Source organism: Protopterus annectens, chromosome 4.part0 (genome assembly GCF_019279795.1).
Source record: "Protopterus annectens isolate FY-2018-M chromosome 4.part0, PAN1.0, whole genome shotgun sequence".
Classification (NCBI taxonomy): Eukaryota; Metazoa; Chordata; order Ceratodontiformes; family Protopteridae; genus Protopterus; species Protopterus annectens.
In genome coordinates, this window is record NC_056733.1 from 356103790 (window position 1) to 356247968 (window position 144179).

Genomic DNA, 144179 nt, shown 5'->3' on the forward strand with positions numbered 1-144179 from the left:
TCCTAGTGTGATTGATTCTGAACATAAAATCTGATCAAAAGTTAGAGATTATATAGCTTGTAATTACTGTAAACCTGTTTGCAAGGATCATAGTCATTTATTTCATGTTGCAAAATTTATTTTATGTTTATATCTTTTAAAAACAGATGGTAATTTTGAATTAAGGCATCTGTAGTAGGTTTACAAATTACAATGATTTTTGATGTAAACATTTATTTTCCATAGCACAGAATCTAATGTAACTGAACAGGTTTCAGTATCATCTTGGGCACTTTGCCTAGTATCATTTATTTTATGGATTTTTCTTCTTGTATCCTAATAAACACTTTCTCCAGTACAGATACCAAAGTTTAGATATTTTTGTACCTTGAAAGGCATTATAACTAGTCAGTTGCTTGGTCTGTCATTTGAGGATTAAGAGAGGAATAAATGTTATGGCACTTATTTCAGAAAGCCCTAAAATATCTGGGGATTGTTAGAAGGTATATTCTTTTCCTTAATAGAAGTGACATTATTGTACAGAGGCTTTGATTTAAGAATGTTAGCTAATATGTTTTATTTGTTAACATGGTGAGTCCATTGAATAGATGAGCCCTTTTCAGTGTAGACCCAACAGCAATATCTGGTTACATTATTTGAATCTGGGGGAATCAAACTCAGGACTACAGAATGAAGCTCATTAGCTATTTGTAGCCTTAACACTCTAAGCTAAATTACCAGAACAGTAATACCAAATTCTGAATTTTTGGCATTCCTTTTACATTCAGCAATGGAAAGGTTGCTCAGATGTATAATTTTCAACAGTTGCTGTAGATTAGTTGTCATTTTTAATTTAGACTGGTCCATATTTGATTGCAATTCCTTATCTAGAACTTTAATTTGTTGTTCTATATTTTGAGTTCTTCAAAATATTTTGCTTTGTAAGAAAGGCAGGGCTTAGTATGTGCCCTTTAATTGCAGTCTTTAGAGCAGAGTATCCAACATTACAATCTGTGTAATAACACAGATTTAACTCAAGCTCACATATATCCACTACTGACTGGTACTGTAACAGGTTTGAGGTAAACCTCCAATTAAATAGGGTGATGTGTTGCAATTAAGTTTATTACTGAGTGGCCTAAATGAATGATCTGAAAACTGTTGGAGAAATCTTTCTATAAACATAGGGATGAAGTATATCATAGCACTACGTAAATAAAACGGTATGGTTAGTTTTTGCCAGTGAAGTTTACCATTACGCACGTGACTACAGCATTAAGCACAACATCATAATCTACAAGCAACTTTAGTTGGCCTTACTAGCTTTTTGAAGTGACAGATGTCTATTGCAAATGAATGAGAGGAACCTGCTAACTTTTGCACCTAGCAAGTGTGTGTGTGTGTGTGTGTGTGTGTGTGTGTGTGTGTGTGTGTGTGTGTGTGTGTGTGTGTGTGTGTGTGTAGGGGCTGGAATCCTTCTAAAGACTACAACTCTGAAGGCTTAACAAAATTCTGCCTTTTCATTTCTTTTGTTTTGAAGAATATGCAGATGTTCATTACGTATGTACTTACAAATATGAGTCTAGGATATAGCTCTGTGGGACACCCTAACTGTAACCTTGAATTTGACATGTCCAACTGCTGTGTGATACTTGCCATATCATATTTGTAAGCCAGTAAATAACACAAAAGACCAGGAGCAGGCAGTCCTCTTCACTAAAAACGTATTTAATTAACTTGAAGTGCGTTTATTTCAGTACACTTTTCGTCGGAGAATATATCCGACTTCTTCAGAAGTAAAAAACAATCATCAAGTAACAACAGGAATTCCACAATAAGTATGCTAGCTGGTTTAATTAATGGGTTGGTCCTTCCATTAATTCACAGATAGTTACTATAGGGATTGATTGCTTCAATATTTTCCCACCCCCTTGTCTCATTTAACTTTAAAGTAACTCTGTAGGGTTTTCTGGTAGTTGGTGTTACACTAAACCACCAGAAATCCACCCCACCAGCCAGCAACACTCCAAAGCGCCAAAAGAAGCAGTTTGGCAGTAATATTAAAAGTACAATTTACAAGTTAGTATTGTTAATAAACAATCGAAAACACCACACGTAGTTATTGCACAAGTCCATACCCCTACTTTTGACAAGGCAGTTAACCTCAAAATGTAGTTCACTTAAACATAAAGTTAGCATCACTTTATATGTCCGCTTCTCAGAAGTTAAGACTCTAGAATAAGCGTAATATGCATAAAGGTACGTAAAAATACATAAAAAATAAGTAAAAAGTACAAAATATACATAAAGAATATACAAAAAATGTATACATTAAAAAATATGTATAAGTATTTAACTATAGAAACGTTCCACCCATTGACATGTATCCATTTAAACCCCTCTTTCCTCATACGAGTTTAACGTGTACAAACATTTATGTCCAAACATTTTGTGTCTATAAGACACGCATTGTCACTGGGTGGAAATCTAAATGAACCCAAATTTGTTGTTATGTTTGTTGAGTGTAGAAGGTTTTCTTTCGATAGTAACCCGAAACACATGTCATTTCCTAGACTTTTGAGTTCACTTATCATGAACCCTTTTATTTTTATTTTTATTTTTATTTTTGTGTTTAATTCTCTCCACTCGATAGTGCGTGTGTTTTATCTATCATTATATTGTACTAGGTTGGTCCTCAATTTTAACATAACCTTTCCTCATATCATAATTGATAGCCTCAAGTTAGTATTCAATGTCTACAAGTTCACCTCTCTAGGTTTTTTAATTTTAGAATACATGCAATAGAGGACATTTCGTTAATACCAGGTTTTTGGTTAGCATTAGTCTGTAACTGCCAAAGCAGTTCTTTCCTTTCTAATTTTAGAGAGTCGTAGCCTCCTCTTATGTCCCTTATTTGTTGGTCTATTACTCTAAATTTAAAATCATGGCCAATGTTGTCGACATGGTGCCTTGCTAAGGCATTAGTCATCTTGTTGTTCCTAATACTATATAAGTGCTCGTATATCCTCTCATTAAGTCTCCTATCGGTCTTCCCAATATAAAATGCTGGACAAGACGAGCACTTAGCTAAGTATACCACTAGTCTGCTGTTACAGTTAAATTTAGAGTGAGTTCGAAACTTCTGGTCTCCTATCACAAAGTTCTGTCCTTCATCAATGTGTTTACAGTATTTGCACATTTGACACTTGAACATCCCTAAGTGGGTTGTATATGTTCGACCAGCGCCTTCCAGTAATTCCTTCAGGTTTTTTCCTCGTTTGTATATTATTTTAGGCATTGGTGGCAAAATAGCTTGGAGTTCATTGTCATTACACAAGAACTCCCAATTTTTCAAAAATATATTTCTAATCAAGTGTGAATCTAAATTAAATGTGCAGCTGAAACCATGGAAGAAGTGTGAGTTGTTTTCCTCCATTACCCTTAGTACATGTGTCCCATCCCCATTTGTATTAGCGTTATTTAGCAATGGGACATATTCCTTTGACCTTCTTTTGCGCTTAACCTCATCCGTGATTTCAAGGACAAACTCAGCTGGGTACCCACGTTTTAGGAAGAATTGAGTTAGGGTACCACATTCTTCCATAAAGTCATCATCGTCACTAGTCATCCGTACTGCTCTAACAAGCTGCCCCTTCAACACCGATTTCTTCTGGTGCATAGGGTGGCAACTTGAATAGTGCAGCATGGAGTTAGAGTAGGTCTCTTTACGGTATATTTTAGATAGCCATCTCCTGTTAGTATAGTCCTTTCTCAGATCTATGTCTAGATAGTCTATCCTGTCCTTGTTAAATTTATAGGTAAATGAAAGAAAACTAGTAGACGCATTGAGAGTCGACATTAGATCTTTTATCTCTAATTCTGTCCCTTTAAAGATCAGAAAGATGTCGTCAAGGAACCTCGTGTACAATGCTAGTTTCAACAAGGAAGCTTTTGCTGTTAGAATGTTTCTCCTCTCCCAATACGCCATAACTAAGTTGGCTATACTCCTGCCACTTGGGGATCCCATGGCTACCCCAATTTTTTGATGGAATAGGTCGTTGTTAAACATCAAAAAATTATATGAGAGAATAGTATCAATTAACTCCCCCACCAATTGAATTTCATCATTTGGTGCATTTAGAATTCTCAACATTTCACTGACCCATTCCATCGCTATATCGTGAGGGATAGATGAATATAGATCTTTTACATCAATAGTGACCAACAAAGAATCAGGGTAAAAAACGACTGCATTGATAGTTTCCAAAAAACTCCATGAGTCTTTGGTTATTTGACTTTCTTTTTTAACATATTTTTGTAAGATCTTGTCAAGAACTTTACTACAAGTATACGTAATGCTCTTCCTCCCATCCACCAATGGTCTCATGGGGGGGTTGTTGATGTCTTTGTGGATCTTAGGGATACCGAACAACACCGGTGTTCTAGGTGTTTGTTGCTGCATGTATATATAGGTTTCCCTATCTATTCTAGATTCCACATAGAGCTCTTCAATAAAGCCCTTAACCCTTTGGTATGCCCCATTCATTTCGTTTAAGGATACTCTGGTGTAAGTTTCACTATTTAGTATGTGATTCATTCTGCAGTTGTAGTCTTCGTTGGTCATTATTGTGATACCCCCACCTTTGTCAGGTTTCATTAAGCGCACAGGAGCCCTTCTTAAAAACTGGAATTCCTCCTTTTCACTATTTGAAATGTTCTTTTCCCCCCGAACAAACCTATTTGTTTGTCTGTTCAGATTTCTCAAGTCCATTTCAATAACCTTTTCAAATAGTTGCAAGGTGGGGTGTAGTGGCGGGTTATAGACACTTGACACATAAAGCTCAGACTTCTGGCCAAGGTCATTACCCAATAGTAATGACAGACTGATTTTCCTAACAAACATTTTCAGGTCAATTAACGTATGTGCCAAGTCAAAATGGGAGGAAGGAACAAAGGTGTTCCCTTTCGAAAGTAGTTCTATAATGTCACTACTGATATAATAATCAGTGTAGTTAAATACATTAAAGTCACCACTCTTATTAGCCAGAATCTTACAATCTAGACCATTGTTAAGGTTTTGGTCGATGAATTCCCCTGGTGTTATCACCTCTTCCTCCTGGCTCCTTTCCTCCTGTTGTTCGATGCCCTCTGATTGGAGGCACCAAGGTGAAAATTTTGTTGTTGAGGAACCCTCTCATTAACCTCAGCATTATTGCCTCTGTATTTATTGTTGGTGCACCTTTCATTTTGGTTCGCCAACCTCTCACTTCTTCTAACACCATTGTCATTAGAAGGCCCTTGGTATCCCATATCATCCTGTAAATCACCCTCGCTGGTTGTATTGCGTTGGTCAATTACTTGGTTAGACCCTTCTTGTCTCTCTATATTTGAGCCCCTACTTGTTGGCAGGGTAACTTTAGCTTGTGTTGCTGGTTTAGGGTAAGCTAAACCATTTGCATAGTCTCTAACATCTCTGGCAATCTTTTTCTTTTTAGTGGCGTTGAGTTTGGCTAGGTGCTCATCAATGCTGATGAAGCATCTCTCATAGTCAAACTTGTATCTTAAGTAATTAGTGTCATTTTTAATAATTCTGTCCAGTTCCTCGGTTTCAGCTAACAAATTGTTAATAAGTATCTGGTAATGGTCACACAGTAGCCCCATCAGTTCAAGTCCATGCTTGTCAAAAAGCGCAATAAGCGAGTTGTAAAAACCGGACCCCTCTTCCAAGCCTGCAGGGAACTGCCAGTACCTTAATCCTTTAGGCACAACTTTTAATCTGGTACATTCCCTAAAGTATGCAACTTCGAGTTGCAGCTTTCTTACTTTGAACAATTTTTCGTCAAATGTGCTTAACCTTACTGACAGATCAGGGCTTACTTCACTTGTGTTAATTGTATCGCCCACAGTCTGTGAGTCTCCAAAGGTAAATTCGCTGTGCACCCAAGCATTCAAAGAGGGAGTCGTGGCCATGCCCCCGCTTGCCTCCTGGCGTCCGGTTCTCATAGCGTTTACTAAGTTCGCTGGTTCCACTCCAGAATCCATTAGTCGATTAGGAAGCCGGTTCAGTGTGGTACCCTCAATGTTATGGTTTTCACCGTCACCATTGCGGTTAGAAGATCTAGTAGTAGCGTTGTTGTTGTTGTTGTTGCAGCTATTCAGCCCCTGCACGTCTCTTGACGTTTCTCCCGTTGTACCTGCTTCAACGTTCCGCTCTCTCCCTTGAGCAGCAGCTACCGTCTCAACTTGTTGGGATAAGCAGTCGACCTTCTGAGTAAGAAGCTCGATGAGAGCTGTAAGCTTACATCCGCTCTCTTGCGATCCGTCTCCTTGTGAAATTGGACTTCCCGTATCCATGGCCCGCAAAAACAAACCAAGAAATGCAGCAATAATCTCCACCAGTAAATAACACAAAAGACCAGGAGCAGGCAGTCCTCTTCACTAAAAACGTATTTAATTAACTTGAAGTGCGTTTATTTCAATACACTTTTCGTCGGAGAATACATCCGACTTCTTCAGAAGTAAAAAACAATCATCAAGTAACAACGGGAATTCCACAATAAGTATGCTAGCTGGTTTAATTAATGGGTTGGTCCTTCCCTTAATTCACAGATAGTTACTATAGGGATTGATTGCTTCAATATTTTCCCACCCCCTTGTCTCATTTAACTTTAAAGTAACTCTGTAGGGTTTTCTGGTAGTTGGTGTTACACTAAACCACCAGAAATCCACCCCACCAGCCAGCAACACTCCAAAGCGCCAAAAGAAGCAGTTTGGCAGTAATATTGAAAGTACAATTTACAAGTTAGTATTGTTAAAAAACATCGAAAACACCACATGTAGTTATTGCACAAGTCCATACCCCTACTTTTGACAAGGCAGTTAACCTCAAAATGTAGTTCACTTAAACATAAAGTTAGCATCACTTTATATGTCCGCTTCTCAGAAGTTAAGACTCTAGAATAAGCGTAATATGCATAAAGGTACGTAAAAATACATAAAAAATAAGTAAAAAGTACAAAATATACATAAAGAATATACAAAAAACGTATACATTAAAAAATATGTATAAGTATTTAACTATAGAAAAGTTCCACCTATTGACATGTATCCATTTAAACCCCTCTTTCCTCATACGAGTTTAACGTGTACAAACATTTATGTCCAAACATTTTGTGTCTATAAGACACGCATTGTCACTGGGTGGAAATCTAAATGAACCCAAATTTGTTGTTATGTTTGTTGAGTGTAGAAGGTTTTCTTTCGATAGTAACCCGAAACACATGTCATTTCCTAGACTTTTGAGTTCACTTTTCATGAACCCTTTTATTTTTATTTTTATTTTTATGTTTAGTTCTCTCCACTCAGTAATGTATGTGTTTTATCTATCATTATATTGTACTAGGTTGGTCCTCAATTTTAAAATAACCTTTCCTCATATCATAATTGATAGCCTCAAGTTAGTATTCAATGTCTACAAGTTCAACTCTCTAGGTTTTTTAATTTTAGAATACATGCAATAGAGGACATTTCGTTAATACCAGGTTTTTGGTTAGCATTAGTCCGTAACTGCCAAAGCAGTTCTTTCCTTTCTAATTTTAGAGAGTCGTAGCCTCCTCTTATGTCCCTTATTTGTTGGTCTATTACTCTAAATTTAAAATCATGGCCATTATTGTCGACGTGGTGCCTTGCTAAGGCATTAGTCATCTTGTTGTTCCTAATACTGTATAAGTGCTCGTATATCCTCTCGTTAAGTCTCCTATCGGTCTTCCCAATGTAAAATGCTGGACAAGACGAGCACTTAGCTAAGTATACCACTAGTCTGCTGTTACAATTAAATTTAGAGTGAGTTCGAAACTTCTGGTCTCCTATCACAAAGTTCTGTCCTTCATCAATGTGTTTACAATATTTGCACATTTGACACTTGAACATCCCTAAATGGGTTGTGTATGTTCGACCAGCGCCTTCCAGTAATTCCTTCAGGTTTTTTCCTCGTTTGTATATTATTTTAGGCATTGGTGGCAAAATAGCTTGGAGTTCATTGTCATTACACAGGAACTCCCAATTTTTCAAAAATATATTTCTAATCAAGTGTGAATCTAAATTAAATGTGCAACTGAAACCATGGAAGAAGTGTGAGTTGTTTTCCTCCATTACCCTTAGTACATTTGTCCCATCCCCATTTGTATTAGCATTATTTAGCAATGGGACATATTCCTTTGACCTTCTTTTGCGCTTAACCTCGTCCGTGATTTCAAGGACAAACTCAGCTGGGTACCCACGTTTTAGAAAGAATTGAGTTAGGGTACCACATTCTTCCATAAAGTCATCATCGTCACTAGTCATCCGTGCTGCTCTAACAAGCTGCCCCTTCAACACTGATTTCTTCTGGTGCATAGGGTGGCAACTTGAATAGTGCAGCATGGAGTTAGAGTAGGTCTCTTTACGGTATATTTTAGATAGCCATCTCCTGTTAGTATAGTCCTTTCTCAGATCTATGTCTAGATAGTCTATCCTGTCCTTGTTAAATTTATAGGTAAATGAAAGAAAACTATTAGACGCATTGAGAGTCGACATTAGATCTTTTATCTCTAATTCTGTCCCTTTAAAGATCAGAAAGATGTCGTCAAGGAACCTCGTGTACAATGCTAGTTTCAACAAGGTAGCTTTTGCTGTTAGAATGTTTCTCCTCTCCCAATACGCCATAACTAAGTTGGCTATACTCCCGCCACTTGGGGATCCCATGGCTACCCCAATTTTTTGATGGAATAGGTCGTTGTTAAACATCAAAAAATTATATGAGAGAATAGTATCAATTAACTCCCCCACCAATTGAATTTCATCATTTGGTGCATTTAGAATTCTCAACATTTCACCGACCCATTCCATCGCTATATCGTGAGGGATAGATGAATATAGATCTTTTACATCAATAGTGACCAACAAAGAATCAGGGTAAAAATCGACTGCATTGATAGTTTCCAAAAAACTCCATGAGTCTTTGGTTATTTGACTTTCTTTTTTAACATATTTTTGTAAGATCTTGTCAAGAACTTTACTACAAGTATACGTAATGCTCTTCCTCCCATCCACCAATGGTCTCATGGGGGGGTTGTTGATGTCTTTGTGGATCTTAGGGATACCGAACAACACCGGTGTTCTAGGTGTTTGTTGCTGCATGTATATATAGGTTTCCCTATCTATTCTAGATTCCACATAGAGCTCTTCAATAAAGCCCTTAACCCTTTGGTATGCCCCATTCATTTCGTTTAGGGATACTCTGGTGTAAGTTTCACTATTTAGTATGTGATTCATTCTGCAGTTGTAGTCTTCGTTGGTCATTATTGTGATACCCCCACCTTTGTCAGGTTTCATTAAGCGCACAGGAGCCCTTCTTAAAAACTGGAATTCCTCCTTTTCACTATTTGAAATGTTCTTTTCCCCCCGAACAAACCTATTTGTTTGTTTGTTCAGATTTCTCAAGTCCATTTCAGTAACCTTTTCAAATAGTTGCAAGGTGGGGTGTAGTGGCGGGTTATAGACACTTGACACATAAAGCTCAGACTTCTGGCCAAGGTCATTACCCAATAGTAATGACAGATTGATTTTCCTAACAAACATTTTCAGGTCAATTAACAAATGTTTTTACACCAGGGGTTACAATAGACAGGTGGTTAATAAAAAGGTGGATGTTAGCAAAAGGCACAGGAAGGATAGGTATAAACCATGGCTAGGGAACACATTGACCCACACAGATGGTGGATACAAAAGAATGGTTAATACCTATCCTTCCTGTGGATGTTAGCAAAAGGCACAGGAAGGATAGGTATAAACCATGGCTAGGGAACACATTGACCCACACATATGGTGGATACAAAAGAATGGTTAATAAAGATTTTAGGCTAATGTTGACTTATGGCAGCAATGTTGGTGATATATGTAAACTCATTCAAGGGAATTGGAACATCTTGACTAGTGATATGAGTTTGAAAAACATCATTGGTGATAAACCTAGTTTTAGTTATAAAAGGAATAGAAATTTGAAGGAACTGTTGTGCAATGATACCAGATCGACCAATAATGCTGGTTTACCCACAAACAAACAGGGTACTTTCCTTGTGGGTCCTGCAAAGCCTGCAACCATATAGACAAAAGTAGTGTCTTTATACATCCGGTCACAGGAAGGACATTCAATCTGAAAGGAGAGCCACCTGCAGAACCACTAATGTGGTTTATTTGGCAGAGTGTCATTCCTGCACCAGTTTTTATGTAGGCAAGACTAACTGTATGTTTAAGGTCAGGATCCTACAGCACCTCTCTTCTATTAGGAATGGGGATACGCACAATGCACTATTTAGACACCTGGAAGCCCATCCTTTACATGGTTTTAAATTCAGAGTGATAGTGAATGTGAGATTGAGTAAAAGAGGGGGTGACATTAAACAGCTGACTGAACTAGCTGAATCTAAATGGATTGTTGAACTTATGGCACATAGGAGTCCTGGGCTCAATGAAGTCATCCCCATGAAATCCGCCCTTAAAAATAGGCGGGTTTTTCATTGATTTTTAACTGAATTTCATTGGTTAACATGTATTTTAAATTGTTTGGACTATGTGAGAAGCTTTATCTGATGAAGGGCAGAGGCCCGAAAGCGCTCATCTTTTATGTGTTTGGTGTTTTAAATAAACAGAAGGTGTTTGACTCCAGCAGTGTTCAGTCTTTTGTGACTTTTGGATTTTTGATTAGAAATATATTTTTGAAAAATTGGGAGTTCCTGTGTAATGACAATGAACTCCAAGCTATTTTGCCACCAATGCCTAAAATAATATACAAACGAGGAAAAAACCTGAAGGAATTACTGGAAGGCGCTGGTCGAACATACACAACCCATTTAGGGATGTTCAAGTGTCAAATGTGCAAATATTGTAAACACATTGATGAAGGACAGAACTTTGTGATAGGAGACCAGAAGTTTCGAACTCACTCTAAATTTAATTGTAACAGCAGACTAGTGGTATACTTAGCTAAGTGCTCGTCTTGTCCAGCATTTTACATTGGGAAGACCGATAGGAGACTTAACGAGAGGATATCTGAGCACTTATACAGTATTAGGAACAACAAGATGACTAATGCCTTAGCAAGGCACCACGTCGACAATAATGGCCATGATTTTAAATTTAGAGTAATAGACCAACAAATAAGGGACATAAGAGGAGGCTACGACTCTCTAAAATTAGAAAGGAAAGAACTGCTTTGGCAGTTACGGACTAATGCTAACCAAAAACCTGGTATTAACGAAATGTCCTCTATTGCATGTATTCTAAAATTAAAAAACCTAGAGAGGTGAACTTGTAGACATTGAATACTAACTTGAGGCTATCAATTATGATATGAGGAAAGGTTATTTTAAAATTGAGGACCAACCTAGTACAATATAATGATAGATAAAACACACGCACTATCGAGTGGAGAGAATTAAACACAAAAATAAAAATAAAAATAAAAATAAAAGGGTTCATGATAAGTGAACTCAAAAGTCTAGGAAATGACATGTGTTTCGGGTTACTATCGAAAGAAAACCTTCTACACTCAACAAACATAACAACAAATTTGGGTTCATTTAGATTTCCACCCAGCGACAATGCGTGTCTTATAGACACAAAATGTTTGGACATAAATGTTTGTACACGTTAAACTCGTATGAGGAAAGAGGGGTTTAAATGGATACATGTCAATAGGTGGAACTTTTCTATAGTTAAATACTTATACATATTTTTTAATGTATACATTTTTTGTATATTCTTTATGTATATTTTGTACTTTTTACTTATTTTTTATGTATTTTTACGTTCCTTTATGCATATTACGCTTATTCTAGAGTCTTAACTTCTGAGAAGCGGACATATAAAGTGATGCTAACTTTATGTTTAAGTGAACTACATTTTGAGGTTAACTGCCTTGTCAAAAGTAGGGGTATGGACTTGTGCAATAACTACGTGTGGTGTTTTCGATGTTTTTTTAACAATACTAACTTGTAAATTGTACTTTTAATATTACTGCCAAACTGCTTCTTTTGGCGCTTTGGAGTGTTGCTGGCTGGTGGGGTGGATTTCTGGTGGTTTAGTGTAACACCAACTACCAGAAAACCCTACAGAGTTACTTTAAAGTTAAATGAGACAAGGGGGTAGGAAAATATTGAAGCAATCAATCCCTATAGTAACTATCTGTGAATTAAGGGAAGGACCAACCCATTAATTAAACCAGCTAGCATACGTATTGTGGAATTCCCATTGTTACTTGATGATTGTTTTTTACTTCTGAAGAAGTCGGATATATTCTCCGACGAAAAGTGTACTGAAATAAACGCACTTCAAGTTAATTAAATACATTTTTAGTGAAGAGGACTGCCTGCTCCTGGTCTTTTGTGTTATTTACTGGTGGAGATTATTGCTGCATTTCTATATTTGTAAGCCATGCAACTAGCCTTCTTATCAAAAGTACATCAAGACTTAGTTGTTTCTTATATATAAATCAGTGTTTTATGTATGACCCTATCAAATTATATGACTTTTGTTTTTTCCCGGTTAGGTGTCGCCACAGCGGAACTCCAGTCCGCTTATGATTGGCAGTGGATTTTTACGGTGCCGAGTTGCCAGCCCGATGCCCAACCTTCAGCGAAGGCACGTCCATTCACACTTGCACCTACCTTCATCTCTTTAACGTCACTCGACTGCGGGGAGGACATGCAGACTCCACACAGAAGGTGCTTCAGCTGAGAATCGAACAGGAGAACCTCTTGCTGTGAGGTGACAATGCTAACAGCTGCACCACTGCGGCTTCTCATATGTATGACCCTATCAAATGCTGAAGTTAAATCTATATAAATTACATCACAGCACAAATTTACATTAATAGCTGTTATTATATTGTTATAGAACATCATGTTACAGGTGGTAATAGATCTGTTTTCAACATATGCATCCTGAGATATGGTTTCAAGTCCCAACTTTTCCAGTTCTGACAATAATTTTTCCAAATTAACCTTCTCCTGTATTTTCCACAACATGAAAGTAAACTTATGGGTCTGTAAAACACTAGGTTTGTCCTACTTCCCTTTCCCTTAAAGACAGGTTTAACAAGTGCATGACTCCAATCATGAGGGATGTCCCCATATTTATATGACCTAGCAAAAGATATAATGGAACTGTAAGTTTGTGCCAAACTGATCTCAGGTCATTATTACTAATTCTGTCTCCTCCCTGTGCTTTTTTCAAGCTTATAGTAAATGCAGATTTGCTTGCCTAGACCACTTAAAAGTCCAATGACTCATAGTATCATACAACTAAATAGAAAAAAAACAAAACTCTTGCATGACAACTAGGCTGTGTCTTATTATAGGACCCCAACCCAATTCTAGGAGCAGGACAAAAAGAAAAAAAAAGTCATATCAGTATAGCAGTCCCTGTGATGACCATTTTGGGGTATAAGAAGATTAAAAAAAAATATATATATATATGTGTGTGTGTGTGTGTGTGTGTGTGTGTGTGTGTGTGTGTGTGTGTGTATATATATATATATATCTATATATATATATATATATATATATATATATGTATATATATATATCTATATATATCTATATATATATATATATATATATATATATATATATATATCTATATATATATATATATATATATATATATATATATATATATATATATATATATATATATATATATATATATGGGTCTATCTGACTTGGTCGACATTTCATTTAGTCGACAATTCATTTAGTCGACATTTCATATAATCGACAAGCTTTTTAAGTGGGGCTTCGCCCCCCCCCCTAAATATATATTCTAACTCCAGGGTCGCACGATTTTGGGGGAGGGGGCAAAAGCTTGTCGATTATATGAAATGTCGACTAAATGAATTGTCAACTAAATGAAATGTCGACCAAGTCAGATAGACCCATATATATATATATATATATATTGGAGAGGTACAGAATCCTGAAAGACCAAAATCCTGAAGACCAAAATCCTGAGAGTTCAAAATCCTGAAAACTCAAAATCCTGAAAACACACAGGATACCAACACTTACTATATACCAGCACAAGTACATATAAAAACAAATAAAACACAAGCCATATTACTCTTCTCTAAGTATAAGCAGGAGGGCAAGCCCCCATGCACCCCCCATGTAGGGGGCTGCTCCCCTCACACCCCCTGCTACTTAAATATATAAACTCTGATATTGCACTTAGTGTACTGAAGTGCACTCTTGGAGTTGTTATATTTAAGTAGCAGGGGGTGTGGGGATCGCAGTGGGGCTTGCCAGAAGAACGAAACACAGAACATTGAGATGAAAACAACGAAACCCCAGAACACCGAAAAACATGTAAGTTTACAAAACACACATAACACACAAAAACACACACACAACTGCCTCACACACTACTAAACAAAACATCCTACAATAATGATACAGGGGGGCAAGCCCCCCTGCACCCCCCTACTTTAATATTCTAACTCCGAGATCGCACAAACACACAAGGAAAACACACACCCATACAGTACAGTCCCTCACACATACACACCACAGTCACAACACACACTTACACACAGCATTTCCCCTTACAAATACACTCACACACACACACACACACACACACTTACCTACAGCAGAAGACAAAAAGTGCTAATTCAAACTCCTGTAACATCGGGATTTTGAATTTTGTGCTTTTCGGTGTTCTACGGTTTCGTTGTTTTCATCTCAGCATTCTGGATTTCGATCTTCTAGTCTTTCGTCCAACTCAAGTAGACCTATATACATATATATATATATATATATATATATATATATATATATATATATATATATATATATATATATATGGGTCTAGGACGGTCTACCGAAAGACTGTTTCACCGAAGTGAACGGTTGTCACAGTTTCAAAAGCACTTTTAATGAAAAAAGTGCTTTCGCAAAACTTTTGTAAAAGTACAGGGAATTGGGGGGGGGGAGTGGTAGTGTGCAAGATTGGACTACAGTAGGGATAAGGGAATATTCTCTTTTCCCCACTGTAGTGCAATCTCGGAGTGAGAATATAAAAGTAGGGGGGTGCGTAAACATGGTGTGTGTTTTGCTTTTGTGTATGTGTGTGTGTGTTTTACCTTCCGTTTACCGAAACAGTTTTTTCGGTGAAAGCAGTTTCGTTAAACAGTGTTCGGTAGGGTTGGATACGGACAGTCGGTCTTTCGATCAACTGTCCTAGATCCATATATATATATATATATATATATATATATATATATATATATATATACAGATGTACATGGGTCCTGGTAACTTTGTCAAATGGTACGTTGGTCAACATCTGTTTAATTGACAAATTTGGTTGACTAAACAGATGGTTGACAGACATGCAAGATTGACAATCCCCATGGAGGGGACTATACCCCTTTTCCCAGGTATTGTGCAATCTCCAGTTAGAATGTATAATTATCAGGGGGTAGGGGGTGCAGGAGGGCTTGCCCCACTGCAAAAAATGAAGCTCTGTTTATGTGCTTTTTAAAGTTTTGCATGAGCTGATCCACGTTAGCAGAGATTTATGAGATAGGGCTCAAATTTGATATCTTGTCTGTTGTGTTAAATGTATGTCTCCTAGGTTTTTATCTTTCATGAATCTGTGGAGATGTTTAGGAAGAGGAGATCTTCTGCTTGTCCTAACAGCAGAACTACTGTCATTACTATTCAAAAGGCAGCAAAATTCTAATATCATATGACCCAAAATAAAGTCCATAATAGGCTGAATAAAGTTCATAAGTCCATAGGTAAGTACTAGGCTAGTTACCCTTGTGAGCCATTTTGAGTCAGTTTTCCTTTTGGTGCTTGAATTGACATTTCTTATTTGGTGTTAGATTGGCCTTACCCATCCCATCATTGATAATTATATATTGTACCCCTAATGAGAACAACTGGGATCATACCATAGATAATTGGAGTGGACTTATGTGTGGGATAAAGCATTAGTAGTACAGGGGGAAGTCCTGGGGTAATTTTTCTATTGTCCATCAACAGATCCACATTGCATTTGAATATGGACAATAATTTGCTTTATTGTACGTGGATGGGGAGTCTGTTCTAGAGCAGTGGAATCCCCTGTGAGCTATACTTGTCCTTGCAAACCATTTTGTTGATGTTGCAGAAGAGGTTCAGATCCACAAACCAAGAATTTCTGATTTCATTTGACTTGTTGATATGCTGTAGGTCCACTAGTGCTGGGTCAGAGGATGCCTTGTAAGCCAGACACAGGTCACCTCTTGCAGTCTGTAGGATATCGAATATAATAGAAGGGCTTTGTGGCATTCCATGTAGGACATATTCTTTAGGACTCTTATTCTTTTAGTAAGGTATTTCTGTGTGGATTCCAGTTGTTGCATGAGTCTGGACAGATGCACATGAAAGGGGGCATTATTCCCAATGACTGGCCTAATGAGGTCTGCATAAATGGGGACAATGATATCTCTAGAGCTAATTGAAATCTCTTTGCTTATGAGCTAATTCTGCTTTCATGGACCACCTAAAAGGCCAATGACTCATAGTGTTCTTTAACTAAATGGAGATAAAAAATCTTTTATGATGACTAGACTATGTCTGAGAACTGTACATACTTCTTTTTCAGTATATGATTTTAAGGGATTTTTTTTTTCTGGTAAACTCTTGTGTTTAGACTTTACATCCTCTGCAAATCAGTTTTATATTTCAAAATGAAACTCATTTTGTCCACACCTTTGACTAAATAGATGCCAGGGTGAAATGTTTGAGTGATGATGCCTAGAGGAATTCATACATTTATTGCATGACACACAGGAGGGCAGAATAATAGTGGATGGGGACTTAAATTTATCAGAAACAGACTGGAATAATATTGTTTCAACAACATTAGTAAGGAAATTATTTAAAACGTATATTCAGGAACAACAATTTCTTCAGATTGAAAACAAACTACCAGGGAATGCAACATACTAGACTTTGTGTTCCTAAAGAAATTACTGCTACTTCATGTCAAGTTTTGCAATCACTGATGTGCAGTGATCATGGGATTATAAAGGTTAATTTGTTTCTGGATAATTCTGCCAAACTGAAATCTAAACCAATGCACAAAGGAGTAATTACAGATTATATGTAAGCAAAACAGTCACTTTGTAAAACTAATTGGAGTGATGCATTCAGTGGAAAAACTGCAGAAGTAACGCGAAAGTTTCGAAAGAGAATGTGAATGCAAAAAATAAAAAAAATGTTTAACATCAGGATCTAGGTACACAGTGTCAGGAGGATATATTTCCATAAGAACAAGATACTTGATTAAGCTGAGAGACAAACAAATATATAAGAAATGGAAAACAGGTTGAATTGAAACTTTGAAAATTACAACAAACAAGCTGGGCAAACAAATTAAGCATAATGTAAGACAAGATCAAGAAAATTTTGAAGAACATTTATATAAAGATATTGAGCTTTATAGGAAACCATTTTATAAATACATAAGATGTGGAAGGAGTAAAGACATACAAATTGATAAACTGTGTGTAGATTCTAAAATTTATTCTCAGATACAACAGATTATAGCTACATTTAAAAAAATCTTATGCAAAACAGTATGACTCCATGAAGGGGGTGATAAGCTGTCCTAGTGACATCCAGGTAACCTCAGATACTGAAACAAAATTAGATTATATTGAAAAAGAACTGTGCAAACTGGATCCAAACAAAGCATAGAGAGGAGACAAAATTAGTAATACTGATCACAGAACACTTCAACAAGAACTTACAATACCATTATATCTGTTATTTACTAGATCGTATAAATAAGTGGAGATTCCTCAAGATTGGAGACATGCACTTATTAAACCCGTCTTTAAGGGAAAGGGGAATATGACAAACCTAGAATCATGCAGACACTTACGTCTGCTTTAATGTTGTAAAACAATAATGGCAAAGTTATTGATAGAACTGGAAAGGCTGTATTTGAAACCATATATCAGCATTCATATTTTGAAAATAGATCTATTACCACCTATAACAATATAATAACATCTGTGCATGAAAAATTGTACTGTGATGCAATTTATATAGATTTAACTTCAGCATTTGATGGGGTCATACATAAAGCACTGATCAATAAATTAGAGAAACTAGGTATTGCTGTACTCTTGATAAAATAGATAGCTGCATGGCTTACAAATAGGACATGGCAAGTATCATACAGCAGTTGTACAGGTGAAATTTGAGGTTACAGTCAATATAGGTTCATAGGTTCATACTAGGCTATCTGCCCTGGGGCAATTATAACCCTAGCCCGATTCTGTATGGCTTACGCCACCCCTTGATTTGAGTATACTGTGCCCTTTTTAAGGTTTAGTTTACTGTGCCTCTGTCTAATAGTGACATGGGAGTAATCCCTGGGACAAACCTACGATCTCCCATCCACCTATCGAGATTCTTCTTGAAGAGATTCAGTGAGGTGCTCTGCCTCACATGATATGGAATTCTATTCCAGAGTGAAGGGAGCCTCTGGGTTATGAACCTGTCCCTCCAGCAAGTTCTATTTATTTCTGTGCTGAGGTTCAAGTCCCTCGAGCATGTGGCTCTAAGGGATTTAGATTTACTGAGGTGGAGCATGTCCATTAATTCTGGATTTGACATAGCTTTGTATGTCAGGCATAGATTGCCTCGAAGTAGGCGGTATGCAACTGAGTAGAGCTGGAGTTTTTAACCGAGCAGCATATGGCATCTGTTTGAGACCCTTGATCCTCTTGGTGAGATACTTTTGGGGTCTTTCTAATTGCTGCAGGTGTTGGGTAAGGTACATCCCAAAAGGGGCATTGTATTCTATGATGGGCCTGATGAGGGATGAATAAAGGCACGATTACCTCTCTTGATCTAGATGTGAAACCCTTCATGATGAGGTGGGCTATGTAGAAGGTATTTCTAACCACTTTGGCAATGTGGTTTTCAAAGGAGAGATTGCTATCAACTTGGGTCCCCAGGTCCCTAATAACTTTCTCTGTACTTAATGGGTTTCCGCCTATGTGGTAATTTGTGGGCACATTGTTTTTGCCAAAGGGTATGACTATACATTTTTTGGCATTTAGCTTTAAACCATGGCGCTGGCACCAGTTATCTGTCTCTGTGAGACCTTTTAGAAGGATGTTTGTGTCAGCTGGAGAGTTGATTATGGCGCCCAGTTTGCAGTCGTCTGCGAATTTGGTGAGCCATAGTCCTCCCACATTTGCCTGTACCTCGGAAAAAATGTGTCCCACATGGCTCTGTCCTTGGCCCATACTTGTTTAGATTGTATCTTTTAGACCTAACTTTTTCATCTGAGGTTTTCTGCAGTCTGTATGCAGATGACTTGAAACTGGGTAAACTGATTACATGTGTTACAGATAAGGCATGTCTGCAAAACAACTTGACTAAATTTAGAATTTGGGCACAGTAGAATAATATAATAATATGCTGATAAAAGCATCAAAAACTAAGAAACCCTTCCCCTATGAAAAAATGAGATATGGTGGAGTCACAGTTTGAGTTTACAGTGCAGATACCTTTCTTGCAGAGTTCAGAGCAATCAGTAAAATTGTTCTTCATGTTAAGATCCTCAAGTCAGCCAGATTAACTGGTTCAACTGGAGCAAATGTTAGCTTTTCGAACACAAAATTAACATCCCAAGGAGGGGCCAATATTTTTCGTAAAGGTCTCTTATGTAAAACCCATTTCAATAACATTTTGATATAATAATGCATTGAAAGAGGAGGATCAATGGGCAGACATGCTGAAATGGCCACCAAATGAACCTTAATAGAGGAATAAGAAAGCCGATAGGATAGTAACTCACACAAATGTTGTAGAACCTTAGAACAACTAGCCTTGAATGGGTGCTGGTTATGTTGTTGGCACCAACTAGAAAACCTTTACCATTTGCTAATATATGATTTTTTTATTTCCAGGCTTTCTTGTTTCCATTAGTACTTGCTGCACGTCTTCAGTAAACAGGTGCCTAAAAGGAATTAAGACCATATCATTCAGGCAGTTAATTAAAGTTGATTGATAATGGGGTGTAGCAAACAACTCTGTTCTTGTGTAAGTTGATCAAGTCTACGAGGAAGCTTATGGTAATTATCCCTGACACTTCCAAAAGAAAGGAGAACCATTGTTGCCTTGGCCAAAAGGGAGGCATCACAATGATCTTAGGGGATTCCTTCTGAATCTTCAGAAGTACCATGGATATTAGTGGAAAGGGTAGAAAAGCATACAGGAACATTTCTTTCCAAGGTTCATAAGTTCATAGGTTGATAGGAGGTTACTAGGCTAGCAGCCCTAGAGCTTTTATAAGCCTAGCTGTGTTAATCTCAGCTTGTCCCAATTGTCCGTGGTTAGATGGACGTATTTTACAGATCAGCACCGACTACCCCTGTCCATGAGGGACATGGGTGCCACCCCTGGGTTGAATTTGTGGTCATCTATTCATTTGTCCAGGTTGAGCTTGAATAGGGTCATTTAGGAGAAAAGAAAAGGCATTTGTTTTCTGGACCTTTTGGCATGGAGCTCTGGAACAGAATCTTGTCAGTCGACTGTCCAGAAAGGAGGGAAGGAGGTCTACTTGTGGAACTCTCAATGAATGGATCAAATCTTGGAAAACCCTTTGATCTAGTTTCCATTTGTGAGGGTCTGCCCTGGTCCTGGTCAGCTTTTCTGCCTCTCAGTTTTGCTCTGACAGAATGTAGGATGCCTGTAGAGTATGATTTAACTGTGAAACTATATCCCAAGCTAGCATGGCTAGCCAGCAAAGGAGGTATGACCTGTTTTTTCCTTACTTGTTGATGTACCAGATGACTCTAGTATTGTCTGTAACCACTTGAAGAGGTCCTGGGGACAAACAATGGTTCAGAGAGTTGAGTGCCTTTATCAAACCAAGCATCTCCTTGATATTTATGTGCTTGTATCTGTTCTTGGTGTCTCACACCCCTGCACTTTTATCCCTTCAGAAACTGTTTCCCAAGCAAGGTCTGAAGCATCTGTGGTAACTGACTGCTTTGCAGCAGGAGGGAGGGAGAGAGAGAGAGAGAGAGAGAGAGAGAGAGAGAGAGGGAGAGGGAGAGAGAGAGAGAGAGAGAGAGAGAGAGAGAGAGTGATCCAGACACACAAAATCAGTTTAGTGATGAGAGAAACTTGAGAGAGAGAGAAGAGGTAACAGGTTGTAAAGTGACATCATTTTGAATTTGGGTGTGAAGGCTGCCAGCCTAGCTAGATAGAATTTTGTAAATAATTCTATGTCATTGTAAATAGAGAGAGAGAGAGAGAGAGAGAGAGAGAGAGAGAGAGTATGTTCTGAGAGAGAGAGAGAGAGAGAGAGAGAGAGAGAGAGAGAGAGAGAGAGAGAGAGAGAGAGAGAGAGAGAGAGAGAGAGAGAGAGAGAGAGAGAGAGAGAGAGAGAGAGAGAGAGAGAGAGAGAGAGAGAGAGAGAGATGCAAATCAAAAAGGAAATGTTAAAATTTGTACTTCTGTGAGCCTTGAAAACTTCATCAGAAGTGTCAAGAACGATGTAATCTAAAATGACTGAGCAGCAATGTGTATTATCAATTTAAGGGCTATCTCAGAAAGTAAGAAGCACATTTTGTATTTTATTCTGAAGCTGACAACTTTTCTCATCTATATTTGCTTACTCTGCAAGTAGAATTTAGAACAGTAATTTTTCTTACAGATAGAAATATAGCCAGATTAGTCTAGTTGTTTTCTATATTTATGTCAGACTATCCTACAATATTGTTTTAAAGTATTTTCCTGTGATCTCTGAACTCTCTATTAGCACTGTGTTGAATGAATGAGTATTGTCTTGTGTTTATATTATTTATTATTAAATATTTTTAAACATTTCAACTGTGGCTGTTTTATGTAGAGACAATTTAAGCTCTCAGAGTACTTGCATGTATTTGGTGATACTGTATAAGCCACTCCAATAGCCTTAGCCTTGGGTTACACTTACTATTTGGATAACAGTAATAGCACACAGTGGAATTGATCACCCTTTGGGAAAGGCTTTATAGTAGCTGATAAGTAGAGGTTGGTGGCAGTGATTTCTACCTTACAGTCTGGGCAGGAGGGGCATAGCTGGATAACCTGTGTCAGCCTTTCCCAGGAGTGTCTGTGTGTTTGTATATAATTCATATCTCAAAATGTGTGTGTGTCAACTACTTGGGCATGGACACAAAGTGCTGGTTTGACAGAGAGGGTGCTGGAGGTTTTGGCTTGACCACTCTGCTGAGATCAGTACCCTATAGCTGTGCCAGTGGGGAGTCTTATTGGGGATCTGGAGAGAGGGAGAAACCAGCCCCAGACAGACTGTGATTGCTGTGTGATTTTAAGGGAAATTCTAATTTACTGTGTGGGTACTTGTTATTCTCTCAATGTGGACGCCTCTCACTCATGTTAGTCGTGAGGATTGAGACTCCTTGATTACTGGGTCAGTGCATGGGTGTCACATATTAACTGTTTGGCAGTGGTGGGATATCCACATCAAGTATCAATTGTTTGATAGTGGTGAGTTAGCCACATCACATATTAATTGGCTTGTAGTGGTATGGATAGTGAATTCCTGTAGCTTGTGTACAGTGATCACGGAAGGTGTTTTTGTACTCCAAATCAGCCACACCGCGAACATTCAGAGTTCAGATCACAATTGTTTTATTTCTTTTGTTAGCTTAGTTAGGGAGAGCAGACAAGCATGCCAACAGAAGAGTATGGCAAGCTGACAAGGGGCCAGTTGGCTATGTGCCAGGCTAAAGGACTGGTGCATGGAAACTTGACTAGCCGACATGATTGCAGCTTTGGTCCCAGCTGTATCAGAAAACAGCAACCAGGAGGATGATCAGACTGGCCGTGGGGATGTACAACATTCATAGAATGGACAGCTCAACTTTTCTACAGAGGACTTAAAAATCTATCTGCAGTTAAAGAGACTTGAGTTGGAGGCCAAGCAGTTGGAAACAGAAGCAGCAGAGAGATTGAGGCATCTGGAGAGTGAGGAAAATGAGAAACTGCGATGTCTGCCAGCTGAGGAGAATGTGAAACTGCTTCGCCTGGAAGTAGAGGAGAAGGAGAGGCAGAGGCAACATGAAAAGGAGATGCTGACTCTTCACCAGAGTCATGGAGGTAATGGGGAAGGTAGTATCTGGACCCCAGAAATATAAAAGGTCAGTACATTTCTTCCACACTTTACAGAGGGGGATACTTTTGATAATTTCATTCATATGTTTGAGAGGGTATGTAAACAGTATGATGTTAACCAAAGGCTCTGGGTATGGTTCCTGACCCCCCTTACTCCATGGTAAAGCTGTAACTGTCTTGTCCAAACTGTCTGATAATGATTTTTTAAATTATAATGCCATAAAGAATTATTTTTTTAGAATTTTTAAGCTAACACCTGAAGCTTTTAGGAAAAGATTTTGTGGGCATAGAAGCCAGGCAGATGTAAATGTGTGTGAATATGTTGCTGAACTAAGCACTTATTTTCATAGGTGGGTGAGTGGATGTCAGGTCACCACTTTTGAAGGGCTGGCAGACATTTTGGTGAGGGAACAAGCGCTTAGCACTTTGCCTGAAGATATGAGGATCTGGTTAGCTGATAGACAATGCTCTACTGTAGATGAGTTGGGGAAGAAGGGAGACCTATACCTAGCAAGCAGGGCATCACTGCACAGGAACAGGACACCCAGTGCTGCTCATGGGTCTAAGAGAACCCATGCTGAGCAGCCCAGACTGCCCCAACAGTAGCAGGGAAAGCCACTAGTCTAGGCATATTTCCAGGACCTAGGGTTAAATGTTTTTAATGCAACCAGTGGGGCCATTTGGCATATAGATGTCCAGGGGTGGGAGGTTGGGATAATGGTTCAGGTGTGTACCTTACAAGACATAAGGTGCAGGGTTTGATTCTCACATGGGATAATTGGCTAGGCTTAAAATGGCCCACAAGGGCAGTAAGCCTAGTACTAATCTATGAACCTATGAACCTATCGAGGCAAGGTGGGGAACAAAAGATGACAGAGCCAGTAAGTGGCAAAGACAAAATGCCAACAGTAGGTTGTCTTGAGACAGTATGGGTACCAAACTACCACAAGAGGTTATATCCTATCATAGTGAATGGCAAAGAGGCCATTGCTAAGATAGACGCAGCCTCTGACATAACCATTTTGAAGCCTGCGATGGTTACAGAGGAGCACTACTTGCCTAGGCAGTCTACTCCAGTCAGAGCTTTAGGAGGGACCCCATTCCAAATCCCTTTGGTTAGGGTTCACCTTGACTGGGAGGGTAGAAAAGGAAGCCAGCAAGTAGATGTGTATGAGGATATCCCTGCAGATTTCCCCCACCAGGGGCTCCAATATCCTGGACCTGGTCATTACCAACATGGGAAATTGATGCTCCACACCAGTGGTCACCTCCTCGTTGGTTAGGTCTGACCATAAGCTAATCACCTTTGACATCCACATCCCATCCCCACCCTCCAGTAAGGAAACATCTGTAAAAAACTTCTCCAAGGCCAACTTCATGCTACTCAAGTCAGAAGTGACAAACTTCATGACACCCATGAAGATAGGAACTGAAAGTTCGACTGCCAAATCCTACACTAAAGCACTGCACAAGCACATCCACTCGTGCATGAATCTTGCATCCCAAACAGAACCAAGATGCTCTCCTCCAAAAAAAGGAAGCCAATCTGGTGGACCCCTATCATAAACAAACTATACAACAGAAGGAAGAAACTGTTGCAGAAAAGAGGAAAATTCCAGGATGCAAAAAACTCCCTTACCAGCATCAGTAAAAAGCTGAGATCCCTCATAAAATCCTCCAAAGCTAGTTACAAAAATAAAATTGCCAAAGATTCCAAAGACAACCACAAGGCATTCTATAGCTATGTCGAGAATCTAAATGGCAATGCTCAGATCTGCTCTGAGCTACAACAGAATGGCATTAAATATACGGATCCCAAGGACATTGCCAATATCCTAGCAGATCGATTCAGTGCCAACTTCACTCCCCTCTCACCCCCTAAAGGGCCAATCTTAATACCGAAAGATTGTCAAATTCTGGTAATCATGGCCACACAGGTAAAAACTGCCCTCTCCAAAGCTAAGAATACAGCGTCCATGGGACCAGACAACATCTTGGGCTGTGTACTACATGAACTACAAAATAGAGAATGTGATGAAGGAATTTTTTATTGAAAAAAAAAGTGTGTTGTACAATATGAGTAAAAGTGAATGGCAATCATTATTAAGCTTGTGTAATAGACAAGATATTGTCATACAACCTTCAGACAAGGGTTGGAAAATTGTTGTAATGCATTATAAACAATATCTTAAAATGTACATGGACCACTTATCTGATGGTAAAGTTTATAGGAAAGTTAATGACAATGATTTTCAGCAAGCCATTGTGAATTTTAGAGAATTAATTAATAAGGGCTTCAGGCTGGGTTACTTTACTAAGCAGGATGTTAAATATAAATGTAATACTGGCAATTCTATGGCTAAGTTTTATTGCTTGCCTAAAACTCATAAAAATGTAACCCCTCCCCCAGGTCGGCCCATAGTGGCATTTTTTACACAATATTGGAATTTTTTACATTAATTTCTTTTGAAGTATGTAGTTAGATGCTTATATTAAGGACACTTTTCACTTCTTAGATAAATTGAAGGATGTCAAGTGTGAAAAGGGCTATTACTGGATGGTAATAGATGTAAAAGGTTTGTACACAAGTATTACTCATATGTTAGGAATTGAAGCTCTCAAGTTTTTTCTTGGAAGATAGTCCTGTTAGCAATTATGTTATAGATCTAGTTTATTTTTGTTTAACTAGTAATTTTTTTGAATTTAGCAATTGTATTTACCATCAACAACAAGGCACTGCTATGGGTGCATCCTTCGCACCTATGTATGCCAACTTATTCATGGGCCTTTTTGAAATTAAATTTTTTTATAGATCTAGTGTTTTTAATAATTTTGTTGTTTTGTATTGTAGGTACATAGATGACCTGTTTTTTATGCAAGGGTGGTGCTGATATAGCTCCCCTATTTATTAACAGTTTAAATATTAATCGTTTTCAGGTAGAATTTGATGGTTTGCAGATGGGTAAATTAGTTAATTATGTGGATGTAAAGTTAGAAATAAGTGGTGATACTATAGTAACCAGTATACATAGAAAATGCAGTGGTGACTTTAGTATTCTAGATAGTAAGAGTTGTTACCCCTCACATACTATGGAAGCTATACCCTATAATGAGTTGTTAAGGGTGAGCAGATTATGTAATGATGAAAATATTCTAGAGAAGGAAATTTTAAATACTTGTGTCACTTTTAGACAGAGAGGGTATGATGAAAGGTTAATTTTGAATTCTTTACAGAAATTCTTAGATTTTTATTCAGCTTGCACTGATTCTTCTGTTAAGAGAAATAATAATAATAGGGAGGGAGATGTATTGTAAGGTGGCAGAAAGGTTTACTTTGTAACAGTTTATAATATTTTGAGTTATAAAATTATTGAGATTATTAAATATTATTGGCCCTATCTAATTAACTCGGAAGGTATGAAGAATTTATATAAAGTATTTAATTTAAAAGAAGTAGAAATATTAAGGATATGCTACATAATATGTTTATACAACCTGGTGATAAATTAAATGTACATCCTGCTTTATGTGGCACCTTCCCTTGTGGAAGGTGTTCAGTTTGTCCTAATATAATTAAGTCTTTTGAAAAAAATAATGGTATTAGATTTTGTTCTACATCTGTGCATTCGTGTATTACTAAATCAGTAATATATGTACTGTCATGCCCATTCAGCTTATTTTATATAGGGGAAACAAAAAGAGTCTTTAAGCTGCGAATCTAGGAACATGTTAGGGGCATTAAAAATAAAACTTTCATAAGTCCTCTTGCCCTGCATTTTAATCATTGTCACAACAATGATTCTTCTTTATTAAGAGCTTGTATTTTGGAAGAAATTATAGATAAAGATGAGGGGAATGTAAAAAAAGAAATTGTTGTCTAAAGAAACCCTGTATATTTTAAAGTTTAATACATTGTCTCCAGGGTAATGAACATAACTGGAGGGTTTTTCTTTAAAAATGTTTTTAAATAGGTGATTAATTGTGTAACTGCATAATTAAGTGTAATTGTTTGTAATATATATACCTGTGCTATGTGGTGACTATTTTGTTACTCCTTGAAGGCTGGTTTATGCCAAGGCACCAGAGTTTTTATTAAATTTGCTTAATACAGAAATTGTGGTGTGATTTTTCACTGGCTGAGTAGTACGTTTTAATGCCAAGTCTATTTTCATTGAGACAGTGTTGCTTTGTTTAGCAGATGTCTTTTGGTGTTTATGCATTGGTCTGTAAAATGTAAAAATAAAATCCAAATAATCATTGTATTAGTAAAGCAGTATGCACACATTAGTGTTTATGGTAAATAGGGTGAAATAGCCAGGTAATGGGACATTGGAATGGCTGCAGGGGGACTCTGGTGCCATATTTTGGTTGTCTGTTCTTCAGTTTGCATTTGAAAGTTGGTATTCCACAATTCCATTGGAGTGTGCGGGGTTACATCATTGTGTATACAAATTTTATGTTAATCAGCATATAGATTTGTATCTATTTTTCATAGGCCTTGTCCAAATTGTTCATGTTCCAGTTTGAGAGGTATGTCCTGTTGAGAGGTTAAACTCTACACTCATATCCATGCTATGGACATTTGCAGACCAGTTTAAGAGGGAGTGGGACAAATATTTGCCCCATCTGTTGTTTGCTTACAGAGAGGTTTCACAGGAATCCACAGGTTTTTCACCCTTTGAGTTGCTATATGATCACAGGGTGAGAGGAGGGTTTTTTATTTTGTGATGAATGATGTGAGTGTGAGTGTGACAACTCAAAGGGAGTTGTTGTCATATGTCCTGTCTATTAGATATATATTTACTGACTGACAATATCATAATATCAAATTTGAACAATAGTGAGCGCGGAGAAAAGTGAGAGAATATGAAATCGTAAATGTGAAATGCCCGTCTCCGTTTCCAGATTTACAATGTAGTGCAGTTCTTGGTTTAAGGTGGTTTTAGGGGCGGGGTGCAGAGGAAGGCTTAGTTTTTTTTTTTTTTTTTTTTTTTTTTTTTTTTTTTTTTTTTTTTATTTTTATGAACATTCATAATCTTTTGATTTTGATCACCTTTACTTTTGATGTTAGAAACTCTTGACTAACTAATCTTTTAATATCTACCAGGACAAGGCTCAGAGAACTCATGGGCTTGGCCCAGGAGATCCTGGCAGAAGCCCAATAGCAGAAAAAGTATTGGTATGACAGGAATGCTCGAGCTAGAGAGTATGCTGTAGGGAAGCAGGTAATGGTTATCATTCCTGTCAGTCACAACAAGCTGTAGGTAGCCTGTGAGGGACCCTACAAGGTGGTAAAGAAGGTCAGTGATGTTAACTAAATTGTAGAACTGCTAGGCAGGAGGCAGGGACACAAATTGTACCATGTTAACATGATGAAACCTTACCATGATAGGGAGGCCCTTGTGCTGAGTATTTTCAGTGGATTGCAGGAGGAGTCTGAGGGAGATCTGGTGACTGATCTCTTCAGTGAGGCTCAGACTGACACCTGAGTGGAAAGGGTAGCAATGTCCCAGCAGCGATCTACTACCCAGGTTTGAGAAATTCAAGCAGTGTTACAGACGTTTGGGGACATGTTCACTGGGAAACCAGGGTTCACCCACCTGGTGCAGCACCAGTTGGATACAGGACCACAAAGACCTGTTAGGCAGGCCCCCTATAGGGTGCCTGAGAGAGTCAAACACACTCTGAGGGAGGAGATACAGGAAATGTTGGAACTAGGGGTAATTCAGAAGTCCAACAGTCCCTCGGCCTCCCCAGTGGTGCTGGTGCCAAAGAAGGATGGCAACACCAGGTTCTGTGTGGACTACAGGAGATTAAATAGTCACACAGAGTCCGATGCATACCTTATGGCTATGACAGATGAAGCCCTAGAGCAGGTGGGTAGAGCTAAGTACCTTACCACCATTGATCTTATCAAGGGTGGTAAGATACTTAGCAGTGCAGGTGCCCTTGACTCCCAGTGCTAGAGAGAGTTCAACTTTTGTAACTCCTTTTGGCTTGTATGAGTTCACAAAGATGCCCTTTGGGATAAAAAGTGCCCCAGCAACTTTCCAGAGGCTGGTAGATCATATGCTAGCAGGAGCAGAAGGGTTTGCCCTTGCTTACCTAGATGATATTGCCATCTACAGCCATTCCTGGCAAGAGCACCTTCAGCATGTCAGGGAGGTGCTGGGCAGACTACAGTGGGTATGGTTGACCATTAATACCAGCAAATGTCAGGTGGGTATGGCAGAGGTCTCCTACCTAGGACATAGAATGGGAAGTGGTAAGATCAGGCCAGAACCTGCCAAAGTGGAAGCCATTCAGGCATAGCCTGCACCTGTTACCAAAAAGCAGATGAGGGCATTTTAGGATACCAGGGTACTACAGAAAGTTTGTCCCCAGTTATAGTACCATAGCTGCTCCCCTCCCAGACCAGACAAGGAAAAATAGGCCAGATAAGGTAGTGTGGACCACAGCATGTGAGCAGGCATTCCAGAAGCTTAAAAAAGCTTTGGAAGGACTCCCCTGTGTTAGCTAGTCCAGATTACAGCAAATAATTTGTTGTGAAGGTGGATGCTTCAAACCATGGGGTAGGGTCCGTACTTAGCCAGACGTCTTCAGAGAGGAGAGCACCCAGAGGTTTATCTCAGTTGTAGGCTCCAACCCATAGAGGAATGCTATGCAGCTGTAGAAAAGGAATGTCTAGTCATAGTGTGGGCACTGCAGAAACATCAGCCTTATCTGTATCGAAGGAAATTCACTGTAGTTACAGATCACAATCCCCTAACATGGTTACATTGAGCCAGCCAGGAAAATGCCAAGTTGCTATGGTGTAGCCTAGGGTTGCAAGCATATGATATGTCAATGCAGCACTACAGTGGAATTAGCAATGCCAATGCAGATGGGCTGTCAAGACAGGAAATGGGGTAAGATTTACCCAGATAGACTCAACCCTCTCAAGCAATGTTTCTCAAAGGTCACTTGAAAAACTAGCTTGAGTTCTCTCGGGGTGTGAAGGCTGCCAGCCTAGCTAGATAGAATTTTGTAAATAATTCTATGTCCTTGTAAATATTAATATGATCCACAGGCTGGTTTGACAAATGTAAGAAAACTGTGTATGTTCTGAGCTTCAAACCACAGTGCACCCTGCTGGAAGAAAGTTAATAAGTGAAGAATTTTACAACTGTGTATAATCTCAAGCTTGGAGACATGATATATGGGCTAGGAAATTCTTTCTATTGTCCTGAGACATCTATAATTACCAGGTTTCACATGTAAATGTATTTATTTTATTTTACATTTGTTTACCGAGGAGGTCCGACTGGACAGAGCTGTCTGTTTTCAGTGGAGGCCCAGGGAGAAAAGCTTCATAACAAATCCAAACATACTATACATAAGACATTTACATGAGGATTGTGGTTTACACATTCACTTATAAAAAATTAGCAGATAATAACATATGCTTGCATAAGATATTTACATAAGGATAGAGATTTAGACATACAATTTAAAGTATAGTAGGTAGTAACATATGATGGTTGTTCATACAGTATGTTTAGTAGAGATAATCTTGAAGATGTACTGAAGATAAGACAAGAAAGGAAAACTAAAAAAGGAAGAGAATATAGACAAGTTCATATGAGTTGCATTGACATTTTAAAGGAAAGCTTTTCAACTTAGTCTGTGGGAGAGTTAATGGGTATAGATGGGACAGTGGGGAGTAGGCGGCAGTGAGGTGATAAGTAATGTATGATAATACATAGACATCTCTGGGAGTTTTAAAGAGGAGGTTGGATGGTGGGTAGGGGAAAGGAGTTATAATATGTCAGCCAGGTGCTAGGCAGTTGCATGTCCAGGAATTGTTTAGGTGGGAAATAAGCTGTTTTTTGAAGATGATTTTGTTAGGTTGTAACCTGATTTGTAGTGGTAGGGAGTTCCAAGTCTTGGCAATGTTGCTAAAATACAGGGAGTCACCAGAGCTGTAATGGCTTTTGGAGATTGCAATTAGTGCCTTGTTAATGGATCTAAGTTTGCGGTTATTGGAGTAGAGGGTGATCAGGTCTTGTAAGGTTGGAGTTTTGTCAGATTGGTACAGTATTTGATGAGCTAGAAGAAGTTGATTTAGAGCTAAGGTGTTAGGGAGTTCCATCCAGGAATGCTGTTTTAAGGCCTGACAGTGGTGGGTGCAGTAGGAGGAGTTTGTGTATTTTATTGCTGTGGCTTCCTGGCAGGTGCAGATCAAAAAGGAGATGTTAAAATGTTGAGTTCTGTGAGCCTGGGAAACTTCAACAGAAGTGTCAAGAATGATGTAATCTGAAATGACTCAGCAGTAATGCGTATTATCAATTTAAGTGCTATCTCAGAAAGTAAGAACAGCATTTTGTATTTTGTTCTGAAGCTGACTACAACTCACCAGCACTTCTCATCTATATTTGCTTGCTCTGTAAGTAGAATCTAGAACAGTAATTTCTCTTAGAAAAAGATAGAAATATAGCCAGATTAGTCTAGCTGTTTTCTATATTTATGTCAGACTATCCTACAATATTGTTTTAAAGTATTTTCCCGTGATCTCTGAACTCTTTATTAGCACTGTGTTGAATTGATGAATATTGTCTTGTGTTTTTATTTATTATTAAATATGTATAAACCTTTCAACTGTGGCTGTTTTGTGTAGAGATAATTTAAGCTCTGAGAGTACTTGCATGTATTTGATGATACTGTCTAAACCACTCCAATAGCCTTAGCCCTGGGTTACACTTACTGTTTGGATAACAGTAATAGCACAAAGTGGAATTGGTCACCCTTTGGGAAGGACCTTATAGTAGCTGATAAGTAGTGGTTGGTGGCAGTGATTTATATCTTATAGTCTGGGCAGGAGGGGCCATAACTGGAGAACCTGTGTCAGCCTTCCCCAGGAGTGTCTCTGTGTTTTTATATGATTCATATCTCAAAGTGTGTGTGTGTGTGTGTGTGTGTGTGTGTGTGTGTGTGTGTGTGTGTGTGTGTGTGTGTGTGTGTGTCAGCTACATGGGCAGGGACATGAAGCACTGGTTGGACAGAGAGGGTGCTGGAGGTTTTGGCTTGACCACTCGGCTGAGATCTGTACACTATAGCTGTGCCAGTGGGGAGTCTTACTGGGGATCTGGAGAGAAAGGGAGAAACCAGCCCCAGACTGACTGTGATCTCTGTGTACACTTAAGGGAAATTGTACTTTACTGTGTGTGTACTTGTTATCCTCCCAATGTGGACTCCTCTCACTGGTGTTAGTGGTGAGGATTGAGGCTCCTTGATTACTGGGGTAGTGCACAGGTGTCACATTGGGAACTGAGGTAACAGGTTGTAAAGTGACATCATTTTGAATTTGTGCACTGTCACAAACAGGTTTTCTTAAGAAAGATCCAGAAATGGTCTCCAAACATTCTTTCTTTGGCACTAAGAACATCCGCGAATAAAAACCCTTCCGCATGTGGGAAAGAGGAAATGGTTCTTTTACTCCTTGGGACAGCATGCAATAATGAAATGGTGGAAACAAAATAGTCTGATATGGAGGATGAAGAAGGATGCCCCTGGAAAGGAAGAATTTTCTCCCACTGCCATCTGTAACCTTGATGAATGATTTTCAGAACCCATTTGTGTGAAACAATATGTTACCAAAGAGAAAAATGGAGATTCAGCCTTTTTGGATGAAAAAAGGGCCAGGGTGGGAGGGGTTTACAAGGGAATGCAAGGTTTCTTGAATAGTTTTTCAGAGTTGGACTGTTTTTGTTTTTTGGAGGTTTGAGACTTCTTTTTGGAACTCTCTTGTCATTTATTCTTAAACTTCTGTTTACCTCAATTTTGTTGAGACTGTTTTTATTCTGTTTTGGTTTTTTTTTGGAAAAGGAGGGATGAAAAATGTTAGAGATACCTGGATCAGGTTGTCCTTTTCATCACACTTTTTGATCACCTCTGCAGCATAGTTTCCAAGCACTAACTCTCTTTCCAAGGGAGAATTTAAAATTTTATTTTTAACATCATCCGAGACATTCTGGGAATGGAGGTATGTACTTGGTGCATTCTTAGTTGAGTGTCCTATCTTGGAATGAAAAGTTCTTATAATTTTGTTAAACATACAGGCCTGCTTACTAAATAAAGTCCCTCATTCACCAAAATTATCTGGACACAAACACATGCAATACACAACACAAGGATGTAGTTAGAAATGCACATTTTTTATTCAGACATCATACTGATGCTCACCTAGACTCCTTTATTTTACAAAGATGTACTCAGCCATCAAAATGCTGCTTCTCATGTAGTTTGGAAATAGACTTATTATTGAATGCTTTTTATTGAAACTGGCTTTGTGGCTCTTTCTCTGTGTTTCTGTCTTGCTAAGCCAATTTCAATAAAAAGCATTGTAATAATGACAGAGGGACAGTATTTTAGTCTCTAAGTAAAATATTGTCCCTCTTTCATTAGTGAGACAACACACACACACACACACACACACACACACACACACACACACACACACACACACACACACACCAGATCCATTCAGAATAACATAGAGATATACAGACGTGCACACACAGTACACAGTAGCAGCAGCAGTAGTAGTTGCAAAAGAAGCAGATATGAACTACCACCCCACGACAGTACTTGTGATGCTTGTGATCTGGACGAGGAATTCCCTAGGGCTACCCAGGAATGTGACACCTGTGGCTTCACTTTTTGTGAGAAGCATGCAGAAGAGCACTGGCAGAAACCCACTACTTGTCGCCACAAGCTCCGAGACTTGAATGCATCCATTCCACTGAAAGAGACAGAGGAGCAGCAACATGAGCAGAAAGTAAAAACTATGAACCCTAGGACTGCTGATGAGGGTGGCAGCAACTGTAGGACTACTGCTGAAAGAAACAAGAGACAATACACACACACACACACACACACACACACACACACACACACACACACACACACACACACACACACACACACACACATACTCTCTTGCATCTCCCTACATCATTTACTACACACACGTGCATGCACATACCAGGACACAAACATACTTAGAAAAAAAATAAAAACGAAAAAATAAAAATATAAATAAAGTTTTTTTTAAAAAAGAATGCTTTTTATTAAGTTGGTCCAGAAAGTAAAAAATAAGGAATAAGAGTGAACACTTTGCAAAAGAAGCAGAGACAAGCTGATTTTAGAAAAGCATTCGATGTTGATTTTGCTGATTCCTGCTACTTCTTCTGCTACCTATTTACAACAATCAGCAAAACCAACCACGAATGCTTTCTGAAATCAGCTAGTCTCTGTTTCTTTTGCAAAGTGTTCACTCTTCTTCCTTATTTTTTACTTTGTAAACCGACTCAATAAAAGACTTCTTTTTTTTTTTTTTTAATCTTATATATATATATATATATATATATATATATATATATATATATATATATATATATATATATATATATATATATTAGAGTTTTCATTTTAATTATTCTGTGTAATTATTTTTTTCTTTGTGCAAATGCACTCATATCTGCATATTTAATTTGTATCACTGTTTCACATCTCTATTTTCTAAGTAAAGTTTTTATTTTGGGTCTATATTACATTGTCGAAAGGGTTGTTCATCGAACGCCCTTTATAGGCATGTAAACACCAAACTACCAAAATCTCGAATAGCCACATAAGTGAATGTTTTTCCCAGGGGGGAAAAATCTCTTTGCCATCAACAAAGAAAACAAACTGTCACACCCTACAAAGTGACCCCACACCCCCCCTAACTAAATATACCAACTCCAAGATCGCACTACAGTGGAGGAAAGGGCAAATTACCGATGATGGCCAAGTGATTTTTTTCCCTGGGAAAAAATGAGTTTATGTGGCCATTCGCAGTTTTGGTTGTTCGGTGTTTATGTGTCAATGAAAGGGCATTTGAAGAACAGCCCTTTTGACAACGTTAATGGAACCCTTTATTTCTACATTGCAGCTTGTATTTATTTATTTATTTATTTATTTATTTATTTATTATATATTATTTGAGGTCAAGCCATCATTTAACACTCTAGGTTGTCAAGCTGCTGCATCCAGCTCCAATGCTAGGTTGCTTAGCATATTACCTATGGTGTATTTTTATATTTGTATTTGGCTATCGATTAATAGCAGCATGGTATTGCTGTGTTGCATCCCTAGCCCAATATTAAGGTTGGTGGCAGGTCTACCTTGCCAGGTCAAAAGCTGTGGGAAACTGAAGAATTTGACCCACCTTCCCTAGAAACTGTGTGTGTGTGTGTGTGTGTGTGTGTGTGTGTGTGTGTGTGTATGCACATATAAAAACAATAATTTGTTTTGAAAAGGAAGGTAAGGAACACTGAAGGCACTGAAGTTCACAAACAAAGTAGTGAGTAATGTACTTGAGTGCTAGGCCAAAGGTTTAGTTCAGTAAATGGTCAATGTGGAGTCCTAGTCTGGATTTGGACTTTGGAGGCAGATACCCAAGGCAGAAGTGCATACCACTGGCAGCAGTGCATATTCCCTGTATACTTTTGAGAACAGATTGTATTTTTTTTGAATTGTTTAGTCAGTCTGATTTGTGTGCATCTTTTCTTCTTTAACATATTGGGTACCAGTGGTATGAATTGATAGACCATCTTTCTGATTGCCATCATACCTGTTTGTAGGTAGTGGAGTGGCTCCGAGGACTATAGTGTCTGTCCCTCATATATCTAGCTTTACTTTGGTTGACAGTGGTGGGAATCAAACCTCTTTTGTCTGGCATCCAAAATCTCTCACCATGACATTTGGTGACAGTGGTGAGATTAAATTCCCACCAGGGCTAGGGTGAGCTGTGACACTCAAATGGCACTTCTTCCTGATGGAGTCATACTCCATAATGTGTTGGTCTGTAGGAACTCACTAAGATTTCTGGACATGTAAAGATTCCACTGTTGTATTATACACTGTGGGATCACACATGGATGATCTAATTTCCTTATTTTTTAAGAGAATGAATAGCTGGTTAGAGGAGCTTACTTTGTTCTAGTACAAATGGGAAAAGTCTTGGTCCACTGATGAGATTTATTGTTATTGCGAGGAGCATAATGCTTAGGATCTTTTAAGCAGCATTTACATCTTTCCCCCTAAATTAAAAAAAAAACTGACGAGCAACTGAGCAAGAAGGTTTATTTGGAGTGGGTTTACTTTATAATTCTCTATGAACCCTTGAAATAAACATATGGTAATTTTCAAACTGAAAAGGTTTGGTGCCCATGTCTATAGAAACTAATGCATACTGTCACCATTGACTCATTATATTAGCCTATGCAAGTTAATGTCTCCCCAACCCTATTTTCTTGATCATTTTTTTTTCTAGTAATAAAGTATGAGAGGAATTACAAAGTTTGTCTGGATCTTGGACTTTTTAGCCTTCCATCTGAGTTACTGAAGTTTCAAGTGCATTTCTTCCTACTTCTGCAGTAGCTATTGTTCTGGTCTGCTGCAGACCTTTCTGAGGTCCACCCATTATCAAAGTATAATAATCATGTAGAAAGAAAATGTCAATGAATAAAATTGATTAAAGGGTTATATAAGGCAATCTCTTTGCACAGACAGTAGAATGAGTGGTTAGACAGCATAATTCACTGGCACACAAAGAGTTATGCTGCAATGACTTTATTCAGTATAACAGAGAAAAGCATGATAAAATGCAAATGAACATTCTGCTATGCTATACTTCCCCAGAATTGTAATTCTTAAAAAAACAGGAGTTCATTTAGTGCTAGACCAGCTGTATACTGTATTTTTATGGTAATGAATGATGTGGCCTCATTGCATCTTCAGACTCTGTCCTATTATGCTCATTATGCATATTTTCACTAGCAGCTTGTGTGGGGATTGTTATGCTCATTATGCACATTTTCACTAGCAGCTTGTTTGGGGATAGAACCTGGGGCCAGCTGCACTTGTAAGTACTTCATTATTATTTGTTGTCATGCTTAAAGCTGCCTTGTGTAGCTTTTTAAATGTACCATTGAGTTATATCAGTTTACACAATCTGTGTACCATGGTTACTTGTGTGATACATATTTTTTTGTAATGATTTGGTCTGGCATGCCATATATATACCCATGGTATACCTGAGCTATTTAATATGGTATCAATTGCACTGTGCAGAAGGTGGGAGCAAGAGGGGCATCCTCGAATAACAAGCAAGTAAATAAGGTACAAAAGAGGGTGGGGTATGCCTTTAAACAGTGATTAAGCAATTGAAGTAAATGAGAAAGTATTCAGTTTATCAGGCAAGCGTCAATTCTTGAAAGAACATTTAGTTAGGATCAGGTGAGAAGATGATCAAACCATATTGCAGCTTATCCTGAAGTTTAATGATTTCAGACTTAGTTATAACAGAAACAAGAGTGCCGGAGCTTGTATCCTGCAGAAGTGGCTAAAGGTGGCATACAGAGAAAAATATGACTGAAATTTGGTTGTATGGGCCCAACTGAATGATCCTTGATGAATTGATCGTCAGTAAACTTCAGCTACAATTTTATTGTGACACTTATTAATTAAACACTGCACACTCAGACAAGATAATTATTAAAGCTTATTGAAAACAATAAATAACAAAGTTATGAAAACATAAGAAAAAATGGGGGGCTTATAAAAAATTATAAAAAATGAACAAAAATTATACAAACCAGAAACTAAGAATGCCCACTGATAATTTAAAATAAGGAGCATACCAAAAGCACAGCAACCAAATATATTAAAATGAGCAGCAGTTAAACATGAAATAATGAATGAATTTCAAACATCTGGCCACTAGTTACTAAAACTGATCACGTGTGTGTGGCAACAAAATGTGAACCAAGTACACGTGACAGTAATCAACCCATCAGCAAACTCAGTAGAGTCTCTACTTCCTGTAACAAGAACCTTGCTTATAATGTGAACAGACAAGCCAAAGTACTGAACATCTTCACCCAAGATGAATCAGGTAAAATATGGTAAGTGGTCCAATTCCACACTCAAGGAACTTTGATGTCAATGTCCCCCCAAAAAATGAAGAAAATGAGAGAACAGAATATACAGAGACTAAGCCAATGTGTTAAATTGAAATCACGGCCATCTTTCCCTTCTGAATCCTAAATGAAGAAAACTTTATTTATTCAGAAGGAAGTACCTGTGGGTGATGAATATTTATTCAACTAATGGGAAATGGATGGGTGACCCTAGAACATATATTTTCTGGTTGCTGACCATGGATAGTGCCATATGGTTTAACATTGGGGGAGATGGACTCCATATAATGACAGGCTATTTATGAATATAGGATGGGTGAGCATACCTTAAAGAGCAAGTATTATTGTATTTTACATGTGGAAATGTACTGTTACACATACTGGGCAGTAACAATTTCTCTATGTATTTCTGTCAACAATGGCAGTTGTAAAGTATAGTTGAAAGTGCTACAGTGCCTCTAGTAAGATGAAATAATTTATCCCTTGCATCAACAGGTAGTACAACACAATGAAAGTACATCTCAGGTCGAGATCACATAGCATAGCGTGTGAAATACAATGAATAGATTCTTTGAGATTGCCATCTGGCATGTCTGGGATCTTCAATAATATATTATATATATAACAAAGTTGCTCACTGCAGAAACACTGTAAAGATATTAACTCATATATATTAGAAGCAGTTTATATCTTAAAATAAAACCATCATTATTTTTTATAAAAAATAGTTTTAAATAACAGAAAATCTGTACTCATGAAATTTCAGCTGTGATTTTGTATTGTAATCTGTCTTTTTACTTGTCATGCACTTTTTGTGAAGGCTGATTCATGTTTCAAATACTGAGATAAACTATGAAATAAAAAGTTTTTTAATGAACACCATTTTGTTCTACATTCTCTGATGATTAATAGGCTGCCGTACCATTTTAAACCAATTACTTTTTGAAATATTAATAAAATATGGACATTTTACATTATGTTAAAATAGCCATGTAGCTGTGAATGTCCTCATAATTTTATTTAGTACACATAATACATGATTACTACATTTTTGGCTATGAAGTGCTTTTGGAGATATGTCATCTGTATGGGCTGCTTTTCAGTGAAGCATGGTTAGATGAACCTGGTGGGTAGGTGGGTGAATGATTTAAAAAGGCTTTCCGTGGTGCAGAAGCCTTATCTTGGAGGGTTCTACACCATGGTAAGCCATACTGGTCCACAGAGACTGTGTGTGTGTGTGTGTGTGTGTGTGTGTGTGTGTGTGTGTGTGTGTGTGTGTGTGTGTGTGTGTTTCCTTGAGTGAGAGTAAGTATGAGAGGGCTTGTTTGTGGATGATTAGATGTGTGTGTGAGTTTGTGTGTGTGTGTATGTATGCATTGTTTTTTGAAGTTGCATGTATGTGCTTGTAGAAAGGTGCCATTGCTAACTTTAAGGGGGTGCTAAGGAGCTGTCTAGTGCAGTCAGGTCTAACAGCACAGTGTTTGATTCACAGACATGAGAATGAGGTGTTTCTCACTGAATTTGTGTGGGTGAAGAGGAATTCTCTGAATCCTAAGGCCCAAATATTTAAAATAGAAATCTTTGAAAATGTATTTATTTTTTCTGGTGGGAAGCATCAAAGTCTGTCACTCTACATTAGCACCAGATTTTCACTTTCTGTAGCTCCTTAACTAATGTAATTTCAGGGTTACAAAATCTCAGGGTATGTCATCAAACCTTTCAGTAAATGCCATTTTGAATATTTGTGTTTGAATGGCAAGCCTTAACTAGAAAATGACTTGATCAGACAACCAGATGTCATACTCTTTGATATACTGCCAAACAAACTTTTTTGTAAGCTGTCTAGTTTTTGAAATATTAACCACAGAAATGAAAATATTGCATGCAAGAGATAATATTTTCATAAATTATGCATAGTAAAATATTGGATTGGTAAAATATTTGTTCCACTTGATGTGACATTTCACATGATGCAGTTAAACTGCCTATATTTTTCACTGACTGTGTAGCAAATGAGTTGTAAAAATAAAGTAATACACTAAATGTCTTTTGGATGGGTAGGAAGTGAAATGGTGATGCAGACAGTGAGCTCTAGAGGGATTTTACTATAATGGAGGAATTTGTACAGCTCTATGATGCTTGCAGCTATGTCCCCTCATGGTGGAGTAGTCGGCATGTCTTTCTGGTCCTTTTGGTAGTGGCACCTCTTGGGCTTGTGACGTTATTGTGCTGGTGTGGTCTGGTTATTATTGTATTGCTCTGTAATCCATCGTCCTCTCTGCAGCAGCATAAATATAATTTCAGTATTTAGCTTGCAGTTTCAGTTGTTGTTTGTTCTCTCAGAAGTCATTTCTTTTGAAATCAATACAGTATAAATGAGTCCACCATTCCCTTTATTCCAAGATAAAAATTGCCTATATTCATTTGTTTAAATGCTGTGTACTATGCACAAAATGGGAGAGAAAGAGAAAATTTAAAAACAAGCCTGCAGTATGACTGTCGTATAATAAGAACTGTAAAGATATATACAGGGAGAATGCAGCAACAAGAACACAATAACACCAGTAACATGTTGTGTGCTTTTCCAGTGGTGTCATCTGAGGGAAAGTGTTATAAAATGGAGCTGTCATTTACTGAGAAACACTATGATCAGTCATCCAGTCATAACAGAAATGCTTTCACTGTCAAGGTGCTATAAATAAAGGATGCCCCCTCAAGCCTCTTTTTATTTATGTCACATCCCAAGGTGAAAACATCCCTGTCATAGCCATATAATTGTTCATAATCTTCATGTAGCCATTACTGCAGCTGTAAATAATTTATTCTGATCAAAGTTGAAAGCAGTCAAGTGATATCCATGCTGTAACTATGGAGGGTCTAAAGAAACAGATTGTCCTGAAGTTTGTCAGTTATGTTTACTTTTATTCTATTACTTTTGAATGTTTAGTTAAGCCCAAACAATAAAAAGGTTAGCATTATGATTTAAAGCGCTAACAGACATTCTGCTAATTCAGATGTGTGTGAGTTCCTATTTGCAAAATAAGCAGAATGTAAAATGTTCCAATTCTCCAATGTTGTTTTTAATTGAAATTAATATGTCCTTCTGTTATCACTGTTGCAGTATTTTAAACAAAAGGGATATCCAGCCCACCACTTGCCCAGTATACAAAAGCCTAGTGATCTTGTATGTGCTTTACATCACACTTATGCTCCCCCCACAGAAAGTAGGGTATGAAAAGGATTATGGACATAACTATCTAGAACTTCTGTGCCGCCAGTTCAAATGCCATTGTTGCTAATTGGGTTTGAATGCCTTGTTGCTGTACTGAATACTTAGCCAATGGATAAGTGCCCTGTTGGGGCTGCTTTTTTCCTTTTGTTGGTCTTGTATTTTATTTTTCTGCCTAGAGTTCATGTCATCCAAGAAGGAGAATTGTTAGTGCGGGAGGCAAATTCCCCATAAGGATCATCACAAACAGTGTCTCTTTTGTTTGGGTGCTTCCCATGACCCTACCTCATAGTATCTATAAAGCATTTGTGCCTAAGACACTCAGAAGCTCTTTATCTTCCCTGGCCATTTATCTTGAAATCCAGTGACTTAAACAGTTAGCCCAGGGTACTATGGCAGAATCCTTTAACCCTGAGATACTCTCACTTTGTAAGAAGAAGGCCAAGAAGTCTCAGCCAGATTCTTTAGCAGTCCAGTCTCCACTGGGCATCCCTCTAGAAGCAAGTGATAGGTCTGTAGGTTGTTCGTCATCTACACCAGATTCCTTTGCTGTGACCCTGTCAGAGGCTAGCATGGAACTGTCATTTTGCATGTCCTCTGAAGCTTCACAGGCATCTGCTGCATATGTCAAGGGGGAACTGTGGTTGGTTATCCCTGAGGATCTTAGAGTGATTCTGGAGAAACTGGTCAGGGAGGAGGTTCTGGGTTCTCTAATTGCATCTCGCTAAGGTTTGGAACCTCCAATATTTGTTAGGGCTGATGTCCCTTCCAAGAAAAGACAAAAAATGAAGCGTGTTTTGGTCCATCCTGAGGATCCTCAAAGGGAATGGCAAGAGTTTACACAGTGCTTGTGTACTGCCTTGAAGGCCCTAAAGCCTCATCAAGGGGTTTCTGTACCTGCTCCTCCTTGGATCTCTAGCCCTTCTACATTGCTTGGGGAACAAGATTCATCGGATGAGGATTCAGTGTCTGATGAAGCATGTCTTTGTCCTATTCTTCAAAGATGCCTTCAGCTTTGGCTTATGGTTCTGATGAAGAGGAGTCATTTAACCCTGAGTCTCCTTTTGAGGAATTTTCCTTTGGGGCTGTGATATCCCCACTCTTGGCCAGTAATCAAGGAGCTGAATTCTCACCACTGGAATTGGAGAAGGAAGTTCACTAGGAACAAAAATGGATACACCCAGTATTTCCAGATGCAGTTTTCTTCATCAAGCACAATTTCCATTAAGAGCACAAAGGGAACACACTTAGTCAGGGGTCTGGGTTTCTCTATCTGTCTCCCTCCAGGTCCCCAGTTAGACTCCCCACTGGCACAGTTGTAGGGTTGAGTCCTCAGCCTAGTGTCAAAGCCAAGTCCTCCAGAACCCTCTCTGTGAAACCAGTGCTTTGTGTCCCTCCTCCAGGTAGCTGACACACACAATTTGAGATTTTATTTTCACACACACACACAGACACACACACACACACACACACACACACACACACACACACACACACACACACACACACACACACACACACACACACACACACACACACACACATGGGAAAGGCTAGCATAAATTTATTAGCTATGGCCCCTTCTGCCCAGATTATAAAGTAGTTATACTGCCAACAGACACCCCAAAGTCAGTTACTCTAAGGCTCTTGTAAGGGTACCCAATTATACTGAGTGAAATTATTATTAATACAAATGGTAATGTTGACCAAACAGCCAGGATTTCAGTAGTGGCCACTGTGTCACCAATAGATATAAGTTCTCTCAGAGGCTAAAATATAGTCTAAAGGACCAGCTACAGTGAAAAGTTTAAATATATTTAATAATAAATAATAAAAGAACATGAAAATACTATATATCTATTTACAATAAACACCAGAGTTTCAATCACAGGAAATATTAAAATAATACAGATACAGAAAAACAGTACTTAACTAGTCTCACTTTATTTTCCTGACTGATCTAAAGAATCACTTTTCTCTGGTTCCCTTACTAGAGCAAGGCAAGATGAAGTAGGTGAAAAATCTTTCTTTGTCAGGTTACAAAAACAGAGAGCTTTGAGAGTTCAGTCTTATTTAGTATTAAACATTATTTTTAGTGCTGGATTACAGAATGATCTCACATACATCTGGTCATCTGATTCCTGGTTCCCATGCTTCCCCCTTGGCTAAAAACTGCCAGGATTTAGCACTTATGTGTCAGTCACACACATAAAGAGAGCCTTGCTAAGATCTGCTGCAACTCCTGGAAGTCATAAAACAATTTCAAACCTTCACCCTTACAGAGTAGCAATTAGTTCGCCCTAATGACAATGCAGGAAGCTTTCTAGTACATACTTTTTGTCTCTGTCTGCATTGAGAACTGCAAGATACAATCTTTTTGGCCTAAGCCAGGTAATTTAATTGCAAACCACTTTCAAAGTTTGAGGTTAACCTCTTGTCTTCCAGTATCCTCTGTTAAAACATATACATTTAAACAGTTACAATAATGCATGTATATTTCTTTTTCTGTCCAGCAAGGCACACTGTCTGTACATTTTTAACACAAGCAGCTTTACAAATACATTTTCAATGCAAGCATCTGTACAAATCAGTATGATATACAAATGACATATAATCTTTACAAAATTCCAGCTAGCTGTGCTGGCATATGTTACACATCCACTGCCCTACTTCTCCTGGAATAGCTGGCAATACCTCATATCATCACAGGGGCCACAATTGCTAGGATGAGGGAATACTTTAAATGGGATTCTTCTCAGGTGTCTGATATTCAGAGAAGATATTATGAGTTGCTTCAGGTGGAAACTCCTAAACCATCGGCAGTTCCCCCTGTGTTGGATGCCTTGTTAGATACTTTCATTGCTTCTTCCAAGTTTCCTGATTCTCATCCTCCTGCTCCTGAGATACATGATTGGTTCTATAATGTTTCTGAGATTGTCAATTTTTATTTAAATGTCCTTCTGCTGATCCTGCTGTGGTGTCAGTCTCTTCTGACAAACCATCTAAGCTTTTGCCCTCTTCCAAACTTTTGCCTTCTGATAAGGATAGTAGGGCAGTAGAGAGGATTGGAAAGAAGGTTTATACTGCTTCTACTCTGGCCTTTAGGGCTGTTAATTACTAGACCCACATGACCATGTATGTCCTGGCCTTGATTGCTCATGCTTGTCAGGTTATATCTGACCTCCTTGATTCTGAAGGCAAATCCTCTGCCTCAACTATTTTAGGTTCTGCTTCTCAAGTGGCTCGCCACTCTATTACATGTAGCTATGATGCTGCTGATGCCTCTTCTAGGGCTGTGGCTTTTGGGTCTGCCATGAGGTGTTATCCTTGGCTTCATCTCCCCTCTCTGCCTGAGGACATTAAGGCCAAGTTGTTGGATGGTCCTTTGGATAATAAACATCTTTTGGGATTGCTGCTGCTGACAAGTTTAAGTCTGTTCAAGAGAAAAGCAAAGTCTTGCAGGACATTAAACATGTTTGTCTCTTCTATCTCTAAGTTCCAGAGGAGTTATCCTGATAGATCTACTTTTGTTTGTAGTCAACTCCACTAGGCCTCCAAGGGAAGGAAGGGTGGTAGACGGTCCCCCTCTGATAAGGGTTCTTAGATTTCTGTAGCCCAGAAGCCTCCTTTATCTGATAAGGTTGTTTCTTTTTGACAATCCTCTCCACTTCTTTTAGACAAGGTTCCTTTGTCCCTTTGGCTTCCAAATTGGTGTCACCTCACTTCAGACTCTTGGGTTCTTTCTATCATCTGTCAAGTTTACTTGATGGTATGAAAGTGTCTCCTTCCTTTTTCAGGGATTCCTCAACCTTCTCTAGAGCAACTTCCTTATTTCCTGGAGGTTCTAGGATACCTGGTGAATCAACGAACAATTCAACCTGCCCCCCCCTTCCCAGGATATTCCTCGTTCCTTGAAAGGAGGGCACTCGGAGACCTATTCTGGATCTCTCCCAACTCAACACCTTTGTCAACATCCCTTCCTTTTTTGGATGCTTAGTCTTCAAATCATGTTTCCTCTTTTACTATTCCAGGCTTTTCTGGTGTCTTTGGATCTGAAAGATGCTTACCTTCATATCCCTATTCACCCTCTTTTCAGGAAGTTTTTTTTATGTTTCTCTGTATCTTCCTTTCATTTTCAGTTCTAGGCTTTGCCCTTTGGACTCTCTACTGCCCCAGACATATTCACAAAATGCCTATCTCATGTGATTGCTTTCTGCAGGCTCCAAGGCATTCAGATTTTTCCTTATTTAGACTACCTGTTGCTTCAGGCCCCTTCTCCCAGTCTCCTGTTATAGGGTCTGGAGTTCACCATCTCTCTTCTTCAAAGTCTGGGATTTACTATCAGCATCCAAAAATTCATCCTAACTTCCTTTCAGGATCACGTGTATCTGGGATGCAGGATTCAGACAGTGCCAATGCTGGCCTTTCTTCCACCTCCAAATGTTTTATCACTGACAGCCTTCTTCAGTCTCTTCTTCCTCTGACTGCCATGCCAGCCAGGGAGTTTCTTAAGGCCCTGGACTTCATGGCCTCTTCTATTCCAATGATCCCTCTTGCCAGACTGCATATGAGGAAGCTTCAATAGTACCTCAAGCCAGTTTGGTTGCAGCATTGTCATCCTCTGGATTTCAGTGTACCTCTTCTTCCCTGTTTAAAGAAGGAATTCAAATGGTGTATTCAACAATTTGCTCTCAACCTAGGCCTGCCCTTTCAGCCTCCAGTCCCTTCTCAAGAACTGTTCACCAATTCTTCAGACATGCGGTAGGGGATATTTTTGGTCACCTGAAAGTTCAGGGTCTCTGGCCTCCCCATCAGACATCATTCCATATAAACTTCAAAGAGATAAGAACTCTGATTCTGGCCCTTTGAGCTTTTCACCCCATGTTCTGTCCAGGACCCTTGAAGGTGTTCACAGACAACACTACAGTGATGTGATATGTCAACAAGCAGGGAGGCACAGAATGTTACTTCTTCTGCAGGATGGCTCTTCAGGCTTGGAAGGCGGCTGTCAGTTATCAGTTAGCTCTTCAGACATTATACATTCCTTAACAACACAATCTAGTGGCAGACTCTCTGAATAGATCCAAAACACAGGCTCATGAATGGATTCTATACAGAGATGTGTTTCTGGACATTGTTCATCAGTGGTGTATTCCTCAGGTAGAATTTTTGCCTCCACTCTGAACAGGCAGTTTCCTCTCTTCTGCTCCAGAGTGCCATGCAATCTGGTGTAGAAGATGGATGCCCTTTCTTTTTCTTGAAAGGGTATGTTTCTTTATGTTTTTCCTTCCTCTTCCTCTACTTCCAAGACTCTTGCAGAAGATCCAGAGCAACCACAGTGAAGGAAAACAAACAGCTTTATTCACAAATATCCATGTTGAACACTTTCTTCCCCTAAAGTTACAAGGGACTTCTTCAGAACAAAATTCAAAACCCCAACCCAGCCTTTTATAATACTAAATTGTCACTGATTGAATAATTAGTATTAATTAAAAAAATTCACTTCACAAAGAATCATCAAAAAGACTTTACATCAAAAGAATACACTTTAAAATCACTTTAAAATCAGATTTGACCTACACACCAGTTAATGCCACATTAAATTTCATAAATAAAAAATGTAACTTCATAGAAAATGTTGCTTCTTAAACATGCATGTATAAATTCAACCTAAAATGTTTTTTAACTTTAAAATACTGGTTATACTAATGGCGTTGTTGATTCCTGGATACTTGGTGGCATCAAGTCTCAACTGCCATCTTAGTTCGCTGACATCTAAATGTACATCCAGACTTTTACCTTGTGGATCTTTTTGTAGGTGTTGAATTACCAAAACTTTATGAAATTTAATGTGGCATTAACTGGTGTGTAGGTCAAATCTGATTTTAAAATGTATTATTTTGATGTAAGGTTTTTTTTTGATTGTTTTTGAAGTGAATTTTTTAATTAATACTAATTATTCAATCAGTGACAATTGAGTATTATAAAAGACTGGGTTGGGGTTTTGAATTTTGTTCTGAGGAAGTCCCTTGTAACTTTAGAAGAAAGCGCTCATCGTGGATATTTGTCAATAAAGCTGTTTGTTTTCCTTCACTGTGGTTGCTCTGGTTCTACAGTTTTTGGTTTCTTGACTACGATAGTCTTGCAGAAGATTCAGCTGGACTCCCCAAAGATCTTGCTACTGACTTCCTTTTGTCCAAGACAGCACTAATTCCCTGTCTTGATGCATCTGGGCAGGGGCAATCACCACAAGTTACCGCACCAGTTGGATCTCCTCACACAGGACAACGGGGTCTCTCATCCATCCTCACTTGTCCACTCTTCAACTGACACTGTGGGTGATAGGGCTTTCATCTCTTTCAGGCACCTCTTTTCTGGGGATATGCTCAGGGTTTTACAGGAGGCTAGGAAACCCTCATCGAGAAAATTGTATATGTCCAAATGTTAAAGATTTTGTGCCTGATGCCATGCTTGTAACCAGAACCCTTTTTTGGTGGGGGTCCCTCTGGTCCTCTCTTATTTGTGTGAGTTGCTCCAGTCTGACCAGGCCTTTTCTTCTGTGAAGGCCCATTTGCCAGCTATTTCTGCTCGTTTCCCTTGAATCCTCCTTCAGTGTCTTATTTTGCATTCATTTTCTTAAAGGTGTCTTGCATATTAGACCTCCAAGGAAACTTATTTCTTCTCCTTGGACCTTAATTTTGTTGTAGAAAATTTGACTCAGGCTCCTTTTGAGTCTGTAGATTCTGCTTCTTTGCGATATTGTACCTGGAATATTGTTTTGTTGCTGGCTGTTACTTCTCCGGGGAGGGTTTCTGAGTTTCATAGGGACAAGCTGTCTCTTCATTCTAATCCTTCTTTTATGCCCAAGGCAGTAACTGAGTTGTCCTTGAATCAATCAGTACAACTCCATTCCTTTTCCCTTCTCCTCAGTCTGCTAGTGAGAGGGTCCTACATAGCTTGGATTTGCATAGGCAGCTCAGGTACTATTTGTATGAAACTAAGGCCATTCATAAGTCTGATCAGCTTTTTGCCTCCTTTTATCCGAGGACATTGGGTTTGGTTGTTTCTATGCAAACCATCTCCTGCTGGATATCTACAGCCATTTCCTTTTGTTGTACTATTCATGGCAAATATCTGTCTACTTCTTTTAGAGCTCATTCCACTATGGCTGTAGTCTATTCTGGTGCCTTCGTCAAGGGATTGGATACCAGTTCTATCCTTGAAGCTGCTACTTGTTTTTCAGTGCATACCTTTACTAAGTATTATAAGTTGGATATAGTTTCTAGGGCCAAAGCAAGTTTTGCTGAAACCATGTTATATGGGTTTGTTGAGGGATCTTCTCAGCCTTCCACCTCCCATTCTGTTTCTTGAGCTTTTTTTATTCTTCTGTTTGTTTAGAATACTGCAACAGTAATACAGAAGGACATAGTACAGTTGTGTAAAATCTTACCATAACAGTAGATTTCTTCTCTTCACTGTTGCAGTATTCATTCCCTCCCTCCAACCCATTCTTATTTGTTCTGTTTTTTGTTTCAGATTCCCTTCTGGTTGAATTCTCATTTTCTTGTGCATTTTTTTTCCTTCTGGATGTTCATGGACTCCTTTGTCCTATGGAGACTGTTCTCTTCTGGGGCAATTCAGCTCTGAGTAGTTGCATCTGTATGACCATTTTTTGCCCTACATTCTGTGCAGGGAGTATAAGTGTGATGTACGGTGCATGGAAGATTATTAGGTTTTTGTATACTGGCCAAGTGTCAGGCTGCCCGTGGTGGGAGATCCCTTCTGTTTAGAATACTGCAACAGTGAAAAGAAGGACAGCTGCTGTTATGGTAAGCATTTACACAACTGTACTTTCTGATTCATTTTATATACTTAGTTTTTCAAAGTATCAGCAGAGACAGGAATATTTAAGAACATTTAGGTCCTCTGACCTTTTCTGAATAGTTTATCATTCCCTTGGTAAATTTTATTATCATTGTACACAGTAAAACTTCTCATATGATCTTTCTCTAATAAGTCATTTTTTGTCATTTAAGTACCCGCTGCTTACTTTTTTATATGTCATTTCTCTCACAGTTTCTGCCAGTCATCAGCCTTTTTGTTTCCTTATTCATTTGCTGTGGGTGACAGATAATGTCAGTATTTATTTTGACACTTACCCCACCATAACTGGCTGGCAAACACACTCACAGATGGAAAGGCTTGCATTTCTTTTTACTTTGAGTAAGTGTTCTCCTGTACATGTATAATGAATGGTACTGCATGAAATTGGCTTTACAGGGTCAAGAGTCTAGCACACATCCCTAGTTCATATGCTGTATGTCACATTTTTCCCAGTAGATGCTCGCACTGCATTAGGATGGGCTACTTTCCCCTCCCAGGATGGGAGATTAGGCATTGGCCACCACCCACTCCCACCCACCTAGCAGTTCCTCCAGTGCTAGGGTCACTTACTGATTCTGGGGAATCTGAGTCATAATCAGGGATTTATTCCTCTGCATGACAGAGATGACACCTCCTCCTTATTTTAGTATGAATATTTATTTACACTTTAGCTATATAGTTTTCAAAAATTCTTATAATTGTTAATATCATGTTCTTCCCACTTTTTGTTCCTAAATCTCTGTGGCTGCTTTTAGATACTAAATTTTATGACAGTGCCATACCATTATAAATGGTCTCTTAAACGTTTTATTAAATAATCATTTGTAATATATCATATGACTACGGCTCATTTAGATTTTATTGGATTTAGCATCTATCATTTCAGTTTGTTTCAGGTTACAAGTGTTTTTTTTTATTTCATATTTACCTTTATTCTTATATTTGTCAATACTGTGTGCTTCTACACAGAAATTAGCAAGGCAGTTTGCATATTTATACTCAAAAGATTAAAATAAAACAAGACAGCTTTGAAGGAACATCCAGCATAGTCACCAGGAAGAAAATGATTGTTAGGAGAACATGACAGAAATAATTGGTAGATTCAAGAGTGATGACAGGGAAATTATGTATTTATTTATTTATTTATGTATTTGTCTTTGTTACTGGGAAAGCCCGACTGGGTAATACCCATTTTCAGTGGATTCCCTTTACATGGCAATTTACTCATGAGTCGTATAATGTGGATTAGGATCATAGGCTACTAGGCTAATGGCCATAGAGCCTTTTTAAGCCTAGACATTCATGCCCCAATTTTTCCCAATTATCAATGCCTATGGGCTAGAACAGTGTTGGTGCTTAGATCAATCTTCTTTAATGTCATGGCAAGTGATATAGCAGAAGGACTGAAAAAAATAATGTCATTAAGATGTTTGATCCATCAGAGGTCTGGACACAGTTGCATAAACTTCATTGCCTAAGGTAGCTGTCTGTCATCATTTCTGTTTACTAACTTTCTGTAGGAGTTATTCTGTTTTCTTGCCCTGTACTACATTTTCACTTGTCTGGAGATCAGAACCTCCAGGAGAAAATGAGAGACGGTTTTATATTATTTTATTAGCTGATTTATATTTCTTTAAGGAACACTGACCACAGGTGGAAAAATAAGTAAAGGTGATAGTGGGACACAACACTATATACAAAGGCATATCCTCTTGCAAAAAATGATTTTATGAAATTTCATTTTGGAATACTTACATCTGCTGACCATTTCAGAATGGCTTTAAAATTCCCTTGGTTGTGAGTTTGCTTATAAACTGACAGACTCAAGTACATGTGTTGGAAGCATACGCTTCCGTGAGCTGTCTGTATTAGGAGTCTTAGGCAATTCTGAGACAAGGAATCTAATTCTGAAACTCATAATGAATTCTGGGAAAGACAAATATGCCTCATTACTGCTGATACAGGCATCTATAACAGGATTAATATGCATGAAGTAGTGTAACAAATGAAAAGGGACTTGATAAGTTTGACAAAATGAAAAAAAGTGTTGTAGCATAGATTTACTACAAAGTTTAAAAAAGTGCTGACTGTACACCCAGCTGACAAAAACTGTGTGGAAGAGTACATAAAAGGTTGTGGGATACTGACAGTGATGCAAACTGGAATATATTTAGGGTAATTTTATTGAATGGCCTAAAGGTGAGGAAATGACTGTTGTTGAGCCATTCCAGTTCTTCAGTATGCCATCATCACATCTTTTCTTGATTATACCTCTAGAATATGCTTATTAAGGGATTGTGTGAGCATTATTATTATAATGTGGTACTGTTTTTATTCCTCTCTCTGCCAGAAGACCCATACATGCAGTGCTATCACTGGGTTTGGGCACATAATATTTGTGCAGACCACAAGTGCCGGGCTTAAAAAATAATTGCTAAAATTTTTATAATACAGCACCCCCAGCACTGCCTCTTTTTGATGAACAAGAGACAGTCATGTATTGAATCTAAAAAGTAGTATAATAATTATAACCAGCAGCTCAAGAGGTAAATCTTCCGTTGCTAGAAAATAACTGGTAAAAATAAAATATGTACAAAAACAACTGAACGAACCAGGCAGAATCCAGGCAAGAGGCAAAAGCACAAAAGTCAGTGTCGCTGTATAAGGACAAAAGTCAGTAATGCTGTATAAAAACACAACAGTCAATAATGCTGTTTGAAATCATTCATCATTCATCATGGCAAGGAATCCAAGAACCACACAAGAAGTCTTCAAATAATAAAAACAATCCACAGGTTTAATAAAAACTGGTAAGCGCTTTCGCTGTAGAGCTTCTTCAGACCAAGTACAAACTAAAGGAATCACACTATATATATACACATATTATCAAAACTTCATCCAATCAAAGGCTGTTCAAAGTAATTAAAAAATTAGCAAGTAGCAGACACTTAATTGAATCATTCATCTGAAACGAATGAATGCTCATTCATTCAACTTGCAAAACAAGCAAAATAAGCAATACTAAAACACATGCTAAAATGGATGCACTAAAATCTGTCTAATAAAGAAACAAAACAAAAAAAATAAAATAAAATATATATATATATATAGATATAGTAAATGAATGGTTACATAATGCTATGCTCTTAAATGAACTATACTAAACAAGAATGTATAAATATATGAATATATATACAAAAATAAATATATGTAAATATACATACAAATATCATACAGTCCCAAAAATCATTTATGTAACCTTCTTTTCTTTAATAAAGGTTTAATAGAGGCCCTTTCATTAAGGCCTTTTCCTCTGTCAGCACAAAGTATAACAATCCAACAGATTTCTCTATGCTCAGTATGTGTCAGAATATCACCTTCTCTAATACTAGGATGAATCATTTCAATGACTCTGAAATTAAAGGTGTGAGTGTTACCCTGTTCTAACACATGCTTTGAGAGTGCATTATGTAAAGAGTTTTTTCTAATATGATATATATGCTCCCTCATTCTGTCATGGAGCACCCTGTTGATTTTGCCAACATAAAAAGAACTACAGGCTGTGCACTCTGCTAAGTAAACAACATGGGGGGGGGTCATGCAGTTCGCTTCTACTTTAAAAAAGAACTCTTTTCGAAGATCTGGATGATAGAAAACATTAGATGTGTTAATAAACATACAAAAATTACAGATACCACATGACATAGTGTGCCCCATAACAGGGGTCGTGTTGACAGAATTCCTGTCATAACACAAGAGCCTCCTCAAGTTTTTATGATTCTTGAATCTAAACTTGGGAATATCGCCCACTATCCTAGCTATGTCATCATCAACTTGTAAAATGGGCCAATGCTGTGTGAAAAGATCAGTAACTTGTCTTTAATCGCTTGTAAAAAACAGGGGAATTTTAACTTTATTCATGGTGTTATTTTGACCATTAACGAAACCTGCCTTCAAGGCAGGTCCAAAGTATGGTCTCGCTGTGGTTAGCCTCAAATCTTCGTGGTCTGACCATTGTTTGCTGATTTCACTAGCAGTGTATCCCCTGTCCAATAACTTTCTAAGCAAGCCAGCAAACTCGTGGTGGAAACCATCCAAAGATGGATTTAACCTAGAGGCCCTCATTCCCTGTCCTCAGATTAAATTTCTAAAAATATAACCAGGATGCATGCTGGACCTAAAAAGAAAGGCATTTCTATGGCATGTCTTACGATGTATACCTGTATTAATTGTGTGCTCATCCACCTTTTCAATATAAATGTCCAGAAACTCAATACGAGTATAAGACCAATTGTAAGTAAACTTGAGACAGTGAGTTCAATTATTAATAACATTAAAAAATTGTACCAAGTCATCAGGCGACCCTCACCATAACAAAAACAGGTCATTGACAAAATGTCGATAAAAATAACACGTTCCTTAAAACGTGTAAGAGGGAATAACATATTAAGCACCCAATGGCCAAGAAACATATTGGCATAGTTATTGGCACACGAAGTGCTCATAGCTACACCATGTTTCTGTAAATACATCTCATCGCAGAAAGTGAAAACGTTCTCAAGAACAATTTCTAAGAGAAAACAAATCAAGTCAATTTGCTTCTCAGAATAATCGCTATGTGCTGATAAATACTCATGCACATACTGCATGCCCAGATCATTGGGAATCATGGTAAATAATGATTGAACGTCAAAGGTAACAAAAATGACATCACTGACATCAAAGACATCCTTGGTATTTTCATATAAATCCACCAAAAACTGTTTGGAATCTCTTAAAACTGTATGATTCTGACTGATGACAGGTCTCAGGAACTTCTCAACATACAGTGAGAGTGGTTCAGTAACCCACCCTCCTCCAGCCACAATAGGTCTCATGGGAGGATTGGTGGGATGCTTATGGATTTGTTTCAGGTTACAAGTATTTTTTTTATTTCATATTTATCTTTATTCTTATATTTGTCAAAACTGTGTGCTTCTACACAGAAATTAGCAAGGCAGTTTGCATATTCATACTCAAAAGATTAAAATAAAACAAGACAGCTTTGAAGGAACTCCCAGTATAGTCACCAGGAAGAAAATGATTGCTAGGAGAACAGGACAGAAATAATTGGTAGCTTCAAGAGTGATGACAGGGAAATTATGTATTTATTTATTTATTTGTCTTTGTTACTGGGAAAGCCCGACTGGGTAATACCCATTTTCAGTGGATGCCCTTTACATGACATTTTACTCATGAGTAGTATAATGAGGATTAAGATCATAGGCTACTAGGCTAATGGCCATAGAGCCTTTTTAAGCCTAGACATTCATGCCCCAGTTTTTCCCAATTATCAATGCCTATGGGCTAGAACAGCCTTGGTGCTTAGATCAATCTTCTTTAATATCATGGCAAGTGATATAGCAGAAGGACTGAAAAAAACAATGTCATTAAGATGTTTGATCCATCATAGGTCTGGACACAGTTGCATAAACTTCATTGCCTAAGGTAGTTCTCTGTCATCATTTCTGTTTACTAACTTTCTGTAGGAGTTATTCTGTTTTCTTGCCCTGTAGTACATTTTCACTTGTCTGTAGATCAGAACCTCCAGGAGAAAATGAGAGACAGTTTTATATTATTTTATTAGCTGATTTATGTTTCTGTAAGGAACACTGATCACAGGTGGAAAAATAAGTAAAGGTGATAGTGGGACACAACACTATATACAAAGATAAAGGCATAACCTCTTGCAAAAAAATGATTTTATGAAATTTCATTTCAGAATACTTACATCTGCTGACCATTTCAGAATGGCTTTAAAATTCCCTTGGTGGTGAGTTTGCTTATAAACTGACAGATTCAAGTACATGCGTTGGAAGCATACGCTTCCGTGAACTGTCAGTATTAGGAGTCTTAGGCAATTCTGAGACAAGGAATCTAATTCTGAGACTCATAATGAATTCTGGGAAAGACAAATATGCTTCATTACTGTTGATACAGATGTTTATAACAGGATTAATATGCATGAAGTAGTGTAACAAATGAAAAGGGACTTGATAAGTTTGACAAAATGAAAAAAAGTGTTGTAGCATAGATTTAGTACGAAGTTTAAAAAAGTGCTGACTGTACACCCAGCTGACAAAAACTGTGTGGAAGAGTGCATAAAAGGTTGTGGGATACTGACAGTGATGCAAACTGGAATATATTTAAGGTAATTTTATTGAATGGCCTAAAGGTGAGGAAATGACTGTTGTTGAGCCATTCCGGTTCTTCAGTATGTCATCATCACATCTTTTCTTGATTATACCTCTAGAATATGCTTATTAAGGGATTATGTGAGCATTATTATTATAATGTGGTACTGTTTTTATTCCTCTCTCTGCCAGAAGACCCACACATGCAGTGCTATCACTGGGTTTGGGCACATAATATTTGTGCAGACCACAAGTGCCGGGCTTAAAAAATAATTGCTATAATTTTTATAATACAGCACCCCCAGCACTGCCTCTTTTTGATGGACAAGAGACAGTCATGTATTGAGTCTGCTGCATCTTGTGTTATTCTCCCACACCTCGATGATGACAGTGGCCTCTTAGACAAAACTCTTCATGAGCACAGATGCTTCTTCTGCTTCAAGGCTTTGCCCATGAACCTAAGCTGTTGGCATTATCTGCCACCTGGTCTGCCTCTACACCAGCCAGTTAGATCTGCCACCTCCTTGTCATTCCATTTTTAAATACATGGCAGTTAACCTTTTTTGCCTCTTATTAACATGTGCAATTAATTAATATCAAACTACATGCATGTTTATCTCCCTGTACACATTGCATGAGAGGCTGTACTACTTATGGGAAACATAAATCAACCTGCCTGACATTCCTCTGGAATTCAGTAGGAGGTAACGTGGCATAGTTCTCCATACCCATCTCCCTGAGGGAGGCACACTGGTGTTCACCACAACTCTTCTTCCTACCCTGGGTCATTCCCCACTTAGCCAGGCTGTTGTTTGAAACCAGGACAACTATGTCACAGTCAGATGCCCTATCTTCACACTGTCTGAATGGTATAACAGCAGGATTCAACAACACTAAAGATTACTCAAGACTACTGGTGAAGGAGACCCTCACTTGGTGATGGGTATGGTAGCTTTGTCTTCCATAAAGAAAGGTCAGTTTATTTGTTTATTTTTTTTCACAATTACCTGTTATTTCACTATGTCTGTGAAATTACCCAGGAGCAACATGCTAAAAGCCTGTATGCTGAGTACAAACAGTGTATCAAGAATTTAGATGCTTCAGCAGAAAAAAAAAATGGTACAGTTGGTTGAAAATCAGTTGATCAGACAGCACCAGCTTATTTTCTGTGTGAAACTGAAGAACAGCAGGGACTGGGGAATTTGCCCTTTCTCTACTGTAGTGCAAGTTCAGAGTTATTATATATAATTAACTGGGGTGTAGTGGATGGGGGGGTGGTTTTTTTTTTATTTTATTTTCGATAGTTATTGTTCGAGAGGTTACACTCGATCTTTAGTAGTTTGATCGTATATTTTTGATTATCTTTATGACACTTATTTAGGAGATCATTTGTGAGGAATGGATGAGAGAACAAATTTAAGGGGTTAAATACAGGATGTAGCTGGTAAAGAGGATTAGCTGAGATATAATACCCTCTTCAAAAATATGAAAACTGTATGCAAACTTGAATTTTATTTAGAACATGTGCTGATAGAGTAACGGAATGTTTTCACTTTGTATTGAATGTGAATTCCCTTACATGTTTTGTCCCTGTCAGGAATATTTTGGTGGAAAAACTATAGTACACGATGTATATAAATTTAGAATCTATCATGCTGCAACAGAATATTCCTTACCTTTTTCCATTAGATGGCAGCAGTTTGCTTGCTATTGCAGAAGTATTAAGCAACACACAACAAAAAGGTGCTATAACAAAATTTTGGATTGTAGATTTGACTGAAATAAGACTTCAGGTTATATGTCAAAGAGGGATATTATTCTTGTGCTGTGGTATAAAATGTAATTTACTGTCAGCTACATGGAGCTCTTAAGTATTCATCTACAAAAGTCTACCCGCCTGATACTATTTTCAAGACGTATTGTTTTGAAGGATAAAAATATAGAACTGAAAGTCTCTGTTACATTGCAAGCTGACTGTGTCTTATTTATTTATACAAGACATACAAACATGTTTTGGCTGGTAAAAAATGTGAATGTTCAAAGACAGACATGCTAGAGATACACTTAGTCTTAACTTCATACATAGATTACTTACAGCACAGGCAGAAAGTTCTGATTATGTACTACTAGCAAATTAAAACGAAGATTTTACAATACTCCAATGTCAGATGATAAAGCAGCAGTACAGCATAAGGAGGGGGCTGCACTCCTGAGGGTGCTCTCCTTCAGGTGAAAAGTAAAATCAAGGCCTACATCTGCCTGTGTTGGTGGTAGCTCAGGTGGATGTAAAAGATCCCACAGCACTTACTGAAGAAAGAGTAGGGGTTGCTTTATTATATTAACACTTTTCCATCTTTCTTTCTTTCTTTCATTATTTACACATTCATTACATTTACACTTTATTTCGCACTTTATACATCTTGATAAAACATAATTCTCCCTTGTCAATATGAATACTACCTCGGGTCTCCCCTGTAAAAAGGCCACTGGCCTAATGGCACTAACCTGGTAAACAAAATGTAAATTAAATAATAAATAAATAAATAGATAAATAAATAAATAAATAATCTATTGTCAAGTTCAAGGAGCTATGTTTGAGGTCTTCTCTCCTACTATATAAAATATATCAGAAAGGTGGTGGTATTAAATCAAGGTACATACCCTGTCATGTTCTACTATAAAATTTCAGAACAAGATGGAAATTACAAACAAGATGAATTCTTTTAGATGATTTAAAATTATTTCCCAATTCCACTATTCCTTTCTGGAGGCAGGTATTTCTCTCATAAGAAGAGAACTGCTTGAGACCATTCATTTACAGTCAGAAACCACTAAATAACTGAAAAAATAAGACGATTGGGACAAAATGTGTGCATTTTGCACCAGCCATTACGGCTATATGTAAAATTTTCATTAAGAAATATCCTGCTCAGATTTCCTTGCAAAATAATAAAAAGAACAATTAAAAAACAATATCTTTCTTGAGTAACATATAACCAAGTTGCTACACTAGTCTTAGTACAGTTGCTGAATGAATGTAGAGATATGAGGTGGGGAGTAACGTGTCTTTTGCAACATGAAGGAATTCAAGCAACTTATTTATTAATAAAATGTAATTCCAACAAAGTCTATTGCTTTGGGAATGTTTATTTTTCTAACAACAACAACAACAACAAAGATGGAAGGATGTCATGATGCTTTCTAGAGCATTGGCATCTATTGCTTTCAGTGTGTTTTGCTCATACATCAAAAGCAAGCGAAGGCAAGGAGATTAGCCAACATGGCATGCTTTGTCCCTGTCAGAGACTATAGGCTAGGCATGTTAAAGCTTCTTGCACAGGACAGATACATGGATACAAATTATTTATCACATTGTAAGAGCAGCCAGGAATCCAGCTTGAACATCTTGATGTACTTTTTCTGTGGGAGGCATCATCAGTGGCTGACTCACGGAGGTAAGCTTATAACTCTGTCATCTGAGTAGCATTACACCGAGCTGCCATTGGTGTAATAACAATTAAAGTACTGAGTGAAAATGGTATAGGAAGAAAAAAAAAGTATTGAGGAGCACATGATTACATTAGAATTCACAACCTAAGTTGTAAAGAAGGAGAAGGAGAAGAAAAACAAACAAACACAAGAACACCCCTCAAAAAATATATATCAGTGTCATATGGTAAACTGAGTTGCAATTCCATTATTTAAACAGATTTGGTAGCAAAGTGAGGGAGTATGAGATAAAATAGTCCGAATGACTGTACGCAAATGTTCTTTCTGCAAAATGTCTGTATCGTTATTTCTTGAGATGAAAAAATATTCATGTCAGCATATTTTTTTTAGTTTAATATGCTTTACTGCAAATTTCCTCATGCAAAATTCCCTCCCCAGCTACATATCACATCATCTTGATGCAGTAAGAAATGTTATAAGAACATTGGAAAAAAGGGAACAGTTATCAGCACTATAGATAAAAGCACAACCATGCTCCATCTAAAAAAAATCACCTTAGCATATTAGAAATCGCTTTTGCTATATGCATTAGACCATGTTTTAAAAAGGCACAGAGGTTTTAAAAACCTATTCACTGCCAGAAAATTCAATCTCAGTTCTGCTTTCTAATCCCCCTGACCTGACACAGATGCAATTTTCCATGAAATCACTGGAAGCAGAAGTCCTGAGAATGTCATAATGTCACCATTTTGGCAGGTCTGCATGTTGAGCAAGCCCATTAGCTCTAACAAATGATCTAACATTTATCAATCAAGTCTTAGAAAGCTTTAATTGTTTGAAATGACCTTGGCATATGCAAAGTGCAGGTCTTAATTACCAGACTTTGGGCAGGAGCAATGATCAGATATCATAGCAATAACCCATGCCTGGGTGTGGGTAATTCTGGATTTATTCAAAAAACAGACTTAAACTGGAGAAATCTCTTTATAAATGACAATACAGCTTTCGGGCATAAAATATTACTATAACTTGGTTTGCTGTAAATGTTTTAAAACTGGTTTTAATGTAACTACATCATTAAGTCCTGGAAAGTGATCTGTTTCAACAGTACAGATAACTCTAAAGGAAAAACTGTGTTGATTACCCTGTTCTATTATATGTTTATACATTTTATTTCTGATCTGTGTTCAATGATTCTATCTTTAAGTCTTCTCACAGTTTTTCCTATATAAAGTGTAGAGTCTGTTTGTTATCGGATGTTTAGACTGGTAGTTGGTACAGTCAGAGATATCAGGACAACATGAACAATTAAAACATTTATAGGTACCTGGTTTCTCAAATTTAGTAATAGGGTTAAAGACCATATCCACATTACTGTTAGACCCTTATTTATTCAAAATGTTTTCCATTGATGGTTTGTAATGCACTGAGGAAGGGTTTATTTTTTATAAAGAGATTTCTCCAGTTTAAGTCTGTTTTTTGAATAGTATCTCTTTCTGGACACGTTTTTATCTTAATCTGTTCCTGGGGATATCTACATTGCCTGAGGTCATCTGCAGCCTACTATTGTTTACTATATGGAAGTAACAACTATGAACTATTCCATAAAATTTCTCATCAGTAATGAGACTAATCCATTATTGCAATTATCTGCTATGGAAAATTCCAGCAATGAAGGTAATACTTCTAAGGACATTGAATGTACTAATGAACTAATGAAGAAGTTACAGCGGGACTAAGAATACTAAAAATGCCCTCTGACTATATGTCACTAATGAACGACTTCTTCCTTGAAATTGAATCTGACTTGAAACAAGAAATTAGTAACTTTTCAGAGTAACCAGTTGTTTAATAGTGACTACCAATGCCGTTAAATCAAATAACAGTAGAAGAACACATCTAGATAAAAAGGATAATGGAGCAACACAACATTGAACTTGCCCTTTGGGACTAAGCAAACAATTAAATAGAACGAGGTATATTAAATCTATCTAGCTTTAAATTGCTATTCTTTATTAAAAAAAGGGCTGAACTTTATCCCAACAGCTAATGAAGATGTAGTACATGTACTGACTGATTTAAAGTTGTTCGTGAGAACAGTAACTTTAAAAATGTTATTTGGTAATACCTGTAACACTGGGGCTTTATCTAACTGCTTTTAATGATATTTGTGAATTAGAAATTAGGAAGTTATACACAGATAATAAGATCTCTACAAAATTAAATTTAACATACTTGGAATATAAGGCACTTAGGTCATTAATTAATAATCAAGATATTATAATCAAGTCTGCAGACAAAGGAAATGCTACTGTAATTATGGATAGAGCTAAATATATAAATTCAGTACAGCTTTTGCTTAATGATGATACAACCTTCAAAAGTATTAACATGGCTGATGTTAAGAAATGTATAAGTATTATAAATATGGCAATTTATGATTTACAACTACAGAATGACATTGACACAGACTTATTTAATTTTTTCACTGTTCCATCTCCAGTTATACCATGTTTATATGGTGTACCTAAAATACATAAATCTATTGGTGACCCCCATGAGACCCATTGTCTCTGAACCTATTTCTACAACAACAACTTTACCCCTATTTAGAACATTGTGACACAGTCATAAAAGATACAACTAACTTCTTAATAAAGTTAAGAGAGTGGTATCTCACACCATTGGCAAAAGATATGGTTGAAAAAGAAATATTACTTGTGACATTAGATATAACATCTCTATTCACAGTAATACCAAATAGCTATGGGATTGAAAGTATCAGGGAGTTCCTAATGACTAAGTCACCTTTCACAGCAAGTAAGATAGAAAGTATCTGTGGTTTACTTGATCTTGTTTTAACTAACAACATATTTTTGTTTAACAAACAATTATACATACAAAAATCAGGTGTAGCCATGGGCACTTCAGTGGCGAATACTTACGCCAATCTAGTATTATATATATGGGAACAGAAATACCTATTAAACAGTGGCAACCCATTTATTGAGAAAGTTGTTTTCTATCAACGCTTTGTAGATGACTGTTTTATGTTGTGGAAAGGAACACAGAATGAATTACAGGACTTTCTACATTATTTAAACAGTACCACGACATTTTTAAAGTTTAAAATGGAAAGCTCTCGTGAAAAAATAGTTTTTCTGGACTTATTATTGTATAAGAAGGAAGATTCTTTACATACTAGTATACATCAGAAAGAAGTGCACTCAGGGAGGTACTTACACTTCCAGAGTATGCATGCACCACATGTGTTTAGAAGTATAGTATCATCACAACTCAGCAGAGTTAGTAAACTAAACACAGAAGATACTAATTTCATTAAACAGCTTGATGCCATGTCTCAAGAATTAATAACAAGTGGTTATAGTAGTAGTCTTTTATCAGAAGTTAAAAATAGAATTATAGCAGATAGAAAAACTACATTGAGACCAATTTATACTAATGGATACTCAACAACAACTAGGCATAATGACACAAAAATCAGATTTGTCACTTCCTATAATGCAAAAACACATTCAATTAAGAATATCATACAAAAAAACTGGCTAATATTAATGGCCTGTACAAATGTTAAGAAAGTGGTAGGAGACAGACCCTATTTTTCTTTTAGGAACATGAACACTCTTAGACAAAAATTATGTTATAAAGATATGGTCTTTAACCCTATTACTAAATTTGAGAAACCAGGTACTTATAAATGTTTTAATTGTTCATGTTGTCCTGATATCTCTGACTGTACCAACTACCAGTTTAAACATCCGATAACAAACAGACTCTACACTTTTAATACAAAAGCTACTTGTAACACTACATTAGTAGTATACATGGCTACTTGCTCACAATGCACGTCATTTTATATAGGAAAAACTGTGAGAAGACTTAAAGATAGAATCATTGAACACAGATCAGAAATAAAAAGAGCAGTAACTACAAACGCACTGTATAAACATATAATAGAACAGGGTAATCAACACAGTTTTTCCTTTAGAGTTATCTGTACTGTTGAAAAAACACCACGAGGTGGGGACATTAATAACATACTTGAACTAAAGGAGTACCAATGGATAGTCAGACTAGAAGCAGATCACTTCCCAGGACTTAATGATGTAGTTACATTAAAACCAGTTTTAAAACATTTACAGCAAACCAAGTTATAGTAATATTTTTACTAGAAAATATATTTATGTTGTTTTAAATGTATAAAAATAGGTATTTTAATGGTATATATATGTATGTCACGTGACTAATGGGCTGCTGGTCACATGACTGTTAGACCCTTATTTATTCAACATGTCTTCCATTGATGGTTTGTAATGCACTGAGGAAGGGTTTTATGCCTGAAAGCTTTGCTGTATTGTCATTGTGTTTTTTATAAAGAGATTTCTCCAGTTTAAGTCTGTTTTTTGAATAGTATCTCTTTCTGGACACGTTTTTATCTTAATTCTGGATTTACCCACGGTTGGTGTAGTTTGGTCACGAGGGTGAAGCCCGAGTGGCCAAACAAAGACAACCGTGGGTAAATCCAACATTACCGACACCCAGAAGTGGGTTATTGCTATTATACAATGACATTATTTAGGAAAAAAAAATTACTTTTCTTAAATAATGGCATTGTATAATGCCTCCTTGCTGCCCTTCCGCAGCTGTCTGGTATTCTGCGGCAGTTCTGATGTACTGCGCATGCGTATGCTTATGCAGTACATCAGAGCTATGGGCGGAAGCAACGGAGAAAGCAAGATTTCTGTTGCTTTTTACAAACTGTCTCGCTATGTTAAAGGAGTTTAACATAGCGAGACAGCTTTAAAAAAAGCAACGGAGAATCTCCGTTGCTTTTTACAAACTGTCTCGCTATGTTAAACCCATTTAATATAGCAAGACAATTTTGAAAAAAGCAACGGAGAAAGCAAGAACTCCGTTGCTTTTTACAAAGTGTCTCGCTATGTTAAAGGAGTTTAACATAGCGAGACAGCTTTAAAAAAAAACAACAGAGAATCTCTGTTGCTTTTTTTAAAGCTATCTCACTATGTTAAACCCATTTAACATAGCGAGACACCTTTAAAAAAAGCAACGGAGATAAGAAGATCTCCATTACTTTTTTTAAAGTTGTCTCGCTATGTTAAACTTGTTTAACATAGCGAGACAGGGTGTAAAAAGCAATGGAGATCTTGCGTTCTCCGTTGCTGTAAAAAAAGAATTATACTAATGTAAAAAGACCGGGCGACCTATACTATAACTCTGATTTACAACATGCATGCTGACCAATCAGCGTGCACGTTTTGGAATATTAATGGGGGGGGGGTCATTGTATAATAATACTTTTACTTGCAGAACAGATTGCAAAACATCCACACTTGCATCTTTACTGACTTTAGCCTTGAATAGATGCATCTCTACGCTTATGTCTATTTTCTCATATGCTCACATTTAGGTTTTTAGACCAGTACCTAATTCTGCTCAAATGATAGAAGTTGATTCCTGTGTGCACGATACCACAAACTCTACAATTACCTAAACTGGGACATCAACTCTTACTGTGTGTCCTATTGGTCTGATATGTCTCATCAAAATTTTAAGAAATGACCTTTATAGGTTCAAATGTTCATAGGTGTTTTCTAGGCTAACGACCACAAGGGCCTTTTTAAGCCATGCATCCCAAATCTCTGACAAGTTCTGATACCCTTAATAAGTGTAAGCATGGGCCTGGGAGATAAATCATTTACAGGCTACCTGTTTGCATTAGAGATATAGGTGCCAAACCAGGGATGAGGGAACTTTGGTATGTGCCAGCTTAGTATCAATTTTTATTAATCTTTAGCAAAACCTGCACTACATTAAAACTTCTACTTTCATCTCTGTCAAACATGAGAACTTTTTTTTCAAGCTGTAACTTACATGCTGTAGACATTTTTGTTCTAGCTATAAAGTTACAACACCTCGAAATACATTACTGCAGGGGATCTGTATCTGCATATCTCATCTGTTTGAACTCAAATAGGGAAGACCATATAGTGATATCCTGGGTACCACCAGTAAGGTATGCAATGCTTTACTGGAAGGTCTGCTTACGTTCTTTGAAATACCATTACTGCATAAGTAAAATAGTGGGACCTTGACACCACTCTTACTTTTTCTTTGCTCCACCTTATTCAGTATTTAAGATTAGCACACAACTGTTTATGGGTGGAAAGCAGGTGAAGGTTATTTGTACTTGTTTATGGGTACAGGGGTTCTGGGTGGGATCTGGACATTGTGATGTATGGCCAGATGGCCTAGTCAGAACTGTGCTGTTTCTTTTATTCTACGTGTCTGAGCATACCTTGCTTTTGATATATGTAATAGCACACTCTCATGTTTGGAAAGGTACCACACCCTCATCTAGATTTATGTTACGCAGGAGTAAGTTCCTCTGTAAAAATTTTGTTCAGTTAGTTATGGACTAGATGGGCACCAGTTTGGTTGGGGAGGGATGAGAGTTTGTAGAGTACCTCCACTTTGCAGGATGGGCCTTCAGTTGTACAGTTAACAACTGTTACTTTAATTAGGATAGCCATATTTGGAATCAAAAAGACACCATAGCTCCAAAAGAGTTGCTCTCTGTCAGCAAATCAAGGTAGTCCAGTTAATACAGACTTTGTTGCAAAATGTTGTGGTAGCAATTCATGTCCTACAGTATTCCTATTATGCAATGTAAGAGTACGTCATCTCCTCACAAAATGAAGGTCATTCTGAATTATGTGAATAGTATACAGACTAAGGTGGTTTGCCTACATGAGTCCAAATTAAAACGTAAACAGCAGAACTTAATTTTTAAGCAATGAAATAGGTGGGTCATAGAAAGTTCCTGTAATACAGCCAAAAGAAGTATTTTGGCCCTGATCCACAATTCTCTTGGATGGACCATGATAGCAGAGGCCAATGATACACAAGGGAGATGGGGCATTTTAGTGATTAAAATGCACATGGCAAAGATAATTGTTAGGAACTACTGTGGCCCAAACAATGGTGATATCAACCCTCTACCACAGCTCTGATGAGGATTAAGAAAGATAACTCAGTGTTGGTGGTGTTGAAAGGTAGCTTTAACATAGTATTGGACCCTTCCTAGGATAAAATCTCAACAAGACTGTATAGACATCCTAAGGCCTCATCTACCCTGAAGGTAATGTTACAGGAGTTAAACTCAGTAGATGATTGGAGAGCACTACACCCCATGAATGAAGCTGCCCCTTTTACAGCTCCTGAAATAGGAGTGGCCAGTAGTACAGATTTTTGCATTGTACCACACTGCCTGCTAAAATCTTCCATGGAAATTGAAATTCTTCCCACTATTTAGTCATACCATGTGCCCCTTAAATTAAAAACTGGACTTGGGAATCACATATCCCAGATGTCATACTTGGAAACTAAGACCCCCTTTTACTAAAATCTTCTGAAACCTTACCTATTAAAGATAAAGCAATGGATATGATCATTATGACAGAAGTTTAGCTCTTTAGGAATTAACAGTTGGGCACAATGGGGTTATTTCAAAATGGAATTTAGAAACTTTTCTAAAGTAATAATTAAGCAGAAGTTCGATATTAGGAAATGAGAATCAGAAAAACAAGAATGAGATATACCCTGTCTGGTAACAGAGTTAAAAATAAAGGGATGCGCATATAAGACAAAGGCATGTACATTACAAATGGGGAAATAGTTCTTAAGACATCTTCATTACCAAGTTTTATAAGACAAATGTGAGAGACAGAAGTCCTTCTACTAGGCACAGGGCTCTCCACTCCAAAGCTAATAGCAAGAATAATGACAGAAAGAAACAAAGAATAATATGTAATTGTCTTGAGGTCCATTGATTCAGGCATAACCCTGGACCCTTTAGAAATGAATAATATTGTAATGCAGGGGTATATTAACCCCTAACGACTTGGTGGCAATTAGAATAATCTAGTAGTAGATAAATTATTCTCCTCTCTAAGGCTAAATCCCCTCATATCGGATGAAATACAGGTTTTAGGCAAGGCCTGTTTCACTTCAGGATATTAAATTTGTCATTGGGAGTTTACAAGCAGGGAAGGCAAAGGGATTGGATGGATTGACACTGGACTTTTTAAGATCATTTGAAGAGGAACTTGTTATACTTAATAAAGAATTCTTTGATGAGAGTGAAGCAAGTGGACAATTCTCGCCAGACACGTTAGTAGCCAAAGTCTGTAAGTTCCCTAAACCTCATAAAGATAAAACTGTCCCCTGCAGTTACCACCTTATATCCTGAGTTCAACATGAATTAAATATCTACACAAAGGTCTTGACCAATTGGTTAATAGAGATTCTACTATGAATAATCTCTCAAAATCAACAAGGGTTCATTAAAGACAGAACTGACAGTCCAGACCTAGTGAGGCTGTGGCTAACCATAGGATCACACTGCTGGGCATGTAATGTAGATGCCACAGCTATTCTGATTGATTTTAAGAAAACATTTGATTCTATCATGTGGGACTTCCTATGTCAGGTACTTCACTCCCTGACTTTCCCAACAACCTTCATAACAAAATGTAAAGTAGTCTATACTAACCCTTCTGCATGGGTAACCATAAGAAGGATACTCATTTAATAAGAGGTATGACGCAGGGATGTCTACTCTCTCCACTTCTTTTTATTTTGGTCACACAAGTACAGTACGCATAAAATTTATAATGAGTAAGTTGGCCCCCTATGTGCTACAGTTAAATGGCATGCAAGTCCTAGCATTCATATGGTTATCAGATGATTATGTTGTTTGGGCTCCCTGATCCCCCCACCTGCATCAGAGAAGTGATTTTCTGTTTTGGCAGAATGGAACCACATTCCGGTCTGCAGATAAATCCCCTAAAAGCACTTATTTTTTCCATGACAAATTTTGTTAAACTTAATCTGTTTGAGAGGGAGGACTCCGTCTACTGGAATATAGTTTTTGAATGTGTATACTTAGGAATCACTATGACAGCTAATCCGTCAAAAATTCTATGTGTAAATAGCAAGCCCTTATATCAGTTACTGTGGGACAAACTCAGATGCTGGGAAAAAACAGTTTTGCCATTTATGGCAAGAATTCAGTTAATTAAGATATACATTTTGTCAAAAGTTCTATTTATGATGATACATCTTCCACATCTGTACAAAACTGCATATCCTAAGAAATTTCAAACCCTGGCATCAGATTCACTCAGGGATGGGAAACACTCACACATAAACAGGAATAAGCTATCTCTACCCAAATAGTGGGGTGGAGTGAGTCTCCACTTGTTTAGGAAGTACCTAGCTGTGAGTGCTAATTGTCAACTTTTCTGGTCCATACTTCAGCCTCAAACAGTGTGGTTATGGCTAGAGTTAGACTGGATGGATAATTCCGGATAATTCTGAAGGTCTTTCATTGGGAGGTAGGGGCTTCAAGATGGCATTCTGTGGAAAAGACTATGGAACCTAAGGACTTTGATATGAGATTTGCAGCCACAGTACTGGAAGAATTGGTCTGGCTCAGGTTTCTTCATCCTAATTGATATTTGTGACATTGATTCAGGGATATTGAAGGCATTCAACACCCTTAGCTCAGACTTTAAACATACTAAAGTTTTATGATGGCAGTACTTGCAATTGCAGCACATCTTTGGAGACTTAGTGCTTAGTCTCATCTATAAATGTCCAGATGACATGCAAACACAAACACTAATGCTTTAACAGTGAGGTGGACCCAACTATGTGGTGAACTCCCTCGCTATAAAGCCAGATTCCCTTGGTTTAATAATAATTGCTCCCCAAATGTCCCTAATTGTCTCTATTTTATGATGTTTAAGCTTCTCCAGCAGTGGCATCATTACCCACTAAAGCTACATACTTGGGATGCAGTCTCACCTAGTACATATTGTCATTGTAATTCTCCCTTGGCAGATTACACACACATGATATGGTCCTGCCCTACGATCAGAGCAATGTGGAGTGCCGTTATAGAAGAATGTCATTGTGCTACTAGGATCAAATGCCTTATGTTGAGGCACCTAATGTTTGGTAATGGGTTGCCACAGTATTCCCTTAGCCAGCCAGCACTCAGAATTTACATGGCTTAGAATGATTAGTGCATCGATGGCTGGGCTCATTTTTAAGCATTGGAAGGACATACCAGATAATTGGCAGGATCATTTACATAGCTATGTCAGTAAATTTGCTGGATGGTACCCACGCACAATAAATCAAGCTCAGTGGAATTCACGGTGGTCCATTTTCATTCAGATGCTTTCTAGGCATAATAGATAATAGTGTGATGGCTATCTCAAACTTTATTGTCTATATAGTATCATAATTCTGGTAAAGGGCAAACTTGCAATACATTTGAGCTTATTAGGCAATTTTACATTGTAGTTTTAATATATGGCTATTTTTCTGCAACACAAGTACAATCTATTCAGGTATGAGGATTATTATAAGTTCCTTTTTCCTTTAGCTAGACCTAGCTCATCATACATCTTAGGCAACTCAAAATCTTCTCCCACTCCTCTTGCCAGTTGCTGCTCTTTTCATGTCCCATTCTCAGATCCATTTCCTTTATTTTTGTATTTTTTGTAGATACAGCCTTTTTTCCATTTTATTTATTTATTACCCCATCTAGGCCTTTCAAGTTTTATCATTAGCTAAGGCATTTCTAAAGAAAAGCCAGACAATTGAAAATTCAAAGATGATTAAGATTTGAGGACAGACAGTTATCATTTAATCTACCTTAAACTTCCTTAACAGAGGCAAAGGATCAGCTATAACAATAGCTCTTTCTTTTTTTTTTCCAAAATGTTTTTATTCATTTTATAACACAGTAACTTAACAGTATAGTAACAAGAAAAAACAAAAAAACAAACTATATACAATGTCCATAACAATTAAAAAAGCAATATACATAGGAGAACACTTAATATTGCTCTAACAGATTAGACAATTTTGTCCAAGCAATTAAATGATGAATTATGTTGTTAGTCCTTGCTTTTATAGTAACAATCTCATTCTTACAAATGTATTTCACAAGATGAATAAACTCAACTTTAAAGACAGGAGTAGATGGGATTTCCAATTTTTAGTAACAATTTCCTTGCTAAAGAGAGGATGGACCATAGTAAAAATGTTTGATTTTTAGGAATGATTTCAGGAACAGGAACATTGAAAAGGATAAGGGAGTCAGAAATTATACAGGTGTCATTCCATAGAGCTTTACAAAGATAAAGTCTAGCCAAAATGGGGAAATTATTTTGCAGTTAACAACCATATGTATCCAGTTGGGTCTATATTGTGTTATCGAACTCTTAAATGTTTGAACCTCATATGGTCAACACCATATGATTGAACTTTTAAAAGTTCAAATGTTTTAACGGAGATCTCCATACAGTGTGGAATGAGAAGATTTCCCTTTTCTATACTGTTGTGCGATCTCGGAGTTGCTATATTTAAAGAGTGGGGGTGTGGGGCTGCATGGGGGCTTGCCACCCTGCTTAAACCATTCAGGTAGGTTTTTTCTTTGGTTTCTTTTTTTTATTACATTTTCGAACTTTTGAAAGTTTGATCATATGGTTTTGACCATATAACGTTCGAACTTTTAAAAGTTCAATTATGTAATATAGACGTTATCCAGTCAGCATTAGGGTGTCCACATCTCCAGCATTTCATTTCATCATTCTTGTATATTATTGCTAGTCTATGTGGGGTAAAAAAAAATCGATGTAAAAATTTCCATGTGTATACACACCAAAACAGGGAAGATGTGGATTCCTTCACCGACTGTAAACAACATTTTTTATCTTTTTCTGAGAATACGTATTTATTAACTTCACTTGAATAATTCCAAAAGGAAACATCTGTTTTGCTAAAATCATTTCTGAGAATTCTATAAATAACAGATATGTATGAAGTGTTCTTGGGTGAGCTATTAATAATTGTTGAGATAAAATCCAAGATTTTTAAGTTACTCTTATTGTATGCCTCTAATGAGGGTACAAGCTTAGTATGTATAAAATCCTTACAAGTTTGGATGTCCAACCAATTACAATTTTGCAAACTATATCTGCTGATCAAATAGTCTGCAGAACTTATTTTATTAGCTGAGAGAAATTGATCCCAATATCATAGGTCACTCTTCTTAAATTCAAACGTTTTCTGAGTATCAAAAGATATCAAACATTCATTTGTATAGGCAATAGGAAACATATTTATTAACACATTCTTAATTAATTGATAGGAAAACATAAGCTTTTTAAACAACAGCAATATTAGGTTTGTAAGAGGTGTAAGAACATGTTTTGACCTTTCACTTTGAATGTATATTTTTAAAATCCATATAAGGATGTTTGAATGTATTTGAGTATATGGTTCAAGCAATGTCCTACTACTATTAAGAAGTAAGGTTTCATGTATTGATTTCCAATATGATGTATAAGAAGTATTATTCCAAAGCAATACCATGTTAATAAATGTAGAACTTAAATAAAAATCAATATTTGGAAACCCTATACCTCCTTCAGCACAGTTTGTTTTGTGCCAGAGATGAGAATTTCTTGTTTTTACCAAAGTCTTATAATCCTTAAATGTTAATTTGTTTAGATCATCTGTTACTAAGTGAGATTCCTGAATGAATGCAAAATCTGCTTTATGTAGCATTAAATATTTGTTGACATTACTCCTTTTCATGGGGTTGTTCAACCCATTGACATTAATAAATATAATGTTAAATAGTATCATTTGATGGAGTCTACTATTTAAAGTAAAACTGAAAAGTGCTTTCCTTGATTCATTATGACAAATACATTTTTTAAACTATTATGGACAATTTAAAAACTCTAAATCTGAAAACAATAAAACTGTATATTTTAACAAGCAATAGCTCTTTCTAATGCAGTAATTTTACAGGTCTTTTGCAAATCAATTCACATTTAATACAAATTATATAAATGAGAACCTCACAAAGACACATGCCTTTCAGAAGGAGACAATCAAGTCATCTCTAGTTCTTTCAAATATCAAAGAAATAAATATAGATTATGTTCCTATCAATTGGCACAGTTTGAAAAATGCAAGAGACTAAAAGGTTTGAACAATATGTCTTATTTTACTATCCTGTACTAACTCAGCTTACATTAATAAAATATTAGCTATAAATCAGTTTAAATGAAATACAACTGCAAAATCTATAAGCCTGAATCACATCACAGTGAACTAGTCTGCAAAGCACCACCATATGGATTGGGTGGGCAGGAAGTAACAACACACTAACTACACTAAAATAAGCAAACAAACAAGGACAAATGCTTAATACATATTTGAATCTGCAGGTGAGTAACATATAAACTATTCCTAGGATAGTATACTTTAAATTTATTTCAGCAGTTGAAATCAACTAACCTGTTAGATATTAGGCTATGAATTGTAAGCCTCCACTTTCAAGTAGCTGCATGGCAAGCCAACAATCTAAACAACAGACCTGCTAATAAACTCTCAACAAGCACCCAAATCAAAAACTAGCAACTGTAGCTTAACAAAAACAAAGAAATTATATAATTAACAAATAAACTTATTTCAGCTTAAGGTTATATTATGGGGTAACCCAAAGTATCATCCTTTCCTCCATTTTTTTAATTTACTACTTAAGCGTTTACTTCCTTGCTTTACAACACACAACTGAAGGCTGTGTAAAGCAATGAAAAGTTAATAAAGTCACAGCATTTTATTCTGTTGCTTTTTTGGTTATTTTTATTATTTTTTTATTTGATAGTTTTTGAATGATAATATCTAAAGGACCCACCTGTAAAGCACTGCTATTAACTTGCAATGAAAAAAAAATGTTTTTCCGTTTCTTCAGGAGACTGCAAAATCAGAGGAAGCAAAATATACTATTGTCTGAGTTGTAAGACATCACCCCTATGTCAAGTGAGAAACAATACATGAATGACTATCACCTTGATCTTTTATGTTATGTTATGCTCAAACTATTGTGATTCAAGTAACTAAGCAACTGACTTTACTGTATCTTTTTCTAAGATAGGTAAGGCATGTTGTCTGTTAGGGGGCTTGGAAATACTGTTTTGATATTTTAAAATGCACATAAGAACACTATATTTGGGTAAGATTTTAATGATAGTATACATCAACAACCTATTATGGTAGTAATATGTTGTCTGTATACAACATATTATGGTAGTATTACCTGTAACAGTAGAGAATGAAGTGAATTAATTGAGAAGCAATGGTTTAAAGAAGGATTGAAACCTGACAGTTTAAGAGAAGTGTGTGCCTCATAGACAGGAATTTTGTAAAAGTGGAGACTCTTAGAGAATCCTGAACAGTAAGAGCTGTGGAGTGCGAGGATTCTACCTTTGGATTTGCTCAAGATATATTAGATGTAGATTTACGCAAGGAAGTATCAGGAGCCAAATGGTGGTTTATATTAGAGGCAGCTTGACCAGGGCTGCTATACAAAGCTTGTGAATTATATGGAAACTGATATTTCACAGAGGGACTTTAATGGACATGGACTGTAGGTGACTAGAGACATGCAAAGCAAATGTGTGCTTGTATTTCATTTCAGGCTAAAAAATGAAGTTTGCTTTGGATTTTCCACAGTAAATAAACTACAGTTAATGTAAAGATTCTTCCTGGAATTCAGCGAAACCTTTGAACTTGTGTAAACTGACCTCCTGCAGATGCATACATTTACAGGATCTGTCAAAAATGTGATTCAATGACAACTTTTGCTGTAATGAAGATCTCATTATCACATTATTTGCATGTCTCTGAATCACATTTTCAGAACTGTTTTGCTGATAGCTCTTTGTGGGGTATAGTACTGTGGTATTCTGTACTTTACATTGGCACAGATAATCTTCCACACTTGCACACACATTCAGATATTCAGGCACACAAACACATACACACACACGTATACATATACACATACACAACTACTCAAGTGGACTCACAGGCACACTCACTCATTCATACACACACACACACACACACACACACACACACACACACACACACACACACACACACACACACACACACACACACACACACACACACACACACACACACACACACACACATACACACATGCACAAACACCTAAGATTCCACTGAACTTTGCTGAACTAGCCTGTACTGTCAATTATTCCACTGAAGTCAGTGGGGAACTGTTGTCATTTGGCAGTGTTAAATTTTTGGCCAATCATGGTAATTTGTGCAACTGAGTGATTGTCTGAATTTCCCAGTCGTGTAAATCAGAAACCACAGGCATTTTTGGAGGACAGCACATGGCTACTCAGCATTATCCACCCCCTAGGATTTCATCATTGCCATGCACCCAGGTCAGCAAGGTGTCCTCTGCTGATTCTCCCCCTTGTGGAAAATCAGTGCAGTAAGTAGTATCTGAATCAGAAGGGGTTGCTAGAAGGAAAAATTTCTTCCTGGTGAGGTTTATCACTTGCAGTAACTCTTTCTGAAGTCTAGCCACTGTTTCTAGCGAGTGCCACTTTGTACACTTGTGGTTTCAGTGAGCATAGTTTGACCAAAGTATAATAAACTACATAGTTTGTTTCCATTCATGCACAGCTGCCTGTAAGTGCAAAATATTTGTGAGTTAATTAACTCCTCTGGAAAGAGAGAAAACTGTTACTATTTAATATGTCTATCCCAACCCAAAATAGAAAGGAAAAAAACTACATTTTCTGTTCTGTGACTGAACTGCTGTATTTTGCAAAACACAGAAAAAATAGAGAATCTGGAACAGACCAACACAACTATGGGACAACATGTGGCTGATCAGGAGAGGAGTCTGGAGCTATTCAGGAGAGAAGTGAGGCTACAGATTAACATCTATTTACTCTCTAGGAGCATATGAATATGAAAAACATTGTAATGACAACATCAGAGATCACACTTTGAAAGATAAGTCACCCATGAGCATTGGCCTCAGTCTGACTGGGCTAAAATGTTGCCCTTCCAACTATTTGTAGACATAGAAGGTATTGAATATATGGACTATCAAAAAAAAAAAAAAAACACTAGGCCTTTTGTGCCTTCTGAAACAGAAGCAAAGACATTTCTTAACTGGACGTTTAATTCAAATAAGGTGGTAAGAGCACAAACATCTGATTTAAAGTATGCTCTAAAATTATGTTTAGAACCAGACGTAAACAGTAAAAGCAGAATGATAGGTATAGTAGTAGTTTATAGCATCAAGAGGACACTCCCAAGTAATTTACACTTTTCAGGGATTCTAAAAATTCTAATAAATTGCTTATGTTAACTGAAAGCACTGTTCAAAACCGAGCAGCTTAAGCTTGCAACTAAATGTCTCTAAACATACAAAAACTGTCAAAAATTGAAGTAGTGTGTTTCAGATGTGGACAGAAGGTGCAGATTTTTAAAGAATATTTGATTAGTAATATGAATGTTGTATCTTTCCAACATGATTTCTCCATGTTAGTAATAAATATGCAAACGTTGTGTCTATAAAAATAATAATTATTTGTAACCAACATACTGCTGATGAAAATGTAATAATGGGATGTGATAAAAGAACTTTATGAATAGTAGAATCAACATATTTTCTCTGTGCCACTACTAAGTTAACCAAGTATTTATTAGTGGATGGGAAAGAATTGAAGATATTATATTATTCTTGGACCATGGTCACATTTATTAAGCAGCCATAGGTTTGCAGACATAAAACAAATGACAAGAGAAAAGTGGAAAAAATATCTATTAATTGAGATAGGAAGGAGTATTCTAGAACATATGTAGAAATTCGTACTCTGTTGGATAGTACACTGCTTGCTGTAACTTTGGTACCTAGTTTAACACATAATCTTATAGCAGATCAATACATTTCTCAGTTCAAGGCACTATAGCATTTGTGTGCAGAGGAACATATTTAATCTGTGCTTAGAATATACACCTATTAAAAATCGGGGCAACAGCAGCCTGACGGACATTGAAAACACACAGTCCTGAATACATCCCTGATAGTGATGGGTGGGCAACAGAAGCCTGATACACTGCCAAAAGCACAGCCTTTGGCTAGAAGGGATAGAATGAGCTGCATGTTGTTAGATACATGTGACCGAGCCTTACCAGAAAATTTCAGTTTTCAAATTAGTGAAACACATCAGTGCAGAAAATAAAAGGGAGGACACCATAGTGCATGACATGAAAACTTGTTAGAAGATTCTGGTCTTTAAAATAATGAAGGATGTCTACATGGAAGCAGAAAAAGAGAGACCCATTGTGCTAAACTCACTAGGAAAAGAAAGAGAACCTGAAAAAAGTCCTAGGTTTTCCCTTGATAATATCAAAACAGGTGACCAGTCAGAAACAGAACTCTCAACAGCAATTACTTACTGAGGTAAAATGCAGGAAATGCCAAAACTAAGACCAGAAAAAAACTGACTGACATGAGTTACTTGAGCTACCTTTTATAAGTATAACTAAAGGGGAAACGAAATTATAACTATGTTTGTAGATGAAGAGGTTTATACCGTTTACTTCATGTCAGTGTACTGACAAAATTGTTCCTCACTTTACAAATTTTTAGATAAGTTAAGTAAATTCTTAAAATTGGAGTTGGAAGAGCATGCATGAATCAGGGCAAAGACAATATAGCCAGATTGGCCCCAGCCTATATCCATGTTTTGTTGTGAAGAATGATTTGCTTTATGGTGTAAACAAAGACAAAGAATACATACAGCATCAGCTGTTAGTGCCAAGAAATTTTTAGAACACTTGTGATGAAACTGACAAATCAACATGTTTTAGGAGGACACTTGGGTATGATCAAAACCAAAGATAGCATTTTAGCTATAGTTTACTATTGGTCTGGTATAATGAAAGATTCTAAAAGTTATTGTAGAGCTTGATCAGAAAGTCAAAAAATGGCACCACATCCTAGGTTCAAAATGTCAGTATATACGGTACTTGCATATTATTGCAAGCACATTCCAAATTTGTCATAACCTATCGTGGCACTCAGTTTGATTTCTTTGAAGTTACAACCACTGTGGCAGAAATGTTTTTTTTTTTTTATTTGGTTGCCTTATAAAAAGATTTGGACAGCAATTTCCAGTTTTGCTGCTATATCTGAAATGTTTGTTCCCCTATGGAATGCATTTTGAATACACAGCAGAAATATTAAAAATGTCATGCAAAAAGTCATCATTTTGATGGGTAGCATATACATTGGCAGGTTCCCATGTGCTCATTTTACTTTATTTTTCATGTTTGAATAATCTCCAGTTCACTGTTTTTGTGTCACTGTGTTTGAGTAATGGGACACCTGAGTTTTACAAATTGTTGCCTCCCCCACCCCCATCAAGTGACTCCAGTCTCAGTTAAATAAATATTGTGGCAGTGAGAAGAAGTCTCAGATAATCCTATCTAGTACCATTAAATCAAGCACAAAAAACAATGACTACTTTGTCAAAAATACAAATACCTTGCTGGCGAGAATGCGTGGTTGTGAAAACAGAAATAATAGGCTGGCAAGAAAGCGTGATTGCGATAATACGTAAGAACCGGTTATGCTTTTGCTTACTGAAGTTCCATTGGTGTGGATAGCCATTGAGCAGTATTGCTTCTTCCCTTTGCTCCACTCACACTGTTACAGGACACTGAGTGCTCACTTCTATACAGTGGCGGCTGGTGACTTCAAATCAAAGGGGGGCTGCAGGAGACTGTTGAACGGCTGGGGCCGATGGAAAGGGGTGTGGTCAACTAGAAAGGGGGAGAACTATGCTCAAAACCACAAAAACTGGGACTTTACATATGCTGCCCTAGGTGTCATACCATCATTTTGAGAGTCCAATCAAGACAAAATGAAGTGTAGAAGAAAAAAATATTTTAATGCATTGGCTACATGACAGCTTACTTAGTATCTAGATGGAAACAAAAATGTTGTGAGGCATGAAAAAATAAATTCCTTTTTAAATACATTACTGGAATGCCAGTCAAAATCAAGTATAAAAAAACAGGCAGCACTCAACTCAAACCACTTCTCCTTGCACTGCAGTTCTAATTATAATTTATATTCAGCTTTATAAAAGTACCAAGTAACATACGGAAAGTAGCAATCTCTGTGATACCCCCACTTGTAAAAATGTTTTTTATCCAAAGAAGACCTACTGCCTGATAACTATCTACTTGTTTCATGGGGAAAACATGATCAAAGTAAAAAATGAACAGCAATCAAGAAACAAGATCAAGATAAATTGCTATAAAGGGTTACTGCACAGGTTATGGACCACACATGACAGATTAGCATTCTGTGTAGTTTACTGGTAAAGCCTGCAAAGATGACTGCAAGTCTCCCACAAATGTAGTAGGCTTCTGGAAATACTGTAATTCTGTCCTTTATTATAAATACTTTCATATGCATTTCAATACCTAAGGCTTGGGTCTATATTAGGAAAGTGAAAAGACGTTTACGCGAATACGTAAACGTCAAACCATATAGCACAAAGTGGACTTAGAGCGAAAGTTGCAAATCGCGAAAATGGAAATATCGAATTTCCATGGTTGGCCTATCTGTGGATTAGCTGCATAAGGTAAGTGTTGGATAGTTACGGAGTTTAGGATAGGGTGTGGGTTAAGGTAAGTGCTTATATAAGTAATGTATGTTAGATTTAGTGTAGGGTTAGAGGTAGGGTTTTGTTAAATGTATGTATGTAGGTTATTTATTGTGTGTATATTTTCATAGGGGAAGTGTGCGGTAGTTATGGACTTTAGGGTTAGGGAGGGGTTAAGGATAGTGCATAGATAGTTTTGTATGTGGGGTTTAATAGTGTTGGAGGTAGGGTTTTGTTAAATGTATGTATGTGGATTATTTGTTTTATTTGGGTGTATGTCTGTAGGGGACATGTGCGGTAGTTATGGACCTTAGGGTTAGGGAGGGGTAAGGATAGTGCATAGTTAGTTGTGTATGTGGGGTTTAATGTAAGGTTAGAAGTAGGGTTTTGTGCTTTACTTTAGGTTAGAAGTAGGGTTTGGTTAGTGTATGTATGTGGTTTATTTATTTTATTTGGGTAGGTAGTATATAGCTAGTGGTGGGGTTGGCCGACTATGACAGTTCGATTTTTTTATTTTGCTGTTTAGTGCATTCAGGATTTTTGTGGTTTGCGGTATAGGGGTCGATGTTTTGGTATTCACACATAGGGTTTTTCGCTTTCGTAATATAAACCCCTTAAGGCTTATACGTTACCTAGTCATGTAAATATTCTCTGCATGGCAACAACAAGATTTAGAAAACAACATGTGAGAGTGCTGTTGATATCCCTGTTAGTGGTAATGTAACTACTGCATTTGACTGTAGCTGTATATTTTATACCAATGCCATTGTAGTCTATATTTACAAATAAGGGAACATTTCTATTCAAAGAGCTACTGCATTGATATTTGTTAATCTTCTTGAGTTTTTACAGGTCATCTGCATGACAACACAAGGCTTCTGTGTACATATGTTAAATACCTATTCCAGTCCTCGTGAAATCAACAGGTGCCTGAAGACTGCTACTAAGATGACATTCTCCACAAAGTTCCTAAACAAACTTCTAGTCTCCCATTCCCAAAAGAAAGTATGCTCTACTAGTCAACTGCCTAGGCCTTTACTGCTTCTGAAGGCAAACAATAGAATTCATCACTCTGTGCACTCACTGCAACCCACAGTGATTACATGAAGCCAGTGGTGTGTACTTAACAATAACATGAAAGTGACTCAGTGAATGGCTGATGGGTCTCACATTAAATCCCGCTAGTCTTGGACTACAGATCAAATCACTTTAATAGGAAACACAGTTGCTGGCTAGGGAACTGTAGATCTCCTTTTCTTGTAAACATTTTTATTGGGGTTTGTTTTAACAGCCTAAACACACACTTTGTGTGTGTAAAATAAAATTCATATGATTTTCCTCAATATTTACACACTGCTATATTTCATTTACATTTTAATCTCACCAGACCATGCTTTTCTAAATAAACAGTCATTTAAAATGTGCTCTCATTCAGAAAATATGATGATTAGTATCACACATGTCAAACAAAAGTCCTATAATTGCTATTTGATCTTGTCCAGGATGTTATCATTCAGTTACTATGGAAACTATATTTTCAGGATGATTTCATGCATGTGAACTTACACTGCTTTTTTTCTGTGTAGAAAGAGCAACACACCCTATATATCTAAAATGGCAAACTCAGTCATAAACAATAAACTTTTATCTTTAACTTACATGGCACACATGTGAAACAATTAAATGTTTTACATAAAACTCATAAATTCATAAAATAGCAAGGTTGCAAGAACACCAAACTGCAGTTAACATCAACCGTAAATTTAAAAAAAGAAGAAGGATACAGAAAGCTTTTTTGTGGTCAGTTTATGGCCAGGTTTCTCCGAATATCTTTTTAGAGCCAACTATTTAAATCATTGAGATAATCTTGTGTTTCTGTGGCTCAGTGTATCTAGTGAATCATTCCTCATTTATGATCACTGAGTCTTTGGTTTCAGAAAGCATTTTCCCCAACAAGAACCATGTTTCCCTAACATTGTTTATTGAATCTTAAACATTACTCCCTGCAGCCCTGCAGAACATTTTAATTTGTGCAAAGGGCCGGAGAAACCGAATACTGCCTGTCTGTGCTTATTTAGGCCCTGGAGTGAAAAAATATCCCCATCCATGTAACATTAATGTCTTTCCTGATGCTCGGCTGAGGTCATTGCCACAATGCAAGCAGTATTAAAATGAGTCAAGATTAATCACGTACATTAAACCCTACAAGAAGAGAGTGTGAAAGGGATTCGAAATGAGACATTTGTTAAAAGATGAGAGCACTGAAAGACGATATATGCTGTCAGGCAAGAGCTCAATGCATTTTGTTTGCTTTGTAAAGAGTTTGGCAATATTGGTATTGCAGATGGAGACCTATTTCTAAAATCACATTTCAAAAATCTAGATTGCTACAAGAGCTGTTGTGAAACCCACGCATGGAGATAAACACAATTAAGCATTTAGTGATATACAACAATGCATTCTTTTAGTTCTAGTACCTGAGTGCAAAGTCCTGTTATGGCAATGCTCGCAACCTCAAGCAACAAGCTTAAAGTCCGGTTTCCTCATGCAGACGACTCCATTTAATGCAAAGTACCATTACGGCAATATCTGCAAATGCAAACAACTCCATTCAGTGTTTCCCAATGCAAACAGCAGCTCAGAGTCCTTTCCCCATTCAAAACCAAGCAGCAGCTGAAAGTCCCACATTCAAAGCTGCTCCTGTTTCCCATGGAATGCCAAGCATGCATGCGTGCGCTACCTCTAGTTCCGTTTGAGCACGCACAGACTGCAGACCTTGCAGTCCGATCCCCTTCCAATCTATGCAGTTGTAACCTGCATAGACTTCTGGGGCATCTGTAGACTGATGTCTGTTTCCGAATCTGGACTGGGTAAACAGCAGTCCGGATTTGAGTTCCAGGACTCGTTAAAAGTTTTTTATTTATTTATTTATTTTTTTTGTTTTTTGTACAGCTGGGGGGGGGGCTGCAGTTCTGCAGTCCAATAGCACCAGCCACCACTGCTTCTATAACTAAGTTAAAATTCAAGACTGTTTCTCTGAAACACCATCCTTTCTGCTAACAAAAACAAAACAAAACAAAACAAAAAAAAAAAGCAAAAGAAGCTTGACCACTGCTCACATATCTTGAGTTCTTAGCTTGGTCACACAGCTAAAATTCAAGACCCTTTTTGAAACACCATCCTTTCTGCTAACAAAAAGCAAAAACAAAAGAAGATTTACTGGTGCTCACGCATCCTGAGCTCTTAGCTCAGTTGCACTGGTACATTTCAGCAGGGAACCTGGACTGTACCATTGTAATATTGTTTAGGGCCACTGTATTATTCACTTAAGGCTTAGAGTTGATTGCACTTCTACTTGCTGTTATCTGTTGTTTTATAGTAGTAGTGAGATGCAGGGTCCTACCACAGATCCCATGCTTACAGCTTTAAACAATATTTATTATATTACTCGTTGGCCTTTTTCTCCTTCATGTAATTGGTTATACTCTTGTTGCTGTTATTTCTGCCAAATTAAGTTTGCTCCACTCCTCTCTGCAAACATTCCTGCACTCAAGTTTGTTTGCTATGAAACTGTAACTGTCTGAGGAAAACTCACTTGTAGATTCATAGTGTTTTGCAATACTTTACTCCTTCTAAACAGCTCTACTGTAACTGCAGTCAGAGTTAGCATATCCCTTGTGCTTCCAAAGCATGTGGTAGACTAATGTTCCATTTACATAAAATTGTTCCACTGACAGCATAATGGATAAAGATTCCTCCTGCTGGTGTTGGAGCTGTTTCATTCTATGGTCCCTTCCATCTCTCCGCAATTCCCCAGCCACCCCTCACTGTATTATATTTATAGGACCCTTTCTCCAACTTGAACTCCCATTATTTCCCACCCTTCTTGAAGGCAAGCACATAAATATAGACATACCCTGAGCATTAGAATACACACACACATAATTCCTAAACCATCAGTCTGCATTTAAGCACTTTAACATTCTTTCCTCTCTTATATTTACTAACTAAACACAGTGATCACAATTTACTCCATCCACCTCACTTGGCTATCTACTCCTACCCCTCCTATTTACATACTCCAGTGTTCTAACTTCTCTTTCTCTGACACATGTCTCTACTAAGCTATATACCATACTTCTCTTAAATATTACTGCATCCTGTTTTATCACCTTACAACTTACCATACTTCACTCAATCTTGTACCCATTTCCCCTGCTATGTGCCTCCATCCCTAACCATTGAAATCACCCCACTTCACCACTAATTGCTTCTAGTATATGCAAAGGCTCACTCAATTTTTACTTTCCATTCAAATTACTAAACCCCATACCTACCACACCAAAATAAAACTAACGGCTGTAGTTTAAAGCAAAACAAGCTTACCAAGTATATCAATTTTCTCTCTGTTACTACTCTGTGGGGATATTCATTCCAAATCCTCCTCCTGTCCTGACTCTCTATTAGCCTCCAAAATTCATCCCAGTCAACCCCCTTTCTACTCATGCCACCCATCTTCATCCAAAATAGGGACCACCATCACCAAAACATTCAAAATCCAACCCACCTATCTCCTCAAACTGACCCAAAAAGCTTAAATTCATTTCCTTAAACATTTGTAGCATCAATAATAAATAAATAATAAAAATAAATAATAAAAATAAAATTTCAGAAGCCCATGCATTTCCTTAAATATTTATAGCATCAATAATAACATTTCAGAACCCCATGCTTGGGTCTCCAATAATACACCAGATATTCTTGCCATAACTGAAAAATAGCTAAAACTCCAAATACTTGACTCTGAAATATGATTCCCTGGTTATAATATCATCAGGGCTGATCCCTCCCTCCCTCCATCCGCCCATCCATAACTCATTTTTCCCATTTTTTGCAAAGGCAGCAGAGTAACTTTGCTATACCCTGACTATCTTGAAATCCTACCATACAATACACCTATTCACAAAATCCATAATACTGCACTCCTCATCTCCCATCTTAAACTGAATAACCATAAGCAAGTACATATTATAGTAATCTATGTCCCCCCAGGTAATAATGCTGCAACCCTAGAAAACGTCCTAAACTAGATTTCACATACAGTTTCTAATGAAAAGATAATCTTAGGTGACATTAATTTTGAATGGAAGACTATTTCCATAAAATATCCATCAACTAGACTAAACCTATATGTATTTACTCATCTCATTTCCTCCCCCACACATTATAACTATCTCAAAAACAGTGGCTCGTTTCTCGACTAGATATTGGTACCTTATTGCACTAAGTATGTCTCCGGTGCCATCCTTTCTTATTCCCACAGTGAAACCTCCCTGTATATGCAAACAGACTCGATACTTATCATGTCATATAACCTCACTAATTTAACCATGATGCATTTAACAGAATTCTAAGTTCCTTTAAATAGTCTTTCATGTAAAATATTCCACTTAAAGCTGTACATAAATTGAACTCACTTTTCCTGAAAACCCTCAATAGTCTGGCTCCAACTAAAACAAAAAGAATAAAGGGTAGTTACATATTATCACAACCACAGTTTGTCTGAATGGACTGCATTCTTGGCAATGTTCCATTCTCAATGAAATATCATGCTGCCAAGAATGCCATGAATAAATGCGTGGTTATAATACGGAGCAGAGCAAGTAATCAGTCACTTATAGCTTGTACCGTTTATTTATTTATTTTTTTGTGAAATTAAAATGAAAACCAGTGTATCTAAAGTTATTAATAAAGATGGATGCCTGAAAGTGTGCGTGTATGGGTATATGTGGAAGTCAGAGGAGTACAACGAGAAGTCAAATTTAGAAAACATATACAGTAAAACACACTATCAACATAAAAAATAACATATATAGTACAATACCTTCTCCCAATAATATATACAAATTTAATAATTAATAATAATATTAGAGAAACATCTCATATTCATCAAAACACGTACTCTGCAGAGTCTTTCATGTTCAGTTTCCTACATTAAACTATATGTTAAAAGGGTCATAAAAGAATAAATCCTTTTACTGTAAAATAAAAAATAAAATCTATATTTTTAGTAAAAATGAGGCAATATAGTATAGTATAGTGAAATGTACTAAAGTGTTTGCATAATAGCCAATCAATAAAGTAGTTGCAATATTACTTTAAAAAAGTCTGCTTATGCTCTCAACATGGTTATGATGATATCTTGTAAAACAAACAAAAACCCAGACTTGTTGAAAACATAAGCAGAAGAGTTGAATAACAGCATGGGTTTTAACACTCGCCAGCAGATTAATTCATCTAGATATTGAAATCATAAGCAGCAGGTTATTTCATTTAGAACAGAATGTTGCTGAGGAGAGAATGCAATCCATGCAGACAAACTGTGGTTGCGATAATACCTAAGTACTGAATAAAGAATAAACATACTTTGCGGTTATCTGCTCAAAGCAGGCACCTAATATATGAAGAAGATAGGGCTGGGAAAGAATGGCTAAAATATAAAATTCACCAACACCTACAACACTTTAAATAACCATGCGACTATTCTAAAGACAGATTATTGCACACAAGAAAATCTACTTCATTAACCCTTTACTAAATCAGTCTTCCAACCTTAAAAAAAGTCTGGTCTTCTATTAATAATATATTCTACCCTGGAACATCCACAACTCCTAATCCTGCCCAAATTACATTCCGTCTAAAATAGCTGCACAGTTTAATACATATCTAACAGAAAACATTAAAGCCCTTACTAAAGATTTTCCTCCCAACAATCCTGGCATGTCTTCTCCTCAGAAAGCAAACAACCCATATTTCACCCTAAAACCCCTTAACCGAGTACAGTGAGATCATATTCTGATTCTAGTGTTCACTCTACTTAATACAGAGAGAAGATTTGAGAAGGCCAACCAACTTAGGTTCTTCCTTCCTCTCTCCTTGCACTTAAAAAAATTGCACTTTATTCATCTGCTTTTACTGTATTTGTGTTTCCTCCTACTTTGTTTTGCTTTTCTTAAAAGTTCTCAATTTTATTTATTCTGCTGCATTTATTACTGCTTGGTAGTAGCCTGATTAAATTGTAACTGTTATTCTAAGTCTTTTGGTTGAAGCACTTGGGCTTCATACAGGCTGTTTTACATTAAGAATGTTTGTGGGCTGCACTGTTGTGGCAGGACAGGTAGCTTACATCCTTCTGAGCTGAGAACTGCTGATTGAAGGCCCATTGTCTGCTATTCTAAAAGTGTATTAGTTCTGGCTTAAGCACTTGGGCTTCAGGCCAGTTATTCTACATTAAGAGGGTTTGTGGTCTGCACTCTTGTGGGAGGAGAGGCTGGATTCTGCCCTTCTGAGCTGGGAATTTCTTGTCACAGGCTTATTGTGCCTGCTTATTTGAACTGTTTCTTTTTGAAAATGGTGTGCCTTGTTGCTGTAGCATAGATCAGATTCAGGCCTGCTGAATCTAGCTTTGTTTGTATAACTTGAGCACTGATCTAGGCCATCTTTTTTTGGAGAAGGTTCCCCTGCACCCTAGTAGCAGGAGTGTGCAGTTATAACTTGTCTGATTGAAGACTGCTGGAACAGGGCTCAGTTTTGAGCTTTTTTTTCTGGTTAATTGGGTAACTTGTTTAAATCAGTTTGTTCATTTTCTATTGTTTTATATATATATATATATATATATATATATATATATAATTGCACTTTATTCATCTGCTTTTACTGTATTTGTGTTTTTTCCTACTTTATTACCAGGGGCATTTACTACAACTCTGATCTGCGATATATAACAATAAGTATCCTTTTCTGTGCATTTAAAGTGTTTTTTTGATTCTATCTGCTTTATTTTCTGAAAGAAAAATATACTTGTTTCCCACCTTTCTAAGCTAGTATAGTCCAGTTTTCAGGTTAGTGCTGAATTCAGGGCTGTGTTACAAATCTGTGTTTGCCCATACCTTACTTGGATAGAAGGAAGTTTCTCTGTTCACCTGTGAGAGAGGGGAGCTTTGAGCAGCCTATCTGTCCCTGGAGGAGTGGTTTCAGCCCAGAAATTAGTAGTTTATTGGCCATTTGTGGCTAATTTCTATCTCTTTCATTATCCCTGCTATAAATACCGCATTTGCCTGGTTTTGCACACCGGGCAGCGCTTTTTAGCTAGGGTAAAAGTATTCCCGGCTCCACAAAGTCTACTCTTCAATTTTTCCCTTGGAACTAGTCAAACTTTCAGTTTAAGCACTCAAGCCATTCATTTCTCAGCCCGGCACTTGCTCAAAACTTAAAGCAAGCACTTATAAACCCTAGCACTAGACCATCCTATACTGTACAGAAGGACAAGGATCTCTATTCGACCTTACCATCCATCCAGTAAAACAGTTCACTGTACCTATTCAGGCATGTCCAAAGGGCAGTTTCAGGTGTACTCTCCAGTCCATCTGGTGAATTTGGGCATTTTGAGGCAATGTTACAACTGCCTCATGTACACAGACAACCCTCTCCTCCTACCACCAAACACTAATACATGCGAGAGATACAATTATATAGCCAAACTGGAGGCTAAGCTCTCTCAACCCAAGACTGGATCAGACAGTCAAGAGGAGAAGGGAAATACTTGCACCACACCACCAGTCTCACATAGATGCATTAAACCAGCACCAGCAAAAAACACACATAAATACATGAAAACATACTCGGAGTCTCTAAATAAAAATCTGCAAAACCAACAGAGACCTCCAAAGCAAACATCCAAGCAACTTCCACCCTCCCCAACACAAACCATGAAACACATACTTCACAAAACCAGTGTGCCATGCAATCACAGCCCTTAAGGAAAAATAACATACCCAACATCCTAGTAATAGGTGACTCTATAGTCAGGCACATTGACATCCCACTCACTAGGCTGAATTAGAAGGTTACTGTTAGCTGCCTGTTGGGTGCCAGGATCTGCCACATAACACAAGCACTCAGGTCACTCCAGAACAAGTACAAATATAACTCTGTCATTGTCCATGTTGGTGTGAATGACCAGAGCCGTACCTCACTGGACTACATGAAAAGAGACATGGAAGAGCTCTCTGATCACGTAGCCCAAGACAGTATGACCCTGACCCTGAGTAGCATCCTGCCCTCAGCAAGAATTATACCATTGTATAAAGAAAAAATTCTTGATTTCAACAATTGGCTAAGTTTCTGGTGTCATTCAAAGGAGATCCAGTGGCTGTCGACCTGGGATGTCTTGCTTGCCAAGCCACGATTCTTCACTAGAGATGGCTTGCACCTGTCACCCTTAGGCTTTCAAATACTGGCCAAGGCTCTTGCCACCCCCATAATGCCTTTTTCAGGCAAGGCTCAAAAGACAAACCCATCGCCGTAAGTAGCACAAGTAACAAATAACTGAGGATAATGCTACTCAATCCCAGAAGTTTAAACCTCAAAATGCATTCACTCGAGGCACTCCTCAGTATGGAGAAAATCAATATATGTGCAGTAACAGATACCTGGTTTAAGGCTCCAGAGAGCACCCCAGCACTACCAGGCTACAACTCATACCATACATTTTGGCCACAGAGCCCAACCCGAAATACAAAAGGCGGGGCGTATCCATATTCATCAGGTTAGTGGCACAGCACGATGCTTCAGAGATCATCCACATGCAACTAACAATGGGCAAAACTGCAATTCAAATTGTAGCTTGTTACAGATCACCCACCATGTCCCAGGACCCCCATTCTGCATTTCAGGAAACACTGGGAAACATAAAGGTCCTACCAAGCACCCTAATATTGGGTGATTCCAATTACCCAAACATTACCTGGGAGAACTACTCAAGTACTAACTCCCTTGCCCAATATTTCCTAGAATTTATAAACGCAAATGCCCTGGTTCAAATGGTCAACAATCCCACCAGAGATGACATCATATTGGACTTGGTCATCACCAACATGGGTGACGGGTGTTTCACACTGGAAGTCAACCCCTCGCTGGTTAGATCTGACCATAAACAAATCACTTTGGATATCCACATTCCATCCCCACCCCCAGACAAGGAAACCACTGTGAAAAAAATTTTCAAAAGCAAACTACACGCTACTTAAGACCGAGATGGAAAGTTTCAAAGCCCCCATGCTGAAGGATAATGCTGTCCAAGCTGCAAACTCCTTTGCTAATGCATTCTACAGGCACCTGCAAGAATGCATGGATCGTGCCATCCCAAGCAAAACCAAGACTCACTCCTCCAAGAAAAGGAAACCAGTCTGGTGGATTCCTGCCATAAACAAGCTATACAATAGAAGGAGGAAACTAGTACAGAAAAGAGTAAAATCCCAAGAAGGGAAGACATTCCTGATCAGTATCAGCAAGAAACTACGATCCCTCATAAAATCATCCAAGGCAAGCTTTGAAAGAAAAATTGCCAAGGACTCCAAAGATAATCACAAGGCATTCTTTAGCTATGTCAATAATCTAAGTGGCAATGCTCAGATCTGCTCGGAGTTAGTGCAGAATGGCACAAAATACACTGAACTGACCAATATCACCAACATCCTGGCAGACAGGTTCAGCACAAACTTCACCCCCCTCTCACACCTAAAAGGGCCCATAACCATACCAGAAAAATGGAGAGTCCCTGAAATCACAGACACTCAGGTTAAAACAGCCCTCTCCAAAACCAAAAACACAGCATCAATGGGACCGGATGGTGTCCCAGACTGTGTCCTACATGAACTCAAAGATGGACTAACCCCTCACCTAAACACACTGTTCAAACTCAGCCTCTCCACAGGCTACATACCCAAAGAGTGGTGCACAGCAACGGTTATTCCACTCCACAAAGGTGGAGCCGCAACAGACCCTGGGAACTATCGCCCTATAAGCCTGACTAGCTTGGTCTGCAAGGCTATGGAGCGCATCATCATGTAATTCATTAACAAAGACATTAGGAACCTCCAAACACTGGACCATACCCAGTTTGGCTTTGTTAAGGGCAGATCATGCCTCCTAAACCTGGTGGACTTCTTTGAGACAGTTACCAAGGCTATAGACGAGGGAATGGTGGTACACACAGCCTACCTAGACCTCGCTAAGGCCTTCAACACCATTCCCCATTCTGGTATTATAGACAAGCTCACCAGCCTATGTCACAAGATGGGTTGCCAACTGGCTCATGGACAGAATCCACATGGTGAGAGTTGCGGAAGCTAGATCTGACTCTAAACCGGTTACAAGTGGCATTCCCCAGGGCTCAGTCCTAGGACTGCTCCTGTTCAGCATATACTTCTCAGTGGTACAGGCAAGCACAGGAGGACTATGGCTGACCAAGTTCACAGATGACTGTAAACTAGGGGCTATAATTGACTCTCCGGCTGACACAGACATCCTCCAAAAGGGTCTCACTGAGACGGATACCTGGTGTCAAAATCATTGCCTCAAGCTAAATGCCAGGAAGTGCATAGTCATCCCCTTTGGAAAAAAAGTACCCACAAACTACCACATAGGTGGTAGTCCCCTAAATACAGAAGATGTAATAAGGGATCTGGGGACCCAGGTAGATAATAATCTCACCTTTGATAATCACATTGCCAAAGTGGTTAGAAAATCCTTTTATATTGCCCACCTAATCACAAAAGGGTTTGCATCCAGATCAAAAGAGGTCATTGTGCCCCTCTACTAATCACTCATCAGACCCATCATAGAGTACAACGCCCCATTTGGGATGTACCTTACAACACACCTGCAACAGCTGGAAAGACCACAGAAGTACCTCACCAAGAGGATCACTGGCCTCAAACAGATGTCCTATGCAGCTCGACTGAAGAAACTCCAGCTGTACTCGGTTGCATACCGCCTACTCAGAGGTGATCTCTACCTGACATGCAAGGCCATGTCCAACCCAGAATTGATGGACATGCTCCACCTACAGAAAACCTTGTCCCCTCGACCCACATGCTGTAGGGATCTAAACCTCACCGCAACAATAAATAGGACATTCTGGAAGGATAGATTCCTCTCCCAGCGACTTCCCATGCTTTGGAACAAGATTCCAATCTACATTTGGCAGAGCTCCTCACTAACACTCTTCAAAAGAAACCTTGACGAGTGGATGGGAAACAGAAAGTTTACCCCAGGGATCACTTCAGTGGCTCTGATGGACAGAGGCACAGGGAACTAATCTAAGGGGGCGGCGAAAGCCAACACATTCTGGGTAGGCTTATAAATGCCTTTGGGTAGATAGCCTAGTACCTACCTATGAACCTATAAAACCCATCCCAACTTCCTACATAAAATTGATACTTAAACAGAAACCCTGTTCTTCTTCAATAGATAATCTCCCAGCAGAATACCTCAAGTTGGCTGCCATTTCCATAGACCATAGCCTATCCCGTGTCTCTTATAATTAAAAGATCTATCAAGGAATCATGCGTTCCTTCTCTTTGGAAAAAAATCTTCATCATTCCCCTTCATAAAAGAGGGACCTCATCTGATATAACCAGTTTCAGACCAATTCCAATATTATTCCCTTTGTCAAAAATTATGGAGAACTACATTCACAAGCAACCTTTTCAACATATTCTTCAGGAAAAGCTCCTGATCCCCACACACCATGGCTTTAGACTTGCCAATAGGACTAACACGGCCTTATTAACTTTTACAGATACTATTAACAAAGCCGCAGAAGAATGCAAAATTGTTTCCTCTGTAGTCCTTTATCTTTGTAAAGCTTTTGATCTAGTCTCTCACCAAAAACTTCTCTACCAACTATCTTCCTTCAGGCTGTCACAACTGACACTACTTTGGCTTAACAACTACTTAATCAAAAGGTATCAGTCTGTTAAATGGCTCTCCACTTTTTCGGCCTTCCTTCCTGCCAGTACTGATGTGCCACAGGGGCCTCTACTCTTTAATATATTCATTAACAATATGCATAAATCCTTTTAGCAAGCTTTCCTCATACAGTGCATGGATGATAATACCCTAATATGCATTTCCAATAACCTAATACATCTTCAAAGAATCACTCACGAAAGCTTTAATGCTGTTAAAAGTTGGCTACATGATAATCATGTGCTACTAAATCCCAATAAAAAATAAATTACTTCTCTTTTTCCAAAATCCCATTTCCATAAAAAAACTTTACAATTTCTTCCTTAAATAACACCATTATTAAAGTTACCCACATACGAAACTACTTGGGATGATAATCCACGCCAATCTTAAATTCATCTTAGATACCCACAATGGCATCAAGAAAACCCATGATAAACTAGGCACCCTACATACAGTAAAGAAATTCCTTACAGACTCTGCCAAAGTAAACTAGCTATCACTTACCTTTTATCCTCTCTCTTGTATTGAGCCCCTATCATGGCCACCCTACAAGCTTCACTTTGTTCTAAACTTGAACAGTGCTCTAACAAAGTTGCCAGATTCACTTGCAACAAACCTTACTAAACCCACTACTACTTAGTACTAAAAACACTTAACTGGCTCGAGCTTCCTCAATGCCTATCTTATACTCAGCTCACCTTAACCCATAAAATTATCCATACCCCACCTGCTTGTCCAGCAATTAGACCCCCTACTCCAGTACTATCTTCCAGATTGTCCCCATTGGTCAAATAATAACTAACTACATACCATCTACAAACCATAAAAGGCTGCTGGGGTCAGTCTGTATTCCAATAGTGTAGCTGTAATTTGGAATAAAATTCCTATATCATTCAGGTCTATCACACATCTTCATCTTCTCAAACCATTACTAAAAGACTTCTTCTCTGCCTCCTAACTGTGTCCCTGCTTCTCATCTGGGACATAGCTCTCTAACACCCCTCATCACCTTTCTTATACATCCATTTAAAGCACAGAATCACTTAACCTGCTTATCAACTTCTAATACCTCTCTTTATTGCACTTCTTAAACTACTATACCTACTTCTAATTAGCACAACCAAATTAACATTCCAACTCTACTTCTCTGTTAACACTCAAACCTGCTTATCTCCTCTAATAATTCACTCTATTGTATTTCTTAAAGTACTCCTACCTATCTTATACACCACTCTTCTATCTGTAAAGTCCCAGCACAAGGCTTGTAAATTTAATGTTTGTGAATATCAATACATTTTTTATTATACTGACTATTATGCTATGTATTCACTGAAACTGCATTATACAAATTCTTACTGTAAATACTAATTGCATTAAATATGATACCTTGGAGCTTTTGTCCCTAGGCCTCTGCTGAAAAAACAATAAACAAATGTCAATAAATAACTCTTTTATCTCTATTACAATTAGTTCTTGAAGCAGTACCCACGTGAAAAGCCAGTGCTTTGGAAATAGCTACAGAACTAGTGTTACTTTTCTCCAGGACAGGGATTTCCAAAGAAATACTCATGGTCCATGTGTCCAGGATAATGCAACAACTTTGCCAGTGTCTTGAAGTAAAATAGTTCAGTGTAGCGCCCTCAAAATGAAAGGTCAGAGGAGTGTTTTAATAAAACTCTGATGTTTGCGCTAAAGAATGCCATAGGGCAAAATGCTAAGAACTGGGAAGAGTTAATTCTTCAACTTATTTTTTGCTGAAGCAGAGCTGCCTCTAGCTTCAGCAGGATATGCTTTGTTTGAGTCACTCATCCTGAAAGCTTGTTGGATATAATAAAGGAGACTTAGGAGGAAGGGAAAAGCTGTTAAAAAATGTAATAACACACCACAATTTTAAGATATATTACAACCTGTTATGCCAATGGATAAGGAGCATATAGAAAGGGCAAGGGAAATGCAGAAAAAAGTCTACAACAAAATAACAGGCTAAATAGTTTAAAACTGAGGACAAAGTATTAGTATTAGCATTAGAATTAGTATACGTACTAGTACTAACATTAGTATTAGAATTAGTATTAGCATCAGTAATAGTATTAGTAATAGTGTTTGCATTAGTTCTCTCTACTGAAAATAAATTATTTGCAAGATGGCAAGCATTCTTTGAGGTGGTAGAGAAAATAAATGAAGTGAACCACAATATAAGACAGACTGGAAAGAAAAAAAAAAACAGAGCAGATATATCATATTAATGTGTGAAAGTCATGGAGGTAAGTTTAAGTTTCTGTAGTTGGCTTGGTAACTGAAATAGGTACCCAATTGTATGGTATCAGAAAATTCTATACCTTCTGTACAAATGCACACATTTTTATCTAAGGCCTAGAAACAAAGATTAAAAGAGCTCTTACTTAGAAATGAAGAGTTTTCCTTCACATCTCCCTGACATGACCTTAAGGATCAATATTATGTTGCCCTTGCCTCTTGTGGTGTCATGTGAGATGAAGCTTCTTTAGCCTCTGGTTGTATTCCTTTCCCTGCTGCTCATGGACCTTTCTGGTAGCTTTCGAATGGAGAGATGAAAAGTCAAAAAGCAAAGGGGAGTAGTAGTGCTGAAATTGAATTCATCCTCAAGTCTTGGTGAGTACTTTCATGAGGTGGACCCTATTTTCACAAAATCTCACCAAGGCGACACTGATATATATATATATTGTATTTATATAGCAATGATATATATATATATTGTATTTATATAGCATATATCATGGACAGAAGTAGGTCAAAAACTAAAAAATATAGCTGAGTGCACAAGACCCAGGAAAAACAGTGCCCAATCCTGGTAGGCACACTGGTGCCAGGAATGGAAAAGATGACAGTGTAGAATCCTCAAAATACGGAAACATTCCTACAATGGGGCCAGGGCAGACCCAGGGGGAGGATGCCCCCCCTGTTGTAGAAGGAAGTAGCAGTCCACAAAAATCACAAAAACTGATAGGCCAAAGAAGAGCCATAAAGACGATAAAGTGGACTATTGAGGATAAGAAAAAAATTATGTATTGTTACTATTATGCAAAAAGCCCAGAATTGCCAGACGCAAGATATACAAAATGATTAAGAGAGAAATTAGAGGAAAGAAAAATACTTCCGAAGAAAAACTGTCAGAAACTTCAAATGAAAATTTGTGTTCATTAATACAACAGATTTGTGAAAAATAGTATATAGATTAAGAAACTTTGATCTGTTTGGAAATAGAAGCATCTGAGGAAGTGTGAAAATATAAACAACAAAACTAAGATATATTTGAAAAGTATAAAAAAGAAATATGGACATGAGAAAGAAAGAGAGATTTGATATGGTGCAATATTTATGCAAAGGAGAAAGCCAAATTAATCAATGTAAAGAAGGCACCCCCAAAGATATTTGAAGAGAAATACAGTCAAAGGCATCCGGATATAGAAATTTTCACAATAAAAAAATAATATCACAAAGATGGAATGTAGAAAAGAAGATCAGTAAAGCAGAGGTAAATAGAAGATGAAGTTATGGAGCATTTGCAAAGTGAAGGATTTGATGTAGAAGGTCTAACACAGGTTACATCACAGCAGGATGGAGTGAGTCCCCAAAGCAGAGAGAAACAGGAAGATCAAGAAACATCTGAAGAAGAAATGTGGACATGGGAAAGAAAAAGAGATTTAATATGGTGTAATATTTATGCAAAGGAGAAAGCAAAACTAACTAATGCAAAAAGAGCAGCACCAAAGATATTTAAAGAGAAATACAGGCAAAGGAATCCAGACATGGAAAACTTTACAATACAAAAAATAAGAAGACAAAGAGGAAAAGTAAAAAAGGAGAACAGTAATGGAGGAGTTAAAGAAATAGAAACTGAGGTTATGGAGTACCTGCTAAGTGAAGGATCCAGTGTAGAAAATCTAATTCAGAACGCACCACAACAGGATAGAGTAATGGATATCCAAATTAAGGGGAAACCAGTGGAACAGGAAGCAGTTGGTCAGGTGCCATATGAAGATAATTTGGAGCCTTCCACAGGAAACCAGTATAAGCATTCACTTGAAGCTAGACAGCAAGGGAAGGAACAGGAAACTGTGGAAACTCTGATGCAGTCAATGTTGAGGAATGATAGGCCAGTGAGTTCCCATATGATAGAGCAACATATGGCACAGGATGAAATTGATGAGACTGTGTCACAGGAAGATGCTATAGAACCTTCTATAGAATGCCTGCAGGACTTAGAAAACAACGGATGTGCCCTCAGTTTAGAAGAAATTGAGCTAAGAGAAGAATTGCTTGATTTAATAGACATGGACAGATATATCAAGATCAATGAAAGAAATGGACTGCAGAAGGTTAATAAAACCCAAAAAGTCAGAAGTCTGATAAAACAAATGAACACAGTAATTAGGACCGTTCATAGAGATCCATGCGATATAACAGAAGTAAACAGGATATATTACTGTGCAGCTAAATTAATAACTGATAAAGTTCTACCAGAAGAACACAGGGTAGTGAGGGAAAGGAAGGGGAGAAATCGAATAACATCATGGAAATATCGAATAGAGAAAATTATAAAACAATTAAGACAAGAAGTGTCATTGTTAGAAGACTATAGAAGTGGGAATAGATCAACAAAAATACTAAGAAAGACAGATGTGACAAAAGCAATGTGCAATATTAGAACAGACCAGGCTCTATCATGTACTATTGCAAATAACAAACTAAAAATTTCAGCACAGGCAGAAAAACTTAGAAGATACAAAGATAAATATAAAGGAAAAGTGCAAAATAAGCAATTTATTGATGACCCAAAAAGGTTTTATAGAGAACTGGGAAATAAGGTAAAAGGAATTGAAAGACGGCCAAAAAAAGAAGAAATAGATACATTTTGGAGAAATATTTATGAAGATCCTGTAGAATATAAAGATGCTAAATGGATAGTAGATGTAAAAGAAAGAATAAGAAGTTTAAAGGTACAGGATATGAAATGGAATGAAGTAACAGCTAGAGAGATTGAAACAAAGTTAAGAAAAGCCTCTATAATTGGAACCCCCCAGGCCCAGATGCAGTACCTAACTTCTGATTAAAAGTATTAACATCTTTGCACGAAGATTTAGCCATGAGTAAGAACTATCTATATGTGTATCCAGAACAGACACCAACCTGGCTAACAACAGGAAAAACAATGCGCCTACTTAAGAGTGAACCTGCAAGCTACCCTAAAAATTTTAGACCAATAGCTTGCCTTCCGACGACATATAAACTATACATGGGAACTAATGCCAACAGAGTTTATAGTCATTTAGAAGAAAACTCACTTTTGGCAGTAGAAGAAAAGGGCAATAAAAGAAAGTCATATGGAACAAAGGATCATTTGTTGTTAAATAAAGTCATAGTGGAGAACTGTAAAAAGAAGAAGAATCTAAGTGTGGCATGGATTGACTACAAAAAAGCATTTGATAGTATCCCTCATTCATGTATAAAGGAGTGCTTAAAAATGTATAAGACACACCCCACACTGATTGGCTACATTACAGTGACCATGAAACAGTGGCAGACTACTTTGCTGTTAAGCCATGATAAAGGACAAACTGTTATCCCAGGGATAAAAATTCAAAGGGGGGTATTCCACGGTGACTCTCTGTCACTGTTACTATTCTGCCTTACCCTTAATCCATTAAACTGTTTACTTAACAGCTTAGGCCATGGCTATAATCTGGCTCCTAGAAAACAACAAAGTGTAAAGACTTCTCACCTTCTCTTTGTTGATGATTTAAAACTGTATAGCTCATCAGATGAGGAACTGAAAGCACAACTGCAAGTTGTCAAAACTTTTTCAGATGATATAAGAATGTAATTTGGTCCTGATAAATGTGCAAAAGCAACCTTTAAAGCAGGAAAACTGCAATGCCAGGAAAACATCAGTTTGGGACCAGAATGTGATATAAAAGAACTTGAGCAAGAAGGAGTGTATAAATATTTGAGAATTAATGAAGAATCAACAATAAAACATGAACAAATGTGAAAAAACTTAGAAAGGTAAACTTTAGAAGACTTAAATTAATCCTGAAAACAGTACTGACATCTAGGAACAAAATTCAGGCTATAAACCAATTTGTTCTTCCTGTCCTAACTTACAGTTTTGGAGTAATTGACTGGCCCCAAAATGTTTTGGATAGATTAGCTAGGAAAACAAGAAGGATTCTTCATGCTCACCAATGATTTATAAAAATCAGTGCATACCAAGATTATATATTCCCTGTTCCGAAGGAGGGATAGGCCTCCTTGAAATTGATTATATGTCTAGATCTGCAATCATGGGACTCCACATATATCTGCTGACCTCACAAGACCCAAATGTAGTAAAACTTTTGAGACATGGGGAGAATAAATATAAGATGATTTCTCTGCTTAATCTATCAGAAGTTTATCGGCGTCAAGCAGGAATGGAAATCAAACCAGAAGTAGATAAAAATCAGGCAGCAACTGAATGTGCCAAAAAACAAAAGAAAGAATATAAGGTGAAGGATCAGATGAGAAGGCAAGAAATGTGGAAAAAGCATAAACATAGTTGCAAGTATAGAAAACTTCTGGAAGAGTCTCATGTTGATCAGGAATGAACACAGGAGTGGTTAAGGAGAGGCAAATTTAAACCAAGAGATGAAAGGTTAATATTGGCGGCCCAAGATAGTGGGCTGCCTACATGTTGGTTTAGAAAGTCCATTGAACATGTGGGAGAAATAGACAAATGTAGGTTTTGTAAAACTGAATTGGAAACAGTTGTACACCTCATTGCTGGTTGTGACATACTAATGGCAGAAGGACTGTATACTGAAAGGCATAATAAAGTGGTGAGACTGTTGCACTGGAGATTGTGCAAACATTATGGTATTGAAGTGGCTGAAAAACACTGCAAACATGAGCCACAAAGCATCATAGAAAATGAAGAAGTCTACATCACTTGGGATCATCCATTACCAACAGTTCAAAAGATAGATGCTAGAAAACCAGATATAATGGTCCAAGAAAAGAAGACAAGAGAAGCATTGATCATTGAAATTGCCACACCCAGTGACTACAGTGTCTTGCTTACAGAGAGAGACACAAAGTCATAAAATATCAGGATCTGCAGGCAGAAATGAGAGCAATGTGGATAAAAGATACCCAGACAGTTCCAATAGTAGTAGGAGCAACGGGTTTTATAAAAAAGAATTTACAATCGTATGTAGATATGCTACCAATACATGTAACTCCATACGAGCTGCAGAAGCAGTCATTACTGGGCACATTGTGGGTGCTGTGAAGAGCACTACTGGGTGACATCAAAGATTGAAACAATATAATTTCATGAACTTTAATCGTACTTTGACTTAGGAATGGGATCCATTCCCATAATGGTATTAGGAAACCCAAAAGACTTAGAGAAATTAAAAAGGAAGTAGCTTTCTTCTGTTCCCTTCCAGCAGTCTGATGTCATTTTTCTTATATGCCTCCAAAACTGCATGCAGTACTCAAGGAAAAGCATGACAAAGGTCCTGTAGAGATGAAGTATTACAACTTTGTTTGTATAGTTTGTCTTCCTGAGAATACACCACATCATTCTGTTTGCTGTCTTCTTGTTCTGCTCTAACTGGCCTTTTCCAGATGTGATCAACACCCTATAATCCATTTTCTGTATCTGTTGCTCTCAGTTTCATTGCTCCAAGATGGCTGAAGTACAGTCATTTGCATTTCCATTTGTTTGAAATGGTTCTCAGTTGCTCCTTTTCTGCTCAGTCTTTCTAAATCCTCCAGTAAACTCTTCCTTTCTTCCTCCACTACTCCACCTGGGTTTGTATCATCATCAAAAAGGTTGATTCCCTTCTCTGTTCCCTCAGATATAGCTAAGATAAACTGAAGAGTACAGGAATGAAGACATACCCTGGTAGTACAACACTAGTCACTTTCTAATACCTGATAATCTCCCTCTCACAGCAACCTCCTGTGGCCTACAGAGCTGGATCCAGTACTAGGAGACCAAGGCAGTCGTCTAGGACACACTAGCTAGGAGAGGGCCCCCACTCGCTGGGAGGGGGCTCGCTGGCCAAGAGGTTAATCTTTTTAATTTAAAAAAAGAAAAAAATTACATATTTTTAAAGGGAGTTCTTGTTTAAGAATGCCCTTTGCATCCATTTGCACACACCTGTTGCATGTGTGCAATCTGTTTATGTCTTTGACTTCTGCATGCATGAAATTTGAATACAGGAAGACATTTGAAGTGTGGAACATGGATGAACAAGTCAGGGGTGTGTTTGTGTGCATGAGTGTGCGAATGCATGAGCATGTGTGAAATTTGAAAACAAGAAGATGACTGGACTGCGGACCACAGATGGAAAAGTAAGAGGTAGGTGTGTGTTTAAAGGAGATAGGTAGATAGGGGGTATGTGTGTGTTTGTGTGTGTGTGTGTAAGAGTTAGGTAGGTGGGGTGTGTGTGTGTGTGTAAGAGGTAGGTAAGGGTGCGTGTATGTAAGAGGTAGATACATAAGTGTGTGTGTGTGTGTGTGTGTGTGTGTGTGTGTGTGTGTGTGTGTGTGTGTGTGTAAGAGAACTGTCCAGATTTCTGCAGAATATCCAGATTTTTGCCTCATATTTTTGGTCTGTTCCTCATAAAATTTGTGATTTTCTAGAAAATCATTGAAGATTGAAGTTATTAAATAATGACAGATATTTGAGTTTCAGACTTCATATCCTTTAGAAAATGCATACTAACTCAAATCCTGTTAGTCTAGCAACTTTCTAAGTTCATGAGAGCAATATTTAAAATCTGTCCTTATTGTTTGGCCTTTGTCCCCCATAATTTTAGGTTTTGTCCAGATTTCTTGCACTAAGACGTTGAGAGGTATGGTATGTAGGTGCATGAGTGTGTGTAATGCCCTAGCTAGGGATAGCAGGTGGTTAGTTATTTGTTTAGACTCAAACCCTGTACTGTATTTACAGGAGACAATAGCCTGAACCTTCTACCCCAACTACCAAGCTGCTTTTTTAAGTAATTGATTTTCATGTACATTTTCAAGGAAATGAGCTTCAAGTGTTATTTTTCATGGAATTGAGTTACAAGTACATTTTCAAGGAATTGTGAACTTCAAGGGAAGGGAAGGGAAGTTTACTGCTGCTCATGCTAAGTCTATTTACAATGTGCAACTGTTTTGTTTAGACTATGGTATCACTATTGTGCTATAAAATAAAAAGCATTGTTAGGAGCACAACAGGTAACATACTTACTTTTGATGCAAAATGTTGTGGGTTCTACTCCAAAGCATGTAGCTGGATTGCTAATACTGTGTTGTACTTTAAGGGGGGTGGAGTGCTGCAGTCCTGAGTATGTCCTCCTTTGGATGAGATGCTTAGTAACTGTGAACCTGTTATCAGTTTGCCATCCATTCCCTATTGCGATATTACCAGTTTACCATTTTTTATGTAATGTAGGCAATTTATTCTTCAAGGGCAGCAGGCACTAAATTTGTAGATGAAATAATGAAATATAAAGTGGTGTGCTAGCAGCAACCTCTTCATTAGTTACAAATCTCTTTGATATGGAATTATTCAGATGATGTTTACTTCTGCAGAGATTATGCATATTCACTGCTATTGGTCACTTGTAATGACAGAAGTTTGACTGGCCTTTTATGGTTGAAATGTTTTGAAATGGGTAGTTTTGTCATTATTTCTTCATATGTTTTGTTTCATTGCTTACTGGAACAATGTTCAAAATTATAAATTTAAAACACTCTCTAACAAGTGGTGCTGTATTATACAAGGAATAAAATTTAAAATAATCACCTTGCTGAGTCAAAGAACTCTTGCATGTTTGCATGGTCCTAAAAATGTGTGCAAGGGTCCTATTATTTCAAAATAGCCCAAATGTAAACTTTATCCGCCACTGGCCAGATGCATTTTCTCTGAATGTGGGTTTCAATGCCATTTCAATAAATGTGAGTTTCAAGGGCAGATAAGTTTTAATGCTAAATCTGTTTTCATTGTGAGACTGTATTGCTTTGTTTAGCAAATATCTATCAGTATTTGCTCTATAAAATTTGAAATAAAAGTTTTAAATTAAAATCCAAATATCTGTAATCATGTTTATGGTAACTGGGGAGATATAGCCAAGTAATGGGACACTGTAATGGCTGCAGGGAGTGGGGGTTGTGTATGTGGGAGGGCCCCAATCCATTACCCTGCCTAGGGCCCCATTTGACCATTATCTGGCTCTGATGGCCTACCATTCAACCATGCAGCTATCCAGTTCTTCAGTCTTTGTCCAACACCTAGACCTCTGTTTTGTGAGTGCTATGAAGCCTGTAAATCCTACCATGGATTTGTCTGATCTTCTCTTTATCATTGATGATGTTTCCTTATGCTTTTTAGCTAGATACAATTTTGTCAGTAAGTTGACATCATTATTATTACTGCTTTCTAATGTGCCCACCACCTACTGTATGATGTAATGTTTCATCATGCTGTTTCTTAGCACTCTCCTTTTTAAACATACAACTTAACCGCCTAAGCATATTCTTATCTGAAAGATGTAGGAGCTTTGTGAACTGTATTACTATGTATATGGCAGTTTTGTGCAGATGATACATTAAAGTAATGAGCTGTTAATAACATTCCCCCCACAGTCCAGGGTTTGATTCCCTCAGCCTCCATTTTCCTACTGTGTAACTCTGAGCATGTTACTTAACCAGATAGTGCTCCAATGAAGCCCCTGAAAATAGCTTTGTACCTAGTAAGTTTAAATTGCTAACAATTAAATAAATAAATATCTAAAGTTTTGTATCATATTTCAGTTTTCTGTACTTTGTTATATGAGTATGCAGTGTTAAATACAAGAACATTTTCCTAAAAAAATTAAATATAAACATGAGAAAGATGGTATGAAGCAGAAAGAAAGGTTCATCCTGTTTACATAGCTACCTTCTATTAATAGCAACTCAGTAAAGACAAATATCCAGTAGCACACTTATAGCTTCTTGAATGCAACATGACACACATACATATAATTCTACTAAAATAGAGTTCTAAAATGCGGACAGTGCCATTAGCATGTCATTCAGACTATAAATGCCTGAAAACAAATAAAAAAAAAATAATAATAATAAAACTGCCTACTCCCTACAGTCACATCAAATAAACATAATGTAAGCAGAAGCACAGGATCCCTATCAGCATAAAATTGGACTGTAAAAAAACATACATCATCATGCCAGTAAACCAACACTAACTGCCACAAAGTAATAATAAGCAATAAATGAATATCAATCCGAAACCTCATTGAGTTCACAGACAGCTTAACTTGTCCATAGACATATGTACAGACATGCTGCTGTAAAGTTCCAGAAACTGTAAATCATAAAAGTAATGTAATCAAAAAAAAAAATCAGCATGTTATATTTGCTATACCAAGGATTACAAAATCCATCATAAAAAAGACTTTCTAACACAGAAATGTTGACAACTGTTAGCAGCAGCATACACTTAATGAATATTCATTACTGCATTCTGGCAAGATTGGATTCAAAGCAGAAACTTTATGAAATAACACTGAAATAGCATCAAATTCAGCATTGTAATCTGCTAAAGAGATAACACAAGAAACACAGACATAATGAATAATAAAAATAATATTCAGAACACCAGTCCTTTTGATTATATAATGCAGTAGCATGCTTATCATTGTTGAAAGGTACTGCTTATAGCTATATATGACACAGAACATGCTGTTTAAGTGAAACTACAGGAAACAGTACATTTGTAATCAATGCATGTGGCTTTGCCACTCATGCGGCTTTCCATTCACTTTTATGGCTTTTGGTATCTTGAATATATTATTCCTACATTAAATATTCCCTATTTGTATTGATTACATCTTTTTTATCAGCCAAGTCAGATCTTTATTTTTGGCACTTCTAAAAGTCTGCAAAACTTTTTTTTAATGCGTGTATTGGATTGTCACTTAAGACGTAGGCAAACATATGTTTATATAAAAGAAAACAAGCCACATTAAGATGTTCCAGTTACAAACATTATACATCATATCTATTCTTTTGTATAATTATCATCAGTCCAACATTACATCAATTGATCAATTCCTGCCTTCCCTTAAACCTCCCTCCTCCTCCTTCAAAAAATTATTTTGCACGTATTGTTTCCATATTTTCCACTGTTTCTGTATAATTTGCTCATACGCTTTATATAAGATCCCACTTCCAGTTCTTTTTTCACTGTCACTATATTCAATATTTCAAATATAGTCGGTTAATCTTTGATTTCCATTTTCTAGTAATGGCTTTTTGGCAGCTCCCAGAATTAAACTTAACAAGGCCTTACTATGTCTAAATGATTAAGACCCTGTATCTGGAGCTCAATAAAATAATTTCCTTAGTTACACTGATTTGCTCACCCAATGTTTCTGACAGAGTACTCTATACGGAATTTTTAGTCTGCCAACTCATTACACTCCCAAAATGGATGTTCCCAGTTTTCTTTTTATTCCTATAACATTTGCAGCATTTGTTGTCTACCTGAGGAAAATTTTTTAGAGTCTACTTGGGATATAAAAATGCCCATGCAAACACTTCCAAGCAGAAATCGTAAATCTTCTAGACTTTGTTACATATTTGGGAGCCATACATATGTCCTCCCATTGTTTCCTTGTGAATTGCATATCCAATCTCTCTTCCTAATATTTTCTAATTACCTCTGATTGATTCCTATAGTTATTGTGCAATATTTTATATGCTCTACTAATTATCCCTTTTTAATAGCAGCTTCTATACTAGATTCAACTAAAAACTCTACCAGAACAGACATTTCACTTAGGATTCCCCTTTCTCTTTGCCTAGATGCTGAAGACAGCCTCTAGCCTGCAGTCAAAATGTCTTCTTAGCATCTTCCCATTCTGTTACTTTTACCTGTCTAGTTATTTTTTCCCAATACCTTGGTTCTTTCACTATTTTTTTCCAGTAAATTCTAGCCCCTATTGCCTATTCTCTGTACCCCTAATTTTAGTCATCCCTATTGACAAAATCTCCTTTCTCCATTCTTGTGTTGGCTTAGTTCTTAGAAGACTCTCTGCTACCTTATGAATATAATATTCTGTATGATTGTTATTCTCCTTAAGGATATGCATTCAAAATCCCACTCTCTCTTTATTTCTTGAATCTCTGTCCTGCTTCATCACCCCTTTCCACTTTGAATTATGTATGTGAGCCATATCTTTGTAGCTCTAGGATATCCCTTAAAATCAAGTATTCCTAACCCACCGATTTCTTCTGGAAGGAACGACTTATCCCACTTGACCTTTTCCCTCTTCCCCTCCTAGATAAAATCCTTCAAGTCTTTATCAATTGCTTGATAAACAAATGAGGTGTTTCATGTGGGGAATAAAGCCTTCACAGGCTATCAGCTTCCAGAGGCTGTGCCCTCTCCTCCCCTATATAAAGTAACTAACTGAAGGAACTACATGTTGGGGTAAAATTGAAAACCTCCAGCTCTGCAGTAGTTGCACAGTCATCACTCCACTGTCTCATAAAAAGAGTTTTTGACAAAAGGCAGAGCAGACGAAAGTGTCTCTAATAAAGTAGCTTACTTCCATACTTCCATCAATGGGTAACAGGTGAATAATGTGCACAAGGAAGATGTTCTATTTCTGGATTTCAGGAAAACATTGTATCTGTACCACTTGGAGGAGGTAGCTGTATGGTTAGGGAAGTTGTGGAAGTTGAGAAAACTTAACCAAACTAATAAGCAGAATGGTCAGCAATACAATACCATGGCAGAAGGCATCTTACTACAGAGAACAATGCTAAATACATTGTTATTGTGATACTTACAGGGTAATACTCATTTCACATTTGATGTCAGTTCACAGCAGATTTTTTTGCATGAAAGTGAAGGTAGTTGAAGATCACAAAATAGATTAAAAAAAGGCCTGTAAACAAACATACAAAAACTGTAAGAATAGTCAGAAAAATGCAAATAGGATTTGATACCAGAACTTACAAGGTAAAGGATAGCGAAGTTAAGTATCAGGAAAATGTTCTCAGTTTGAATGCATCCAGTTTAATCTTATTTTCACTGTCTTGTCAACAAACTTTCTCCTTCACATGGCACGCAGTAAGAAATTGGAAGACTGAAACCCAGAACTAAAGGATAAAGTTCTTCAGCAGCTAACAGCTTTAATCCTCTGTGTTATACTCTGAGATGGTTGATATGAAGAAATACTCAAAGCAGAAAGCATGCACAGGTCTAGTGTAATAGCAATGACTGGAGATGTGTTTGGGTAGAGACTCCAATGCATTTTATATATGATTATTCATCTGTAAGGCTACCGTAAAGAGGCATATGTAGTTTTGATGCCTGTAGCTGAAGAAAGGTGTCATTTATTTCATCTGTAGATTGCAGACCATGCCATATCATTAATATTTAAGTTACTTAGGGGTATATTTTCTTGGAGTTGAAACAGCACCTGATGATCTCATACTGGAAAAGGAGTCTTTCTATAAGGAGGAAACAAAACAGCTATGAATAAGTGGAACATTTTATTATAAGAGCTGCTGGATTATAACATGATGTAGAATAAAGGAACATGATCCAGCAAGATTTCCAGTGAAATCCAGTAACAGATGAAAGAACTCAGAACATATAAAAATGATATAGAAATGATATAGAAAGTATAAAAACATGTTTAATAGCAACAGAAAAGCTTTCAAGATAAAAGTCTTCCTCAGTGCTTAATACAATTATATTCATATTTGCTTCACACATCTTAAAATACATTCTAACCAATCAAAACACAGCCACAATAAATTAATCAATCAATTATACAATAACAAAAAAAGAGTCCCAAACAGGGAGAATACAACACACAAGATAAAAGTCCACAATAAACCCTGGTAGATGGCAAATGCTTGTCCCCATCCCATGGGGTGGTACTACCCATCACCACAGGTAGTGCAGGGGTAGCAGAAGAGGCACCACTAGTCTGGGTCCCAGACGTGCTGGAACCCGGTGTCACAACCGGTTGAGACAAGGTAGGCGGATCAGCTGGAACTGGCCTACCTTGACGTGCTTTGGTAAATGAGGTGTAGCAATAAGTTAAGGTTAGTAATAACCAAACCATTGTTAGCATTAACAGAATGGAGCATTATTTTAATTAATCCAAATACATATTAATGTATATTATATGTAACACAACAGTAGATAACATAACAGTCAGTATGTTAACAGCATGCCAGTAAGAAGTAAACCATAAGGGCAACAAAATAATTAGTTTAACAAAATATGTTAATACTGATTGATAATAAAATATAACAATAATAAAACACATTTTCCAATATATAGTTAGTTTTACAAAATATGTTAATATTAAATAATAATCAATAACAAAAATAAATGAAGATAAGGGGTGGGAGGAGAGAGATAAACATTACACTACTTACATTGCAGATTATATCCCTGAAAACACTGATAATAAATACTCTACAGGTGTGTAGTGTCAGTTTTGAGTACAGTGACTACAATTCTCCTATATCTGATGTAGCATGTACATACTTCTCAAGCTGTTAGCATGGGTCAGTATGGGCCAAGGAATAACAAATGCAGGTAAACAACTACACAGAACAGTTTCACATAATGTGGACTATTATAACTACCAAGGTGTTCTGTAAGCGGATTTGTTAATACATTGCATTCAAGGTTATCATTTTTCTGGTAATCCTGTGATAGATTAGGCAGTTTTAATTACATTATGAGAAATCATGACTCTTGAGAGGCATGTTTGTGTATAGTACATAAACTAGACAGCTGTCATGCCTTAGTTGGCAGACATGAGAATCGAACCCAATAGTACTGACTGCAGGAGACATCTGCAAATACTGTAATAACTGAATGCAGCAACTTAGTACAGGCATGCAAGGAATACAACCGTACTGAAAATTGTTACACAGATGTATTTAGGAATCAGCAGTGCTGATTAACACTTTATTGGTATTGCTGATAACTGCCTGTGAAATCTAAACACAATATCTGCTCTTAACATGGGCTACCTCACCCATATACTTTTCCTGGGGTGGGAGAAAATGAGAGCGTTATGTGACTGATAATGGCCTGGAGACAACCTTGTACCATAGTATGAGTTGAACAATACATGTTACAGGACATTCGTTTTGCATTCTAAAACTATTGCAGTGTTATAATTGACTGTAGTGACAGCAGTACATACATGCATGGAATACAAGCATACTGCATATATTACATCAGATTTATTTAGGAATCAACAATGCTGGTTAACACGTTATTGGTATTGCTGATAGTCCACACAGTATCTGCCCATAGAGGGGGCTACCTCACCCATATACTTTTATTGGGCCTGTATTATAAAGTTGAAGCTTTAGGTAATCGAATACCTAAATCTCGACACCTAAACATCGAAAGCTGTAAACATCGAATGGCCACTTCCGCAAATTCTTTCATAGGGAAAGAATTTGCTTGGCTGGAGGGAAAAAATATGTAAAACCTAATCGAATGGTGGGCTTCACCCCCTCCCAACTAAATATGCCAACTTCGAGATTGCTCTACAGTGGCAAAAGCGGCAGATTCCCGATAACGGCCAAGCAAATTCTTTCCCTACGAAAGAATTCACGGAAGTGGCTGTTTGATATTTACAGCTTTCACTGTTTAGGTGTCAGTCTTTAGGCATTCGATTACCTAAAGTATTTATCACCTAGTATAGACCCACCTTTATTACCATAAGTAGGAGAAACAGAGAGCATCATGTGGTCAATATTGGCCTGGAGACAGCCTTTGACTGTACTGTGAGTTAAACAATACAGTTTGCAGGACATTAGTTTTGCATTCTACAGCTATTACAGTGTTACACTTGATTGCAGCAACCTTACCATACCAAATCAAAAAAATGTCATCTACAAAATGCTCATAGCATTTGACATGTTGACCATATTTACTTTTATTATCAAAAATGCATTGTTCCTCCCATATAAATAATACTACGTTGGCATATGTATTAGCAACGTCAGTGCCCATCACATCTCATTTTACTTGATGGGTAATACTGTTAATTAAACAAAAATACATTGTTGCACAAAACTAAATCCAATAGTGAACATATGGTTTCAACCTCACAACTGGTTTTATCAGTAAATTTGTGTAAATGTTGCCTAACTGCTTCTATTCCGCATTCTTCAGGAATAACGGTAAACAAAGAGTTTACATCTAATGCCACAAAAATAAATTCTTCAAAATTGGCCTGACCTGATATTTGTAGCAGAATGGATTGCCATAAATATCGCTGATTAATAAAATCTCTAGTGTCCTTGATGAAACTCTTGACATAAATCAATGTTGGTTTTAAAACATGTTCCAACAATGCTGATATAAATTGTGTTACCCAGCCAGAACCGGAAATAATAGGTCTCATGGGAGGTGATATAAGATTTTTATGAATCTTAAGGAGATCATATATGACAGGAATAACTGGAGAAGAAACATCCATAAACATATAATCATCTACTAATATGGAATTAGTGAGCTGTAGATCATAAATATATGTTTTACATTTATATATCATTTGTTGTATATATGCATTACTTACAACATGAAAAGTTTCAGTATCACCCAAGAGCTCCATCATACTATTATTATGATTATTATTATTATTATTATTATTATTATTTTTTTTTTTTGTCTTTTGTTAACAGGGTTAGTCCACTGGGCTTTTCAGTGGAGACACGAGGAGAAAAGCTCCAAAAACACATGATAAAAACGATGACAAATAACAATAACCAAATAACACAACAACAAGTTACATTACAAGTCTAAAAGAATAAGAAAAATACATATGGATAACATTAATGCCTTAGTAGAAATTACTAAAAGTATAACATTCTGTGCAAGTACAGCAATGAAATGATAGAGGTAGAGTTGGGGAACAAAATAGAGGATTTACATGTGATGTGTAAAGAAAAATGAAAATTAATAGAAAATTGAGAAGACCTAAGAATAGCATTTATGTCTAGTTTGAGCAGGTAGGGTGGAAGGAGAAGTGGTAAAGTTAAATTAGAGAGGTGAGAAGGAGTGAGGAGGAGAGTAATAGTGGCCAGGGAAATCGTTATGAAATGTGGGGGGGGGATAAAAGAAATAAAGTAAATAGGGAGAAAGGTGAATGAAAAGTTAAGTTATGAGTGCTCAGTGGTGTTGCTACAGTTCCACAGGGCTAGTGATTATAAGTTTACATAAAAAGTAAGGAGGGAATAGTTGTAGTTTGACTGTGTGGGGAGCAAGAAATTAGGTAGGGTGGTGGCAGGTGCAGGAGAGAGTTGGCAAGGTAGTTTTTCAATTCTTTTTTGCAGAAGAGAGAAGATTGGATAGATCATATGTTAGTTGGGAGTTTGTTCCAGGTTTGAGATATGGAGCATTTATAAAGTAATCTGCTTATAGTTTTATTAGGTTTGTAGGTATTAAGTAGTGATTGGTCAGTGCTATGGAGAGATGGTGCAGGTTTGTAAAGGGATAGGAGGGTGGAGAGGGAGGAGCAGTTTGCAGGTTTTGTAGAGAAGAGAATGTGCTATCTGTAGCTGTGAAAGTTGGAGTAGCTGAGGGAACTCGAGCCATTGTAGTTTTTAAGGATGAGGCAGTGATGGGATTTGTAAGTGAAATTACAGGCAAATCTGGCTATCTGATTATAAGTTTGTTCGAGTTTGGTTAAGAGTTTTGCTTGGTAGTACATTAGTTGTATTTGGGCTGCTATGACAAGACATGCCTAAGACAAAGCCATGTGGATTCATGTTGTGAGGTGTAATGTTTTTGAACAAGGTTACCTGGCTCTGTTTAATGGCTGTGTCCATGATATTCCCATACTAGATGTGGGATTCATTGTTTTTTTTTTTTTAGTTTTTGCCCTTGTTGTCTGTTGATCACAGACCCACTCAATAGCCAGTTATTAATTTTCCATCACCAGGGGACAGTCGACCTGGAGTGGCAGCCATTCAGACTATAATAAGGGGTGGTCAAGGTTTATGTATGTGTTTATTCAGTTTGGTAACTGGGGAAAAGCACTGATCCAAATGGACCTGTTTCAGTCTCAGCCTGGACAAATATAAATGCCAGTAGTTGAGCAAGTTAACAAGAAGTATTATGAATGCAAACAAAATGTTCTCTGAAGATACAATGAATCAATAACAGTCATAACAGGAAACAACAGGAAGGGATGGTTAGAGTACAGAGGGAAGAAGATAAAGATGAGGGAGAAGAAGAGAGTGAAATAGTGAAGTGATAGAGCCAAAGTGTAAAATACAGAAAAAGTAAGGTAAGGGTACACAGAAATTAACTATACCCAATATGTACAATGAGGAAGACATGTTACATATTAGTGTAGGGAGATAATGTGAGGAAGACAAAGGTGCCTGACTGATGAAGGTTAGAGTTGGGAATTAGGTAATGTGTTCATACAGAAAGCATTTGCTAACTGACTTGGATTTGAGATGATCTTTAAGCTGAACATAAAATGGAGGGTATGAGGTAAGGTCTTTAAGATTAGTAGGGAGAGATTTCAAGAGTTTTGAGATGGAGAAGGCATGGTTAGTGCAATGAAGTCTGGTTCTGGGACATTGAAGAAGTGACCCAGAGTGGTTAAGACTTCTTAGATTGTAACTGAGAGGTCATCTGAATAGGTTGGAGGCAAGGGAAGTACAGGAGTTTTATTTGAGGAGCTTGTAAAGCTGGGATCCAAGAAGCAGGTTGGCATGTTGTTGGACAGGTAACCAATTGGCTTTATAAAGTGTGATACAATGATGCACATTTCTAAGGAACAGGGTAATGGAACAATATATAGACTTGCTTATTGTTTGGAGGAGTTTTCCTTGGATAGTGATGCACCCAGTGGAAGTCCATATTCATGCTGTGTTAGTAGAAAGCATTTGCATATTTTTATTTATTTATTTTCATTTATTTAACATTAATTTTCCCTAAATGTCTGACTTGGAATGAGCCAGTTTTCAGTGGAGGCCTGAGGAGAAACACTTCAGATGCATGTCTTCGTAATATGGGAGAAAACCGGAGCACACAGAGGAAACCCACATGAATTCAGGGAGGACATGCAGACTCTGTACTAAGGACACCCCAGCCAAGAATCAAACCAGAGAGCCTCTTGCTGTGAGGTGACAATGAAAACCGCTGCACCACTGGGTCATCCATATGGCATTCTTGGTTGATCTGGAGAGAAAGGGGGAAATTTTATAGGACCAAAATACGAAGGAATTCATTTTCTCATGTATTTTTTCTAGATAAATGGGAAGTTCACTACAGAATCACTCCATGTACCAGGGTATTTGTCAGAGATGACTTGATCAATGGGATTCTCAAGATGGTCGTGGATAAGAAGTGCTTAAGAGTTATTATACCATATGGAGAAAGTGCCAAACAGCATGCATTTGGTTTTGGAAGTGCTCAGAATTAGCTTCTGGTTATTAATCCATTTGATAAAAAAATTGTTGTATGGCTAAGGAACTCAGGTTTGAGTGACATAAGATCTTGTCATCAGTATAAAGTAAGAGCAAGAGGTGAGGAAGGTCAAGTGGTAGTTTATTAATGAAGATGGAGAATAGAAGGGGAGAGAGAATGGAGCCCCGAGGTACTCCTTTAATGAAATGGATGGAAGCACAGCGAATGTTCTGAAACTGAACAGAGAAGTACTGATTGGAAAGATAATTTTTAAACCAGTGATTTGTATCTGGGTTAATTCCAGTTTCAGTTAAATGACCTAACAGAATTTTATGATCAATCAGATCAAAGGCTCTGGTGAGGTCAATAAAGATGGCTCCAGTGTGGAGGCTTTTGTCCATAGCCAAGAGGATGTTATCAGTAAGTGCCCAGAGTGCTGTAAAAGAGCTTCTACCAGCCAAAAATCCATGCTGTTCTGAGGATAGTAGATGATATTGGAGATGTAATAGATGAGCTGACTGTAAACTCATTTTTCAAGGATTTTACCAGGTATGGGAAGAACGGGAAAGGGATGGAAGTCAATGGTGTGGGATGAGTTAGTTTTTTGGGAAGGGGTATATCAGTAGCTGTTTTCCAAATATCAGGCATGATGTTTTGAGTTAAGCAGAGGTTAGAAATGTGAAGGGGTGAGGTGGGGACTATGAAGCCCTTACATTGAAATGAGAACCACAGGAGAAGACTGTCAGAATCAGTAGGTAAATCAGTTTTTAGTTTGTCAAGTAGTGGTACTACATGTTTAGCTTTGACTGCTTTGAAATGAAAAGTGGGAATTTAGGGGGGAGGAGAGAGGTTAGAGGGAGAGGGGGGATTGTTAATGGAATCTTGGATGGGAATTGTTTTTCTACTTTGTTTCCTTGGTCTTCATGTATGCACCAAACACAGCATTTGAAAAGGCTGTGCAATGATCTGACAGTGGAGACAGAGCAGTTACAGTTTAGAAGCACGTTCCATTTTTCCTGGATTTGCATGTTCACAGACCATGTGATCATGATTTGGTATTGTTATTTTCTGTTAGTTGATATACCATATTAATTAGGATATAAACTATTGTTTTACTAGCAATTTCTTAGTTAAAGTCTGCAGATCATTGGCTAGGTATTTAACTACTGTGTTTTTTAAAATGTTTGTAAATAAGCGGGTGGTCCCTGGTACTAATGGCATCTCTGTATTCTCCTGTGTTAATCATAGAAACACTGCATAATAAAATCTGTTTGCTTAAGTATCCCCTGGCTATGTAAGTGCTTGGTACACAGATGAAAGATTGTCCCTGGGATTCGATAACGCCTGTACTAAGCATACACTAAGTGTACACTGTTCTGCAACACAGACATAGCTCACACCTTCTTCCTCCTAATTTTAGTTTTCCTACTGATATTCTTGCAGCTTTAAATATTGACAGGGATTCATAAATGTTACCACAAAGTGTAGACTGCATGTCCACTTAGTGTAATCTTTCTGAGATAAAGAATGTTCTTGAATACATATCGTGTACACTTACCACCGGATTCACTATCTTTCCGTGCAGGACTATCTTAGTCCTGCACAGAAGCGGCCATTTAGGAGCAGGACGGCAGAGCGTGATGCATATTAATGAAGGCGCGCTGCCTGAGCTCCTAAACAGACATGAGTGTATGAGTGCAGGGGGCACATCTGAGATCAGATGTCTTAGCATATACATGCCCCTGCAATCAAGAACAGCAGTTTAGGAGTAAGAATGAGTGAGGCCACTCATAGGTGTTCACATACCCCCAGCAACATGCCCCCAAGTGTACAAGAGCAATAGTTAAAACATTTAAATATAAAGAATTCTTTTATGAAATAGATTAAATTTAACCATAGGTTTGCAGGTTTGCCCATCGTTTAGCTATGGTTAATGCAGCTTAAATGGCACAAGAGGATAAAAAGAAAGATATAGGCAAATGAAGCAGTACAGCAACAGTGTAGTGGGCAGAGCATTTGCCTTACAAGCAGTCATTCCCAGTTTGAGTCCCACTCCAGTACAATCCATTTTCCATGTCAAATCACTTTATGAAAAAATTTATTTTGTTGCATAACCCATGACATAACATATATTTGTGAACTGGAGTACTGCATTAAAAGCAGATGTGAGGTGTCATTGTCATAATGTCACAAAGTCCACAGATAATCACAAGTGCCCCATACAGTATATGTACACAGGAATCAGGGATACAAATGGAAGGTAAAATGTGTAATGAATGATAACTCCATACAGTTGCCAAATCCACCACCTGCCCAAGAACCATTAGACATTACTGTCTAAATTAGTGTGGTGGTAAGCAGGTGTAAGCACTAGTAAGCAAGAGTAAGCATAGTTATGCAGTAGTAAGTGGGAGTAAGCATATTTAAGCAGTAGTAAGCGGGTTTAAGCCTGTTTGCATGGGGGTAAGCAATGCGCACACAGGTTAAGCAATATTGAAGCTAACTCACTGTAAGCATACTTAACCGGAGGTTAGCATTGCTTACCTTCTCGCAAACCTGTGCAAATCCACTTACAATTGCTTAAAAATGCTTTAATCAATCTGTATGCATCAGCTGCTGTTCTGGCCAGAAACAAAATAAACAGCCTTTGTAGGTCTTGAACCGAGGTCCCTGTACACTATAGTCACAGTAATTAACCACTAAGCCATCACAACAGTACATAAGATTGAGGTATCACCAAATAGATCCTCACCATAGGAAATACAAATTGAATATGTGAAAGGAATCTATATGCAGTTTTATATTGTATAACCTACTACAGGACACAAATATGTGAACTGGAGTACTGCATTAAGCCCAGATGTGAGGTGTCATTGTAATAAAATGTTGAAATCCCCTAATAAACACAAGGACCCCATACAGTGTACATACACATGAATCATGGATACCAAACACATATATAACATGTTGTTGTTGTTGTTTGTCTTTCGGCTTTTCCCGGTAAGGGGTCGCCACAGCAGAACTCCGGTCCGCTAATGATTGGCAGTAGATTTTTACGTTGAAGGTTGGGTGTCGAGCTGCCACCTCGGCATTTCATAAAAACACATATATAACATGTAATGAATAATAAATCAATGCCACAATGCAAATATAATGCAACTTAAATATTAAGCAACGCTAAGCATTGCACAGCCCAGCTAAGTAGGTGTAAGCAATGTGTAGGCCAGCTAACTCAGTCTGCCCATTGGTGTACCCCTTTAAGCAATGCCAACCTTAGGTAAGCAGGTTTGCCCATAGCTTAGCCTTTTCAAAACCATCCAATCACTGCAAAGTGTGGGAAACCGACCCTATTTAAACCCAAGTGGTGGGCATACATCTCATAACTGGTTGCAGCTTTCCCTTGTAGGTGCTATGTCTGGAATGGGAGAGGGTGTGCGCTTTCGGGTGCAGTACTGGAACATCCAGGAGTCCAGAGTCATGGCAGGACTCCTGGTGAAAGACCATGACATGAGACTGCTGTAGGGCCAGTACCAGGGTTCCCAATACAAAGTGGAAGCCTGGGACCGTCTCTCCCATGATCTCACCAGTGCCACTAGCATACCTCGAACTGGTGAGCAGGTCAGGCATCACTATGCTGACCTGAAACGGAGAAAGGGGGATCTCTAGGATCAGTGGATCCAAGAGGCTAGGAGGACAGGGGAAGTCCCAGCGATGTGTAAGTATCAGTCCACTACCTGTTTAATAATTGCCAACTCATGTATATTATGGATAGGTATGGATAAATATTCCTCTTATGTCTTTCACAGTGGCAGGTCAGTGGGCTATGAACCAGGGGGCCCATGGCTGTAGATTGGAGTGGCTATGATGTGAGGCAGGTTAGTAATACTCTTGCATGTACTGTCATAGGAAATAAATCTAAAAGTAGTAGTAAGTTAATTGCCTGTATAAAACCTGTATTGTTTAAGGCATGCACTGCATACACCAGTGAATAGGGCAGGAAGAGTCTCATATAGGTTGTATGTAAATAAAAGCATAGTAGCCTGACAATTAAGGTCTAACTGCTGGACTGCATGTGTTCACTCTGGTATCATATGGTAATGTAGAGTTGCAATCACTTAATAGTACTTTTGTAGTAAGCACTGCTACCCACACTGTGCTACATAAATAAATTGTGTAGGAATGTCTGTATATGACTGTTGTAATCCCAAGAGGTCAAATAGTACAACTGAGAGAGACTTAGCCAGAAAACACTGAAAAGACAGACAACAAAATCCAAATAGCACATTCAAGTGTGATGTGAACTGTTGTATTTTTTGCACACACAGCCATGGTTAGAATCCTGGGAGTGGTAGTAGACTGTATGCAGAATCATACCCCACAAGTGTACAGAAATTTCCAGAATGTCCAGTAAATCAGTCCATAGCTACTGCCTGTCACCCTGTCCTCCTGGCAAACCAGTGGGATGATCCCAGATGTTTAGGCAGCAAACAAGACATAAAACTGATTATCAGACATCTATAACAACAAACCTGTCACTCTAGCAACCCCCCCCCAAAATGTTATGAGAATAAGTAGCCAAGTATGTCCCATCTCCACCCCCATATTGTCAAACTGTGACCAGAGTGTGTACAGTAACAGAGTGAGATGTATGTGCATAATACTAATGTGGAAACTGGTAATTTGTGTGGCAACATGCAGGTAGTGCTAACAAACATTGCTCCCACAGGTCTGTCAGATACGAACACTGTGGCTATAAATAAAAGATTGATATCCTGTACTAGTACTGTTTACTCTGGTATTGTATGGCATTGTTAGTGTTGCAGTTGCTCAGAACAATAAGGTATTACTCATCACTGTCACCAACACTGTACTACATAATACAACTGTCAAGGAAATCCTGTATAAGAGTGTTGTAATTACACGGTCAGAATGTAAAACCACAGGAGAATTATAGACAGAAATCAGACAAGAGATACACAGCAATACCTATATAACACATTCAACTGTGATGGACAGTGTCGTATTTTTAGCAGACACAGCCATGGTTCATATCCTGGGAGTAGTAGTAAGCTGTATGCAGAATCATACCCCGCAAGTGTACAGAAATGTCCAGAATGTCCAGTTATTTGGCCCATATCTGCTGGCTGTTACCCTGCCCCCATCAGTGTGCCAATTTCTGACATGTAGGCAGCATGTCATGTCATATAACTGACTGTCAGACCTGTACATATTTGGAAAATGTCAGCTAAAACAAACTTGTCATTGTACAAGTCACTAAAGGTTTAAGAGGGCAATAGTGGAAATATGTCCCGGTTCACCTGCATGTGGTGAAGACATGCCCAGAGTGCATGCAAAAAGAGATGGACAGGTATGTGCATAACATCAACCTGGAATCTGGGAGTATGTGTAGAAACAGTTAGGTAGTGTTAACAAACAATAGCTCCACAGGTATACCAGGTAAGAGGTGTATACTGCAGGTAAAATCAGTTCATGTATATAGCTGTCAACAGCCATACCACTGTCCAAACTAAGGTAATAGGGTAGTGTACTAATACTTGTAAAGTATAGATCACAGCACTGACTAGGAAAGTAATGTGAACTACAGGAATATACTAGTTGTTAATTGACATCTCCCCCCCACCATATCTGCAACAATAAACTAAATAAACAACTCAATTGGTATGTGCTGACTTTATTGTTGGGACATATGTCCTATTGTTTGATAATTATTTAAATATATTTCTGTGCATGTGCTATGTTGAAATACTCCCACATTGGTGGCATGCTTCCATCAATGTAGCTGCATGCTATTGTAATGACCACTGTGGTCCCATATATGCATGTGTTCTGTTTGCTATGCAACTGTTCCATATCTGGTGTTTGGGTTAATGGGAATATCTATGCATGCTGTTATGCCTAATCCTGGGATGTGTTGACTATTACTAACCCACATATGTTGATAAAACATAAACACCATAGCATGTTTGGGAAGGTTGGTCCCAGCGGACCCACCTGTCCCACCTCAGCTGGCCATGGCACCGGGCACCAGCACGTCTGGGGCCCATCCCGGGACCTACTCGTCTGTTAGTCCTGCACCACCTTCGGGTGGAACTGCCTCAGGGGATGGGGCTCGCTCCCCCCGGGAGTGGGCGTGGACAGGAACCTGTCACCCATCGCAAGGTCTGGGTCATGGTGCATAGCAAGCTCCGCAGGGAGGTTGGAGACCTACTCTGCCAGCCTGAGGGCCATGTGTCATGACTTGAGGGTCAGCCTGGCTCTCCTACTCAGCCCCCAGCACAGCCACCTTTGGGGCTGTGAAGGTGCAGTGGTGACTGCCAATGGGTGGGGACCTCAGTCCCACTGTTTCCACTAGGGGGCTCATGGACTTCTGATTTCTCAACACCCCTCCCCATCAAGGTGTTTTTCCCCACATGTGTCATATACCACCCCTGTATGCATCTTGTTTGTCTTGTCTGTTAACCTACCTCCCCAAATATGCCTATTATCCCTCCCCAACATCCCACTCTCACCTGAAAAAAACAAAACGGCAATCTGTTCCCCAAAAAAAAAAAATCTTGCCCCATACATAGCTGTCCATTTCGCACGCATGTCGACTGAACACATGTAATCTGGTCTAATTGGCTTAACAACATATTATTGTTGCCCTCACACTTCTGGGTATGAGTGTCCAAATCTATCTCGAAATTCAGTATATATGCACAGCTGTTGCTGTAAAAGAAATGGGCAGCTATTGACCTTCCCTACACCCTTCCTGCACATCCCTAGCTATTTTCCCTGCTGTCTTTCCCTCTTTGTGTCCCTTTTATAGCACTTTCCTATCAACCCTTTTTCATTTCTTTTAAAGAAATTAGCAAGGGAGTAAGCAGGAGTAAGCACTTTTAAGCAGTAGTAAGCGGGTTTAAGCCTGTTTGTGCGAGGATAAGCAATGCCTACACAGGTTAAGCAATTTAGAAGCTGAGTATAAGAAACTGTAACTGGAAGTTAGCAGTGCTTACCTCTGTGCAAACCCGCTTACAACTGCTTAAAAGTGCCTTAATCACTCTGTATCCAATGGCCCTTGTTCTGCCCAGCAACAAAATAAACAGCCTCAAACCCAGGACTCTGCACACCATAGCCAAAGTTATTTACTACTAAGCCATGTCAGATATACACAACCCTGATGTTTTCGCAAAATATCATCCAGCACAGGCATTCAACAGTACAGGAAATGTATTTAAACATGTAGATGTATGTGTGTGTGTGTGTGTGTGTGTGTGTGTGTGTGTGTGTGTATATATTTATATCTAAATAGATATACATATCTATATATATAGATATACATATAAATATATATATATATATATATATATATATGTATATATATATATATATATATATATATATATATATATATATATACAGTAAGCATATATATATATATATATATATATATATATATATATATATATATATATATATATATATATATATATATACACATATATATATCTTTAGATATAAAAGAACACATAATAAAATATGACCACAGGCATCAATAATGGGGGTGAGGAGGCCCAAGCTACATACGACTTGTACGTATTGATATTAGCCCCCTCCCCCCACAGCCAAACAGGTCTGCCCTGCAATACAATACCAACTGTTGCAAGTCCCATAACTAGGACCCGACACAACATGGGCACAGGATGTTAACAGTAATCCATCCCACCTGTATGATGTCAGGCTGGTATCAACAACATATCATGCAGTACAGTCTGGCTACCATAGGGAATGTACAATGTGCTAAGATGCATATACACACACACATATATGCAGATACATAGATATATATATATATATATATATATATATATATATATATATATATATATATATATATATATGTATACATAGATAGATATATATATGTAACTACACATACACACACACAGATACGTATAGGAAGATACATATTTAGAGGGTGCACACCATACAGAGCAGCCAGTATTCCTACTGTTGCCACCTTACCAACTGGACACTGTATGAGTCACCCATACAAAAGACAATTGTTGCCTGAAACATATACCCACAGAGAGGTCAAAGGATATAACACTACACACAGGTTTGCATACATGAGAAAGCTTTATTTGTGTACTATTACAGTTGAATATGCCATGTCATATAGCTGTTTAGACTTTGAAATACATATAAACAGACCAGTGCAACTCTCAAACAGATTAATTAATACAGTATTCCGGAAAGCATAACATATGTTGCTGTCCAGGCCAAGGCCTTCAAGTACTACAACAGTACTACATGATAACAATCAATCAACAGTAAGTAATGCAGATGTATAGTCCAGCAGCCTCTATCTACACTCTGTACACAATCCCTAGGGGGTAAAAACTTCAGTTGACACAATGGGATGTATCTATTACTTAACAAGGCATAACTGAAACCATCACAATCACACTGACAAACAGAACATTCTGTATGGCAGGAAGCAGTAGACCTGCATTTACCCAAGGTGAATTGTATAGTAATGTACATCTATATACCTTAAGGCAGCTTACCCCTGATATCCCTCACATGTTGTAACAGCCTTGGCTAGTTATGGTGCATCTTCCCCCATAGACTGACATACAGGGGGATATACCACTAGTACATATACTGACATCTGGACTGCATAAGGGTACACGTGTATTGTGCAGATGAAGCCCACACGCATATGGACCCAACCCCACGATATGTGTGTGGGGGCCACAACAGCAGTGGAATGATGGTAGGAATTGCAGCATGACATACTCACAGGCCACTACATAACAACCCCTGACAGCATGTCATATGGACAAAGCCTGGTATGTAGGTGGAGGACAGAGGCCGGAACACAGGCCCATATGTGAAATAGTGTTGTCATACACTAAGCAAGTTGCTGGTGTTACAGTATAGTCTGCAACATACCCTTAGTCAGGAATATGAAGTCAGAAACACAAATGGATGTAGCCATGTACTGATATCACTCAACATACACACTACCAGTGATATATTTGACACAAGACCTGTGTGGTGGACAGGCAAAACATAACAGGCACACCTCTGGCCATCAAGTGGATAGGCACACAGCTGAGAGCTATGCAGACAGACTGCAGTCCATGTTAGACTAGTATGTACACACAACCCTGTAAAACTGGTACTATACAATGCATACAACAACACTACTCTCACTTTGACTTTTTCTAATGATTATTTGGATTTCACAAGTTGTCACCCAACTTTTGTGAAAAGAAATATAGTGAAGGGACAAATGGTTCTGGTGGTCAGGATGTGCTCCAATTTTGACTTGGTGAAATCAGAAACTGAGATACTGGCTAATATGTTCAGAGTTAGGGGTTACCCACTTGAATTTGTGAATAATATTAGGGACCAGGTGGTCAGAGAATGGGGTTTGAGATTTAAGCCATTACTGGGTGCCACAGAGGCTAATTTCAACCAGGTCAAGAGTCCTACTATTGATTTCACCCATTCTATGGTGTTAACCCATGGTGAAACTTTTTTTGGAGTTAAAAGCATCATTAAGAACAACTGGACCATGTTTAAAGGTAACCATGAACTTTTGTCCACTATAGGGAATCAACCTACTTTCACTTATAAGGTTAACCGAAATTTAAAAAGTTTGTTGGAAAATCATGAGCAAGTTAAAAAGTTAACAACAAAGGGACCACTAAATGTGGGGCTTGTGAATACTGTAAATACATTATTGGAACACCTTCCATCATACTGGGACCCTTTAATACAGTTGTTAAATTTAGGGCAGGTACTTGTACCACTATGGGTGTGGTTTATCTTGCTGTATGTCAAACCTGCAACTACTATTATGTTGGTAAGACTGAAAGAAAATTGAATAGGAGGATTTACGAGCATTTATACAGTATTTCTAGAAAAGATGAGAATAATGCTTTGTTCAAACAGGTAAATACAAATCCTGACCATTCCTTTTTGTTTGGTATACTTGAGGTGGTTGGCAAGGACATAAGGGGAGGTGACTGGACTAATAAACTGTTACGAGCTGAGGTAAGATGGCAACTTGAGTTAAATGCCACTGTTACACCAGGGATTAATGATAGTATTAGTATAAGACCTGAACTTAGGTATAGGGCAAACAAACTGTAATCTCTCCAGCTTCCTTTTGGATCCATTTTTACAATAATTAAGTTAAATGTTTTTACATTGGGCTTCACTTGCCAGTTTTAAATATTTTTTTTATTTTTTGGCATGAGTGTAAAAAAACAGTTTTTTGAATTTTTTAGGAAGTTTTTCCTTTAGTAGTTTGCTTAATTCTGTATAGGATTTGCTTATTTTAATTAAGTGATTATGGGAGTATATAAAGGGCAGTTGTATTTATTTCAAATTGTTCTGATGAAGTCTATTGATGAAAGCGCTTGACCACTTTTTTACTGGTTTGTCACCGAGGTTGTAAGACATTGGCTACAGAGTGGTTTGTTGTTTTATGTATAGAATGTTACACCAGACAGGGCCTGAGGCTGCAGAGGGCTGCTCTCACATCTGCAAGTGACAATGCCCGTGAACTGGCAGGTGCCATCCATGCATTAACTGAGTTCATGGATAGATGGTCAGTTGCGATGATGGCCCTCATTGACTGTGGTGGGAGTGCGGTGATGGCTGCATGGACATAGGCCAGCAACACCAACAGCTGGCAGTCAATGTGGACATGCTAGGACACCACGGGGCTCCTGTAGTGGCAGTACCAGCCTTGGCACTGTGGGGCGGTGCTGTCCACACCACACCACACCACAGCAGGCCATGTGCACGTGGTCCTGGCCAGTCCCAGGAGGGGCCTGGTGCCAGCGGACATTTGTCATCAGCAGGTGAGAGTAGCTCATTGAGGCATGTACCTGGATGTGCCCATGGAACCCCTGGCAGGCACAGTCCACGTGTCTATGGCCAGAGGCAGTGAACTGCATACCCTGCCAGGTATGGTCTGCAGCTGTCCATAAACACCTGTGTAGGGCAGCCACATGGCAGAACTGTGTGCATGTATGCCCACACACTATACAAATACACCTAGGGCAACCCCATACCTACACACACCACAGCACCAAGCCCAGCTCACCGCAGTACACCCCTCACCCACACACATAGTGCCAAAAGTATGGCCCACCCTCGGCCTCTGGCAAATCAGCATCACACTCTGTACATATGATGATACCTGTGCCACATCCCTATCATCCATACCATCAATGCAGGGACAGGCTAATATGGTTCTGATGCACACAGTGACTGTACTGCAGTGTACCACAGTACTGCAGTGTAACATGTTGTAAGGAGTAAAGTATAATGCATATATGGCAGGTAGTGTAGCCATCCAGCAATGATGCATTATAGCTGTTAGTAACACTGGCTGGTTGTGGTCTCCATAATGTTATCCATTTGTGTTGTAGGTGTACATGTGTTAGCACGAGGATGGTCTGCAGTCATATTCCACAATGGGGTATGGCACTATGGTGACACCATGGCTGTGACATTTCTGGGGTACAGTTGAACACATGTCACAGGTTACTAAAATGGTTATGCCTGTGCCACATGGACAGGTGACCTGCTGAGCAGTGTATACCCAGCAGCCTGATGTAGACCCATCCACATACACACACATTGTTACTTAGCAACACTGGGACTAGACCCCTACCTAGCTATGTAGTGATACTGAAGTGTGTGGCTTACAATGCACACACCACACAGCGTTTAAGGTGAGGTATGTCCCAGGTTACATGTTACATGCAGAAAATCCCCAGACATGTACAGTATGCTAATGAGGAATGCTATGGGTGTATATGGACAATATATAGTGTGACATACCTTCATATACACATTAACAGATACATAACAGGCAGACACACATCTGAGATACCAGGGCCTATTGCTGCTAACTAACTTGACCATGTGCCCTATGTGTTACAAGTAGGCTGCACACAGCCCATGCATAACTGGCCTGGATTGTGGTATCAGTTACCTGTATGGGTGATGATGACAGCGGTAACCATAATGTGGTACATGGGACATATACTGGGTATACCTTGGTGTAATGACAGTGTACACAGCACCCACATCCCCCAGTAGATATTGTACTCCCTGAAATCCATGATGACACTCTGCCATACTCACCATCACACATTGGCCGCTAGTGCAATACAACCCATATTATACCCCAACAGTTTTACTACAGAGATATGCATCTAATGCACATGCCACATGCGTAGTAGGGTGTTGCATTGTCATGCCTCACCTATGGGCAGCAACATTACTATCTGTACTACTGTGTGGCAATGGGTATTGTAATAGGAGTATGTGGCATTAGAATGCTGTACCCTACAGATATACAGACATGCACAACTACACACACATGCCAGAACACAATGGGTATTCCATGCCTATCAACCCATTTGTAAAACACTGTTGTGCTGGTACTGCAAGGCTCGTGTAGCCAGTATGGGAAGGAGCTTAACAGGGTACATGTAATGTCCCATACAGCAGCAGCCACAACTGACTATGGCAATGGATGTTGCATTGGTTGTGAAGGCCCTCATGGAATTCCCAAGTACAGGTGTGCTAACACACAGACACTGCTATACCCAGTCATTCACATGTACACATGTGTCAGTACTGGGGTGGATCACTGCAGGTGGTCATAGCTGTTTCGCTAGCTATTGTCCAAGGAGAGATGGGTTGTGTAGGTGTTGTGTGTACAGTGGTATCCTGCCACCTGCCAGGCGACAACAGGCAATCTATTGACAGACACTACTGTGGTGACCCTCAGGGTGAGAAGGACATGCATCAGCCAATCCTCCAGGTGCCTCCTGCACATGGTCACTGAGGTGATGAAGTTGATATGTATGCAACATGCATTACAACACATGGTTAGTGTCTGTGATGGAGACCTGTACCCAAGCATGTTCTATTGACTGTGGTATTGTAGTGAAGGTACCCATGGCATATGGTGCGTACAGGGTGACATCTCCTATATGTGCCAGTTCTTACTCAGCTGGGCAGACATGTCAGTGTCAATCAAACTTAGGTTGCCTGTACATATACCATCTGGATACTTGCCATCTGCACATCTGTACAGGGACTGACAGTCATCAGCTTGGCAAGTAGCTATGCAGTAGTATGAGTGTGTTGACAGATAGATGTTTGACAACAATATGTATGCCATAACTACATGTCAGAAGCCCTCACTAACATGTGCTGTACAGACCATAGTCTACAGTTACATTCCACATGTTGGATCATTACCCAGTAAGGGGTATAAACTGTGACACAGCTCACACACCAGGGATACAACAGGGAAGCCACAGTGTCCAGCTATGCCTGCAGGTGTGCCTGTTGTCAGTACTACATTTAGCAGTCTGCTCTTCCCTGGGAAAGCACTGTCAACAGTAGTACTACATTTAGCAGTCTGCTCTTCCCTGGGAAAGCACTGTCAACAGTAGTACTGCCATGATACACTACATGCAAGTGTGACAGCACATACCCTGGCCTAATACCCCTGTATGTAACACATTCACATGGATAAAAGTGCTGTACGGGCCTCATATACATCTGTGTCCCACACATGACACTCACACCCCTTGCTACTCTAATGACAGTACATAACAGCATGTATTGTACATGGCATTACATACACATATTACAGATGTGAGTAGCCTGCTATATTATCAGACTGGGTGGTGTGACCTGGTTACCAGGGCTAAGCCATGCTTAGCAAGTATCAACATTGCTGCAATATAACAGCTGAGCTGATTTGCGCACTGGTAAGCGAAGCCTACACTGTGTAAGCGCCCGTACATTTGCCCATAGCTTAGCACTGCTTAGCTTTGTGCAAACCCACTTAAAGCTGCTCAAAACTGCCTTAACCACTCTGTATCCAACAGCTCTTGTTCTGCCCAGCAACAAAATGAACAGCCCTTGCAGGTCTTGAACCTAGGACCCTGTACACTAAAGTTACAACACTTAACCACTACGCCATGACCACTATGAAGACAGCTATTGTTTTACCAATATAGCTGTCAATACACATATTGAGTAGTATTGAACAATTGCCTTTACTTCCTAAATTGTGTAGTCCTTGTTATTAATATGACTGTTGCATCACATATGTTGTTTTATCATAATGTACACATAGCAGATACATACAGTGAGATACATCTGGGAGGGTATACACAACCGTGAGGTTTACACATGACAGGAATATGGTTATATACATATAATAGGTCTAGCTATGTCTACATGTACATACACATGTATACCCATACATATGTCTGTATACACATCTGTATAGTGCATCATATATATGGCCATGTGTACATCTCTTCATATATATATATATATATATATATATATATATATATATATATACATACATATATATATATATATATATATATATATATATATATATATATATATGCATACATATATATATATATATATATATATATATATATATATGTATAGATATATGTATATATAGTTATATATGTATGCACATCCTCTGTGTACAGATATGCCTAGTTATGTTGGTATATATTTAGATATCTATAACTATGTGTGCATACATATCCATTCTGATATATCTACTACTGTCAATATATATGTAGATATCCATACATATTTGTGCATATGTATCTCTATCTGTATATGTGTAGAGATGTATTGTTCTGTATATGTATATATCTGAATGTTTATATGTATATTTATGTACATATACATATCCATCTATGAATGTCGATATATATATATATATATATGTATATATCTATATAGATATCTGGATAATTATATATACATATATGTTCACCATATGTCCTGAACATAGAGTGGAGCCTTACCTCAGCCCCTATAGTCCCAACATCATAGTGCAAGGGGATGTCAGGTATGTATTGCAGGTATATTTGTAGACTATTGCTTCTGTAATAGGGATTGTCTTCACAGACATGGTGTGTGTGGGAGGTCACATCTGCTTTTAACATGTGTGCCATTGGCTACTGACAGACATCCTAAGGACATCATAGTACAGTACCACTGCTAGCACAGTAATGTGCTTGTGGACTACAGCAGAGATACAGCCAATATATGTAGACCGTCTGCCACACTCTGGACAGTCCAGAGGTATACACAGAACCCCTTAGTGCAAGACATGTGGACCAAGCCTGACAATGTGGATGTTAACAGCCATGTAAATGGGTATAACACATAACTATTGGTATACATTTGCCCCATAGGTTATGCATTCACACACCCCTGTCTGTCCTGACACATAACCACTGGTACAGAGGTGCCATCCTCACATACTACCCACTAGTTATTGACATACATCTAAACAGTATCCTACTGCTTTGTCTGACATACATGACTGTTATGGTGGCCCGGCAGCAGTACATCTGGCAAGTATATGAACATGACATCTCACTGGGTAAGTACACTAAGCTGCTAGGCATGTAACAAAGCACTGTGCAGGCTACAGGCAGACTTGCTCAACACTGGCCTACATTTCTTATGGGGGAATACACATGTACCTGCATATATAGCAGGCTCTACAGGCATGTCACAGCACAGAGTAACAGACACCTGTGTGAAAATGCATAACCACAACCAATGTGAACACAGCCACAGACACATATTGCAGTATATGGACTATCTGTTCAACACCATCCTCATATGTGCCACTCACACACTAACCCTACATATACTGGGCCACTACACAGTGTGGTCTGATGCCTGTCTGTGGTATGGGACATGTGTGTGTTTGGCCCTACAAACATGTAAGCCGATAGGGTAACATACAGTGGAGCAGCATGTGACATCAGATAGAACGGGACCAAGAACAATGATATCTACCACAGTCTATACACAGGCCAAGGTACATATTAACAATACACACACTGTCGGCAATCACCATAAGTACACAGACTTTAGTACTGTACACACAACCACAGAATGTCCAGGTTATGTCATCACATATAACCCCTACTATACATAATGTGTCTGACTTATCAGATATGATGTCACTAAATATGGTGTACAGCACATATGCACCTCTTACTGCATGACATATTTACAAAGATTGACAGAGTTGTGTCTGGAGGCACAAACACAGGGCCAATATTGACTTGTTGCTGTGATAACCTCATACATTTACTGTTGTAACAGGCTTTGTTGCAACATATGTCCTATGAGGGATATGAAGTCAGTAACTCTCACGGCTGTCACTATCTACAGACTACAGTCTTCACACTACCTTCTGCAGTTCACAGATAGGTTCTCTGTGAGTAACACATGAAACAAAAGGCACCACACACTGCCCAGTCTGCAGATGACCTACAGATGGGGGTTTCCTCATAAACATAGCACTGACATGACAGGTATTAAAACATGTAGGCCAGCCATATCCACACACACCCTGTTAAACCAACATTACTCCAAATGCAGTATAGCAGCACTTACAGTCTGTAGTCAGGTCAGGCACATCCCCCTTGTGTGTGTTGGCCTGTTTCCATAGTGTATGTTGCTAGAGGTAAATCCCCAATCCATCTGTGATGCTGTTTGCCAAACAACAGATCGAGTTCCTGCTCACAGTGAATGAAAATGCCCAACACCAACATGATGTTCCTAGATATTGGAGTGTGTTTCCATGCAATTGGTTATGGGAATGTTACCACAGCTGTTCCACATGCAATCAGCTAGAGGAGGGCTGCAATTCGTGCAGAAGCCATCAGCTGATCATGCACATCACTTAAAATACACATGCTGCTGCCTAAGCAAAGCAGGTTTAAGTCTCCACATCCACCAGAGAGGGAGTAAGAGAGGCAGGCAGAGGCAAAGATATGTCAGGGAGGGGTGGGAGAGTAAAACTTAAGCATGTTTGTGTCACACACCTACCAGTACAGGGTATCAAACCCCTGACAACTATGTAGTGCTATCACATGTCTATGCAGTTATTGGATGCGCCACATAGGTTACATGTTCAGGAGTCCTCCAAACATATATGTGATGGTGAGTGACATCTGCAACAGTGATATGGTAGCTATATGGTAGGTGTAGTACACGTGCCTGTCTGCATGAACAGGTGTCAGTGTCAACACAACCACACTCTCACAGGGACACACACACATTGACACACTTGGCAGGGCCAGGAATACAACTTTCAGTAGTTGTTGTCTGACATTGCCTTCACTTCTCTAAGTGTGTGAGCATGCCCAGTATGCCCTTCTGTATTGAATGTGTGGATCAATTCTAGGTAGTTTGTACTCCAGTGCAGACCTTTGTGTTGTACACCTACAGGTAGCAAACTGTTTCTGCAGGGTATCCACCAATCATTTGGCAATATGGGGACAAACGGTGCAGGGGATAGTGTGTACTGTAGGTGATTGTGTCTGTGCTGCTTCATCTGCATGGTACTGCTGTTAGCAAGGATATTCAGACATGTGTACTGTTATACACTGTGATGTTTTCTGTCCTGTGAAGTTTTGGGGGACAAGGGTGACTGCAGCTGTGTTCGGTATTGTGGGCAGACACCTACGTATTCATGGTAAGTTATACCATTCTGGAGGGGGAGCTGCAGACACTTGCTGCTGGGTCTGTGTATCCAATTCAGCACCTTGGTACAGTGCTGGCAGAGGATCTCATACTAGTACATCCATCAACATGACAGTATGACCTTATCTTGCTGTGGCAATGCCTCACAGTTGTACAGATTTGCACAGGTTACCCAGAGGGAGGGGCTGTGGGTCAGGACATTACCCCTATTGTGGTGTATTGGCAGGTGTATAGCCACCCATTTATGTGTTCACAGCCAGGGATAGTGTGTGCACACAGCTTGGTATCAGACCCTGCACATTCCATGCTGCCCATGCTCCCACCTCCCTCTGTTATTCTAACATCTTACATACATTATGCAAACATTCTCTGATACTTTCCCTAAGGGTATCACCCCATCACAGGTGTGTGTTAGTGTTGGTCCACTGCTCATGCAGTGGAACATGGTGGACATGTTACTGTGGTTTGTCCACATGGCCTTGCATATGGCTTATGTGGAGTGTATGTTGTTATTTCGGTGTCCATGGCATAACATGCATTGGCAGTACTTGTGAGACACAGGCCTTTGGCAGGGGTCTGTGGGCCATTAGGTGTTGCTGTGGTCCAGATGTGGCAGGCCATTGCATTTTGTCAGTCCTACTGTCTCAGACCACCATACAGTATATTCCCCTGGGGTGAAAGGGTAGTTGTGATAGGTGTTCATGCCAATACCATCTATCAGTCTTGATCAGGTGGTGTGGATGCTGGCAGGGTGCTACATATAGCTAGTGACACACCTGCACGGGACACCTGCACTGTATGCTGCATTCTTCTGCTATTGCCATATACGGGTGGGGTCATATTGTACCCATTCCCCACAGCAGAAATATGACCAGAGAGGTACCTGTGGGTGGTGTTTGTGTGAGCTGGGTGCATGTGTGCTATGGACACTACTTGCATCTGACACACAGATATGCATGGGGCATTCCAGTTATGCTGGCATGTGCAGGTACATCAGCTGTTTCCCAATAGATCAGTCCTAACTCCTTTGTGATCTGCAGGTGTTTGGGCAGACATCACCGGTATCCCCTACTACAGGACCAGTTAATGTAATGCATACCTGTATGTACAATTCCAAGGGTGTCTCCATTTCACAGTGACACAATATATACTGTATGTCTGGGGTACTTTCCCCTGTGTACTGCTTGTATATCTAGCCCAATAGCTATGCCATGTCAGTCTTTCAGATGCTGACACATATTACCACCATACATTTACAATGACTTACTGCTAGCATGTGTTATACTGGTGGGAATTGTCTTTGGCACTGTAGTTGTGAGGGCTTGTCCCTGTCATCAGCAGTAGTGGGAAATGGACACCAGGTCTTACCTCAACATGCATACATACTGACCACTCTCACACAGTATGAAACACACATTAACCTAACACACATAGACCTGCATATTGTGGAAATGCTACAACCTATCCTGCTACCTTGCCCACCTCTGGGCATCTGTGCTCCACTGGTATTATACCTACACATACATGTTACTAAATTTCTACATAGGGTTGTGTGGGGGGGGGGGGGCACACATGACTTTTACGACGTGTGTACATCGAATTATGGGCAGCACACCAGACTGTTACTACATTTCTAAATTGGTCTGGGGGCACACCTGACTGTTACTACATGTCTAGCTTGGGTTGGGGGGAGCACACTTGACTGTGTGTACATTCCTACACAGGATTGGGGGTGAGGGGTAAACCTGACATGTCTACGCAGGTTTGGGGGAGGGGGCACACCTGTCTGTTTCTACATTTCTACACAGTGGTTGGGAGAGGGCACACCTGACTGTTACTACATTTGTATGCTGGATTGGGGGAAGGGGCACACATGACTGTTTCTACATGTCTACATAGGAGTGTGGGTGGGCACACCTGACTGTTACTACATTTCTACATAGGATTGTGGAGGGACACACCTGACTGTTTCTACATTTCTACACAGGATTGGGGAGGGCACACCTGACTATTACTACATTTCTATGCTGGATTGGGGGAAGGGGCACACCTGAATGTTTCTACATAAGAGTGGGGGGCATACCTGACTGTTGCTACATTTCTACATAGGATTGTGGGGGTGACACATCTCACTGTTTGTACATTTCTACACAGGATTGGGGGGGCACACCTGACTATCTACATTTCTACATAGGATGGGGGGTGCACACCTGGCACTTGTACACATTTGCTATGAATGTGCTGGTATGTCAAGTACTCCATTTCATTCTGTATTCTAACCTATCATGCTGACTAGTGGCTTATCAGTGTATTACAAATCTTAGCTTTGGTTGACCTACATATTAATGTCTAACTTCCTACTCTTCAGAACTAACATCCCACTGCCTGACTTGCTTGTAGTCTGTCTGTGTAGGCCTTGGAGGGAGGTTACCCATAGGCATCATTCAGAGGCCATAGCACAGCCTCTGTTTGTGTTTGTTTACACCTGTCCTGCTGGCTGAGACTATTGTTGGGTATGTGAACCTCCCTGACTGGCACAATGTGTGAGTCATATGGACACACATGTCACCCAGCACATTTCCTGCAGTGGGTTTTGTCGCCCTGTGTAGTACTGGCTACTGTGGTGACTCCAGTATCTGTTATAGATCTCATGGTGCCACTATGGGTATCTGCTATCTGCTAGCATAACATTCAGTCACCTGATTCACTTTCATGCTCACATCCATACCATAGATACAGGTAACGACACATTCTACTCCATTCGGCAATTGGTAGGTTGATTGACTTACCTTGTGGGTGTGCTAGTATTGAGGATGGTGCTGGAAGGCTGCCTATGTTGGATGCACATAGTACACTCCCTATACATGGTTGAGCACAGGTAGTGTCATATTTGGCATCCCTTTTACTGTATGTGCGAGTCAGAGAGCAGTGTCATTCCCTGGGTCCCTACTGTGTCAGTGTATGTGCTATGAGTTGCCTCTTTGCCAAGGTCAGGGCATACTGGGCACGCCTACATCTGCCTACTGGGGCAGGCTCAGGTTGTTCCTCCTCTGAGTTACTCTGTGCCTGATCAGGCCTTGGCATTGGTGGGGGGCTGTGTGGCCCTGCCCCATGTTGTTCCTGCTGCAGCTGTTTCCGCAGGATCATATTGTGTAGCATGGCACATACCATAACAATTTGAGTACATGTAGCTGGTAAGTACTGCAAGGCTCCACCAGATGTGTCCAGGCACTGGAACCATGACTTGAGCATCTCAAACACTCACTCTATCATAAGTCTGGTCTGTGGGTGTGCCTCAGGTTTACCTTTGAAAGGTTGAAAATCCACCTACCGAATGGCCCTTTGTGCGAACTGGAATGACGAAAATTGTCAGTCTGATCTGCACCGAAGTTCGAAAATCAGCAAATCAAAAACCAGATTCGCTGATTTTCAAAATTCAATTCAAAGAGAAAGTGTAATGCAAGGGGGTTGTGCCCCTCTGCACCCCCCACAGCCCCCCCTACTTTATTATTCTAACTCCGATGTTGCACTACAATGGGGAAAGGGTCCACTTCCCAATCCCCACTATAGTGCACCTTGCAACAAAAATGCAGAATCTGCAATGAGCGAACGTTACTGTGCATTTGCTCATTGCACATTCGATACATTTTGTTTTCGGACTTTTATATTTCACACATGTGCATTACACACATGTAAAGGTAAACCGTGCCTCATTATGGCGTTCTTGTTCGGATGTGTGTGCATTTCTGATGGGTGTCATCAGCCATGGCTCCAGTGTGTAACCAGCATCCCTCACTAGGTGGCCATAAGGATATCCCCATTGACAAATCTCTGGTACATCTGCATCAGATGCCAGATGTGGGTATCGTGATAGCACACACATTCACTATAATGCCCTGGGCATCGTACACGACCTGGCAGTTGCTGGAGGGGAAGCCCTTGTGGTTGATGTAGACCCTACCCTGATCACCGGGTGGTGCTTTGATGCACATGTGTGCAGTGTATAGCACCCACTACCGCTGGGTATTCTGTTATTTGGTGGAAGAGACACATATTGCTGGCCAACACCTCATGGGTGTTGAGGAAATATATGTGCTCCCCGGCATGTGTTGACATGGCATCCAGGAACTGCTGGAATGCTCTGGATGCTGATGCCTGTGAGATCTCCATGATATCCCCAGTTGAGCTTTGGGAGGTACCTCTGGCTAGTATTCCTAGGCCTACACATACCTTGGTATCCACTGGGATGAGTTCCTCTCTGTTAGTTCAGTGTGTCAGGCGTGGCCGGCACAGCTCAACAATTTGCTGTAGGAGGTCCCTGTCTGCCCTATAGTGCTCCACTATCTCCAGCTCATGTAGCCCCTGGTAGGTTACCCTGGGTCTGTGCACTCTTCTCCGTCTCCTCACTGTGGGTTGCTTGACAGCATTAACATCCTCACCACGCTCAGCCTCTTCCACATGTTGTTGTATGATGCCTGCTGCAGCCCCTATAATTTTGTTGTTTTGTTTGTTAAAAGTTCCCCATTTGTATACACCAGTGGTGTAGAGTATGGGAAAAAACAGAGGGGAAGGTGTTTGCATAATTTATTGTAGTGTTCTTGGCTGGGCTAGTCTGCTGCATGTGTAATTGTCTGATTCTGATACATTTCACCTGCCCGCTATGCTAGATTATCCTAGATTACCTTTCTACTGCTGTTTTCCCTTCCAACTGCCTTTCTGTTTAAGCCCGGGGGTGTGCCATGCAAACACAGTGCTCAAATGTGCGCAGATGCTATTTCCTGGTTTACTTTTTTTTTTCTTTAAAACCCAGTGCATAGTGTGCACACCCACTTAGGCAATGTAAGGAGTGCTAGGCAGCCTCAGAAACACACCCTTGCCTAGCTGTGCTAAGCTAGGAGCAAACCTGAGCCACATGGCTCCAATCCACTTACATTATGCCTGACACACACCTCTATGATGTCAAGCTAACTCCTTGGCTTGCACCAAGCTATTCCTGCTCTTACACTGTTAGGAGCTGACTAGCATGCAGGGGAAATCTGGGATTCACTATAATTCCCCTCATTTGCATAGGATTGCCTGCTAATGCATAGTTACATGTGCCACTCTGAGCCTCCCCCTTAGCAACCACTATTCACTGGCCATGTTGTCTTCTTCCTGCCATTGGGTATAATGGCAGAATAGTGATTTTAGTTAGAATGCTTATTGTAGGTTTATTTTCTTATTTTACCCCCGATCCCATTTGTGCGCTGCTGCCCTACACCTAAACAGCCGAGATTGGCTAAAAAAAAAAAAAAAGTTGATTTTTTTTCAAGTGTTTTCCTTTCTACATGATATCCAGCCTTTATTTGGAGCTGTCATGGCTCCATTTTGTAATCTGCAGAAATTTACACCGTTACTGGCGGAATACATTTCTGCAGATTACACTAGTCCTGGACAGTTGGTTTCCAGCTTCCTGGATCGCAAATTCACCTCATTTGCATGGATTTCTCCTGGGGTAATTTGCATACAGGGGCTGAGTCCATGCAGGACTAGTGCAGGAGCGCTCGTGCACGCACCTACAGGTTATTCCTGGATCACATGGCAGACATATTGTCTGCTGGAGCTCCTGCACTAATCCTGCATGCTGTGCAAGGCTTGCAGAATATGGGGGCTAATGTTGAAACTATTTAACATTACTGGAGGATGGCACAGTCTCAGGTGACTGGAAATAATATATTGTTTCCAATTCACAAAATGGAAGTATTGTGCTGTTACACAATTATACACCTATAAGTCTTACTTCAGTTGTCAGAAAGTGCTCTGAACAATGAGTGATGATTTGTAAAAATAAGACAAACAGTATACCAAACTGCTGAATAGTAGCCAACATGGGTTTATGGCAGGAAAATCAACCCAAACAAATTTAGTCAACTTCTTTGAGACAGTGTAGAACCTAATAATGGTTTATCCATTATTGAAGTATATCTAAACATAGCAAAGGCTTTCAGCAGTCTGACATATCTGGGAATTATTGACAACATTAAAATATACAAAGTCAATCTTTGCATTATCTGATGGATATATACCTAGTTGTGGTGGAAGAAGTAGAGGGTATTAATGCTGAGTAAATGCTCAGAGTAGACCTTGGTGAACAGGGATGAAGAGCATACCTCTCAGCTGTCTAGGTTTTTGCAGAATGTCAAGATTTTTCCTCATATTTTTGATCTGTTTCCTCATAAAATTGTGTTTTTTGTCAAATCAATGAAAAATCATTGAGTCAGAAAATAATGACAGATATCTGAGTTTCAGACTTCATACTCTTCAGAAAATACATGCTAATGCAAAACCTGTTATTCTATCAAATTCATAAGTTTATATGCAATATTTAAAAACAAAAAATGTCCCTATTTTGTGGGCTTTGTCCCCTCATTATTTATGGCTTTATCCAGATTTCTTGCACTAAGAGGTTGAGAGGTAAGATGAAGAGGTTAATATAGCTTTTTGGCCTAGGGATATGATTTTCATTTTGTCCTGTACAACCTCAGATTTTAGTCTGGCAGTAAGCACAGACAATTAAGGTTATGAACTGTTAATTAGCTTTAAGTAGCTGCTCCTTGTGGTTCAGGGTTTTGATTGCTTCAGATGCCATTTGCCTACTATATGACCTTTATCAAATCACTTAACCAGACAATGTATTGAAAAGGTTGGGAGATTGAACAAGTCGCCTCAATGGTCTCCTAGACTGCATGCCTAGTAACTAGCTATGAGCATTCATTTTCTGTCGGTTTTAAAACAGTTTTGTTTAACCTTATGTTTTCTTCCTTTCTAATGTCATCCAAATGTTGGATCTCCAAGTATTGGGATGATTGTACATTGGATGCATTTTTTTTATACTTTTTGAGGATTTGAGGGATGTAAACAGTTATTTTTATAGTACTGATACATTAATTCAAAAATAAATATAAAAAACATTTCAAAACGGTGCCTTTCCCAAGGCTATTTAACCTCTTTTATATAAGTGCAATATATAGCAAAACATTTTTATATATAAAAGAAGTTTTTACACCAATGGATTTAGGGGTTTTGCAGGTTTTTGGAGTCTGGGGAAGGGGTAAAATAGGGGTAGGAAATTTTGAGAACTAGCCTTGGTTTAGCCTGAGTTTTGCCTTGGGAAAGGCACAGTTTTTAATTTATTTCTAAATGTATTTTTGAATGTATTTTTAACTGGTTTACCATTTTAACACATTTTATTATGTTTCAGCAATTTCCTTAATTTAATTTAAAGTTTTGTATACAAACAGTGAATGCCATTGAAAAGAACATTTTTACACCTTTTTTTAGTGTTTATTGACTGGGTATTAATATCTGCGGTAGTGGTGCTGCGGTAGCGTTGTCGCCTCACAGCAAGACGTTGTTGCGTTCGATTCTCAGCTAGAGTGTCTTCTGTGTGGAGGCATGGGTGAATGGGCATGCCTTCATTGAAGGTTGTGCATCAGGGCTGGTAACACGGCACGTAAAAATCCACTACCAAATATTAGCGGACCGGAGTTCCGCTGTGGCAACCCCTAACCGGGATAAGTCGAAAGACACAACATTGACTGGGTATTGATGAGTGCAAGGTTCATTGAACATAGAATGATGAAAATAAAAGGGACTTAGTATTTTCTTAAAACTGAAGTTTGAACAACATCTATGCAAAGGTTAACTATTTTTATTTTTACTTTTTATTGGTGAATGACGTAAATGTTTTAACAAATGGTATAAAAGGGTGGACTTTGTGGACTTAATTGATTCTGAAGATGTCCAAAGTAATGGCCGAAAGCGTTTAATCGTAACATTATTTTATGAATTAGCAATGTGTTTTTAACTGTTTTCGTTGTTTTAAGGTGTAATTAATAAACAAGTGGAATTTCGTACTTTCATTTGGCTGCTGGCGTTACTTGTTTTTCCTGGTTTCGGTATTGGTGTGGAGTGGTGCTACACTATTTTGGGATTGGAATATATTAGTTATTAAGACCAGGGTATTAAGACAGCTGCATGTATTGTTTAGATCAATGGACATCAGGGACATTGTAATATCAAGTAACTTGTTTAGGTCATTATTTGGCCTATATTTGAATACAAGGCATTATTCCATATATAAATTATGAATAAATAAATGTGTTTGAATTAGTACAGAAGGCTTGCATACTCATTTAGATTGTAGGAACTTGATCTTTTTAGTATTAATTGCAGATATATGAGAAATTTACTATATGTGGCATATAATAAGGCCTGTAGAAAAAAACATTTAAGAGAAAGCAAGAACTGGAAATATTTAAGAATGAGAAGACATGTAACCATGGTAACATAAGATTTGTTGAAAAAAATGAATACAATTAGAAATAAGGACAGCACTCTAATGCAAACAGTTCTAAGACCATGGAAAAGACTTCCAGCCGAAATCAATGAATCTGTAAATATTACCCAGTGTAAAACAAGAGTCAACAGGTACAAGGAAAGTACTTTTTAATCAGAAGGAGTCTGTGTTCCTGGGTGGTCACTGGACCTGATAACAGGGCAATCTGAACTTAAAAACTTATGCTCCTTCCCTTCAGTCTTTTCCATTAATTAGGCCACTCTCCTACTGATAATTAAAACACCAATTTTCCTCAAGTCACACTAGTTTGCTGTATCCTTATATGGTCATAGAGGCAACATAAAGCAATACACAGTGTCAGTTCTAAAATGTATTATTTGTTAAAATATGAAGTAAAAGGACTAGAAAAATATTTTAGCTTTGATGATACTAGGCAGACTTACACACATATTTAATATCTTTACATGCAGTGTGTGTGTGTGTGTGTGTGTGTGTGTGTGCGTGTGTGCGTGTGTGTGTGTGTGTGTGTGTGTGTGTGTGCGTGTGTGCGTGTGTGCGTGTGTGCGTGTGTGTGTGTGTGTGTGTGTGTAGGTGAAGCATTTATATCACGTTGGGAGGGTGGCCTAATGGTTAAGGTGTTTGCCTTACAAACACAAGGTGCAGGGTTTGAGTCTCACAAGGGATAATTAACTAGGCTTAAAATGACTCACAAGGGCAGTAACCTAGTATGAACATTATCAAAAGATGAAAATAATGAATGCTATTTCATCAAACCTAAAATATCTAAACCACATAATATTGAACATTCAGAACAGCAAATTTTTTCCTTGGGAAAAAATTCGCTATTCCGAAACATACACACAACACAAGCACACCTAAAAAACATCAATACACACACATACACTTATAATCCTACAACTAACCCTACACTAAACTATACATACACTACTATCTATCCACTTACCTTACCCCAAACCCTAACCCTAAGGTCCGTCACTATGGCACATTCACCTAACCCGCACCCTAACCTTAACTCACTTAACCGGCCCCTAACCCTAATTTAGCTAACCCGCACCCTAATCCTAAATCACCCAACCTGTGCACTAACCCTAACTCACTTAACCGACCCCTAACCCTAATTCACCTAACCTGCGCCCTAACCCTAACTCACCTAACCCGCACCCTAACCTTAACTCACCTAACCCGCACCCTAATCCTAACAACCACTCAATCCCACACTTACATTAACCTGACCCGTAAATTTCCACCACAGCGCTGAAAATAGCGAAGCCACAGAACCAGACAACTGAATTCTTTCCCTAGGAAAGAATTCGGTGTTCTGCAGCTTCACTCAAAACGGGTCAATATTAGAACATTAGAAGTTTTAAAACTTCGATGTTCTGATATAGACCCTAGGTGAGTGCTAGGGAAAGAAATGATAAAACTGAAAAAGTGTAGTAATGCTCCAATTCTCATATAGTATAAGTTGCAAATTTACTAATTCAGAATGAATCAAAGTTTGTGTGTAGTCCACACATTATTCAGTTATATAGTTAATGAAGACTTTTATTGGATTTTTTTCAGATGATACATGTACAACCTTTCTGCTGTTATGGAAAACACACGTACTTAGTCTCAGCCTTTCTCATTATGGCTGTTTCAGGGATCTTAAATTAACAGCCTAGCAGATTTCTGCTGAGACATTCTGCTGCCAAACAGCGTGACTTTAAATCACTGTCAGAAAAGGAGAGAAAACAGCCAAGAAATGCCTGGTTTCCACAGTGCAATATAAGCGACAGCAGGAATGGAGATGTACATTTCACCTGAGTGCTATGTACAGGTGTAGAAGTGGTAGACTAGTAACACAGGAAGAAAACTAATTGTGTTTTTATAGTATGTTCATTGTATGCACTGTGGAAATCTGAAAGATAAGCAAAAGAGGTTAGGAAAAGGTAGAACAAGGACATTGAAACACAGGCATTTCTTATTATGAAGCAAGAACATACGCTCACATGTAGAAACCTAAAAATTAAACACAGGAAAGGATATCAAGCAGACATAGAAGATATGGTAGCTGCTTATCAATACTAATGTCTGCTTTCTTAATTGTGCTGTATAAGCACAGTTAACTAAAACAAAACTTTAAAAAGCAACACTCTTGCTTATAAATATTCTTTGGAAGCATTTTTTCATTACATCAGTACTTCTTGCATAAATAAATACATTTAAGGAGTTTATTATCTGTTTCTGCACTGATCTGTGTGTGACCTTGCCTCAATTGCAGTGGGTCTCACTACTTAATTTGCACCCCAGGTGAAGGACTATCTTTATCATGTGATGCTTTCTGTTTTTCACTAGCCTAAATCATTTGCTTGACTATGTCTTTCTGCATATTTTTGTATAACATTTTTTGCATCTTTTTGCTTGTCTCTCTTTTTTCTGCATGTTAACCCAATTGTCAGGATGATTTCACAAAACATATTACTTGACATAGGCATTTATTTACCCAAGTATGTATATTTTAGAAATCTGGTTTTTTTTGTCTGTTATATCGCACAACCAAACATAACTGTGACCATCATTGACAGTAACTCTTTGGACCATTGTAGAGATCTCCCTCTCTCTGCTCTCACTGCCTGTTTAATATCTGTTGTGAATTATTTTCACCTCCATGTTTTTTTCATTATGTTGTATAGACATGTGAGTACTCAAATCAGCAACTCTTTGACAGAGAAATTTCAAAAGTAGGTCCAGATAAAAGAGATTGTTCTTTTTCTAGTATGCTTTCTATCTTGTGTAAAATGCATAATGCCTGTGTTTGCAAGATCCATTCCTCTTATGGTTCGTGGCATTTCTCATGTGCAAGTTAAGGTGTGTATTCACTAGCAGTGGGACCAGCAGATGGAGAGCTGCGTTTACACTATGGCTGGGCATGGTACATGTCAATTATACGACATTTACAGGGAAGTGGGCTGGTGTTGAGCTGTGGGACATTGAATGGGATGCCTTATGCCTACAGTGGAGCCAGATGAATATTGGTTATACCTATGTGAGTATCCACAGCCAAGGGTGGAGACCACAGTGGTTCCATATGAGCATCAGCCAGCCCAAGGCCTATTGAGTGTTTGTGACCAAGTGTGGAGGCTGTTACGGAGAGTGTAATTGTAATGAAACATGAAAACAGAAACCAGGAACCAAAGACTGATCAGCCAAGTAAATAAGACAGTCCAAGAGCTCCAAGTAGAACCACACACAATGGTATAAAAAGTAGAAAGAAACGTTTATTGAGCTTTCGATTAAGCTCTTTCGTCTGGTCATATCTTAAGACCTAATGCTGTTACCAACAAAAAAATTGACTTTAAGCTCTATAATTTTACTGACAATCTCTTTGATATACACTATTGTGAATTGCTAAGTAAGTGGTTCAATTTTGTCCCCTCTTGTACTACATTCAACACAGATAATGTGGGAAGTTTATCCTGGGCCTCTGCAGTTCCCTCAGCTATAGGAGACTGGAGTGTTCCTTTCACTGTTAGCAATACTGACAATGCCGCTGTATCATCAGACTGTGTTAAGTGTACCATGCCATCCTCATCTGCCTTTACAAAACACTCTAGCATGAGGCATCTGCTGACATGTAGTACCAGATCCTTTCCCAGTGAAACGTGTGAATGTGTTCAGCAACATACCAGTGTAAGATGGTTCATGTGTGACTCCCACCACAGTGCAGAAGACATACTGCTAAATGCCAACTACATATATAGCCTGTGAGCACATAAATACCATGTAGTGCAGGTTGTTTCTGCTGCAGAACTTATGTCCGTATGTGACAAAAATGCAGAATGGTATTTATCAGTAAACTGTGCAAAGGTGCTAGGCAGTATCCTGCTGTGCCCGTACTCACCTGGTGAACTCTCTACAGACACTCAAGATTTACACCACAATAATGTGTTAGGCAGACTCCTACTGGAATAACATTTGCCACTGCTCACCTGGGCATCTCAGTAGACACCCAGCCAGTCCTGCCCACTTGGTTTCAACATCCAGTCCTCCATTGGAGATCAGCTTTATTTCACTGTCAGCACTGAGGGATAGTAGGAAGCCCTCAGTGTCTGTCAGCTGCTGCTGTGTTGGTAGTGCACACCCGATGGCCAACCATCTGTCAGTTGCTATGTCCTTGGCCTTAGTTTTGGTATGGAGGATCATGCTGATGGCTCATTGATGCATTTGCACTAAATGTCTAATTATAACTCACCCACAGTATTGATGTCATGCATAAGTCCCTGCCTCACTTGATCCAGGAAGTCCTTATCTGATTTAGCCTTATACAGGATTCTTCTGCCATGTGTGCATAAGGCCTTTAGCAGCACATATGTCTCCTGTAGGGTCACCCTTTCCAGATGATGCCATTCTTTTGGTGCCATGATATCTCAGTACTGTCTACCTCAGCACCTCTAGTACCTCTGTAGTTGGCACAGCCTTGTGTGCTGTTGTGAAGCTCTTGTCCTGACATTGTGCCATAGTATGTCAGCTGAAGGCATGTGATCCACCAGCACTGTGTGTATATGTGTGTGTGTGTGTGTCCATTGTACTGCAGGCACAGTATTACCCTTACCTTGTCCTGCTGCAGGCACAGTATTCCCCTTACCTTGTCCTGCTGCCTAGACACACAGCTGGGCTGTAGCTCATTCTTACTTTTCCCTTTGCCCTGTCTGGACACCCCTTGCCAGATATGTTAGCTGTTCAGCCTGTTCAGTGTTTTATGGCTGTTTGCACATCTTCCAGGACTTGCATTAAGTGCTGTGTTCTGTAGGTCATGTACTTAGATAGGTAGGGATTCTGTTTTCACTGCAGTCAACTGTGTGTGTGTCTGTCTGTGCGTGTGTGAGCTGTTGATTGACATTACAGAGAGGATTTTACATTAGCATGTGGGACACTGTTATCTTCTTCTTAACAGACACTGCTGATGCTATATCACATTTTTGGATATGCCTTACTCCCACCAAAGGAGGTCAGAGACTGGCCTAAGGGCCAAGCAGAAGTCACCTCATCCTATACAATATAGTTTGCAGTAATATGGCTTTTAATCTATCCACATACATCATGGCATGGTGTGTAGGCCCTGTGTTATCTTGCTGAGAAAGCCCTGTGGTGTCTCCAACTGCTACATGTGTCTGGTGAGGTTTATGTAAAAAAGGACATTATACCCCATTAGTGGTGTAATGAGGTTTTACTACAGTGCAGTGATACAATCCTAAGATCTCAGTATGATGGCATGACTTATGATGTGCACAACACAGGCTTTCAATAGCTGTGTGGACATTTGGTGGTCAAAGTTCAGATTGCTATCTAAATGTGTTCAAAATGCTTGCATCACTGGGTTCTGAAACTCCACTATTCACGTGGACAACATTGCAAACACACATTGGCTTGGCCATGGAGGTACAGTGGTTAGTATTGTCACCTCACAGCAAGAGGTTCTTCTGTTCAACTTTTGGCTGGGGTGCCTTCTGTGCGGAGTCTGCATGTCCTCTCTGCAGTTATGTGGGTTTCCTCCAGGTGTTCTGGTTTCCTCCCATATTCCAAGGACATGTAGTAGGTGAATTGGACATTCTAAATTGGCCATAGGTGTGAGTGTGTGCATGAGTGAGTGGTAAGAATGAACTGCAGTGTAAATCTTGGCTCAAGATGATTGTCACTGCGGAAGTGATACCCTGAACCCATGTGCCAAATGAAAAAAGGGGTTGAGAATGGATGGATGAATTTCTGCCTTTATTTGTACATTGTGTGCCTTTGTCATCATTCAGTTGTGTGTGTTATCTCCTCCTGTACAATGTTATCACCATTGGACACAATATGCAAGAGACAGCAAACTCGGTAAGCCAAAGACCATATTCTTCAGTCTGAACTGTTGAGAAATAGAGTTCAAACAGTGAAGGCTAAGCACAGATTCCTGGGGTTTGCCAGTTGTGACAGCTCTACTGTTTCAAGTTGATTCACCAACTTTCACATGATGTGTTCTGTCTGTGGGACAATTGTTTACCCATCAACTGACATAAGGTTTAGTCACCAGCTTGAGGGTTTTCTCAATGATACCTGGGTTTGTGATTTTGTCAAAACCCTAGCCAGATCACAGTAGGCAGTATGCACTGTCTTACCTTCATCCAGGCCTATCACATGGAATCAATGTACTGTGACAACATCACAGATCACCGATGTCATGACCCAGAACATACACCTTCCTGATATGGTTGAACACACAATTCAACACACCCGCTACATGGTCTATGTTCCCATATAAGGGTGTACATCAACATG